Source organism: Mastigoproctus giganteus, chromosome 1 (assembly GCF_048544385.1).
Source record: "Mastigoproctus giganteus isolate SK-2022 chromosome 1, ASM4854438v1, whole genome shotgun sequence".
NCBI classification, from domain to species: domain Eukaryota; kingdom Metazoa; phylum Arthropoda; class Arachnida; order Uropygi; family Thelyphonidae; genus Mastigoproctus; species Mastigoproctus giganteus.
In genome coordinates this window covers 173956559-174078454 of record NC_143575.1, presented here as the reverse complement: position 1 = coordinate 174078454, position 121896 = coordinate 173956559, and the positions used below count along the sequence as shown (strand labels likewise).

At 37.6% G+C, this 121896-nt stretch overlaps 1 protein-coding gene across 1 annotated transcript; it reads right to left on the bottom strand.

Moving 5' to 3' along the window:
- Window positions 1–313: 313 nt before the first annotated feature.
- Window positions 314–50640, bottom strand: LOC150091273 (hexokinase-2-like). The gene is made up of 12 exons (XM_090375088.1): window positions 50518–50640; window positions 37647–37809; window positions 28275–28417; window positions 22965–23040; window positions 22293–22432; window positions 19633–19732; window positions 16804–16883; window positions 14791–14903; window positions 13016–13171; window positions 11605–11738; window positions 2361–2494; window positions 314–459 (listed from the first exon to the last, which is right to left on the bottom strand). The coding sequence occupies exons 1-12, from the start codon at window positions 50578–50580 to the stop codon at window positions 367–369; spliced, it is 1395 nt and encodes a 464-aa protein (XP_090231214.1). The 5' UTR covers window positions 50581–50640; the 3' UTR covers window positions 314–366.
- Between the last annotated feature and the right edge of the window lie 71256 nt (window positions 50641–121896).

Below are 121896 nucleotides of genomic sequence, written 5' to 3'. Positions count from 1 at the left end.
ATTCCATTTTATTCCTTCCAGATCGTTATAACTATAAAACAATAAAATTTAGTGCATTAAAAGATCTCCTGTGCGTGAATTATATAAAACCTCTTTATAACAACCCGAATCATGACAGAATCGGATACCATGCTAAAATCACGTTATAATTTTTTTGTTAGCTGAGAAAAATATTCTTTAAATAGTTTCAAACATACTCGGATTGACACTCCTTCAATAAGTGCAGAAAAAAATAAGCTTCATTTCATTAACAGCACATAACCAGTAATTTTGATTATTTTTAATTCAAGAATTATAGATTTTTACATCTGGATAGGCATAATTTTTGTGTGAAATAAGCTTTACAACAACCAAGAAATCAACATACTAAGCAAGATGTTGTGCTCGTAGATTCATGGCCACAGCAGTTACTACTCCTGCTCCTTTTCCACTTCCATCTTCTGCCAGCATGAGCTTGAACTATTAAACAAATTGCTTAAAAAAATTGCTTAAAAATTTGTGATTAACTTACATTTCTAAATTAAGGAATTTGATACAAGAAGCTCAACTGATGAATCAATACAAATATGCTGTAAATTGAAAATACAACTTAATTCAGGATCCTGTTTCATGCCACGAACGCTGTTTAGCGTAACACAACTATACTAAGGTGAAAAATAACAGGCAGGCAAAGTCACTCACTCGACTTTTCTCTATTTTCTTACTCACTGTAGTGGGTTGGCCAAGTGATCGCGAATCACTAGTTGTTTTTCTCCTTACTGTAGTTGATCACTATTGAGAAATGTTTATTTACAATGCTTATCACAGAAATTGCCGCATTTAAAAGTAGTGCACGCTTTGAGTTCAAAATAAGTGGGACAGATATCAATATACAGTAGTCAAGAAATTAAGTTTGTGTTTTGTATCAAAGGAAATTGCAGTGCATCTCATTATGAAGAAAGGCCTCTATAAAAAACGATTCAAACAGCGAAACGTCACGAATGTCATCTTGCTGAACATTGAACCATTCTTCTTGCACTTGTAATGTGAGATATGCAACAGTGATAGGGGCGGAGAGATAATTGTCATATGGCGGGATGTTCAATGTGGAAAACTTTGATAGTAGTATCCGGGACAGAGGATCAAATCTGAGATGCGTAGAGATGGATATGTATGACGCATCTTAAAATGTATTTCTTAATAAGATCGGGATCCTAATGCCCACAAGCTATGGAGGTCCAACAGGCTGCACATGTTTTCTTCCTTTACATGCTCGAAATATGGTGTGGAGTTCAGAATTTCGTCCCATTTCAGACCAAGATCAACATGTGTTGATATGTGGTTCTTAATTATCTTGTTGTGCCGTCTTGTGTTCATTTAATCGGAGCCCAATGCAATTGAGGTATTTTTCCAACTCGACGATTTTAGAATTTTCTTCATTGTTGCATTGCAAAGCTATCTGTTGATCGTTCGAGGTGACGAAAAATTTCAACTCGCGCATAAACGGCAAATTGTTTTTGATTCTGTGCCAGGAATAGTTTCAATCAATAACGAACAGAGGCGAATGTCTGTCATAACAGATGGATTCCACTACCGTGATTCCTGGTGTTGGTCCCGTCTGCCACTCTTTGATGCTGGCCAGATTACCTCCATCTCCGGCATGTCTCTGGACACACAAGGGACGAGGCATCGCTATATCCCAAACAGAAATGCGTCATTCGTCACTAAAGATGACACGATACCATTCTTGTCCCTAAGCAGCTGTCTTCCTGCATTACTGCAGATACCGGCGATGAATGTCGTGGGAAGACAAGGTAATGGACCGGAATTCAGCCCCAATTCTCACATTCCCCGATACAACGTTGGAAACGTCCGTTTCCAATCGTTGGCAAATTTGTCGCTCCTCTGGTTCTGATGCTACCAGAATCCAGGTGAAGTATTCAATACACATTAGATACGTCGTCTGGGTTCCTGCTGCCATTTTTGCCAACGGCATCCAACTTCGGGCATTACGATCCGCACTAACGGCTGTCAGTGTGGGTCGTGTTCAGATTCCTACGTCAGGATGGTAATAGACACGTTACTGACTGTTGTTCTACCCTAATTGGCTTGACACGCTAATATTAAGCATGTAGCTCTGCATGCAGATTATCAAGTAAATCGATCCATTATTTATAAGTGTTTCAACGATGAGCAGCATTTCTGAATGATTATATTTTAACCAAAAAAATCTAATTAAACAGAATTGTTGCTAATGGCACCGACAACGTCACTGAACTTCAAAAAAATAATAATAAATAAATAATAATTAAACTATTCTGTAGGAATTAACGTTGATCAGGAAATATTCGTCAGGAAGTTATGCTTAAACAAATTCTAACCTTTCTGCTCGGAGCCATTGCCGTGATAAAATCTGTCATTAGCTGATGGAGCTTGGGATGTTTCTTATAGAGGGAACCATCAATTGCCACTGTTACTTCCGGCTTCGCCATTCTGTCTAATAAACTGGCTACACCTAATAAAAAGAAAAAAAGGAAGAGAGAGAGAGAAAGCGAAGCCTTTTTAATTTTTTTTCTTTTTCGTTTTATTTAATTGTTTTTATTTTATTTTAACCTTAAGGAATATTAATGCTGAGAGTACTAAAGAGAGAACTTTTATACATTTGCGTTTATAATTATCAACGGCTACAGCAGCTGTAAATACAAAGTGGGGTGTGATGTCACGTGTTCATTTGTCGGAGCCCAATCCGATTTACTTTTTTTCTTTTTTTTTTTTTTTGTGAGAAATGGAAATATATATTTTGCTTTAAAAGATATTTTTATAGATAATGTGCTTTTCTTTTTTAGTAATACGTATTTCAATATGCATAGTCCCAGTGGCAGATTGTGACTCTGATGTATGGGGGTGCTGCTTCTTAAAGTTACATTAAATTGTCTTGGTTATAACACATAGATGATGATAATAATAATAAACAAGTTAAAAATACTACGAAACATTAACTGGACACTTACCATTAATTAACAGACTCGAGTAATCTCGAAATTTTATTTAAAAATAAAATCCATTCTTTGGTTTTTATATATTGAAAATAGATTAATAACTGTTTCATTCAAGGTACACTGTTCAAATCGGAGTGCACGCCACGCAGTTCCTTTAAACTTTAAATCGGTTAATTCCCTTCTCGGTGGAACGTTTTTTTTTTTTTTTTTTTTTTAGGGACGTTAGCATATAAGCGTTTATTGTCTTTATGTTCATCTGCATGTCGACACTCGACTCTCAGTAAAAATATTTTAATTAAATTTTATATTTGGGTCACACAGAAAGATTTGTCGGGCCATTTTCAAATTTAATTAAAATTGGGCAAATAGAAAACTAGCAGTTATTATTTCTTTTCTTTTATTTTTTTTCATGCAATTTTTATGTTTAAAAATAAGAAATTGATACATATAGTTTTAATGCGATACGTTAACTTTCGATTGTCCGCGAATGTGGCCAATCGAAGACTCGTATGCAAGACTCGTGAACGTGGTGTCGCTTGTAAAGAGATGAATACATACAGGGAGAAAAAATACTTAAAAAATGGAGTAATAAATAATATACAGTTGTAATTAAACTGAGTGACTAAGTTTACAGAAAGTAAAACTATGTACTTTTATTAAGTGTCCTGTAAAGTTATAATCTTGATAATTAATTGATTAGGAGATAACGCCGACGATCTGAAGTTCTACGTGAGCTCAGATCATAATCATCAGATTCATGATATCAACCAGCAAGCTTCTAGGCAGATACTGAGCCCTTCCAAATCAGCGCAACTGCCGATAACCAAGAAGAGAGTCAAAAATGATATGCAAACCTTTGTTAGTGGGGAGCCGGTGCAAAAAGTGACCTCCCATACTGACCTTGACCTCACCTGGGATGTTGCGCTGAGCTTTCAGCCTCACTTTGTCAGGATGAGGCAGAAGACGTACGCGGCTCTTTGGGCAATGCGTCAGGAGCGCTGCTTGTTCGGTACATACTGAGGTATATTACGCAGATTCCTCTCTATGCATCAGAAATTTGGTCATCTGCCTCATACCTTCACAAGTATCTCAGTTTAGAGTACTGGTGGCTTAGATGGATGAACAGGGTGGTAGGCCACCCCCTATCTCCAGATCGATCCTACAAGCAAATCTGGGCACTACTCCCTGGAGACATATCATCAAGACAAAAAATGTCCTCACGCTTGCACGGCTTATAACGGGGCGAACTGATGCTCCATCGGTATCCACATTAATCTCTGGTTTGAAGAGGGGAGCACCCCGACTCCTGTCTCCCTCTGCGTCTTATGCTGTCAAGCACTGATTCCCTGAGGAACATGGAAACGTGTTCCTCAGGAAACTGTCTTCGGATCTTCAATAAATTTAGGATCCACCCTGTTAGGTTCTGTGAAGACCAGCTGTACAGGAAGGACCCTGGGTATGCAACGGTAGGAAATCCTCAAGAACTGCTACCAAATAATATACTCACCTGCTCCTGGACATGACTGACTGTTTTTTTTTTTTTTTTTAACTTGCCTATTTGTATTTGACAAAGACTGTTTTGTCTTCATGCAATTGTATATTTAATCCTGTAAATGTCTCGGGTCGGGCACGCATGTACTCTTGTTTATTGTACATGTATTCCCCACACCTTAGTGTGTAAATATTAACACCCTTCTGGCACAGAGCCGTCTCGGGGTGACCCAAGGTTTCTTGGGAAATAAACTGATTTTAGTAATAACTATATTTACTTTTCACTTCAGTTAATCACAGAAAGATTTTAAAAAATTCAATTAATTTTAATCAAAAAACAGAATCAACCTGAAATGTAACGCACTGCATAAGTTTGATAACTTCTAATGAAAGTTTAGACATTACATTGTATCGGATGTTTTTAAACATTACTTAATTAGAAAAAGTTCAATCGATATCACATTTTCAGCGCAGTTTTCGTTGATCCATGGAAAGCTTTAAGATCACTCATAACAACAGGGGGTTACATCTTGTGAGTATGGGCTTGGCATTCCATCCTTCCCATCAACAAACCTCTTCGTCTAAGAAACTCGCTGCTTACGTAAGCAGCCGGTACCAGTATGTGGGTGAAAGGCATACAGAATGAGAGTGAAGAGGATAACTAGCGAATGACCTTCAACTGCCTCTAGAATTTCCCTCCACTATAGCGCTTTTAATATCCTGATTTATTAGTTAGTCGCTTGCACAAACTCATTAATTCTTTCATTTTGCATTTAAAAATTAACTCACTAAATTCTGGTTAATACAATAATCTCGATTGGTTGAAACTTTTCAAATGATATACAGTGTATATGTTTTATGTCTTTATTTTGTGATAAAATAAAGATAATGAAAGCCAGAGACTCGTGTCTTGATTTCGAGTGGTAAGTCACAGGTAATGCAAAAAAAAGCGAAGTAAGGCTTAAAAAAAAAAAAAAAAAGGAAATAAAACAGTTAAGCAAGGATCGTGAACGAGTGGTTTGAAGAGATTAACATCGAAACATTGCAGTGGCCAGCACAGAACACCGACCGGAAACCTTTTGAACATATTTGGGATGAACTGGAACGCAGAATCACTGCAAAGCCTTAGTGGAGCTCGTGAATGTTTTAAAGCAGGAGTGGAAAGGAGCACCATTAGTTTTCTATCGCAAATTAAGTAGAAACTTTTCACGATTAACTGAAGCAGTCATTTGAAGAGGGGAGCACCCCGACTCCTGTCTCCCTCTGCGTCTTATGCTGTCAAGCACTGATTCCCTGAGGAACATGGAAACGTGTTCCTCAGGAAACTGTCTTCGGATCTTCAATAAATCCGAAGTCAACTAACACAATTCCTTTGAATAAATGTTTTTTTTTTGTTTGTTTGTTTTTGTTTATTATTGTAAGTGTCTGACTTTCAGCAAAACATGTGTGTGTATATATATATATATATTGTATATACATAAATATATATGATGTGATAAGCTGGTTCTGGGAGTGGTCATAGTAGCATTCATTGATTCCTATAATTACAAAAACTGTAATGCGCTTATTAAGTTATTTTAGAATTTCGCAAACCTTCGTTTGATAAAAAAAAAAAAATATCAGTAACGTCAAATTATGAAAGTGCGAATAATCTCCGTAGAAGTGCTCATGAAATCAATACGTATCTAGCATTTGAATACTGCCATTATGTTCTACACGTGCTGCCTTGTGTTAAAATGCGATAAACTATCCATAATCATGCGTTTTGGTAAGCCCTATCAGATCTGTTCGATAACGAATGGTATTAAAAACAAGTAAAATTGGGTTATAGAAAATTCGAAGTCATGCAGTTCTGTACGCTGTCAGTTGATTTTCACAGGCTGCGAAATGAATAACTTTTAGTTAGCTACATGAACACCAGTAAAGAGTTGTTTAATGTTGTTTTAAAAAGCATAAAATAGGTCACCTTGCAGATACCGGTGTTCCACTTACGCAGTTTTGAAGGGGATGCCCAAGGACTCGCAGGATCTGATTTCAAATATGCAGTCATTAGCTGTGCACTTAATGGATTGCATACCAGGGAAACTTCAGAGAAATGGGGGGGGGGGAGGAAGAGACCGGGGAATAAAATTAGAAAATAATAACACATAATGAAAGTGGAGAAGAGAGCCATATGTGGAAATATAGAGAAACATGTGCCATTCACTTCGTAACACAGCGATTTCCAAAGTGGGAGGCGCGGACTAGTGCAAAAGGAGGCGCGAAAAGTTTAACAAAAATGAAATTTTCATAACATAACATATATAAATAAAAAAAATATATACACATATAAATAAACTTTCATAACATAAAATTAAATTTTATAACCTATTTTTTAAAGCATTTACGGCCACCTATCTCACTCTAACTAATTTCGTGCGTGCTATGTATGACATATATAGGTAGATTGCACAGTATAGCATTAGTTGCATGGTTGAAAATACGGTTTCAGCGGTGTGCGATTGTGTTTTTTATTGTTTTTGGCGTGATTACTTATTGATAATAATCGTTAGTAATTTATAAGTTGTATTTTTTAAGAATATAAATTTAATTCTAATATTTTTAGACGAATGGATAAATTTTTGACTTGTTACAAGAGAAAATCCACTAATAATGAAGATACTGATGCTGATACAAGTAAAAGTAGTGGGAATACAAGCAACAGGGAACAAGGAGGTAGAACTCCCAAGACAAGAAAATACGATTCATCCTATTTATCATTAGGAGTCACAAGTGTTATTATAGATGGCTTGGAAAAACCAATGTGTTTGTTTTGTACGAAAGTTTTGGCTGCAGATAGTATGAGACCAGGCACCTGGTCTCATACTAAAACGGCACCTTAAAACTATGCATTCTGAATACGCTGGTAAGCCCATAGAATTTTTTCAAAGAAAAGTAGATGAGTTTAATGAACAAAAGCAAGGTTCGGGCAGTGGAGAGGAGGTGGCCCCCGCGTGTGTGCTGACCGGAAGTTGGTAAATTGGCCAGCACACATAGGTTTGCGATAAACTGTCGTCTTCAAGCATGTGTCTTCGCGCCGGACAAGTGTATCTAGGTATGGTATAGAGTTGTTCGACTCCAGCTCAATCGTAAACTTTATGAAGGGCGATAGTGAGTTGAGGTGGGTTAGGAGTCGTTGACCTGAGTCTCTAGGGATGACAACGAACACATCGTCTACCTAGCGACACCAAAAGGCGATGTGATCTGGCGCGTGTGTAAACGCACGTCCCTCTAACTCCTCCATCACGATGTTTGCTGTGACAGAGCTGACAGGGGAACCCATGGCTGTGCCATGTATCTGCTGGTAGATTGAGTCGTTAAACATGATTGCACCCCCCTGTTAAGCACAGTCTGAGGGCAGCGGAAATGTCATCAGGCGTCAGCCTAGTTCTGTTGCTAAGGGTTTCATCGTTGTCCAAGAGTTGTTTTGCACAAGAGATGGCATGTTCCACTGGGATGGAGGTAACTAGTGATATTACATCGAACGAAGCCATGACTTGATCCTGTGAGATGGATATAGAGTGGATCCTTTCTATGAACTCAACACTGTTGGAGATGGTGTAGGTGGTCTCCAACAGTGTTGAGTTACCTCCGTGCCTCCGGGTGTCAGATCCCACGGTTTTACGGCCTACCGAAGGTGCACAAAGAAGACACACCACTAAGACCAATTGTATCCTGCTGTGGATCACCGACTTACGAGCTGTCCAAGTTTGTCTCGAGACTTCTTTCTCCTCTAGTTGGCAAGACCACCTACACCGTCTCCAACAGTGTTGAGTTCATAGAAAGGATCCACTCTATATCCATCTCACAGGATCAAGTCATGGCTTCGTTCGATGTAATATCACTATTTACCTCCATCCCAGTGGAACATGCCATCTCTTGTGCAAAACAACTCTTGGACAACGATGAAACCCTTAGCAACAGAACTAGGCTGACGCCTGATGACATTTCCGCTGCCCTCAGACTGTGCTTAACAGGGGGTGCAATCATGTTTAACGACTCAATCTACCAGCAGATACATGGCACAGCCATGGGTTCACCTGTCAGCTCTGTCACAGCAAACATCGTGATGGAGGAGTTAGAGGGACGTGCGTTTACACACGCGCCAGATCACATCGCCTTTTGGTGTCGCTAGGTAGACGATGTGTTCGTTGTCATCCCTAGAGACTCAGGTCAACGACTCCTAACCCACCTCAACTCACTATCGCCCTTCATAAAGTTTACGATTGAGCTGGAGTCGAACAACTCTATACCATACCTAGATACACTTGTCCGGCGCGAAGACACATGCTTGAAGACGACAGTTTATCGCAAACCTATGTGTGCTGGCCAATTTACCAACTTCCGGTCAGCACACACGCGGGGGCCACCTCCTCTCCACTGCCCGAACCTTGCTAACTCGCGCCTGGACACACTCCAGCTCCGCAGATGAGAGACGCAAAGAGATCACCAGAGTCAAAGTAGACCTTACGAAGTGTGGCTATCCCATCGACGTCCTTGACAGGTGTGGTCTACAGGCACGCGACAACGTGACGACCAACAGCGACGAGTCATCCACGAGGGCATTTATCCCATACTACCCCAACCTGTCACAACAGATCGGTAGAATCCTAAAATCATATGGGATAAAATGCATCCAACTCCCAGGCAAGAAACTGCGTTCTCTTATCTCCAACGTAAAAACACCCGTCCCCACTCTTCTACACAGCGGTTTGGTCTATCGCATCTCTTGCCGTGACTGCACCAGCTGCTACTTTGGAGAGACTGGACGTCGACTCGAGAAACGTCTCTCAGAACATAAAAGGGCGATCCGTTTGGCAGATGTAGAACACTCAGCTGTCGCCGAGCATGTCTGGACAACCCGCCACGACATCGACCCACACCGCGATGTCGTGGTTGTGGACAGGTCCCACCATTACCTAAAGCGCACCTGGTTGGAATTGTTAAATATAAAATGCTCGGATGCCTCTTTGAACAGGAAAGTGGTTGCCAAGTTAACCCCATCACAGAGGCAGTAATTCTATCCATAGACAAACTCTGGCCACGTCACCACCATATGTCACAGCCACAAACATCAACAAACAATTAACCACGCGCCTCACGCACCATCCTGGCAGTGCACATCTCTATTCCAACTACCATTCATGTATTCAATCTGAAGAAGGCTGCCTCCCAGCCGAAAGCTTATTAATTGTAATTATGTTTAGTTTGCTCTGAGAAACAAATTTTCGTAATGAATCCAGAGCACGTAGGCCTTTTTTACTATATTTTTAATATAATTGACACTTTTTTTGATGAGAACGACATAAAGTGGAATAACTGCATTGGACTCTGTACTGACGGAGCACAGTCAATATCAGGACACAAGGCAGGTCTTCAAGCATTAGTTAAAAAGAAAGCACCCGAAGTTATCTGGACGCACTGCATGCTTCACAGAGCAGCTCTTGTGTCAAAAAAATATGAGCCAGGAACTTAACAACATTTTTACAAAAGTTACGAAAGTTATAAACAGTCCTTTAAAAGCTAGGTTGTTTGCAAAGCTGTGTGAAGATATGGAAGCTAATTATACCTCACTTCTATACTATTGTGAAGTGCGCTGCTATCTCGTGCAAAAGTGATTCAAAGGGTGTTTGAACTCAAAGAAGAGATTGCAATTTTTCTTGATGAAAATCATAATGAAGAGGCAAATTTATTTAGGAATGATAACTTTATTGTTAAACTTGCCTATTTGATTGAAATTTTTGGAAAATCGAGTGTTTTGAATAAATCAATGCAAGGACCACAAATGCATTCACTGATTCAGAAAGACAAAGTGAAAGCATTCATAAAAAAATTGGAGCTGTGGAAATCAAATTTACAAACAAAATAAGTTCGACATGTTTCCACTTTTAAATGATTTCTGCGCCAGAGTTAATATTGAAGCAAACAAAAATCTATTTACTGAACACTTGGATGGTTTGCTAATGCACTTTTCACATTACAGTATTTCGAAGATTTTGATTTTACAAAGTTCGCGTGGATACAGAATCCATTTGTCGATGAACAAGATGATGAATTTGGATTGACAACTATTGAAAAGGAAAAGTTGATAGAATTATCATGCGATACTTCATTGAAACAAAAATTTCAGAGTGAAACCCTAGTTCAATTTTGGTTTATGCGAAACGGGATTTTCTGCATTGGCTGCAATGAAATCCAAATATCGAGCCCGTTTAGTAGTAGAAAAAGAGCTACGAGTAGCACTCTCCTCAATGATACCTAGATTCGATAAACTTTGTGCTAATAAACAAGCACATCCATCGCATCAAAAACAAAATAATTTAAAAATGAATATATATAGTAAAACCTTGTTATTATTCTGTCAATTAGGTTTTTTTTTTCGTTTGTTTTGAGCATTAGCAACTAAGGCCATATTGCTCCGGGATATGCAGTGGTCATTCCCTGACCTCTCTGCATCCTCTGTATTTGGTGGTGACGGGCTGGAACCCCAGTCTAATCAAGAAGCGTTGCTACGCACTACTGCTCCTTTCCACCTGGCTACAGAGGCGCCTTCATTTTTTGTATTAATATGGTAGTATTCTGTATCTTATATATTCCTCATATGTGACCGCTCCAGAATACAAAAGAGAAAATTTCTATTTATTTCAGTCAGAAAGTTATCACTCATATCATCTCCGAGATAAAGACATTCCCTAATTTTCCTATTTTAACCTTATCGATCTTAACCCCCACCCATGAAAATTCCTGGCGAAGCACCTGATACTTCTAGTATTTCTGCCAAGGCAAGTCTATGAGGAGTCTGTGTATTTGTCTTTAATTGCGTGAATATTATGGTTGGCTTGAGCTGAATGAAAACCATACACCCCTTGCCCGGGACCGACGACTAACTCGACCACGGTGTGGAGGAAAAACAAAAAAAGAAAGAAAAGAAAACGAAAGAAAGAAACTATAAAAGTTCCTCTCGTCGACTCGGGAATCGAACACAGTGTCGTTGTACACAATGGAAGTACAGCGATTGCAACCACTGTGGGCTGACGAATACACATGTAAAGTATATTCTTTATTTTTTAAAAAAATAATAACATTAATTACTCACATATTGACACAATGCGGGCTCCTCGAACACTGCATACAGAACAGACATATTTTACAATTGCGACATCATCAGAGCTGATATTTTTCTGTCCAAGATCGTGAAGAATCTCAAAAGCTTTTATCTCACCTTCCTCTCTAAAAAAAAAAATTATTATTATTTAACAAGAAAACAAAGTGAAGTCAACCGAAATATAAAATTTTATTTCAGATGGATCTTTATTTATTGAAAAATAATATAATCTACTGTCTTCTGTAATAAACTAGTGCGTAGTTTATTACAGAAGACAGTAGCGTACACGGTCTTCTGTAATAAACTAGTGCGTAGTTTATTACAGAAGACCGTGTACGCTTTTCTGATATTTTTATACGTCGATTGCTTCACTATATATATATGACAGTTATAACTAAAACATTGCCTTGCTTTTGAGGTCTGTATAGGAGGAAAAAATGGATAATCGCACGAGGCTGATATTTGTAATAGAAAATATACAAATCGGCAGCATGCAAAAAATTGGTTTCTGAAATTATTACCAGAGTGAGACTACAATGCTTTCTACTAAACAAAAAAGTTCATTCACGTCACAGTACGCATATCACGTGTTTTGTTCATTAAACTATTCAATGATTACCGTATTGCTCAGCTAAACAACATGCTCAATAGCAGAGCGTGAACTGTTAAATTTTTCTTGCAGCATTTCCTGTTTGGTTTGAACATTCAGCTTCTGATGCTTCAAATCAGCCAGAGATATATTCAAATAAGAAAATTACTACGAAATCAGAGATCAGTCTCACGATTTTTAAAAATAGTTTATATGTAAATGAAACTTAAAATGCATTTATAATAAGTGCAATCTTTTATTTCATTTGGAAATATTTAACACCACAATTTAAAAAAAAAATAGAAATTTCTTTTTTTCTGGGTCACTTTTTGATATCTACATCGCTTATAGATGAGACGAGAAAGGTTCTGTAATCTTGTGCTCTTTGCATTAGTGAAAAGAGTGATTACCAGCTACTTTCTCTTTCTTACCTTCGCTCTCTGCTCTACTGTACTGTTTTTTCGCACTACCAAAACTAAGTATTTGTTGGTAATAGTCCAAGTGAGGACTGTCAGAGAGTTATTTTCTTCCATTGTTTAAATTAGGTGAAATTCTTATGTGTTGGATTCTATCCAGTGACCCAACTTCCTATCATGATTTATTCATTAGGTACCCTGGTGGGAGTAATCTAAATTAAAGAATCGCTTGTTTTTAATTCTGTTATCATATATCCTATTCAATAAACCTAGTGAAAACTGAAATAAATATCATTTTCCATTTTATTCATAATTAAAAGAAATATTATTTTCGGCTATGTGTGATGTGATCGGGGTTAAAAAATTAACTCTGTGAGGTGTCTATTGTAGTTCTTACCCTTCAATATCCGATACATGACTGGCTGTGAAGGTGTTATTCCTCTTCATAACATCAGACAAATGTCCACCAAATACTAACGATTTTTCGCTAAGTCTGACAAGAATCTGTCGCACAAGTTCCCCCAGAAACTTTCCGGCATACAACTTTTCAAATCTGAAAGCATAAGAAAGAATTTCTTATTGGCAAAAGTAAATAAAATTTCCATGTGTTATTTAAAAATATGTACGAGTTGATTTGTTTCACGTGAAGTAGAAGAAGCGATTGTAACCATTTTGCTATTCGCCAGGGTAATTTATAAAATATCGCGGTTGTTCAAAAAGTAATGGCTACACAGGTGTTAAAGAGAGGGAAAAAAGTTAGATTTATTTACAAGTACATTGTTAGATTTATTTACGGCGATTACATTCTCCTCAAAGGAATCTTCGTCCTCCTGTACAATTCTATTCCAAATATCAGGGAGGCGTTCAGGAAACGATGGCTTTTCATCCAACAAAACAGGCAAAGCCATTACACAATATCAGTACCAGGACAATCTTCCGCATGCGGAAGATTGTCCTGGTACTGTGGGTGGACAGAACTAACTTCATCAGCTAGCTCGAGCACTGTCATAAGATCGAGCTGAGGTCCATCGCCAATCGAAGTTAAAGAAGTCATGCGCTCTTACTTATGATACTCAGCTCTCTGTCTCTTTATATATATGCGACTACGCCACGTAATTTGTGTCCAAGAGTGCAAGTACATATCCATCGCAAAGAGAGAAAATTTCAGACCAGTGTGGCAACACAGCCATGTACATTCACTCACAAATACAAATCATGTTGGCACTTCCACACAAAAAATGCAATATTTCCATTTAGAGACTGTTACAATTATAAGGGATGGAAAAGAAAAGTAAGTTGAGTACAGGTAGTGTTGTATTGTTTTCAGTATTGTCCTGAGTTGGATTGTTTTCGATAACGGTCGAGCGAACTAAGACCATAAGGTATTAGGGGCTATGTAAAAATGAGGGATGAAAAACCCAAACTTAGCAGCAGAAACTAGAAATGGGCTTTCTCGGTCAACAACGAACGAAATCCCCCATATCTCACCAAAGTGAAGGCAAGTAGCTTAACCACTATACCAAGGCGATGGTGTAGTGGCCCTTTGGAAATTTAAATAAGGAACTGTCACTTCCAATTTTTGCCAGATCCTCATTTACAGAAGGAACAGAGCTTCATTGGAATTAAATGAACAGGTCATACGCACCGAGGATTCAGGTTTGGTTGCCCTCAATTTTTAAATCACGCGAGTTGCATTTAGGGGTGAAGTGCAGGCGCAACTAGAGCCACAGTATATCATTATACTATGTGTAAATTGTGTATTAGCTTGTCTTGTCTGTTTAGCTTGTCTGTTTTTTGACGTAAAAAAAAATGCAGTTTTGCCCGGGATCGATGCGTTATGAAGACCAGTGGGATACAGACAAAAACCTTAAATAACAGCACTAAGAACTCAAAGAAAAGCAATTCATGCACAGCAGTGGATCCTCCTTCACGACAACTCTTCATAGTACCAATTGTACTGTGGCCGCAGTTTGGCCACAGTACAATCGGTACATACCCTGTTGCAAAGCATTATAAGGCTATGAAATAAATATTAATTCATTCCTAGATATAATAATATTCTAACATAAGCAAGTGTTAATTACTATTACGCCTTTTACGATTGATTATTTAGCTAAATTAGGTAATCAACCTCAGTTCAACTTAGGCATCATCGTCAGATGAGTCACTTACGTAAAAGAACCAACTAAGAGAGATTGGGCATCTACAGCCCTGTCACATTCTGTCTTAATGAAATCCAGAACCCCATTATCTCCAAACGCTCCCCATTCGATGTCAATCACCACCTGGAAGGGGGAAAAAAAGAGCAATATACAGTTAAGAAAGAAAAAATTCAGTCAAAATGTATTACATTATTTTCAATGTTTACAGGGTTAAATAATTCCCCTGTACTCCCAAAAGAAACTATGCGTATAGTTCGACAAATAAAGAATAATATTATTTTGTTATTATATTGCTACGTTTAGGCTAAGTCATGTTAATGGTCTTCGAAGAAATCCCCTTGCGACATGAAAAGTTCAGCGATTGTGCCATTGTAGGAAGTCATGGATTGAGTTTCGCAATATCATCTGCGATTGTCCCTAGACTGGAGTGATGTCATGAAATCTCCTCCATATCATTGCGAGGTATTGTTTCGAAAAAGTCATTGAGTGCTATATTTAAGGAGTACGATGGATGTGGTACAACACCTTCCTAGTTTTTGGCTAGAAATTCCTGTAGTCAAACGGAAGACGCAAAAGCTTTGGCGTGATGAAGAAACCAATTTCCATGCTCATTTTTCGGGATGTTTTCGCCGCATATCTGCCTCAGAAAGTCTCTGAGTCACAGTTTTGTCCATCTAGAATGAATTCCTGATGAGCACTTTCATTAATGTCGCAAAATACAATCAGCTGCTCTTCACATCGGAACGAAATTGTCCGGCTTTGTCGGGCGCTTTATTTATTTTTGACTCATTCATTGTTCAGACTTTGTTTAAAAGATCATGAACCTATGCTAGGTCACCAGTTATTATCTTAGAAAGGAACTGCGAGTCATTCCAAAATATTTCCTGAAAGTCCTTAAAACAACAACACAAATTCGATTGTACATTTGCTTATCAGACACGAATGAGGCATGGATTTGGTTTGCTTGAAGGCACATGGTTTGACGACAGTAACCTGTCGTCAAATCTTGTTTCAAAATGCTCTAGTATGATAAACAAGATTTTCAATTCATCAACCAAACCACAGATAAAATAATTCGTGCTACATTAAAGAACTTGTAATATTAGTGAAACCCACCGTTTTACTTCTCTTCTCTTCCCTTTTCTTATTTTAAATTAGAATTGCAGCTGAAATCATAATTGAAATTCCTTCCGAAGGGAAAAAAATAAAATAATAGGCTTCCTTGCACCATGGTGAAGGCAATAGTGCTTTACGAACATATGCTAACGTACCTGAAAAAAAAACTGTTAAAGCGGCGTGAAATTAATCAGCTTACAGAAAGTCGTTGATTCGCGAATCAGTTCATTCAGTTTGAGCTGTTTTAATTATAAGATTTATTCATATGAATACATACTTTTAGAATAAAGGGTTGGGTTATGTAATAACGAAGACCACACAAGCAGAACAAATGTGGTGCCTTTTAGGACTGGCATAAGCCAGTCTATAAAGTAAGCACTTTCATAAATTCAGGATACTACTCAAGGCGAGGAGAGAACGGTGGCTTTTTCCTTGTGTGTGCTGGAAACAGCAACTGTATCTTACGTGCAGCCACGTAATAAAATACAGTCGCTTGAAACTGCCATATTCTTCATAAGTGTCGTGATTTCTTGCACCACGGGAAGACAGACAGTGTAAGAAGTTGTGACACGTTATGAAGACAGAGTAGCTGGGCAGCTTATGCTTGGCACAGTGTTGCTCCAGGGCAAAGAGAAACCCCGCGTAGCCCTTGACATCCGTGTTCAACTGCAGTAGTACAGGCGAGAAATGCTGGAACACCTAGTCTACAGCCCTGACCAGATGCGCCTGATGGGAACTGAACTCTCAGAACTTTTCATTTCAAAAGTTTCTTTCATTTAAACGATCCTTGTATTGAAAACGACTGGCGGGTATTACTAGTAATAAAATGATAAGTATGGGCACTTCGCAAAGACTTCTTTTGTTTAAATATAAATACTTGTGAAATAATAATAAATCTTAAGATTACCTCCTCAATTCCTGGATGTTCGCCTTCCCATTTCTCTATTCGTTCCACCTTTTCTAGATAACATGCATTACATCCGGTTCCTATCAAACAGAATAACGTGTTGCATCTTAAATCCCGAATCTCTTTATAGTCCTTATTAGAAACTAAATAAATAACGATAATGGAATGGTGTTTTGCCATATTGTACACATAAATAATTTATTTTTTTTAATTAAACTTTATAGGTAAAAATCTTTTGAACTCCATTCACCCTAAAATAAAATGACGTTAAAATTTTTGTCCAGCAGAAGAAAATAACATTGATAAACATTCAAATCTATTTAAGCCATATTCATAAGACAGTACAGGTAGGGCGTAGCGTTAGTTTGGTACGGAGAAGTATGGAGGTTGCTACCAAGAGAATGGTTCTCACATTGTAGCAGCCCTTCACCACGAGTTACCTCAGTACTGCACTATATATTAAAGCGCAGACGAAGAGTAAAGGGTATACTGCATATATTTCAAGACCAATTTGGTATGTCGAGCGCCGAAAATGATTCGTGGGGAACCCTACTCATCATTCCGCTCGATATCACCTAATCACCCCCAGTTTTAAGTGGCCTTTAAATTTTTCGTTTATGACGGTTGGAATCTTCCAAGACCATTTACAATTGAAATACCTGCAAAAATATACTATTTATACTCTACTGTATATACAAGGGTGCTATTAAATAAAGAGACTGCGCAAGCAACCATTACAGCAGTTGTCTGCCAAGTCATGTTCCAACGCGCTCATTCGTTTTGCAGAGACAGATTTTCATTACTTTGGGTTTTTGCAGTTTGCTGGAAAAATGACAGACAAAAGAATCGAACAACGAATCAACCTCAAAATTTTAAAGAAAACTAAAGAAAACACCAACTGAAAGCTATGAGTTATTACATCAAGTTTAAGGGGAGGGTACTCAAGAGCTCGAGTGTTTGAATGGCATAAAAGATTTTTTGAAAGAAGAGAGAGAGAGCGTAGAAGACTTGACGACCAAGCTGTCCATCCGGTATTCAGAAAAACTTATGAAAATGTGGACCGATAAAGGATACTGATTAGAAATTGTCATCGTTTAAGCATTAGAATGATTGCATTAGAACTCAATATGGAGAAAGAAACAGTTTGAAAAATTTTAACTGAAAATTTAGGAATGATCATAGTTGGATGCTCCATCAAGACACTGCTCCAGCACACAACGCGCTCTCTGTTCACCAAGGCGCCTCCGTAGCCAGGTGGGAAGGAGCAGCAGTGCGTAGCACACGCTTCTTGATTAAACCGGGGTTCGAGCCCGTCACCACCAAATATGGAGGATGCGGAAAGGTCAGGGAATGACCACCGCATATCCCGGAGCAATATGGCCTTTGTTGCTAATGCTCCTAAAAACCAAATAACAAACAAACAAAACTCTGTTCACCATTTTCTGGCCAAAAAACAAAACCCTGTGTGTTAACATGCATCCTGCTCACCAGACTAGACTAAAAATAAACTCGCCGTAAACTAAAAAGTGTACTTAAGGGATCCATTTTCGGTCCATTGAAGACATTTAGGGGAAAAAAAAAAAAAAAAAAAACCGAAGTGTTAAAAGGACTTAGAAGATGGCTTCCAAAATTGTTTCCGTGCTTGGGAGAAAGGCGTGGAACGATGTGTGCGATACCAAGGCATTTTAAAGGGGATAACTTGCAAGGTACGAAATATTCATTATAGTGTATTTATTTTATTGCAAGAGTCTCGTTATTTAATAGCTACACCTCGTAGTTATACGTTGTTAATTATTTTCACCTGAGCGGTGTCACTGACAGGGCTAACTAACACTGCCACAGATCCTTGTGGTTCAGCTTTTTCTATTCTCAGTTCATGGACCAGAAAGAAGGCAGCACGCACTTGTCGCTTGTTAAATAAGCCAATGATTCATAGGCTTGTGATGACTCCTTTTTTAGTGAATCAAAATCCTCAACGAGAGGTCACCTTCATAATCATATCACGCTTAAGGCTGGGTTCTCACAGAACCTTAAGGATTAAGCCTTGCGGTCTCAGTGGATCCCGTCAGCGCTTAATCCCCAACTAACCAATAAAATTAAAGGTCCTTCACACCTCTTTAATTTTATTGGCTGGTTGGGGATTAAGTACTGACGGATCCGCTTGGCTGTCGCCTGTATGAACGCAGCCTAATTCCCACCCACTTCTCAACCTGCTAATTCGCACCATCTTCTGAGGGTGTGAATTAGCCGGTTGAGAACTACTGAAATAAGCTGTAGTGTGAATAGTGGCACTGCCCGGTTATTTTAATATCTCCGAAAGCGAGTACTGTAGTACTACTTTTAATTTTTTTTTTTTTTTTTGTGGCATAATGTAAACACAACCAGACAGAAGGTCAAGGCACTGTGACGCCAACATCCTGTGATGTCAGCGAACGCAATTCTTTGTGCAATAACAAATTTAAATGTAATATGTAATTCTTGGTAACCGTTAATGTTGCAAGCCATCGGAAACCTTTAAGTAGCTCTCCAACAAAGCATTTATCAAGTCCTTACATATAATTAGCTACTCTGTGCAAATAATTATCTCCTGGGCAAGAACAACTGCTTGTGAAATAAATTAAAGCTAATTATTCAATAACTAGCTATTTCCCTCATATTTGGAAAGTTTCCTGTACGTAATTAATTATTCCTTTCTGTATTACGTTAATTAGTTTCTGAAATTTCTGCATTAAAATTCATATTTTTATTTACAAATACATAAAAACACACGATATATATCGTCTAATTAATACACAAGTTAATAAAAAAATAATAACAATAATAACTTACCCAAAATCAAACCAATCGCACACTTGGGGTCCATGAAAGCTCCTTTCATCAATGTTCCTGTAGTATCGTTAACAACAGCAACCACATCTACCATTATATCCTGAAAAGATGTTCTTATTTAGTACATGATAAAGGCTAAATTATTCCCTAATACGCACTCTCGTAAAAAGTATCCGGGCACTCCTGTTTTCGTAGTCCACTGGACTCTCCCTGAAAAACATGTCACTGAGACCAGAGTATAAGCAAGACGTATGAGCCAACCTAAGTTCGTTGAGGAATAAATTCGTTCTCGTCGTAGCCTACACCATCTAACGTTATCCTCAATAATGTTATCATGAAATGGAAGAGTGAAGATGCCACTACCACCCTCCAAAGACGCACGGAAAAACCACTTGGAGTGGCCGAGAACATCCGAAAGGTAATATGACAATATCGTCAAACATCCCTGCAAAATATTAACCAGAAATCAACAGGGAGTTGCGATCTCTACGAATATACTACATACGAAGCTGCACAGCCTCCGTTCTCACAGACGCATAAGCCAAACATCAACAATCTCAATAATCGGTCTTGCCTTGCATGGTGCGACAAACACCATAACTGGTCCAACGAGTAGTGAAAATCGGCTTCGTGGCGTGACCAATCTCGCTACACCCTATTCGGATCAGTTGATGAGTGCGAGGATGCCTAGATAACTGCTGCCGGTGCGCATTCTGCCCACAATAAATTTCAAGGAGATAGGGATGTGGTGTGCGGCTCTTTCACTTGGTATCGCCTAGGACCTTTGGCGGTTGTGCAGAGAATCGTGAACGCTGATACTTTCCATAATATTCTGGATAATTCCATGCTCCCTAAGATGCAGGAGCTCTTCGGTACCTTGAAACAAACAGACCGATGTCCATTTCGCCAGGAGAATATCCCATTATATTCCACCGCTGCTGTTCGATTGTTTCACGGACGTGAATGTGCAAATTTTGAAATGGACGCCACAGTATCCCCATTTTAATCCTATGGCGCACCCTATGGGTTGGACTGGAACGTCAGTTAAGGCCGCCCATGACGTCCTACATCGGTATCTCTGTTAGTCACTATTCTGAAGGAGGAATGGACGACTACACCCGCCATAGTCTGTCGTTCGTTGGAGGAAAGTTTATTTTAGGAGGGCGGAATGTGCCATAATCACGAATGAAGGACTAACGCTATTGAGTGAGTGGAAGTGACGTCGATATGAAACTGGCGTGGATACTTTTTCGAGAGTAGTGTACTTTCACAACTGCTAAAATTTATCATCTGTGTTGTTTATACAAAGAAAGTAATTTACATTAACTGCTTTACACGAATTAGCAATTACACATGTAACTTTTTCTCTAACATGTACAATGCCCTAAATCAATTCATTAGAGAATCCAGTGTTCCTATATCTACAGGTCTTCCGTAGTTGTCAAACTAGTTGTGTTACTATGGCAAAACAAAAATAAAGGCAGTTTGTGAGTGAAACTAACATCCCATGAAAGAACACCGGTATCAGTTCCCAGGGTCAGTATGCCTTGCCTACTACGTTGCTAAACAAGTCTACACCAAAGTGGCAGAACAAGTGCGGTTGGTGAAGACCGTTCAGGCTATCCGAAAACTTCAACGGCTCCACTTAACCTTTCTATCCAATGCTACCACCTTTCTTTGACATACACTTTTCTCGTGCGAATATTCTTCTATGAGTCTGGGAAGATTTTGTCCCCGCCTGACCAAATTCTTGTCATAACACGTTGCTCACTAATGGTGGATGCAATTGGAAAGCGGAGCCAACATGATAGGCCTGACGTAGTCGAGTGGTCATGAGCGAGAGTGTATAGCACGCGTTCCTTGAGTAGACCGGGGTTCGAACCCATGACTACTAAATATGATAAATATTTGTATTGACGATTTATTGTAAACTCTACTAACTTGGTTGTCGTGCTGGAGTATAAACAGAAAATTTATTTTTAAGACAGACTGAGTGTAGGCGTGTCAAAAAAAAAACAAAAACGGAGTACATGTGTATATAGTATGACTTTGGGAGAGTGTTTCGACATGGAGGTAGCAGTTTACATACAAGTTGCCTTTAGTTTTTTTATTTACCCTTGTAAATTGTATGCAACCCGTTGGGTTTCCTGGTGCGATAGAATTGCAGCACCATAGTGGAGTTATTAAAGGTGTACCATGGAAAAGGCATGCAACATAAGCGACTTCACAAGCCGTAATCATAGGAGCGTACAAAAGGTGCTCACAGTGGGAAATCGTTACGAGTCTTCAAACTCTATCTACTAAGAAACATTTTCTGCAACGAAGAGAACGAATCAGCCGGAAAAGGCCCCCACGACTGGGCCGACAGACAGGAAATCCGTTGAGAATCGTAGGCTCTAGAATGACGCATCCGAGATAGACCTCCGCAACCGACGAATCTAAAGGTAATTTTCGAACAGGAATGTAATAACATCACATACGGGACACATGCAAGTCTAGTTGAGTCTATGCTACCCGAGATGGAAATGTCGTCGCCACAGTTGGGCCCATGTGCCGTTAGGCACGTTCTCTAATATTTTGGCAGGACAGTGTATTCAAGTCTTTAAGGGCTATGCACAAACTTTCCATAATTAGCCTAACCCTTCAGGTTGCATGCTTACTCCTCTCCTGTGGATGGCATCACTCAGCATTTTTACTGCATCTTTTCCTACGGCTCCAGGACAATTAAAACTTTTCGTCCACGTTACCAATATACCCACGTCCAGAGCTTTTTGAGTCATTGGGAATGAAAAACAAAAACCTGTAAAGAAAGAGAAACTAATGAGTTTGTGAACCATTAATATATAAATTTCTTATTAATAAATGAGAGAAAGGGGGGAGGGGGGGAATTGGTTTAAAAAGATTTTTAATTTTCAAATAAGCAAAAGTTTAAATTGACAAATAGAATTGGTTCATTTTCAATGTCTAAGATTATATTTTTCATTAAATTTACGTGTTAAAATACTTAAAGAAAGAATTATACTTCTCTTAGATTGATAAATTCATCGGAGCTGTTAACTGATCTTATTAAAAGTTAGAGCTCATAAAAAATTTCAACGTCTCTTGACAATATTTCCTCGCTAACAGAATCACAACTTCCGCTACTGATAAGTGAAACTCAACTGTTGCGAGACATACTGCCATCTCTTGAGAACAATAAGAAGTTCTCTTAATTATGAATCTAAAATTAAAATATGTTTTGTTGTACTGTATTTATATAAGATTAAATTACTTAGTTTTTTTTCGGAACACAGAATTATCGATTTTGATCATCGTTAATGACTACAACTTACCTAAAGGTAGATGCCTATCAAGCAAGTTATTAGCTTTCATGAAGTCCCAGATGCATTCGGCAAGGAAGTCAAATAGCTAAAGAAAAATAATAAGTCCATTTGAACAACCAGAATAACAAAACATAAATTATGTTTTTCAAATTTTAATGTGAAAATAGTAACGTCTAATTTAAATTACAATATGAAAGTTGTCTATCATCCTCTCCCTAGGCAAGTTACAAGTCTAACCTGACCAATGTATATTTATTTAACTGGTTAAGTTACGTTATGTTATGTTATGTTAGATTAGATTAGATTAGCTTGTAACTTACACTGACAGGATGATAATAGGAAGTACCCATTTTTTTCTGAACCCAAATATGAGTTTTTTTCTGGAAGATAATCTTCGAATTTTTTCTTTTTCCACGGCAACGATTTGAGAGAGAAATCTTTATTGCAACACAGACAATGATTACATAATAATGTAGTTGCAACTACCCGTCAAGGCACGGTGGCCAGGGATTAACAAAGTAATATGAAGGCAAGGCTGTCTGAATAAATCAAAAGGATAAAAGCATAAAATAATAATTAATAAGCTAATAATAATTAATAAATAATTAAGTATACTAGACATTAAGTGAGTATACACGCCCATTACAAAATATCATAAGAATATACATTGGATTTCATGGTTATATACAATGGATTGAGTTGAAAAATAGAGTACATTGATCGGGGTCAGGTTACAATAGCGGTAGCCTTTGTCACCCATCACGGAGTATTCTTTTCCTGTATTATCGATCCTGAATAAACTTGTTGAAGTCGACGTCTAGATCCTGGAAGCGTGCTAACATCTGCTGAGGAAAGGAACCAGTCTGACAGGTGAAGGTGTGTTCGAAGAGGGCATAGCAGTGGAGTTGCTCGCAGATGCACCATTGAGATCCTCCATGCACAGCTGTCCAGAAGGAAGGAGAGGAGATGAGATTACTCATGAGCTTGATCGTAATGACGAGTCTCCTTTCATTAATGAGCCACGTAAGCCTTGGGATGTTGAGTGTGTTGGCCATATCGGTGATTCGGAGTTGAGGAGGTAGGTTGAGTTTGTGGCAAGCCCACTTGAGGAGTCAGTACTCAGAGAAGAACAGTGGTTTGGTGATAGAAGGAGATGCAGATGCCCAAATCTCTGCATCATAGAGAAGCGGGGATAAGCTATTGTTGCGATGTATCTGACCATCATGGATTTGTCTGTTGCAGGTGCTGCTTCCATAAAAATCTCAGTCTGGCGGCTTTTGTGAGAAGCATGTCTACATGTTGGCCAAACAAAAGCTTTGGGTCGAATCTGATTCCTAGATCAATGCGATTTTGAACAAGTGGGATCGAAGCTTCACTGAGGGCTGGGTGGATTTTTGTTGGGTTTTGTTTGAGCGAAAAAACATGGTTTCTGACTTCTCAGGATTGATGCGTAGACCAAATTGCTTGAGGTACGTAGATATTGATGAGAGTGCGGAGGCTAGCTCTTCTGAGATTTGGTGAGGGTCTCGGTTTGCCTTAATTGGCGTGGGTATCTTTAAGTCATCAGCATAAACTACGGTATTCAGCTCCAGGACTACCAGTGGAGCAATGAAGACGGTGAAGAGGCGGCCAGATAGTCCCCCTTGCGGGACTCCAACCGAGATTTATCTTGCAGTATTGGGTGTTGTCTACAGACAGTTTCACTATACGATTTTGCAGCAGAGATGTGAGGCAGGCTAAGATGTCACCACCGATCTGATAGTGGTTCTCTAGTAGCTTTAGGAGAGATGGGATGTGTACGGAATTGAATGCAAACTATGTCTACATAGGTGGCTGCTAGTCTTTCTCTATTCTCGAAGGCTGTGAGGATTCTGTTAGTAGTTGCTAGAAGATTGGTCACAGTTGATCTGTACAGAAGTGCATAGTGAATCTGTGGGTTTGCATACAACTTTTTGATGTACACCTTACCCTGAATTTTTTCTGGAAAGATTTCCACGGTAAAAGAAAATAATATTAAACAACATTAATCTGCCCTATCTTGAACACACCTGTCACTCCGAATGATATATTATTTCTGCTGCTATTGCGCATGTACTTTCAAAACATGCAGAATCGCTAATGACAAGTACAAATTAACTGTTGCTAATGCTTCAACTGAGAAATAATAGCACCTATCCCAAAATTTACGTCCATGGCAGTGAAGGATTTAAATTTAGACAATCGAAATGTCCTTTATTTATTTTAAATTTTCGCTCTCAGAATCACTTTATAATTCCCTATTCAAAGCGCTTATTGGCTCAAAGTCATCTTTGCAACTCAAAAGAAAAATGTTATTAATACACTCTATGCATCTAAAATCTGGAGCCTATTAACACATACTTTTTGTCTATACTTTTTGGAACCTCAATGGACAGAATTACACAGAAATAAACCTCATATCAACAAACCTGCAAGCATTCGACTTCGTGAGATCACTTTAGCCTTGACAAAATCTTGCAAGCCTAAATATTATACAAGCTCATGCTGTACACACTGGGAAAAAAAATAAAGCTCTGTATAATGTCTGTCGATGACGGAAAGAATTTTTAGAAGACTTTTTTTCACAACATTGCTGAGTATGTCTCTCAAGCGAGAGTAGCATGGTTTTTTCTCCCGGAAACGATGGTTTTTAATCCAGCAAACAGGAAAATCGACCACAAAAAATACCACTCAATTTCCAGACATAATATATACGGCACAATATGGCCTAAGTAGCTGATGCGCCTAAAACTCTACAACACTCATTCACAGTCGACCCAAAATCAACGTAGCAGTTGGTGCTGCTGCAATCTTACCCGACTATATTCTGTTAGCTTCTCTATTTTGCTATATAAATAGAGCTTGAACATCTAGATTTCAAAAACTACACAGCTTATCTATTCTGAGCCTAAGTGCTCTCAAACTCAGTGCAGAATAAAACATGAACATTGACACATTCATAACTCACCTCCGTAACACACTCATAACACTTCACAAAAGCGAAGACGTTCCACAATATACTCACTATCATACTGCTGTTAAAGTAAAACTTATTTTACTGTAGTGGTCTAGTTATCGAGGAAAGACGAGAATTTTATCTCTTAGAAGCTACAGGAAACTGAAACATTATTTTAGGAAATGAAGCAAGTTCACTAGAACACGTCACCTCTCTAAAAAAAAAAGATATCCATACTTTCTCATTTCTAATCAAAGAGCCATCTTGAGATTTCAGTGATAAACAATACCTGATAGGAATAATATGGGCATTGTAGTCAGTGTCGAAGTTGTCTTAGATTTTACATATTTTACATATCAACTTCGATGCAAAGGTTATAGTTAAAAGAAGTAAATAATAATGAATAAACTTGTTTCCTCGATCTAAAAATGGATCGGGGTTCAGTTCACTACTTAGAACCATAATAAGCGCCTATTTAAAAAAAGGCGCTTATTATGCCATGGTATATTTGGTATTTAAAATAAAATAAATAATTACGGCAGGAAAACCCCATTAAAATTAAATATTTGACTAGAATATGTGATGAAGGTATATCAGACTTAGTGGATTCTCTAAGTTTGCAGACGATACAAAGTTGGCAGGGCGGTTAACGACAGTCATCAGGGTGAGCTACTGCAACAAGATCTAGGAAAATTGGGTCGATGGGCTGAGAAATGGCAGTTGAAATTTAACATTGAAAAATGAAAGGTACTGCATATGGGTAGCAGTAATCTCAGAGCAACTTATCAACTGTGCGGTACTACACTCAGGGTAGTGGAGAATGAAAGAGACCTTGGGGTAATTGTGCAGTCAGATATGAAGTTCTCTGAGCAGTGCAGACAGGCTGGTCGGATAGCTCATGAGGTTTTTTCAATGATATACAGAAACTTTGCTAGCCGGGATAAGGAATTGATTATCCCTTTGTATAAGGCCATGGTTAGGCCGCATCTTGAGTAAAGGTCTGGAGGCCTCACCTTAGGAAGGATGTAGAGCTGCTGGAACGGTGCAGAGAAGGGTAACCAGACTGGCGAAGGAAACAAAAGGGCGTTCTTATCTAGAGAGATTTTAGTTGTGCAAATAGCAGCGTCTGGAGACTAGGCACCTGCGGGGAGATCTGATTGAGGTGTTTAAGGCCTTCAATGGATTGAGTAAGCTATTTATAAGTAAATTGTTAATGGCATTCTTCCTTTTGCTGAGACTACACACGTGAGGAGGCATAAATTCAAATTGAGGAAAGCACAATTGCAGAATAGACAATAAAAGACAATTGCAGAATAGATGTGCGGAAATTTTCCTTTAGCCAGCAAGCGGTTAATTGCTGGAACAAACTTCCATCTGTCGTTGTCGAAGTTAAGTTGATAGCTTAAATATATTCAAGGAAGAACTGGACAATTTTTTGCAGGGTATGGATTGGTTGAAGTGGGTCGGTTTTTTTGGCTGATTAACACCATATAAGCTTGTTTTCTTGTATCATTTGCCATTACTACTATATGAGGTCAAAAATACTGAAATATCAGTCGTAAAATCGAATTTGATGTTTAATTTGAACACATTCTTTACAAGTCTCACAGTTGTTGTTGTTATTTGGTTTTTAGGAGCATTAGCAACCAAGGCCATATTGCTCCGGGATATGCGGTGGTCATTCCCTGACCTTTCCACATCCTCCGTATTTGGTGGCTCACGGGCTCGAACCCCGGTCTAATCAAGAAGCATGTGCTACGCACTGCTGCTCCTGCCCACCTGGCTACGGAGGCGCCTAAGTCTCACAGTAAATTCTCTCTAAAGAAATAATAGTTAATTTAGAATGGGGCGACACAGGTGCAGCGAAATCGAGAATGTAGTGTTCTGTACAGATACAAAGTGCGGACGTCTCTTCAGAAGGAGTCCAAGTATTGAATTTCCACGATTGATAATACTATTTATTATGATTCGAATAGCGTTAAAAGAACTCCTAGATGTGTAATTTTACTTTGTATATCGTAATGTTGAATGTTGTTTAAGGCACGTTCATAATTAGTAAAAATTAAGAGGTTGCCAAAAGACTACGTAATATTTGTTAATGTCAACACCACCACCCCATACTGACATCGAATAACAAAATTCGGTGATAATTACGGCTTAACAGTCAATTGTAAGCTTTGCATATCAAGGATAATGCCAAAGTTAAATACGTTGGTATAATCCGAGAAATACAGTAATAAGTTCCTCAATAGAATTTCTAGTGTAATATAAATAAAATTTGATTTGAGACTCGCATTTACTTCTCAATAAAGCAGGATATCTCAATGCATCCTTCTACAGCTTACCTTCTCACCTTCTCCTAACCGCAGAGGTTCTGGAACTGTATAGTATTTTACATGAGCATCGGCCGGCTCACCAGGTTTAAGTCGAAGAAGGATAACTCTGAAATTAGTACCTCCGAGATCAAGGGCTAAGAAGTCCCCTTCCTCTATAAGGTAAAATAATAATAATAACAAATATATATATATATGAAGAATGAATTAGTCTTAGTCAAACAAACCTATTCTAAAGGGGGCTCTCAAAAAGTACTGACAACACCTCAGTGCATACGCGCAAGGAGTGGCAGGCCAGCTGTACAGCAATAATTTCTCAAGTGTTCATAAAGGGAAAGTTGCTTCTCTGGACGTAGAAGTCTTTAAGGCGCGCTGCATGTTCTCCGAACTATGTTCACGAATTAAGATCATTGCATTCTTGGATAAAGATCAAAATAGCACGGGATCGAAATTCAGGGGAATGTTTCCGTGTTTTGCTGGAAGAAAGCGCCATCCACCGAAATTCTCCTTGCCCTAAAATATTCAGATCATAACATATCACATGCCCTGGTTTTTGACAATTCAAGGTCGTGCAGCTAGTGATGTGGAGGAGAGGTGGCAGTAATAAATCTCCTAAGTAATTTTCCTCACAACCCTTTATCCTGACACGATTCCTTGTGGCTTTGATTTGTTATGTAAGATGGAGCCAATCAGATGAAAGCATTCGGAGAACACAAGAAACACTGCGAGTAGGAAATCGTTCCTTCGCCACCTTTCAATAAAACCAGGAAGATGGCTTTAAGTTAGAACTTTAAAGCCATTCCATCAGGTTATTGTTGTTGGTTTTTAAGAGCATCAGCGACCTAGACCGTATCGTTAAGATTCATCAGGGATTGTAAAGTATCACATACAGGGGTGTGATGGATGCCCGCACGAGTCCCCTAAATTTTTGGAGATCATCCGAGCCCCTTATTAAAAAAAAAAAATAAAAAGTTTAATAAAATGTAATGGGCTATTCCAAACGGAGGATGATCTTTAGCTGAAATCCTTCTCCAGCGAGACCCCTTGTTAACAAAAGCACACCACTGTATATATGAAGCAAATCTGATTTATATTTTCTTGCTTTCTGAAAAAACAGAAGTACATCATCGATGGAAAGAGATACCACAAATCATAAATGATATAATTAGTTTTGTCAGTTTTTTAGTACCTCTTTCTTAACAGTAAGTGCTTAATCTGTTTTGATTTATACGGCTTTATTATGATTTTTTACGGTTTCTGCTTCAGTGATTTCACCATCCCATCCCCCTTCACTTTTTACTTTCCATGAAATTTTACGGTTTGCCTATTTTGCATAAGAGATGTCTCAGATAAGTTTTTCATGTTAACGCCTAGCCCCTTCATCCAAACAACTTCATTGGGGGGGGGGGGAAGAACAATAGGTTTCGTATGGTTGGCACCATGTTAATTACCATATAAAGTCATATAATAGTCACCATGTTATAGCTTGGTTTATTTGATATTCCTGTACTAATTAGCAGGTTTAGAACTTAAGGTTACGTCCAATGTAAAGATTACGGAACAACGGCACTTCGTGGATTCTCTGATCACTGATGGTTACAATGAACAGCGACTAGTGAATCTGGCCAGGATTCAGAATAGATGTTTGATGAACGCCATTCTGCTTCGTCATACGCATTAACTGCCTTCTGCAGGCATTATCCTTACGCACGGTTTGTTTCGAAAAATTTTTCCCTTTCGAACCGTGGACCTACACTAACAACAACCTTCCAGACAATGATACACACAGGCGTAGCGTTGGGGTTCCTGGGCGCCAAGCTTCAGGAGCGCAAACTGAAGGAATTATCTATCACATTCACATTATCACGCTCAGGGGCGCCAGAAAGGCATGTTGCCCCCGGGCGTCGACGACTCTAGCTACGCTACTGATGATACCTCCTCTTTCTTCCAACCTCACAGCTAGAACAACACACGCAGTGATAGTAAGCGTTCTCTAGGCATCTTTTCATCAGAATATAAGAGCGTATTGAGAGAATCGATGAGCCACGAGCCGATTTCCATTGATCCACAGCCCAGTTTCGGTGTGCCTTGCGACGTGCCAATCGGCAGTGTTTGTTTTGCTAGGAAAGGCTTGTAGGCTGCACTCGGTTAACCGCTAATCACTTTTATAAGCATTTACATATTTCACGTTCGCATACAATTTCTAGCAATCAAAGGCTGATGTCTTCACTTCTAGTAGGATAGTGTATTCTGTGTTGGTTAAGCTAACACAGAATACACTATTATAAGCCGTGCTAGTAAGCAGTAGTAGCAAATGATGCAAGAAAGCAATCTTATATAGTATCAGCCAAAAAAAAAAAAAAAAAGTGAAGCTGTTTAACGAAGACGTAAATCGTGCTCTGACAGTTTCTTGGTTTTGAAGTGAACGATTCAAAACAACCAAAGGTTTGCATCAAGATTTGTTTCAAGTTTGGTGAAATAGCTCAAAAAAGCAAAGGTGTTACAAATAGTTTTTAGAGAAAGTATGAGATGTGCAAACAAGAGGTTTTTCAATAATCGAAGAGTATTTGTTTGTCCAACCAGAAACCGAATTCCAGTGGTCCTTCTCATCCATTGTCAGTACTGGTATTAATAAAGGCAAATTGATGCAAATCAAACAGACATGCATTATTCAAAAAAAAAAAAAATAATAAATAAATAAATAAATAAAAATGACTCTCCGAATCTCGTTCCCACTGACTTGTTTTGAAATTGAAGCTGAAATTAAAGATTTAACAATAACTTGAAGAACAGAAAAACTGAAATAAGATACTTCACAGTGTTACAAAATACTAAACATGTTAATACACACAGCGGTACTTTAGAAAACGTGTTAATCAGAACTGCACCAAGTGAGGTTCATACGATGGATAATCGTTGGGTAGGATTTCTTAGAGAATGGTGAATCGGTGGTTAGGGAAAAGAGGTCAGTCTACCAACATGAAAACATTTTACAGAAAAATCCATAAGAATATCCTAAATAAGTCTTGAAATGGTAAGAAGGATCAGAGCTGCTATTCCAAATTTATAACAGTATTTCCGTAGCAGAAACTGCAGGGTTATGGAATTCAAATTGATCCTGAAACATTTCCGGAGTCCAAGAACATGCGCTTAAAATTTCTGCTTTTCTGTATCGAGTAAATGCCCGAACGGATTTCTTTTGTACGATTTTAATGAAATTTGGAATAACTCAACAACTCTTTCTAAAAGATTCAAATATAAACTTATATGAAAATCCTTTCACAGAGAGTAGAATTGTTACATGGAGACGAATGGACATGGTGGAGCTTTACGTATTTGCGAATCTGCCTTAATAAGTATTTCAGACGTGCTTCCAACGATGGTAAAATCGCTGGGCTAGGTGTATTAATTCCCAGGGGAAATTTTTTAATGTTTTATTTATTTTATTTTATTTTATTTTATTTTATTAAGAAAAAGATACACAACAGGTAACCATTAACAGTGTATCTGAGATCAGATCAATAAACATAATAACAATAATGTGAAATCCTACAGGACGATAAACATTGATATAGATTCAAACAATAAAAGCATATGTACAAAAGAGGATTGTATTAAGTTAAGTTACCGGTAAAACAAGTAATAATTAATCCGTTAGAGAATAGAAAAATAATATAACAAATAATAAGCTACAATAATTAGATGTGAGCTAGTCACTTTGCAGTTTAAGTGAAGAGGCAAACTTGTGGATGGAGTTCATCAGTGATTGGGAGTTGTCAAAGAAGTCAATGCGAGAGTCATTTGCTGATTTGCTGATTCTGTTCAGTGGACTGAACTTCATTAAGTCCGTGTTGGCAGAGTCAAGGCGAAACGGTGTAAGGTTCCTGACTTGTCTACAGGGAGCATTGAAGTTTATTTTACTCAGGATATCAGATGCTTCATAAATTCCAGTGATTACTTTGGCTAGGAGGGCGATGTCAGCAGTAACTCTTCTAGTGCACAGAGGCCTTAGATGAAAGTAATCACACAGCGATTCATAATACACTGAGTGATAGAATAGAGGATTGCGGTACGTAAGGTAACGGATAAAGTTTTTTTGGACTGCTTCAATTTTGTTAGTTAAAGTCTTTGTGTGAGGATTCCAGATGGGTGAACTGAATTCAAGGATTGGCAGAACAATAGTTTTATAAAGGATAACCGCATATCTGTAGTTTTTGAACTTGTATGTGTTCCGTTTGATGAATCCCAGTGTTTTGAATGCTTTGCTGGTGATTTTAAGGACATGGGCATCGAATTTAGCACTGCTGGAAAAGAGAATCCCTAAGTCGTTAACTTGGTCACACCTTTCGATGATCACAGAGTTAATACTATACTCCGTATTCATTAGTTGTGGAGATCTGCAAGATGAGAAAGAGATAACTTTGCACTTCGAGGGGTTAGCAGACAAGCCATTCAGAGATAGCCACAGAGAGAATTTATTGAGAGCACATTGAAGTTGTTGAGAATCGGTAGTCTCCTTCACTGCTGAGTAGATCTTAAGATCATCTGCATAGAGAGCAACTTGAACATTGGAGGTGTAGATGAAAGAAGGAAGATCATTTACGAAAACAATGAAGAGAAGAGGACCTAAGGGAGAGCCTTGTGGTACTCCGCTTAGTGGTATAAAACAGTCTGAGTTCACTTGATCGATGATAACGCTCAAGGAACGATGCGTAATATAGCTGCGTAGCCATGAGAGCAAAGGGTCACGGATGCCATACAGCTTAAGTTTTTCCAGAAGTTGTTCGTGCGGGACTTTATCAAATGCCTTAGATATGTCTGTGTAGACTGCATCAACTTGTAGGTGGTTATCAAGAGCTTCAGAGGTGTATTGCCAGAAAGGAAGTAAATTTGTGACTACTGACTTGCCACTGCAGAAACCATGTTGATTCTGATCGATAAAAGGCTTGAAGAATTCGAAGAGATGTTTGTGCACTGCTGTGTCGAAGAGTTTAGCCAGGCTGTTTTGCAAGGTTATGGGTCTGTAATCGCATACGTCATTTTTATCACCTTTTTTGAAAATAGGAACTATATTGACCTGCTTAAAGTGATTAGGATACTTCCCCAGCCTGAGAGACAGGTTGAAGATCCGCAGTATGAGGGGTTTCAATGTAGTGACAGTCCTTTTCCAAAATAGGCCTGGAATGTCATCTGGGCCTCTAGTATAGTCATTTTTCATGCTTTTTAATGCCGAGTTTAAATCTTCATCAGTGATAAAGAGATTAATGAGGATATCATCTTTAACAGGTGTGAAGTCAGGAAATGAGGCAGGTCTCAATGTATCATTTGTTTGAATTCTAGAAAAGTGTTTGGCAAACTCTTGAGCAATACTGAATTCGTCAGATAAGAGAATTCCATCTGCGTTTCGGAGTTGTAACTTTCTACTGGTTATGTTCTTATGCTTCATGAAATTCCAGAATGGTTTGATATCTCTGTGAGTAAGCAGACTATCCTGAACTGACTCTGTATACAAGTTGTAGGAGTTTAATAAAATGTTCGTTAAGTTAAAGGAACTATAGCTTTTAAACACAACTGTCATAATTTTTGATAGCTCATCGACAACCTGCAATAACTCTTTATTTTAATCATCAGAATGGCTTAACGAGAGTTGGATTAATGAATAGTTATTCAGATTTACCTGTCTTCAGGTCTGCCCTGGAGAGCAGAAGGATTAAGGCTAGTCAGTCTCGAGCAAATAAGTCGAATTACGTTGATCATGCTGCTTCTCAAGGCTTTGAAGAAGGTACCAGAAAATCTGGTGTACAGGTATAAACCTATAACAACGGCCTTGAATGAAAACAGATATTTCATGTGTTGATACTAATATGCAGGTTTACAACACCATTTCGAATGCCCTTGGACTTCAGGATGGCCACAGGAACGTCTGTCTAGATGATTACAAGTTTAGAAGGGACGCACACATTTACACACACACACACACACACACACACGCGCGCGTGCGCAATGGCCATACGTTCGTGGGTCATGTTTTCACGAACAGTATGTTCATTCGTGGGTCCATGGCCGATGACTGCCGATTAATTCTACAGAGAGATTCCAGACCCACACTTGTATGTAGGTAGGCAGGGAGACGAAACGGAATTTCCCTGAGAAATCATTGAAAGGGACAAATAAGGGGAGGGCAATATAGTATTGGTTTGGGCAGACACCTCTTTGTGTCAATGTACCGACCTATATGTATATAATTTCAAGCGTACATTTCACCTGTATACCTTTGCACAGAGATATACAGAAGATACGCTAGACCGCAAAGTGAGCTCTTATTCAAATAAAACGAGAGAGGGGAAGCACTTTTATCTTATAGGATGACAATACCCAACCACATCTCGTCAGACTGGTTGACTGCTATCTGTGATGAACACCCATTATATGTAAAGGGCGTGGCCAGTGCGATCTCCCATCGGATGTAGAATGTTCGAAATGTACTGTAGTCAGGGAAACGCACTATACTGTTATTGACTTATAACTGACATTCTGTCCACAACTTAATTATTGTTCTCCTTATTTGGTGCACGAGTATTCAGTGTCATTAGCGAAATTAATGGTCATTTAACATTTTTCATTTAATAGCACTTATTAGGGATCACCTTTCTGAGAAGTTGCAGTTGAATAAACTCCTTTATATGACTGTTTTTGGAAACCAGTACATATTACACAATTTTACCTATATCAAGGTCAAATAATTTCTTATTTGTCCTTGACAGAATTATTCGAGGCTGAACTTTTGGACGATACAATTGCGAGCTACTTCTGGAGAAAATTCAGTAAAAATTATGATGTTTGGTAGGATTTCGGTGCAGAGTCACCATAATTAATCGGTGGATAAGTTTTTAATTTTACCCAAAGAAATTACAAGTTAGATAATAATGGGGGAGTATAGTGTAAAGATATTGCTATCACACCAACGTAATTAAAGTACAAAGTAGAAAGTGATATTCAGTAACTGATAAGAGATATTGTTGTTGCGTATTATCATACAGCCCAGAACGATGTAAGATTATCCTTTATGTCATGATAGAATAGAGTTAATTATATCTGACTTTTTGGTTAGATTTCGATTAGTACTGTATACTAATTGAAAGGTAGGGTAAAAGTATAAGGTTGCACACACCGCGTGGTCGAACCTACGCGATACTATAAAATACAGTAATGTTCTTTATCTTGTAAACTCCTCTGATCTTAACTGCCTTACCGGAATTCTGGGGTTCAAAAAAGATTTGTATTCACTGAGTAATTGTGAAAAAAGGTTGGAAAAAACACAATGTATTCCAATTTTTTAAACATATTCACCAGACAAAAATGGCACAATTTTGCCACCTCTCAATACACTTTCGAAGGCCAGTTTTGTATAAATCCCCTGACTAACCACAACTCGGCAGCAGAAATCACCTCATCATCATCAGCAGCGAAGTCTATTACACGAAGAAAGGACTTCAGGGCAGGAAAGAGGAAGAAATCCGAAGGTGCAAGGTCGGGGAATAAGCAGTATGCGCCAATATTTCAGTTTTTCCTGGCACATAAGACGACATTTCATAAGCAAATTGTGCTCTTTCCTTCTTCTCGTAAAGGGTCAAAAGTCCGGGAACCTATATAGCAGACACTTTACTGATATGCAACTGTTAATGGATGATGTTCTCCACAAACCTTTCACTAATTTGGAGCTCTGCAGCTAGTTCTTTGATGCTAATATGGCGATCTTCCAGGTTAAGCAGGTGCAATCTGGCCATAGCAGCCCTTGAGTCAATAAACCTCGTTCCAACAATAACAACAACCAGGATTAAGTCCTCGAGTTTTTGCAACACTCTCTTCTGTTACAGCAGTTGCTGGGTGTCCTGGGATTACTTCATCATGCACTTAGATTCATCCACATTTCAATTGTTTATACCAATGGGAACAACACTGTAACCTGGGCAGTCTTTGCCATAAACAGTGACCATTTCTTATTGGATTATTTTGGGTGTTTTCCCACCGCAGAAAGCGGAACAGAATCAGTGATCAGTATCACAACTTTTTCATCTTTCTATCACAACTACTTCTGGGTGTATATAGATCTTTTTTGAATCCCCACTCCTTGTATAAATAGAAAGTTTAATTCTGATTTTTTTATGTACAATATGTCAAGTAACAAATTAGTGAACACAAATATCATTTATTTTTTTGATCTCTTATTACAGCATTGTCCCAAATCAGATTTAATTATGGACCAGAGGGTCACCTTTCGTCCGTAATGAAGAATATAGTCATAATGAAGAATGTAATCTTCGCAAAATAATTTCTACCATTTTAGGGAAGGATGTCAATATAAATATTTGTCCAACAGAACAATTTTTGATGGGAAAAGCAATGATGACATCCGTGGCCTTTCTCATACGCCTTTCCAATTCGTCTCATAATGGATCTGTCGGCTTAGATTGGGGCTTTGGGTCGGCCAGTCCAAATGTTTCATATTATTTTTCCCAAACCAAACCTTCACAAATTGAGCTGTGTGACAGAGTGCACTGCACTTCTGAAAAACGTAAGGTGCGGCTTCATAAAAGTGTATCTCTGTTAAAAGAAAGATGTGATTGAAGTTATCATGACATGCTTATTTTGAGAGATAACACCCGCCGATATAACGCCATACCACATAAATCAGGCCCAGTCTATCAGATTGTTACCTCCAGCATGTTCCACGATTGATACGGTACAATCCTTTTCAAATACAGTGCAATCTTTTTCAAAACATTTCTTGGGCTGGCAGCACTCTGACTTCAATTTGACTTCAATGATTGAATACAATAATTATAATCAATGAAAGGATCTAATTCTAAAGCATTAATCACATTCAGTAATTTAAATTATTTATTTGAGAAGATAAATAAAATAAGTGGGTCTGTCTGGTAGCTCTACACCGTCAAGAAACGCAAAAATTTAAAAAAACGAAAAAAGGGATTGGAATAAATGACCATTTATTTTTGGATAAAAATGTGCTCGAACACAAACTAAATGACCATATCATATTAAAAATTCCATATAGGCGCAAGGTCTGTTCTGTGCAACAGCGATTGAAAGACACCTATCAAGCCAATGACTGTTAAATACAGTACTGTTTCTTGTATTCTTTTAATTTATTTATTTATCTTCTACATCTCCATTTACACCTCTGCGTTATTTTTGCTGCCTTCTACAATATTTCCATAATTAATAATTGAATGAAATGTGTGCTTATTCGTTAATGCCCCAGTACTTTTGGGAACGTACTGAAGAGTGAAAACTATCAAACAGAATAAAAAATAATATATTAAAAATTTTCAATAAGTGGGAAAAAAAGTCTCATTACAGTACCTTTTCCATTCGGTAGCTGCGGAATGAAGGTATTTTCCATTTGAAGAGAAGACTTTGAGTTTCCATTCCGACTTAGCCCAAGCTCCATTTCAGATTCAAAAACATCACGGATTTTCTTAATAGTTTTCGGCTGAAGAATGAATGGTCGGAGGACTTCTTCCACCTGTTTACAAAATACTAATTTCGTTAATTTATTTTAAATAAATTATTTCAAAATTAACATAAATAAGATTTCGTGATGACTTTAATAAAGTTTCAATGTTTTTTAATACTGTATTTACTTTGGAGCGTGTATTAAGGGCCAAAGCGACCATATGTCGTCTGCATATTGTCTGGAAAATTGAGATTCGAACCCATGCCTTTTTCATCCGGTATAGAGAGGTAGTATTACAACCGATATGATCTCAAACCCGCAATGTAGCTAATGAACTTTAAGAAAACATCTGTTTCAAATTTAATCACTCTTAAAATTAAAACCAATTCCGGAATTTAAGGAAACTGCAACAAAACTTTAAACCTTTATTTGGATATTATTCCAATATTCAGAATAACCCTTTTCCAAACAGTGATCTCACCTCACCTCTCCAAAGATCTTGTTTAAAAAAAAAAAAAAATAGTAATGGAATCACCTGTCAAATATACTCCCGCATTGGTAAATATAACATTCAGTTTTTCTACATAAAAAAGATATTTAACGTCTACATTATTGATCTATTATTCTTTCTCTTAACGCAGGTCTGTCTGCCGTTTTTTCTTTGTCTGTCGAATAGGCTACGTACAAACTTATTACATACAAATCACTTCCCAAGTGTAGAAACCCAATCTATGAAGGACGTCTGCCACTGTCTCCAGAGATGGCACAGACGTCCTTCGTAGGAAACTGAGTATTAAGTTTCCGGTATCCTTTGCCTCACAGCGATTTAGAGCTGATGGAGTTCAACAAAACTCCGAAGAGTAGCCACTCTCTATTAAGTATCACATTTCAAGAAATAGCTTATACAAAATTCTCAAGTGGTATAACTTAATTTCATTAACTATTAAAATGATGAACCACGTCGTGTTTCCCTTCCTACTAATTGTATATTCTTTCCTCTTGTTCCAAGAGATTTTTAATTCCCCCAGCAACCATACATATCACAGCATTTCTGGTAGATTCACTATTTCAAAATCTTCTTCTGAAGCTTAACTTTTCAATTCCGAGCGGATCTAGTAAACAAACTTTCTCCCTGAAGAGAGCTGGGTCTTATTTGATATGGCGGATTTACATTCTCTCAACACTTCAAGGCCACTAAAGAACCAAAATTATGCTGTCGTGTGGACGGTAAAACAGTGAACTGGTGGAATTTGAAACTGTTGATTCAACAAATTAATCGATGCTTAAATTCCTTGGCACTCCATGCATCTACAGTATGGTCTTCTACACCTAAAACTTTAATCCAAACAATTTTTAGATTACGATATTACCCTAAAATTACTCAACGGTATCTCTGATAACCTTTTTGCTATTTTCAAAAGCTACTACAAAAAAAAAAAACACCACTTTGGCAATAACTGTGGAGCACTACCTCAAGTGCATAGACTCTTGACATGCCAAGAGCCCAAAGAAAAGACAAAAAAGAATCCAACGGACAAAGTTACCTGAAGCCAACACTGAGGAACTTCGACCGCTTCATCGGTCTAAGTTCCTCAGTGTGATATCCAACAAAATGAGCATTGCTCACTTATTTAGTGCCAAATTAGAGAAAACGGACTAGCAGCAATCTTTATCAGATGGAACTTTCACTTGAGCAAAATCCCAGTTGAAAGGAGACCAATTTTGCAAATAATTTAAAACATTACAACAAAAAATATTTTAACTGTGACGCCATATTATTTTGTATCATGTAATCTCCAGGCTCTTGTATCCGAATTGTAAGCCTTCCTTGGTCGGGACTGACCTGCATATTTATTAACCCTCCTGGCTTATGGCCGTATTGGAGTCAACCCTTTCGACAGAATAACGGAAATAAATAAAAACTTTAAAATGCAATATAAGATATCACACATTTCATCTCTGCTTTCAATGCAGTTCTTTACTATCCCTTTTAAAGAACTTTTATATTTTCTGGCTACCTTTTTTAAACTTTTTCACTAATCCTTTTCTTTCTAGGATGCACATTAGTGTCATATGAACGATAGATTCAGATCTCTAGTGGCATTCTCTGTGGGCGGATGGTTGGGGGTTCATTATCCGATATTTTCTTTTTTGGCGTTGCTTCAACCAAAGACATTAAGATGTTCCTTCTAATCGAATATATATGGTAAAAAAATGTTTACATATATGGGTTCTTTATCATCATTAAATTCTCTTTCTGAAAACTATATATATATTCTAAATTAACTCTTTTAAATAAAAACATTCACAAATTCTTAGAAACCTGATACCTTCTCAAGTAGAGAGAGAGAGAGGGACTCTCACATTAAGATTGGGGAGGGGCGTCTTATGACGTAATATTTACCTCCTTGTTACTTTTTATCCAATAAAAATTCACGAGGCAAATGCAGTGCGAAACAGTAATTACAACATGTTTCCCCTTTTCATAATTTAATATTAATTACTTCATGAAATTATTAAACTGTACAAACCTCTATCCCTTTCCTTGTAAACCACTCAAATAGAAATCTAAAGACCTCCCCGCCCCCCCGCCCCCCAAAAAAACAAGGCTTCTGTTAGTAGTATGACGTCATCATTCGGTGCAGATTTCATATCCCTTGAATGTTTTTTTTTTTTTTTTTTTTTTTAAGATTTGGGAAGAGGTAGGTAGGTAGTCCGAGGGTGCAAGCACTGGTGAATATGGGAAATGATGATCGGAAGCCTAGTTCAGCCAATGTGCGCACGCACACCGCTGCATTGTCCTGCAAAAACTACTCTACGGGTGAGCTTTCCCTTGCGTTTGCCTTTAATAACCCCTTTTCAGTTTTTCCAAAAGTGATGAATAATGCTCAGCAGGTAGTCACTAAACAAAAGCCCATACTTGTCCAAAGAGACAGAGGCCATGAACTTTCCAGTAAACTTCTGGATGCTTTTTTGGACGGAGAACCCACTCTGCCCCCACTCCTTCGACTGTCCACATTCCATGGTCACAAAATATCATTGGCACCTTGCACAAAATGGTGAAGAATGGTAGTTGAAGAGAGGAATCGCTGTGGATTTTAGTCAGTTTTCAGACATTTGGGAACCTTTTTTTCAGTATCGAATCGGGCCGCCTTTGTTTCGAACCATTCATTCACGATTCTGGCATGACGTGCTGTTGCATTATCATCTATAAAGTGGCTATTACCTACTGGATAAAAGTATAACATTGAAGGGTGCAGTAGATTTGATACAAAATTCAGGTAGTGACATTCGATCTTCCACCGAACCCAGTCCGTGCTAAGAAAGCATTACCATACCATGATTACCACCCTCCAGACGCTTGGATTGTCTTAACAAGCTTTCTTTCCGTCGCTTTGTGAGGTTCTCGCTACACTCTCTACCTGCCATTCTGGTTTCAGGTGACTGCAGTCGAGCAGCCTGTGCAGTCTTTCAACTGAACGAGGCAACACGTCATCACATCATCACCCCACATCAGTATTCTTTGCATTTATTCGCATTTTTTCTGTCTGTCACTGTCTTAATACAAAGATTTGTTTTTTTTTTTTTTTTGGCCGGTGTGTTCATTTCATAACACTTACCTTCAGTTCTGAAAGTGACGTTTTGAGCCAACATCCTTTCTTCAACGTGTAAAAAAGAAAATTGGTTGTTAGAATTTTCTTGAGGCAAATGGACAGTTTAACATAAAAAAAAATGCCCTTTCATAATCTGACACCAATTTGTCAAAAAAAAAAAAAAAAACAGGTCAAGAATTTAAAACGAATGGCGTCGTTTCTTGCTCTGCCCCCCTCCTTGCCGTTCGACATTTGAGCGATGCCCAACTACTCGCGCGCTTTGCAGCAGTTATGGACAGAAAACCCACTGTGCCTCCACTCCTTTGATTGTCCACATTCCATGGTCACAAAATGGTGAAGAATGGCAGTTGAAGAGGGGAATCGCTGTGGATTTTAGTCATCAGAAAGTCTGAACAACACAATAGCGGCAACTCATTCTACAACTCATCAGTACCTCGCTTTTATCGATTCATCGCAGGTGCGAAATCTGTCTGGCAGTTTCTTGGGACTACATACCAGACTAAATTCAGTTGTTCACATACCATTCTATAACGGTTGCAAAACAGTAACTAAAAGAAACTGGTCTTCAAGATTTTGTTGTACCTAAGAATTATACAGTTGTTTGCGTGTTGTGTTCAAAATAAAGCCTCAACTCGTTTCACTCTTGATTTGTTGTTTTCGACATACACCGATCGAAACTTGTCTTCAATTACTTTATGCAGTACGTATGTCATCATATTTTCACGAACATCGTCTGCATGTGCCGTGATCCCTTAATTGTGTTCAGCAGTGTATATAAAAACTTGAACCGCAAGCGGATACAGCCGTATTCAGGAAATAAACACATGTGCGTGTTTTTTGAAAATAACGTGAACTGCATTTTTTGTTTTTTTTCCAATAAAGTGAACAGGATTGTTCTTTTACTGTTATATATGTCGTGCAACTAACCTATATCGACCTAGAAGGCCACCTCGCTTGAGGCAGTAAGCGATGATTAATGTGTTATTTATCGAAGAATCGCTAGAAGGTACAGAACTAGCCTCTCAGGAATGACGTACGACTGGTCAGGGACTAACAAAATAAAATAGATTTCCATAGAAACAGAACGTTATATATTGATGATGTATTGGGTAGAGTGCACGAAAATTATTATTCGTCAAAAAAAAAATTATAAATAATAAATTAGCTGTTGCAAGGTGCTTCCTTTTATTGATCTCTCATATAAAAAGAACTTTTAGTATATTTTTCTAAGGTAGTTACGATTCGGCATCAGGTTCATAACAGGAAGAACTTTGCTCTTAAAAAATAACTGGAGGTAGGAGGATAAAATAAGCGCATCTACACCAGATCTCTTCAAGAGTTTGGCAAACTAAAATCTCACTAGAGTTGAAAACAATAACATTCCTGAATTACATATTGCTGAAATGGTGGTCCTAGATTGAATAATTTGGATCCTCATGAGGAATGCTCGATATGTCAAAAAAGAAATTCGCTGTGGGCAAATATTGAACCAAAATGACTCGATAATTCGGAATTATTTCACTGGTAATTTAAGAAGAAGATTAGAAACATATCCAGAACTCTCCATATTTTAATATTTATGCTAACTCGCTTTTTTCTTATTTCTGGTAATAATTGCACTAAAAAATTAATAAAATTTCTGTTTATAACAGTAGAAAATAGAATACTTCCCATATTAACAAATTTCTGTTGACAATTTCTTTTGTTGAAAATTATATAAACTTTATTATCTTTGTTAATATGGGAAGGTTTGTTTTTAAGCTATCAAGATTTTCAAGAATTTACTTAGATATACACTTTTAGAAAGAATATTGAAAGAAATGTTTGGTATTCGTGATATAAAGGATCGATAACTTACAGACTTCTCTGAAAGGAACCACGACATGGGCCCTAAGAAGTCTTCTATATCTGAAAAGTTATTAAAATTAGAAGAAAATTTCAGAATAAGCTCTTTCTGCAGCTTGTTCAGAATAACTTATTGATAGGAGCCGTGAATACAAATTCTGAAGCAAATTTTCTTCGCTTCTTTAAAGAAATTACTGAGACGTACTTCTTTGCTGAATTCTGAAATTTCTAATACAGCATAAATTTTCTACACATGAAGCAACTTACGTCATGTGCCCCATGTGAGAAAAATTAAACAGTTGAATAAAAGCACATATTAGCAATCTTTCTTATCGCTTTCCCTCCTAGGATGTTCACCAGGTAAGATAGTATTTAAGTTTTTGAATCCCCCCCCCTCTTTTGTCGTTTTTGCATATCAACAACTTAAGACACATTATCTCAGTGTATTGTATAATCTGATTCCCCATCAGATATGTTATCTGATAAAAAAATAAATAAATAAAATAAATAAAGTTAGTACGCAGAGCATTACATTTTAGGCGGATTAGATTTATTTTCTGAATTAATTAAATTTTCAGTGACATTAGAAATGAAAAGTAAACAACTAATTACCGTGTTACCAATTAATTACAATTTTATTGACTAATAACACACGCAAGTAGTTGTTTTCACTTCACTGCTCATATCTCACAACATAATATTCGCTCCACGTTTTGTAAATATAATGAACAGCGCGGGACAAGCCTCATATACTTCAGGCGCTAAATTAAACAATAGTAGTGTTGGATCAACGATTTCATAATACAAAAGTAACCGTTTTCACTTCATGGCACATACCTCGCAACATAATATTCGCTCAAGTTTCTAACACAGTACAAGTACTTTGTTTTTAACGGCGTATGAAATGTAACGTATATTTCAGGCTCTGTGATTTAATAAATTAAACATTTGTCACATAGTGCCAACACTTTCGTAATACAGTTACTTATTTCTTCTTAGATTCTTAGATTTTAATAACAACAGAACGTCTATGAGACAGAGTGGAGAGACTCTGTTAGAGATGAGTCATTAAATCTAACTGCCCTCGTTTGAATGGAGGCTGGAAGCCTGAAAGAGGTGATGGGGCATCTCTCGGATATGGGAACAATATAAAAGACTAATAAAAAAAAAACAAAAAAACTCGGATATGGGAACAACAAAAGTATTTTTTAGCTTGTTTTCTCGTTATTAAACTAATAGCGATAAAACAAGTGAAAAAATACTTTTATGCCAGAACAAGAATATTCGTTTCTGCGCATCCATATTGTCCATTCGTTGCTCCAATCAGTTCACAACACAAACGTAATATCCAGTACTTCAGGTACAATATATGGATAGCCTATGTGATATATTAAAAAAAAAAAAAAAAAAAGAACAATTGCCAGATTTCTATTATGCGATTTTTAATGGCTCGAGAAGTCTTTCAAAGAACCAAATATAAAATTTCATAAAATTCTATCCACTGAGAGTCGAGATATTACATGCCGGCAGATGGAGTGACAGATAGATAGATGGACGTGATGAAGACAACAGGCGCTTTACGCATATATGATAACGTCCCCAAAAACACATAGGCAACCTCAGCATACAGATGACTCTCTGTTTAACCCCAATCGTTTCTTCCCTTCTACGTCTCCCCTTCCTGTTTAAGCCTGAATGCACCACCGCGAAAACAGTTGCCATGAAGACAAATAAGGGATGTCTGTGTTTCAGTTTAATTTCAAAGTAAAGCTCCTTAAATTTATTTGAAAAAGCGATATTCGTTCTCGTAGTACCCATTTTCTATATACCAATAGCACGTAGTTTTCTTATTCATAGAACCCTCAACACAATGTTTCAAAAATTCACCACCACTTATAGTAAGGAGAAATGCAATAGGCGGCCATTCATTATTCTTCCATAATCACGCTATGCAGTGCGCGGGGAGAGAGAAGCCTAGTAAGTGACCTTTAGTCGCCTGTTGTTTTTATCCATACGATAACAAACGAGCCGAGAATCCCAGAGCGAACATGGTTGTTAATCTTCACATCAAACCAATACATCATCCCTGCCCTAGTCATTAGTACAATGGCGGTTCTCAAAGCCAGTAATGAATTTAAAGTACTTGATGTTGAAATGCAGATTCCGGAACCTTTCTACTGAGCAATTACCCATTTGCAAACATAAGGGGTAAGAAAGTGTCCTGATGTGTTAAACGTTTTGATTACTTTGGTAACAGTGCATCGGTTCGCACAGTTACTATGGGTGCTCTTTATCGTGTATTATGTCTATACAAATATGTTTCGCGATCAATTTGCTTTGGCTATAAAAACTCTGGAAGGAGAGTTGCAGAAAGTTTTTTTTTTATTATGAGAACCCCAAACATGAGAGGTATTAGAACCTATACTACACTAATTCTCAAGAAATACGTATGAAGGAAGGTTGATCCAGAAAACGGCAGTTGAATGAACAAACGAGGAAGATGAAAAGTTGGTTCTGTGGGTTTGAAGTTGAACAGTAAATGGATGTTGGCTGTGGCAGCACGTGTTTGAAGTGTTTTGAAAGAAAGAGCTGGAATTATAGAAGTCAATTCAGAAGAACAGTTCCCATAGAAGTATCTGTAGAAAAGGGATGCAGCAGAAACAGTACGTCTATGAGACAGCGAGAGAGAAACGCTGTTAGAGATGAGTCATTAATTAACCTAACTGCTCTCTTCTGAATGGAATCTAGAAACTCAAGAGGTTGTGGGGGCAATGTTCCATGGTAGGGCGGATTTGCGATTTATACAGAGTGAGCAGCTGTTTGGAAGAAAAGTAATGCCTAGAGCGAAAGAAAAAACCAAGTTTTTTAGATGCGGAGGAAGCAATATTTGTAATGTACTTGTGCCAAGAGAGAGATTAGAAGTCAGGGTAATCCCCAAAAGAGATATATCATTTTGCCTAGAAATCGGAGTGTCACCAAAGATAAGCATAGGAGCAGAAGAATCCTTTTTGCGAGACATAAAACAAGACTGAGTTTTAGAAGGATTGAAATCAACTAAGTTGTCTCTGCCCCACTGAAGAATTACCTGAAGAACCGCATTTAAGGAATTGGCAGCAGATTTTCGAGAAGTTGAAGCTGATTGAGCAGGGCAAGGTTTCTCAAACTGGCAAGTGGAATGCAATGTGCTATCATAGGCAAAACTATGGATAGGATTTCCAGTCAATGGAAGAAGGTCATTAATATACAAGAGGAAAAGAGTGGGGGAAAGAACTGAACCTTGGGCGACACCGGTATTAGTGGAGAAGTTAGAAGACAGAGAGCCATCTACCACCACCCTCAGTGAGCGATCAGAGAGAAAGCTCGATAAACAATTACAAAAAAGGAGTTAAGAAACCATAAGATGGAATCTTCTTTAGAAGACCTTTATGCCAAACACGATCAAAAGCCTTTGAGATGTCAAGAGCAATTGCTTGTGTTTCACCGAACTTTTCCATTGAATTTGTCCATAAATGGTAATATAAGCCAGAATATCACCAGTGGATCGACACTGACGGAATCCATACTGGCGATCGTTGATAAGACTGAAGGTTTCTAGGTAGTTTAAGAGTTGGCGGTTAATTGATTTCTCCATTACTTTAGAAAGAGTAGAAGTAAATGCAATGGGAGGGACTTGTCACCCTGTTTTAGGAACTGGCTGGATATCAGCAAATTTCCGAACAGAAGGAAAAACACCTTGGGAATAAGAAAGTGAAAAAAGGCGGCTAAGAACAGGAGTAAGTTCAGGAGCACAGGTTTTGAGAACAAGTGGAGAAATACCATCAGTACCTGGAGCTTTCTTAGCATCAAGATTCTTCAAAATCCTTCTGAGATCCTTTTGACGGAAGACCACAGGAGGCATTGACTTGGGCGTGTTGGGAATGGTGGGAGGTGTTTTACCAAGATCATTAGTACAAGAGTTGGAAGAAAAATGGGATGCTAGCAGGTCAGTTTTATCCTTGGCTGAAGTGACAACAGAACCATTTGGTTTTGACAGAGGTGGGAGCAGAGATGGGCAAAAGTTGCGGCCAATAGCTTTGGCAAGAGACCAGAATGCTCGGCTACCATTAGGGCCAGAAGCAAGTTTTCTACTCTTAGCCTGCTAAAAATCTAGTTTGGACTGATTAATAATTGCTTTACAATTGTTGCGAGCTTTGGTGTAGGCAGAAAATGAAACCGAATAATTAATTAATCAGCCTTTGCACATTTATTGGAATACCAGAGTTTAGATAAAGGACGATATTTTAAAGTAGTGTGGGATAAAGGATTCTATTCTTACAAGAATAATTTCACTGACACAGTCTGAGCAAACGTTGACATCAGAAGTTTTGAAACAGTAATCCGACCAAGGAAAAGAAGAAATGAAATCTCGCAGGTCATTTCATTTTGCATTCTTGTAATGCCAAATAATACGAGGTTGGGAATAGCCATGATAAAAAGGCTCCATTGGAGAAGAGACAATCACGAAGTTGTGATCTGAGGTGCCTAAAGGACCACTCACTTCGACCGTGTACTTAGAAGGGTTGTTTATGAAAAAATGTCAAGCGTGTTGGCTGTATGGCTAGGATTGTCCGGTATTTTGGTAGGTAAATGAACAATCTGTGCGAGTTCATTAGTAATTGCAAAAGCCTCAGCATCTCGACCAGCTGGGTTGGTGTGACTAGAAAACTGAAGCCAGCTGGAGTTGTGAACATTAAAATTACCAAGGAAAATTACCTCACTGTTAGGAAAGTTGGACTGGAGAAAGTCAAGTTGCAAAGAGAGGAAGTCAAAGAGATCCAAGTGATTAGTGGAGTTGGGAGAACGGTAGAGACAACAGATGAATTTGACACAATGAGACAGAGAGATTTTAAGCCAGAGAAGATCGAAAAGAGGAGATTCGAAATTACTAAGTCTCTGACAGTGAATATCAGAACGGACATATGCACAAGTACCACCTTTGAGGCGAAAGGAATCATACAGCGAATAATTTGGGGAACTGAGATGAGCAGTAGTTGAATCATCCGATAACTGAGATTCTGTCAGAAAAGGTACATGGGGTTTGGCAGACTGCAAGTGGAAATGGGCTTCGTTGAGATTAGAACTGAGACCAAGTATATTTGTGAAATGAATTAGGAAGTGTTTGGGAGGTTTAGATCTTTTCGCAGATAACTTACTCTATTAGTTTGACAATTCATTGTGTATTCAATAGTAAGACAAAGTGGGGGGGGGGGGGGACATGCTGTATGAAGTAATGAAATTTTTGGATATGGCGTACACATGGTAAGAATATACCCAGATCCTTGACATAACGTGGCCGCGACAATTCCCCCCCCCCCGAATACACACTACTCGGACTTCCTCCAGTCACTATCTGGCAGAGTAGAAGTAGCAAGATTATACACTAGATGATCCGGAAGCCTTCTAGAGAGTATACGTTCGGTCCTGTGTACTAACTAGCGGCCAGCCTGCGAACACCGTTTTAGAGCTGTACCGTCGAAATGTAAGAAAGATTGGATCTCGTCATGATGTCCATCATAATCTCAAAAGTCATTAGTCATACTGCATGATGGAAGAGATGGGGAAGGGTTGACCGGAACTTAGCTCTGGAGACTAAACATGGATTCCACCACTTGAGGCCTCCAATAAGCAAAATGGTGGTATTGCACCGGTTGATGAGTCATCTACCACCTAGTATTTCCTGGTAACACAGAGGGACAGCATTCTTCCATGTGATATGGGCGCCACACCTCGACCCCTTCTTACGTTGGTTCACACCTGGGTGGTCACCCACAGTGTGCTTGCGCATGGGGGGGTTATACTCAGGATTACTAACAGTCCCACCATCGTGAAGGTGCAAGCAGAGGATTTGGCTGACACACCGTCCGGATTTCGCCGAAATTGGGCCCACTTGACTTGAGTGTCAGTCGAATATCAGTTCCATCAGCGTTTTAGACTCCCAGGTAGCAAGTACAACTTGTCTGGCATATCTGAGAGAATTTCTGTGACAACCTCTAGGATAACTACGTAACAGGTTTTTTTTTTTTTTCTCCATAAAAATCTAATAATTCGTAACGAAGTAACGGGGATGGGATCAAGACTGTTGTTGAGAGGGAAGCGAATGGGCCCAAAAATATATATATATATATAAATCTTACGTAATATGAGACTGTTTCCTATTAAGAAATAACAGGATTGTCCCTTCATGAAACTTGTGAGCAACCCCGTTTCTCTATGTTATTCACTGATTCATTTTTATGTTCACTATTTTGATTACACTGATTTTGATCAACTGCCTCAGGCTTTATACACTTTAATGCAGCCTGATTTTGTGAGAAGAGAGATCAAGTAAACAATCAAGTTTTTTTCTACAGTACGCAAATATTTTAACACAAACAAATGTTTATAAGTAAACAAAATTGATAAAAAAAATATATATGAAAATGTTTTGAAACGGTTATTCTGATAATGGATTTTTATTGGTATACAACTGATAAAAACAAACGGTTAATCAACAAATATCTTCATATTTTTAAAATATACGAGAACAAAAAGTGTGAGTATCGAGACATATATATGAATTTTTTGCTGAAGAGCACTTTATACTCAAACAATATTTTTAGGATGACTTTCTTATCTAAAAAAAAGTACGAAATAATAATTAGAACATTTAATAATAAATAAGACTTTTGGTACATTTTTATTAAAATTTTAAGTGACACTTCTCAAATATTTCTTATGTGGAACCGCTTATTTTGATCAATGAAATATTTCTCGTGTAATGTAGATCTTTACAGCTGTTAAGCAGAATACTTGAATACAGTGGAATTCGTGGTAATTCTATATGAGTAATTTTTAACTAATTCCCCCAACTCCAGCCCTCAGAACAATTCATTGTATGCGTAGATATTCGGAAGACATAATAACGAAAATGGTTTAAATTCTAATTCAATCGAACTGGCTTTGTTCACATGCTTTGCACGTTCACCACAATGTGCGCGCGCATGTCTCCTCAATGGGTGTTGGAAGTTTACCTCCGGCTGCCACTACATATAGTAGTAGCCAAGAATTTTACCTGAAAGTGATGCCGTGTTCCCCTGCACTAGTTTCAAGGTTAACTGACTATTTACATTACTCAACGAAAGGCTTACACGGGTTTCAAGGATTAATTATAGAATTAATATGGATTTAAACTAATATCCATTTATTTCTGAGTTACGCAGTTAGGTATATGTAAGTCAAGGTTAGGTTAATTCATACGTAGGAATGAAATGAATGGAATTATAACAAATTTGACACTTACTGCTTCTTTCTTCTTTATGTCGTTAATATGTAATCTTGGAGAATGAAACTCTGAAAGGGGCATTTTTGCGAACAACTCTACAACGTATTCCTCTACAAAACGTAATAAAATATGTGATATTAAGACTCGTTTTGCAACACTTTCAATATCAGGAAGTTATTTAAGAGACACGTGTTATATTATCAGAAATTATACGCTAATGTGCCATCTCGTGGTAAGAGAACAAACTACACAAAAAGAGTTTCATTTTTGTGAATATGCAAAATTACTTCTAGAATTTAAATCGGCGGTGGGGAGATATTTAATTTAAGAACTTGTTTTCTTCACTGCTTGTAGTGGATAAAAAATAAATATTCGCAGATAGACAAGCAAATATTATACATAGGACGAAATGAATTATAAATCCGATGTAAACTTAATGGCGGTTTACCTAGCCAATGTATCTCTGTAGCAGGGGTAGCCAGCCATTTATGTTCACGTATTGAAGACACATGTATCAATTAACGTAGCATTTCTCAAACTTTTCGGTGAATAGGGGAAACCCTGGAGCCCGCCAAAAAAATAATAAAATACTTTGAAGCATTTCTCAAACTGTGATCCAAGGATCCCTGGATCAGTAATAATGTCGAAGTTTCTTCTAAATGTTTAAACACAGAAAAATAATCTACAGCATTAGAAACAAATTTTTAAGTATGGGGTGTGCGGAAAATGTTTCAAGCTAAAAGGGTTCTTATATCACTAAGTTTAAGATCTACTGGCTTAAAATACAAGAACTATAAAATCAGGCACAAAAAAATAAAATAAAATAAAAATTTAAAATTCTGAAACAATCGTTTGTCTTTAACAATTGATGCAATAAAGACTTGTGTGTTGAAGTGGGGTGGGGGCCTTATTCAGTAAACTTCGTAACCTTATACGAATTGCTCTTTCCAATTATGAAAGCACTTGAATGTGCTGGTGGACGAGTTTGATGTCAATTTAAAACTGGACGTAGATGAGAATGAAAAAAAAAAAAAAAAAAAGCATAACGGTGTAGGTATAGCTCAAAAGATGCATACAGAGTTGTTAAAATTAAAGCATCCCTATGTAGAGGGCTCTGGAGCGAGTTCTAAGGCTCGTACTGAAGAGAAATTTGGACAACAGGTACAATAAGGAATGCCGACCGGGCTAGCCGAGTGGGTAAAGTACCTGCCCGGCAACCCAAAGGTCGCGGGTTCGATTCTCGCCTCGGGCTTGGATCAAAGTACTGCAAAAACCTTGGGAGGTGCAATATGGCCACAGAAGCCGATGCGCCAACAACTACCAAATCAAAAAAAAAAAAAAAAAAAAACAATAAGGAATGCGCTCGCCATTTATTAGGGGGAAAAAAAAGTAGTTACAAAATTTGTCACTGTATGGCGCGTAACTATCTTAGTTACGATTATGCAAATAACTTACGTTATGTGCATAATCGTAAGTTATTGCCACAGCGCCAGTACTCAGCTCTACAATACTGTATAAAAGCAAAGCAGTGTTTTCAAAATCATACAGTAGATGTTTGCCTGCACTACAGCAGCAATGCCAATAACGTTGCGGGAAAAGGCGCTATTAGTAGAGCTGTATTATCAGAACAGCAACATTGCAGCTGCAGCTATCAGAGAACTCCGGCGTCAGAAGGCGTTGACCCATGACTGCTTGTGCTGTCCGCAAAATGATTGCGAAATTTGAAGCAACGAGACATCTTGGTGTTCAACCAGGTAGAGAACGAAAACGAGTGGACTCCTCTCGTGTTGAAGGTGTGGCTATGGCTGTCATGGATTTATCAAGTCAATCTCCATGTGGTAGCGCAAGTGTTTCTCGTGAAGTGGACATGCCGTATTCCACTGTAAGACTAGTAATGCGTCAGGTGTTGCGGTACTATCCGTACAAGATGCACATGCTACAGCAGCTAAAGCATGATTGATTGATTGATTGATTTAGTTTTTAATGGCGCATTGGGCTAAAGCATGACGATGCAGATATTCGTTTCACATACACACTTCAGTTTCTGGCGCGAATGACAGTGGATATCACGTGGCCATGGAACATCCTTTGCAGTGATGAAGCCCACTTCTGCTTAAATGGACAAGTGAATACGCACAACTCTGGCATTTGGGCAACAGAAACCCTCGAGTTATCCAAGAGGTCCTGTTGCATTTTCCAAAAGTGATAGTGTGGTGTGGATTTACGGCCACATTCATGATTGGGCCATATATTTTGAACAGATAACATCGACTGGACCACGCACCTGTTCCGTCACTGGACAGCAATATTATGAAATGTTGGCAAATTACCAGAGCTGCAACAACGTGGGTGCCTTCAGGATACCATATTCATGCAAGATGGTGCGCCACACTCACATCCACCGTCGTGTCCAAAGATTGCTAAGGCAACACTTTACAGACGAACGGGTCATCAGCCGTTGTTTCCAGACATCTTGGCCACCCCGATCACCGGACCTCACCCCAGGCGTGCGCCTCTTGCGCCTGTGCGGAAATCCGCCACTGGTTGTGAGGTTTTTTGAAGAACCAGGTGTATCGGAAAGGATGTCAAACTCTGGCAGATCTGAAGGACAGCATTAGACGTCATGTGCTGGCTATTCCATTTGGCATGTTACGTTCTGCTGTACTTAGAGAATGGAAACTGTTGTTGAACAAAATGGAGGACACATTGAACAATTGTAGCGCTGTTCGAGTGATTTGTATTGCCACAGCGCCATATAGTGACAAATTTTGTATTTTTTTTTTCGAATAAATGACGAGCGCATTTTTTTTATTGTACCTGTTGTCCAAATTTCTCTTCAGTACGAGCCTTAGAACTCGCTCCAAAGCCCTCTACATAGGGATACTTTAATTTTAACAACCCTGTACTTCATTAAATATGTGATTTAATCGTATCCTTAAACAATGACTTATTTGCGCACAAACGCATTTAATTCCTCATAAACGAGGCTTTTTTCCGTCATTATAACTAGCCATAGAGTTCGTCAACTGCATGTCTGCAAAAACGAAACAACGATCTTTCTTATAAAATGCGAAATTGATTGAATTTCTTAACCTTAATTAAAATCAAAATGTCATATGAATTGATAAAGTTGTGCATACCTTGTTGGCATTCATTTAAAAGTGGCATTACAGTATGTGAAACATTTACTCTAACTTCATTTATTACTATTTGTTTCCATTTAACAAAATGAATTGTTATTTATATCCGTAAATCACTAACTTATTATACTTGTTTACAGCTGTAAATAAGTTATTATTGCATAAAATTCATTGAAATATGCTTCTCCAGAACTGCTTCATCAATGAGTATACATAAGATCTCGAAATAAAACCTCTCAATCCCCGAAGGAGCAGGATTGAGAGGTTTTATTTCCAGGTTTTATTTACTGTGCATGCACCTAGGGCCCTTAACGTAGCAGAACCCATGCCGTATATCTAGCTTCATTCATCAACTTCGGTTCATCATTTCTCCCTGATGACGTTGTCTTCCAAGGCAATGTTGGACGAGGATTCTCCAGAACTCTTCTTTCTTGATAGTTACAATTTTTAACCATTCGTATATTCGCGCGAACGAGATACGACTGTCTGTGCTGCATATACCTTGTAAATCATTGTAAATAATTAAATAACACTGAATTGCGTCACCTTGAATGACGTACCTGCGAATGGCAGCCACTATGCTCTAGTATTCGAGTAGTTCTAATCCCTAAGTTCACACCCATCGTAATTTAAATGTTCACAACCAACGTCTCGTTTTCATTTGACTCACCCTCGTATCACATGCTCGCAATAACAACGTCGTCTATCATTCACTCATTGTCACTACCTTATTTTTTTTTTTGACATGTCGGATTCACCGAGCTACGTGCAATGAGTCATCGTGTGATCTCTAATAACTGGAAATTTTTTGTAAGGGGCAACACGTAAGTTCTTGTACTGCAAAAAGAGCTCCACCTGAAATCATTACAGCAAGTACTTCGATGAAGTTCACGAAAATGTTAGTTCTGGTCTCATAAATGTTATCCGTTAGTTTCAATGACCCATGCAAATGTTGAGTGTGCGGATTTCGTGGAGTTCACGGGTTGGCAAAGTTGAATTTTAACAAAAAGTTGCTAAATCATCTAGAATTAGCATTCGACGCCCAAATGTTAATTTTAAATGATGCAACATTTAATATTAGAATGGCTAAAAAATGCAACTTTTTCTGCATCTGCCGTAAAAAATAAATAAAATCGCTAATCACTCGTACATTTCCCATAGCCAAGTGACCATTTAACTCCGCTTTGAATTTTACCACACTCAGCCACTTGACAAGTTCTTTATTCCAGTGATTTCCTACACGTTCGAAGGTAAACTGCACGAGATTCGGCCTCCTCATTCTCCAGTATTTCCTATTTGTGCGACTTGGTGCCTTATTTCTCGACTCTCCCGCTAGCATATTCACATAAGCCTCGTTCGTTCACTTTATCCCACTCCCACAGCGCCTTTTACAGCTTAATTAGGTGTACTAGTTAGGTGACCTAAGATGTTTGTTGCCAAGCTTTGCTAAATAGAGACTTCTAAGCCGTTCTTCTTATTGGCATCAATTTGCGCTCCTCACCGCTCTAGTGAGATCTCTCTCTACTTGCAAAATTCCAATAAATCATAGACAGTACACCACATTCCTTCCCAGCAGCCTCTATACGAATAATGCAGCAAGTGGACTGCAATTACAAGGAAGTATTTTTCAGGTGTGGATTGAGTAGATGTTATCAGGTTTAGTGCGTCTACTGTCGAGCGCCCCTGACGGAAACCGAAGCTTAGTAATCTCTACGATTACTTCTCTGAACGCTTCCCATTTAGCATTTGATCTTAATTCAGCTCACTCCGCAATGCGCTACAAAAACCGCCTTTAAGAATCTCGCCCTATTAGAGGCGAGGTTTTAGAGTATAAGCAACGTTGACTGAATTAGAGTTAAACTAGCGTTGTCGCTAAACTTAAAGCTCGCAGCTATAAATGTTTTCTTCCCATTTGCATTTAACATCAGCTGGAAAAGAATCAACTGTCTAAGGACCATTGTAATCAACTTTGCAAAGCAAAATCTCTTCCCTCTTATTCTTGGCAGTGATTCTCTTTAAATAAATCTCACAATCACTGCCACCTGGTGGTTCCTTTATCCGATTCCTTTATCAAATAGTCACTGCTGATAATCAGATCAAGAGTACTGCTTTTTTTGTTGTTGTTCCTTGTTGTTGCACTGGTATAGAAATGTCATCCAGTGGCTATAGCAGTGTTTTCATGAATAAGCAGCCATAACCCAGAACTTCAAATCAATATGTGAAAAATTAAAATCCCTCATAGTACGTTGTGATTTACTGGACCACACTATATGATTATATAGTTGTCTGTTGTATTCCTCGCAGTTTGTCCTATAGCATACTCTTATTCCGATTTTTGTTTCCATTATTCGTCATACCAGATTGAATCAGCATAACACTGGCGTGATGTTGATTCAGTCCGGTGTGACATGCAGCGGTGTACACAGTCCATCTATGGGTGCTTATTTTCAGGAACTTCTCTTTTGCTATAGTCTATAACTTCCATGCTTTTTCTTCTCTTAAACCGCCAACCTCCCTTGTCATCCATTCTGGAGTCTCCTTTCGTGGAGTGAACGCATTTGTAGCTTTCAGCGTGTATATATCCTTTGAATACCGTACTTCAGATAATGAAGTCGTATCCATCAACACAGCTCTAAAGAACTTACTCAATCCACCACAGTTCCTCTCTTGAAACTGAAATCCTCATCTGTTCTTCTGACCACGTAATTTGCTTGCACACTACCTATTTTATGACATTGTGAAATATTACTATTCGTTCTCCACTGTCAAGATTTTGATGTAGTAAGAACCCATACTGAGAACTAGGTCGAGAATATTAGGATCCTTTGTGTTTCTCTAACACTAATGTACAACGATTCAGATGGGTCATTGAATTGTTGCATATTTCAAGTCTACAAGAAGTAGGATTCAAGTCGCCCGTGATGGTGAGGCAATCACACGTGTTTGGCAATTTTTTTTTTAGTTTTTAAATTTGTTATATCCTGGATAATTGTTTAGCAAGTAACGAACTCCAACTCTCATATTACCTTTATAAGTCATCTCTCACAGCACAAATACTCAAGTAAGCCAAATTAGTTTTCACTCCAAGAACAGGCTCGAAGGAGCCTTTGATAAAAAGCATAACAAGCCCCCCCTTTCCCCTTCTATATCTCTTGAATATGCTGTTTTCACCATAATGAAATTCTTCATCTTCCCTCTCTCTCTGACTGACAATGACATAATATAATAACATCATAACGCTCAAATTTTCGCACAAAGTTAACGTCCGTTCGTTAACTTTGTCGCACAAAAGTTAACGATTTTAATGGTGTGGTTCCCTGTCTCAAAGCGTCCCAGTGTCTGTTCCGATGAACACGTCTTGCGGATGTGTTTTTGTAACTGCTTATGTTAACTGTTAAACACATTGTCATCTTACAACTCTGCATTGTGAATATCAAGATTCATCTATTGCTTGCTCTCGAAAGTAGTAGATGGCATTTTTAGATTGTTCTGTATGATCCCTAATTTTTTTTTTTTTGCAAGCGTAATTGAAACAATGAATATGTAGGTTTTGTGAGAAGTAAAGCAGTTTGCGTGTAGATGCAGAATTGGCAAAAATGAAATTATCTAGATGTTGTCACACCATCCGAACTGCAACTTCTTTCAAATATTCAGCTTCAGAGTTTAGCTGCTAACCGGACATTTGACAGAGGAACAAGAAACTCGGGTGATATCACCAGGTAACCAAATTGATTGTGCTACTAAAACAGATGTTTTTAGAGAAACATTAGCATAGTCATGAAACTTTATTGTACGAGTCAAACGAGAGTTGCGAAATTTGAGCTTGGAATATTTTTTTTAACCACGACGGTATCGTTACTTTCATTTATAGCAGGAAGATGAATTGTAGTTCAAAGTCTTCGCCGTTTGCAAGATATGATCAACATAATCCAGTTTTTCCCCTCAAAGGGGAGGGAAGGCTGTATTTTGCTATGCGATAAAAGCACCTATGCATAGGACTGATCTGTTGAAACAAGTGCTTGAATAAATGCGGATTTGATTTGATTTGGATTTTTGTGGCGCAAAAACAGCAAGGTTATAGTGCGCCATGGAAAGAATAAAATTCAAAAAAGATTAGACTTGTTAGTTTTAAAAAAGGTTACTTCGTGTAAAGTTGCATGTATATATACAGACATATCAATACATAAAAGCAAATTGTATATTTCATATGAGTGTATATATATTGATCGATTTTAAAAATTTAAAAACTGCTGACACATTGTCGTTGTCATTTAAAATCTGACTGAGTGTATATGGCTCAGTCAGATGGGTAAAAGCGCTAAAACGAGCATTTATAAAATTGGTACAATCGCATAAAATGTGTTGGACGGATAAAACGGTGTCGCATTGCTCGCACATAGGAGAGTCATCAGCCCTCAGCAAAAAGGAGTGTGTAACATGACAGTGTCCTATGCGGAGCCAAGCAAGAACAACTTCCTCTTTGCGATCCCTGCGTGAGCTGGACCGCCAAGGATGGATCACAGGCTTAATTCGACATAGTTTGTTTGTAGTAATCAGTCGATGCCACGAATCTTGCCACTGAGATTGTAGGTTACTACAGATCACTTGCCTGTAGTCTGTATAGGGGACTAACAGGTCAAGATTATCCGTCAGGGCTGCCGATTTGGCTGCAATGTCAGCAAAATCATTTCCTCTAATCCCGATGTGACTGGGGATCCAGCAGAAGCGGATATCGAATCCACTTCCATAGAGATTGTATATTATCTGCTGAATTCGGGACAGGGCTGGATGGTTAGTGTGTGACATCGCTGATAAAGCCTGTAGTGCACTCACTGAATCGGCATATATAATACACCGTTGGTAACGGTGTTTTCTTATGTGATCTAGAGCTAACTCTATGGCATGCAGCTCTGCAGTATAAATACTGCAGTCAAGGGGTATCTGCTCTGATATGGTATTATTTGGAAAGACAGCAGCAGATCCCACATACGATTCTGACTTCGAGCCGTCTGTGTAGACTGGCAAGAAGTCAAAATGTTCTGCACGGTGTTGTGAATAGAGCTGCAGGTAGACAGAACGGAGTATTAGACTTCGTCGCAATCTTGAGCGAGAAGTCACATGCTGGTGTTTGTGCATGCCAGGGTGGAAGGGGCTCCTTCGGTGATCGAGCGACCTTGTCTACCGAGATGTTAAGCTCACTGAGTAGCTCTTGGACACGAATGCCGAATGGGCGATTACCGGTCCGTCGTGTGTTGTAGAGATTTTCCCATCGTGGCTCGAAAACGGATGTCCACGTGGGATGATCTGGCAGCGACTTCAGCTTGAAGGCATATTGTAGAGACAACTGCATTCGTCGAAGCGATAAGGATGGTTCATTTGCTTCGACATACAGACTTTGGACAGGTGATGTTCTGAATGCACCAGTAGCAATACGAATGGCTTGATGATGGATGGGGTCAAGCCAACGAACAGCGCTATTTCTGGCAGATGCATATACCTGAGACCCATAATCTAATTTTGAACGTACAAGTGCGCGGTACAGACGTAGGAGAGTGCATCGGTCTGCACCCCAAGAGGTAGAAGAGAGAGAGCGGAGGATGTTAAGCCCTCTCGTGCACTTTGTACGAAGCTGACGAATGTGTTGAACAAATGTCAGCTTTTTGTCAAAAATGAGTCCCAGGAATTTCGCCTCTGATACTACTGGAATGGTGCTTTGTCCAAGACGTAATTCAGGCTCAGTGTGGAGGTTACGTTTGCGACAGAAGTGTACGCAAACGGTCTTCTCCGGTGAGAACCTGAAACCATTGGCCGTTGCCCAGGAGTTAAGATGGCCAATAGCTTGTTGCAGTTGTCTCTCAATAACCCTCATATTGCATGATTGAGCAAATATACTGAAGTCATCGACGTAGAGTGCACTGTTTATAGTTGGAGGAAGTTGTTCAGAAATAGAATTTATTTTAATGGCAAAAAGCGTGACACTTAAGACAGATCCTTGTGGTACCCCCTCCTCTTGGCAAAAGGGCCGCGAGAGGGAGGATCCTACACGAACTTGGAAATAACGGCAGGATAAAAAATTTTTAATAAAAATTGGAAGGTGGCCTCTTAGACCGAGGTTGTAAAGGTCTTTTAAAATACCAAATCTCCAAGTTGTGTCGTACGCTTTTTCCATGTCAAAGAAGATGGACACCAAATGTTCTCTTTTTAGGAAAACATCTCGAATAGATGTTTCCAGTCTAATTAAGTGGTCCAGTGTGGACCTGTTTCTTCGGAAGCCGCACTGAAAAAGGGAGAGAAGGTTGTTCGATTCTAAATACCATAAGAGACGAGCATTGACCATTCTTTCCAATATTTTGCACAGACAGCTGGTCAGAGCAATGGGACGATAGTTTTCTGGACATATAGGATCCTTTCCTGGCTTAGCAAAAGCAAGAATAGTTGCCTTGCGCCAGGTATCCGGAAAATGCTCTTCAAGGAAGATTCTGTTGTACAGGAGGAGCACATGGTCCATGGATTCTGGTGAAAGATGTTGGATTCTGGTGAAAGATGTTTGATCATTTCATAATGGATGTTGTCTGGTCCAGCAGCTGTAGCCTTTGTACGGGCCAGTGCTATCTTCAGCTCATTGATATTAAATGGCCCATTGTATGGGTGGGAACCCTTCGATGTGAATTTAAGGGCCTGTTTTTCAATGTTGTGCTTTAAGACCAGAAACTCTGGGGAATAAGATGATGTTGAAGAGATGTTAGAAAATGTTTCCCCAAGAGCATTGGCTATTGCAGTAGAGTCTGCAATAGTACATCCATTATATTCAAGGACCGATGAGGGGTGTGCTGTGTATTTTCCCTTCATTTTCCAGATTTTTTCCCAGACCACCTTAGTGCTGGTCGTCTGGATAATGGATGATGTGAAACGGATCCACGATTCCCTATGACTCTGACGGCGGATGTAGCGTGCTTTGGCTCGGGCACGTTTAAAAGCTAATAGGTTGACTGTGGTAGGATATCTTCGAAATATCCCCCAAGCCTTGTTTTGAGCCTTTTTAGCTGCTGTGCATTCTGGATTCCACCATGGTTTTGGAAAGGGAGGAAACCGGGTGGATGTTTTTGGAATTGTAGTTGCAGCTGCGTGGACAATATTTTCTGTTATGTACGTAACTGCATCGTTGATAGGCTCCTGACTGACTGCAGAGTTGTCAAATTTTGCCAGGTGTTGAAAGGCACTCCAATCAGCTTGATCAAACTTCCACCGCGGTAACCTGACAGGAAGACAAGGTCTCCCAGTAATTAAGGTGGTTATCACGGGGAAGTGATCACTTCCATACAGGTTCCCTTCTACCTCCCAGGTAAGTGACGAGAGAAGAGAAGGCGAGCCGATAGAAAGATCAATGGCAGAAAACGTACGGGTAGGCATGTGGAAAAAGGTGTTTGTTCCCACATTAAGAAGGCAGAGGTCATTGTCAATGAGCATACGCTCTATGACTCGTCCCCTTCTATTAATGCTAGCACTACCCCACAGGGTGTTATGTCCATTAAAGTCCCCAAGAAGTAAGAAAGGGGGAGGCAACTGCATTACGAGATCATCAAGGTCTTTCTGGCAGATGTCAGTACCAAGTAGCAAATATATAGAGCAAACGGTTAATAAAAACCCCACTGTTATTCGAATTGCTACTGCCTCTATGCTGGTAGTAAGTTGCAATTGCTGAAAAGGGGTATGGTTGCCCACAAGGATTGCGACTCCTCCATGAGCGGGGCCATCCCCAGTTCTATCCTTGCGAATGACAGTAACGTTGTGCATCCTGGGGTCATCATTTGCCCTTAGGTAAGTCTCCTATATGCAAAAGCAGGATGGTTTGTGCTTTTGCAGGAGTGCCTTGATGTCTTCTGCATTTTGCCGGAATCCACGACAATTCCATTGTAGGAATTTAGCCATTATTTTGGCTTGGTGGTTCCTTCAGGCGGCTTCCGAGGTGCTGAGGGCTTAATTTTGTCAGTCTTAGATTTATCCTTCCTGGGGAAGTATGGACGCTGCCCCGTGTCCATATCCTCCTCAGTAAAGAGTTCCAAGACTGCTTCTTCTTGTACCTCCTTCTCCTCCACATCCATTTTTTCCTGAGAACTAGGATGTACGTCTGATTTTTTATTCTTTTGTTCAGAAACTGATTTTCTTACAGGTGGGGCACTAGGAGGTACAGATATTGGAGTGGCAGCTGATTGGTCCTTTTGTGCGGGTTTTATTGAACTTAACAGGTAGCGAGCAATGGGAGTGAATGACTCTTTTGGTGGTATGGTCATTTCGGTCTGAGTTCCGATGGAACATTTCCCTACTACCTTCTGAGCGTAGGTTGGTTTATTTATATTTATAGGTTTCACCGTTTTTCTTGCCTCTTGATAAGATATGTTCAGCTCTGCCTTAAGTCGCTGGATTTCTTTTTCTTGTTTCCACCTCTGGCATGCCCTTGAGTATGCCGGGTGTTCTTCTTGGCAGTTAATGCAGATTGGTTTTGCAGCTGAACATGATGTTGTTTCGTGGTCCTTTGCGCCACACCGAGCGCATACAAGGGTTCCACGACAAGCCATCTGTGAGTGTCCGTATTTCTGGCACTTGAAGCACCGTAACGGATTTGGGACATACGGACGCACTGGGCAGTTAATATAACCAGCTTTGATTTCATGAGGAAAAGTTGGTGAATTGAATGTTAATATGATATTTCTAGTAGGAACTAATTTTCCATCCCTACGCATGGATATACGTTTAACAGCTGTCACTCCCTGTGGTTTTAACTCTGAACAGATCTCTTCTTCAGTTACATCCATCAGATTCCATTCCGCGATGACACCACGGGATGAGTTCAGTGTCTTGTGGGGGGTTATAGTGACAGGCATTCCCCCGATAGATGTAGCACGGAGGAGCTGTTCTGAGTGTATATCACTTCTGGTTTCTACAAGTATGTCACCCGAATGAAGCCGTTTGACAGACTTAGGAGAGCCTGCCAACCCTTCCAAACCCTTCTGGATAAAGAAGGGTGACATTTTTCCTATGGGCTTCTCACTAGTTGAGTGAATTATCAGGAACCGAGGTGTAGGACCTGATATAACCTCCTTTTTCTGTCTTTTTGCAGAAGTGACGTTCTCTTGGTCTACGGTAAAATTTTCAGTTAGGGACCGGGTTGGGGCCCCAGAAGAAATTAATTTATCAGGATTCATGCAGTTTTTTAAGTGGTTCAGTGCCCGGGCTCCCCACCCACCACGGAGCCCAAAGGGACGCCCACTACCCGGCATGCAATAAATGCGCTCGGGAGTGGAACGCCAGGGCTACCCAGACACTATACCCGCACCGCCGCCAGCCTGAATCCTGTCCCTCGGACCATGAGGGTAGGGGCGTGGCATTGACACGGTTGACCCTCGCAGGCGAGCCTACTAGCCGATTGATCCTAGCCGGGCCTTCCAGGACCACCCGTCTTGTCGAAGCAGGGGCCAAAGTGGTGTATTGAAGCTGGGCCCCTCACCCACCAGGATCCCCTTTCCGAATTTCCACGGGTCGTGGGCGTTGGATCCCAGTGATGCTAGTCTGGAAGTTCAGCAGCGTCACTGGGAAGTCCCCTCACCACGTACAGGTGCCCACGTCGAGGGGAATAAATGCGGAAGAACCGTATTAAAGCACTCACCTTACAACATGAGATTGTTCCTTGCTTCGAGCAAAAGGTTTGGAGGGGGGAAGGAATTGGAGAGTCAGAAGTCTGGATGATCCCCCCCCCCATTTTGGACTGACCATAACTCTTCCGCTACCTCGAATCGGGTGTCTTAATCGGCACACCCATGTTTCGGAAAAATGAAAGCTGACATGAAGGCGCTAAAGTTGGTTGAACAAAATGGACTTCTTCGAATGTTTCTATCAGCTTCTCAATCGTAGAATGTGTTACTGACTTCTATGATGGAGATTCTGTTTAAAACATACGAACAACGCACATTGAAAAAAAAAGGAATCATCCTGTTCCTCCCACCCACTACTTATATAGCACAATATTTTTTTTCTTCATTTGAAACGAATGTACGAGGGAGACTAAAAATTTATATAGTAGAATTGTATTTCGATATAACAAAATAGTTAAGGTTACGCATAATTGTTTTCAAGGCGTTAAAGCGCAAAGTGTTACTTAGCATATGATATTGAGTGCATTATATTAGCTCAAACTACTTTAATTTCGAATGACTATTTTTTCATATAAATAGTAACAATTTCCAGTACCCCGTATTTATGAAACATCCCAAAACCTTGCTAGTCTGAGTTATTGGCTGGTTAATTACAACCAGTGCTTAGGAAATTAAGGCCACGAGGCATCTAAGTTGTGTATTCTATGGGCATTCGCATTCCACCGAATGCGGTCACTACATTTTGGCTACATACACCAATCTATGCAAAAATATTTACGCGTGAACAGATGCAACTGCTGTAGGAAGTGTAGGGTGCCTAAAGAATGGTCGACATCTGGCCAGCGGATTATAAAGTGCAATAGCCTCCAAATGCCTGAGCAATTAATTGTGCATTTAATGAGGAATCAGTACCCACACCATGCGAAAAACCTTACTTTTAAGGCACTACCGGCACGTAAGGCAAAACGTTCACAGCAGCTCAAAAATAATGTTGGCACCAGGAACACACATGGACGCAAGTCACGTGATCCTACGAGTCCCGACTTGCCCAACTGAAAGAAGCTACACGAGGCTCCGAAACCATTCTGTTGTATAACGACGTTAAGGGTTGGAGTGTGTGCAATAGTGCGGGACAACCTTGCATCCCGCATATTATGGAGAGTACCGTGAATATAAGAGCATTTTTGACCAGAACATCGTTGCCGGTCCGGTACACCTAGAAATGTCACATGTTTATCTCTATGAACAGAGTACTTTCAATATGAAAATGCAGCTGTCCACTAAGCCAAGTGTGGGAAAGTGATTTAAAGAAGACTAAGCATCGGCCCTAGCCAGTCCACCCTGGAGGTTTTCATCCTATTAAGTATCTGTCGGTGAATTGGAAAGAATGTTCAACGACGAAATCGTTTATTCATATTAATCCAAGACTTGGGAAGGCAGTTTTGAATTGATGCCACAGGTCCAACACGCTATTAGCTCGTGGTTCTAGTAGTAATCAAGTGGTATGTGCCAACTGATGCTAGTTCTGTTGTACATAACACAGCGGTAGCAAAGACCAGAAACAGGACGTGTAGATTCATTTCTTCAATTAATCGAACTTTGAGTTAGGTGAGAGGGAACAAAAATAAATACATTGGATACTCGTGACAGTTGCAAAATCGATTCTCTTGCCGATGTATTAACATCTAGCATGCTAAAGTATTTAAAAAATAACCCACTTGAATCATAACACCTGTTCCAATATTTGTTAACTGCCCTTTGCCCGGGTTAGCAACTTGCTATGGTTGTCAGGTAGAAGGCAACATATTCCAACCTTTCTTGATAACACAGCTCATCTAAACTTAGGAAATTTCTCTTGCCCAAGTCTAAGTTCTATAGAAGTATAGTTTATAGTCAGGGTACTAAATTTGGCTAACACACCTGCTTTGGAAAGTTTTACACTATACGATCATGAGCGGCTCAGAAATGTTCCGAAAAACGTTATATAATTTAATTCTTGTTAATTTTAATGCTGTGAATGAGTTTTACAAAGTATATTTCAGGCAACCAACCTTAAAGAATGCCAGATTTGACGTGATCACTGCAAGTGTCTTCTCAACCCGGGTCTCAAACTACCTGTTTCACATTTTATCCTGGTAAGGGTAAAGCAGTTGCCGGACGTAGTTATTTCATTTTTCAGCTTTCTGAATTTATTCATAGAAAATTGTTAGTACATGTACACCAATCGGTTATTTTTATTTTGACCATTGTGGCAGCGCGCCATTATTGTCCGTCAGTTTAGAAAACTGTTTGAACAGGAATTTGAGAATCTGTAACAGAACCTTTTGAGAGAATTTATCATATCCACCTCATCGCGCTATACTTTTTAACCTACCTTTTGAACTCTGATGTTTCATGCCTTGAATTGGTCTCCTTGACGCTAACCTAAACAGTCCCTTTAAGTTTCACATTCATTTGCACTGACTGCAAATGGATGTGAAATTACTCTGGTACCAGTTGCAGAACCATAGAAAATAGTTACTCATGATTTCTGAAAGTTGTACGAATGAATCATTTTTGTATTTAGCTGTAATCGCAAACCGAAATTTACATTAACCCTCTCATACTTGAGCATTTCATATTGGAAAACAAATCACGAGTTGCCTCCCCCTTGCCTTTCCAAAGAATATTCCTGTAATGTTCCAGTAACAAGTAATACTGGTAAGTTTTCAATAATTGCTGTCACTGAGAATGACCGTTTCAAGGATTATTACCCCTTTATCGGTGGTAACTAGGTGCCCCCAGTTGTGCTAAGTTATCATAGTTTGGGGTGATGCCAAAAAGTGCAGATGAATTAAATTAGCAAGTGCAAAACTAAAGAACTTAAAATTGTAGAAAACTATCATTGAATGAAACTGTAGTGTTCTCCATGCGTGTGCGGAAAATAAGGTCCACGAGACCTGTTCTCGTGGACCATTTTTCTCAAAACGGTTATAGGAAAAAATCAGACTTAAATTCTATATAAATAAAACAATCAATGCAACAAATCAAACTACCAACGGCAATACAATAACGAACCACAGTACCAAAATCTAGCACCTAAAATCCAAAGAAAAGGCTTGGCAGGGCTTATGTATAAACCACTGATAAGTTGCGAAACTGCGGTTATTAGAACTGCCTGCGAATTCTGCAAAAATTTAGAACGATAAGTCATTAGTGGATTACAAGGTAGGTTTTTTAAAGTATTCCCAATAAAAAAATTCATTGTTTGGTTCCTGTTTTTTTGCAAGCAAAAAATAAAATGAAAAATAGCTCTAGCCTATCCAAATTTCATTAATATTGGAGAAACAGAATACCCAAACTTATCTAAGAAATAAAAATTTATGAACCCTAGACTGGCAGAAACAACTGAGAGAAGAGGAACCTAAACCCATTAGGGGTTACCTTCGCTCCACATGCTTTCCAATATGTACACCAATCCCTAAATGCTAAGAAATTCTCCTATTAATAATAGTAAAATATGCAATTTTATTAAAATGGGGGCGTAAATTCAATTTGTTAGTTTTAAAACGGACGTTCGATGCTTTTTCAGCCAGACCATTTTCCCCCCATTCAACTGTTTTTTTTACCCCTACACACTTCGGGACGCAGGTAGCTTGCTCCCTGCCTCCCGGCTGCTAAGACTCCAGGGCCGGCAAACAACAACCATCACAACACACATATATACTTACACACACACACACTTGCCGGCTATAAATAACCTACAGATGCTACAGCGGTATATAGGGGTAACCCTGGAGGCCGCAATCAATACAAGAATACCTTGTCCCTACACACTGAATAACAACGATCTTAAGCCCCACCTCTTTTGCGCTTTGTAAGAGTAGGGATGCTAGGAATACAGCATCAGCAGGAAGGAAAAAACTACGAAAACACCAAGGCATTATTCATTGGTAGACAGTTGGCAACATGCAGAATATTAATTATCCATATGCGCTTGTGCACGTTTGAAATTTCGCTCGTTTTTTTTTTTTTTTTTTTAACCTTCAAGAGAATAAAAGGCATGCAGCGAAGGTGACTTTTGCTTATGGAGAAATGCCTGAACATCGGAAACACTTATTTACGCGATAACTCGCAAATTTATTAAAAATAAATAATATCCTATTGGCCGGGGTTTAGTTAAATTTTTGACTCCACAAATATTTCTGAAATATCCAAATAAAAATTGCACGATAATGTTAACTAGGGATAGAGTTGTTGCATGTGGACGGACTGACAGGAAAAGACAGGCGCTTTTAGTACAAATTTGTATAAGCAGACAAACTTAAGTGTTTGAGTCGATTTCAGCCTACTGCTTTATATTTAAAGCTCGACTTGTTTTCCTCCAGAAATCTGCCACAAACTTGTCCACATGTATCCAATCATAAGCAGTTACTCCCCCATATCGAAAGGGGTCTGCAATTGATGAAAATAATGAATTTACGTTTCGTGTACAAAACTCATGCGTTTGCGCGATAGAAAACTTAATTTAACAGCTTTAAGGATCGAAACTTATTGGATTCCCTAAAGATAAATTTGGATAAGAATTACTTCAAGATGATTACAAAACTTCTTATCCATATGCTGTTAAATACCCTTTAAAATTTTGCATTATAGGCACAGATTTAGAAAGTTGACAAATAACAGGACTTTCCCTTTAAAGGGCATTGAAGTTATAACACATGGAGTGCGTGTCTCAATTTACAGCATCATTTACATGCGGGCCACAGGTTTCAATTCTATAAAAATGTAATAACCAGGAAAGACCCTTAAAACCCCTATTTTTCCCCCAGTATTATTAGTGTAACACTCGAATGAATTTTGCTACTTTCATGCTAGAAATTGTTTATTGACTTGAAAATTTAGTTTCAACTAAAAACTAAATCTAATACATGGGGAAATGAAATTATGACAATCACGAAATTAACAAATATTGTTTAAAACCAATATTGATAAAAATACTGTAAAAACAAACAATTAACACAACAAGCATAGCATTTAACAAGTACTGACTAACATTGAATAAAAATATTGTATACATTCCAATCAATTATGTACAGATGTTGCCAATGGGAACAGTGCGGTGCTCCAACTTCAGCCATCGACTCTGGATGTCCCTTCGTGAAAAGCTGCATTTAATGGCCATGCAATCAGGAACAATTATAAAAGCTATTGAAATCTTCATTAACTGCATCATATGATGTAGTGCCAATAAACTGTGGAGGGTTGGGGTTTCCTTCGGTAGGGGACATATCTGTGAATGGCAAATATGAGACAAAATTGGCGCTCTCTGATGACTGAAATGAATAGCAACTGGCAATAGGTGAAGGATGAAAAATATTTAAGTAGTCGTTCACCGGTTTCTCGCTCCGAAGAGGACTGATATAAGCGCTTGGGACGTTAATGAAAGAACGATTGACAGCATGTGTTGTATCAGTTAAATAAAAGTTTGCAGTGACCGGGGGTTTTGGAATATCCATTGAAGGATGGAAGAATTCGGACAGAGTTGGTTTTTCGTAAGTGTTGCCTGGTACGGACGAATTACGTATTTCAGCTGAGCGCCTGTCGTCATCATCATGGCTATTGGGATATGAGGAAATGGATGAAGCCTGCTCACTTGGCGTGGATCTATTGAGACTGGTTTGAGCAATATCTGTAAAATAAAAATTAAATTTCAGACACTACAAAAAAATATTCTTACAGTTTTTAAAAATATTCGAACTGGAAAACTGATACAAAAGTGTATCAATAAACAACCCTTTTAGCAATTTACTCTTTCAATGCAAAGAGTCTAACTTTTACAATTTTCAGGTGCTGATACCAAATTAATTTGGTCCTATCACGTAAATTTTTTGATAAATTTACTTTGCTACAGATAGCAGAATTTATTTTTATATTCAGCAGGCAAATACGAAAAAAAAAAAAAGGTACTGTCATCTCACTAAATAAATACTTCAGTAGTTGAACGGTTTGGTTTTTTTGCACACGGATGAATCTAAAAAAACTTTACTCATTACACAAGGACCATTTAAAACAGCAATCGGCCATAATTGCCTGATACCATTTTCCCCTAATCAAAAATCTGTTTTCCCAAAAATTTGTTGGCCTTGGTGAAAACTTTTCACCCTGCTCTTCACTCGCTGCACCAAGGATTTGCCAGCTTTGCAGAAAATAAACCTTCACGTCGAAATCTAGTTTTTGAAACTAGTAAGCGTGTTGTGTTCAATGCCCAGTTCGTTCTTTAGAACGTTTCAAAATATTTAGTTATGTAAATAACTGTTCCCATAACTAAATATTTTGAAACGTTTTAGTTAAAGTAACTCCTACTGTTGTAATCTACAACCTCTGCTTGTAGAACTTGCAGAATATGCAAGTTCTGCTTGCATTTCTGATAAGTTTAAATCACAAACAGTCTCAACTCTTGCGTAAGAGTGGCGTGTTAATTTCTGGTTGGTAGCCTAAATCTGTTGAAGTGGATGATCCAGCAAAGTCTGCAACACAAGAATCTTCGCTATATTCGTCACTTTATCCTCCCCCGATTTTGGGGGAGGTGCTACAATGTGAAACATCCTGATAATTTGGTCGTGCAGAATAGCAATAGTCAATGCACTGGCACGGTTCTTGTCATCACAGGAATAGCAAAAGAAGTGTTTTTAATTTTCCCAATTACCCCAATCTTCAGGTTTCTGGTGCAGCACGTATGGAGCCTAAGTTGTGCCTGATCACTAATCTTGCAACTAAAGAACATACACGTTTAGTAATATTGTAGACTTCTTACCCTGAGATTTCGTTTTAAATAGTCCACACACGCAACAAATTGCCAGGGTGATTCATACACTTTTGCTTCAACATTAAAAAAGCCAGATAAGTTAATACTCTTCACCATTACTGTCACCTATGGAGCACATGCAAACATCTGCTGACAATACAACAGATCTAAAAAATACAGTGTCAGACCTCCCTAAATTTAATATACGTATTCGTGGGTAAACCAAAATACCTGTATGTGTAGAAATTGTGGCGTAATGTGAAATTACATTATTTTTCGAAATATATGCATTAAAACTGACTGCAAAAAGCTGATATATTAATGAAGTTAAAAATCATGTTGACCGTGTAATCTGTCAAGTCCTCCTTTAAATTTATTCAAATTTTCCACAGTACCAGATGTAAGTTTATTCCAACAATCACTCTTGGATGAAAGCAACTGGGGCACAGTGGTATTGCAGTCAATCCTTTCTTAAAATTCCAATTAAAAAATTGTCCCCTCGTGTCATTGCAGTAAGGGCAAAGATGTCATCAGTATTTAGTTTGATCAACTCCAAGACTTCTGGCATTTCGGCCAGCTCTCCTCATAAGTGCCTAATTTCCAGAATTCAGTGTTTTGTCAGCAAAGATAAGACAATTTAAAGTTCTGGTCGGCTACTTAAGAGTAGTCAGATGGCATGAGAAAAAAAAAAAAAAAAAATGTATTGGACTTTGTGCAGATGGTATATCGAAGTGGATTTATAGTTTCGATATGGAAAGTTCCAAGATGTTTGTGTGCATTATTTTCTGCATCGCAACTCTGGTTTCGAAAAGCCTTCTCTGACCCTGCAAAAGTTTTGCTCGTGTAAAGTTATATAAAAACATTTCTCAAACTCTGTTAAAGAATATTCAGCGCGCTACTAATTTCCATTATGAAAGTGTTTCTATATTGTAATAAGACTCTTGTTAATATCGTCACGTACAACATTCACTGAAACTACGTGAAATATGATATCACACTAAGCAGCCTTTAAAAATCCAGTCTTATAACAGCTGTATTGCTATCCGTGTGGTCATGTTCAAATACAGATTTGCTTATGCTGCATGTTCAAATCCATTCAATATTCTGAAGTATCCTTGGGCCTCTTTCTCGTACAGTAGAAAGAAACAGAAAACATTTAAAAACAACCAAAAGATTTCTAGATTTTATAGGAATAAAAGAAAAAGAATGCATGGGTTTTTGAGATTACAAACAGATTCGGAAGAAAGTTAAACTAGAGTGAATGCCACAGACAATGAACAGGGAAGGCAGATTGCTTTCTGCAAGCTCAGATTTCTTATGGGCTAAAAAGATTTTATACTCTAAGATCTTTTTTTAAATACTAAGAGCTCTAGAGCTGGAATAACTTACTAAACATTGTCAAAAGAAAATTTGAAAATCTAGGAGAGACTAACTCGACCTCAACTTGGAAAAATGCCAATACTTTTCCTCAATAAAGGAATACGATGACTTTTTGGCCCCAATTTATATTGCAAGTGACCAGAGCAAACAGCATAGTCATTTTTGCCACACGGTTGATTCAGCACTCCCAACACAAGAGTACTGTGGTACATGCGTTTCATTGATCGAGTCGGAATATTACCACTAAATACGGCAATATTCATGTTCTTTCTTATAACTCCTGTAATTTTCTGTTTATAGATAAAGAAAAATTCTGTTTATATAGTTTTTTATTTAGTATAGCCATTAACTTTTGTTCGATATTTTGTAGTGTATGAGAAAACTTCCCCCATCACTGTAGTATTTTTTCGAAAGGGAACCGATCTACATTTTATAAGGTAAATGTTCTGCGATCCATAAAACCGCTATGGTTCTAGTGAATAATTGGGTTTATGGAAAAGGAAGGAGTTATGAAGTTAAGCCAACGAAATGCATAGGAAAATTGAAACAAATGTACTGTAATATCCATTAGAAGATCCAAATAAACTGAACAAAAATATAAAATTAGAAGAGCGCCTGCTGGCAAAAGCACAGATGAATGAAATAAGCAATTTTTCAGTCATCACTAGGGCCGTGCAAAAATAGGGGTACACTGGATGCGCCGTACCAGGACCCCTCAAGTCTCTATATAAATAAACGAGGCCCCTTAACCCTTTTTGCATCCGGACCTCTAAGCACCTTTGCACGGCCCTGGTCATCAGTGTTGATCTAACCTCACCAGCTTCTTTGAACGGTTGAATGTACAATTTCATAAAATCTCAATCGCTGGGGCAAAAACAAAAAATACAGGATTAATCAGCTTAATAAATAAAACTAAAGAGAAGTTGATTATTTTATACTTAGAAAGTTTATATTTTTTTATGAAACTTACCAGATAATATTATGCTCTCTGGTATAGATAAATTTGGTGTAGAAGGCGCATCCATTTTTTCTTTTTCGTGATTAACTTCACCTCTGAGAAAAAAAAAGGGACAAGTTATATTAGTTTCGTTTAAATTATGGAATATATTTTTTTATTCATTTTAATAGATCTGTGCGTAGTTAGTAAAAATTCTGGTGCTATAAAGAATTCAGTTTATAGAACATTAAAAATATTTACATTAACAACCTCAATGAGCTTTTTCAGATGAAATCTAACTTAATGTTCGAATCTTATCGTTTCTTTTGTTCCTGGAATGAGAAGTCCGAGCTACCAGGAGTAAAGCCATGCACCCCTATTTGGGAACACTAAAATCCTATTTACAACTAACTTTTCCAGACAGCATGAATCATTTAGTTTACCGAAATTTAATTCCAACAAATCGATGAAAATTACTTTAAATATCTATCCATTCCTTTCCTTTGTTTTAAACGTTAAGTTTCCCTCCTTAATGCGAAAATTGGACTTCAGAATAATTAACATTGCGGTGCGTCGCAAACTCGCGAAAGTTCAGATTCTGCTGACTTTAATTTGGGAGCGCTGACCAGATGAGACCACTGACCTGACTATCTAGAAAATAGATAGTGTAGTTCAAATAGCTACTCATGAGCTTTCTGGCTGAAAGTGAGAAGCAAGTATTTGTGGCATAGATAAGCTTCGAATTCACATTCCAGTGTGAAGAACCAGTGCCGGACCAAGATATTTTCGCACCCCGGGAAGAAAGATTTCGCCGTCACCTTTACTAAGAGGATACATATTTTTTTATTTCATGATTGAATTTGGCGCCTCTTAAAGAATGCCACCCCGGGCAAGGGCCCTGCTAGCCCGTGCCTTAATCCGGCAGTGTGCAGAACTCAATATTCTTGATATCATAAGGCCAAAGTGAGCCATAAGAGTTACTCTAATATAGAGTATTAGAAAAAGTATCGAACTGTTCAAAGCGCGTGTATTTATGCAGCCTCACGCCTGACCGCTTTGCGATGAGACAAATGTTTGGAGCGAAAAAAGTGGCAGTGATCAACGCAGCAAAAGTTGCAATGTTGAACAATACTGGCCTAGTCTGTTAGGAAGGACTCTTGAAAGAGTGAACTTAAAATCTAACGCGGCGGTCACTAAAAACGAGGACTGCGTCGCAGTGGTTCAAATCGACATTAAAAATTGATTTCTCGCTAGGGACCATGACTGGCTCTATCTATTCAGTTTTATTTTTGATCATGGGTTTCCTTACTCCTATCGTTTCTCTTTGCGAAAACTACAGATCTGCTAATTTAAGTTTGATATCCATTTGTAGGTAATCTTTGTCTGATTAAATGAGAAGTCTAAATTTCTTATGGAGAAATAAAAATGCATATCAATACCTGCAATTCTTTGCTCTCATTTCACCACATTTAGCATAAGGATTGTACTTGCATTTCAATTCTGTAATCTGAAAAATATAAATAAACGAACTGTAGTGATAAATTATGCGTTTAATTGTTTGCGATTCATACATACAATATAAATTTAATATAACCAGGCCGCCGTAGCCTAGTGGTCAGGCGCGCGGGTGCATAAGTACACGTGCCTTGAGTGACCGGGGTTCAAGCCCGTGACTGTTGAATACGGTGCTGTTTCTTGTATTCTGTCTATCTTGTGAACTCCTCTGATCATTTGATCGTCCCGGAGTATAAACAGAAAATTATTATTATTATTATAATTGTGCAATGTCAATCAACACAACTTGACAAGTGATGTTTCAGAATTATATTAATAAAAAATATAACATAAGATATCCGTAGTACTTGGGAATTATCGAATACTCCCTCCGGGTTAAGTTATTATACTGTACTCAAGTAGTGTTTATATATATGAGGATCTCATTACGTTATGGGTAACTGTAAGATGAGATTTGGAGGATTGTTACACAATGGTGGATCTAATGACCGACGAGGTCAAAAATTATCGACCGGGGCCCCTCGAGTTAAGAGTTACAACGAAAACAAATACAATTTGGATATTATGATCTCACATTTTTCTAGAAGGACTAAACTTGGTAAACGATGTCTTATTGAATCCTTGTTTATGTTGTTTAAGTTTGTGTGTGTAGCAATTAAATTAATTTATTGCGATTTGGTTCGTCTCTGAACAGCATTTTAAGGTTCATTTTAGCAAACTTTTAATACAATACTTATTTCCTGCCGTTTTTAATACATTAAAATTCTTTTCAATATAAATTTCTAGTCTGATATGTTGATATTTCATCCATTATTATGCTCTATCATAACAAACTATGGACTCCGTATTTCGTAATGAATACTGTCCCTCTGTTTTGGTTTGCTGACTGGGTCTTATTTCTTACAACTGCCACTGGCCTCTCCTTGCATTGGTAGTTATCAGCTGTAGTGACCCTCTGAATGCCCGAATAACAGTAAATTCCACGTTCAATTATCAAATAACCGTACCCCTAGGGTTAAACTATTATACTGTACTCAAGTATTTACCAAGAACTTATTACGTGATGGGTAGCTGTAAGGCGATATTTGTGTAGCGATCTGGAATTAACATATTGATGACATTTAATAAAAATGTTCTGAGGAATATTCTAAATCCTGAAATTTAGAAGGACCAGAGCTGTTTCCCAAATTTATTGCAACCTTTAGTGGGAAGGGGTGGATTTGTAGAAAGCTTTGAATGAAATTAGGATTTGTCCTCAAACATTCACAGGAATAGACCATGTAACGAACATTAGTTCACATCTGCTCGAGCTTTTCCTTAAACTAAGGTCCGAACATACTTTCACTTATACCTCAGATTGGAGGGGACCATAGAATCGTAATATTCTTAAGAGCTTTCCAGGGAGCAAAGAAACAATCTGAAAATTGTTGATGAGACTTTTCCTTCTCAGATAGCGCTCGAAGATTCGAAACTAATACAGTAGAGCTTTTTTCAGAGGTGGATGGGAAATAAATTTGCCTGGATAATCCACAAAATGAAAGTAACTCGTAAATGTAAACAAAAATGCAAAAATTGTCATAAATAAGTACTGTCATAAATACCGTATTCATATATAGAAATGAGAAGATTGATATAAGATTTAATACGAATAGCTAATTTTTAGCCAAAGAAAAACAGTAAAGTTCGCTTTTCCTCTTGTTGAACTGTCTTCCTGCAAACTCTACTCACTAAATTTCGAAGCCATCTGGTTGAGCGAGAGCAGCGTATCCTTTGTTCTTCCGTGTAATCAAGTAGCTGTGGCGGAACTATCATACCGGATCCGTTACCATGCGAATCCCGAAGAGTAAGGGGGGAGGTCTATCTCAGTTTTCGTAACCTGTGGTTTCGCCTTTGTCGAGTAGACTCCCGATAGTTGACATATGAAAACCTTTGTTTTTTGATGAGCTGAAGATTATGTTAAAAAGAAAGAAAAATACTACACCGTTTTCAAATGTGTGCGCATGGAGAAAAACACAGAATTTTAAAATTATCCACACAGAAGCAAAAACTGAAGGATTATTGATATTAGTAGAGAGCTTCTGGCGTTGTAACCCAGGGTGGATCTTAGCCTTCTCAATGTTCCACCAGTAAGCCCTCCCAGAAGTCAAACGTCTCCAACTTCTTATTTTCATGGTCTTTAAGCCCTCTTCTACGTCATCCATCTCTTCCGTGGTCTTCCTCTTGCCCTCCTACCGACAGGTTTCCATTCCATTATCCTCTTAATTCAGCTGTCATTGATTGTCATAACATGTACCAATCAGGCAAGTCTTTGGCTCTTGACAAATCTGAAGATGTCCGCACCCTGAATAAGATTGTCAATTTCATGGTTCATTTTGATCCTCCAGGATCAAGTCTTGTACGGGCCCCAAAGGCTTTCCCAAAATTCTACACTCTACCACAACCGCTCATCTTTACTCGTTAACGTCCAAGCTTAACAACCGTATATTACAAGTGGTCTGAGACTTTTGTATATCCTTAATTTTAAATGTCTCTTCAATACTCTGGACTTCATTAGTTTTTCATGTGCATAGAAGCATCTGTTTCCACTCTGGATACGGGACTTAATTTCATTAGTAATAGAGTTGGACTGGTTTATCTGCGAACCTAGATAGGTGAAATTTTGAACATGAGCGGAGTGAGCTAGTAGATAGAAAGTAAAGGTGCGGGATGAAGTTTCTGAGAATACAAGTGTCATTGACAGAATCGCCTGTAGAGGATTAACTTGAATTTCCATAAATAGCCTGGTTAATCTGCAAACTGGCTAATCGAAAGTATACCATATAGGTTTCTGTGGGAAGGGATTGGTCCTAAAATCCTTCCAGAGAAGGACTTTCTTATCAATTGCCATTTCCTGGTCCAGTAATGAAAACATCCGAAACATTTGTCTATAAATTGAACATCCCGAAATTTTACGAAAAAAAAAAGAAAGTTAAACTTCTAGTCGTATTTCAACGAAATAATGAATAGCTCAATCTTTCTAAAAGATCCAATATAAAATTTATTGAAGTACTTTCACTGGAAGTTTTGTTACATGCGGAAGGCCAGAGGATGAAGGTATTTGTGAACGTGCCAAAAAAGCCACGGGGAAGAAACCTGATAAGAACAGAGCATTAAGAATGCTCTTTGAAGTGGTATATGCAGCTGTTTCCTAAGCATCATGTAGTTTTTGGTATTATATTAACTCCATGTGATACAAGAGCTGCAAACAGGAGATCAGCAAAATCATGAGTCTGTCGTGACCCTCCCCTGGCAAGGGTAGGGTGGTCTTAATATATTTTGAGATGGATTGTTGAAATAACTGTTAGATACGGACTGATGGAAATTTCTAGTATTCTACTAAAAATGCAGACTTTACAGGAAAGTAACTGCCAGCCTACAATATTCCATCCACCATGTGCAGCGGATTGTCTCTTTTCGTATATTTCCTCCACAGCAGTAGTTTCGCTCGTTTGGAGAAGCCTGGCTTCGATGGCTGGTAGTATTTCTGAAGGTCTCTTGAAGGTTATAGCTAGCAGATCTCAGGCGGAAGAATAGTATTTAACCCCATGAGTCGTTACGTGCTTTTTCGGCAAAATGTAAATTAGCTTGTGAACATACATAATACGCAATGGCAGAAGATGGTCTAAGTTAGTGGCGCACCTAAAACCTAACTTATTCTCTGATATTTCTGTTTGGAGGAGATGAAAGGCAAGCATCCGCTGACCAGCTCCAGATGTTCGTTGTCATTCATCAATACCAAAATTATGTTGAAATTTTTTTTAGGATTAACCGCACCGGTTTGGTCACAACATGTGGAATGGGGAAATTAGTTTCAACATAAGAAAAAGATGGATTTTAAAGGAGACTCCACATTTTTAACCGAGAAGTTCATTCCCAATCAGTTTAGATGATGGACGTTCCATTATATATACTGGATGTCTCTGCTCTTGCGATCCCATTATAGTTAACCATTTTGCAGGCTTCTTACCACAGTTCTTTCGATAACTGAAGTGATCTTCTGTATTTGGGGGACAGGCTAGCTAAGTTTTTTATATATTAGCCAGCTTCCAAATAGCAACAGTGAATTCTGCACGTGTACATGGGAAATTAACGGCATTCATTAACTTTTTTCATATCCGCTTTAAATTTACATAAATATTTACTTCAAGACACCAAAGAATTGTTCTTAAAAGAGCAACTGGTATCATTTACTTTGTCATTACTTGGGAATGAGGCTGACCTGACTAATGCAGCAAAGTGAGGAAGCTAAAAAAGAAAACAAAAAAACTAAGAAATAAGTGTGGCGCGTGACCCCCACTACCGTGTTGAGAACTAAGCAAACAGGAAGTAAATTTATTTTATTTTTTACATAAGCGTTAGAGTCGCTCTTCTCAGTCAAACACTGAATTTAAATCATTCGCTTAATTGGGGTCATGGATAACGATTACCATGTGTGAACTAATACCACAAACTCTCCTTGTGATATCTGTAAAAAAAAAATAAATAGAGTTAATTGAATGGATGTCACATCTGAGAACAAACTGAACCACATTTTACGGAAAGATCAAGAATAAGATCTTGTTTCGAAAGCAATCTCCGTTGGAAAGACTACTCTGATGTAATATGTTTACTCCTCGAGATAACCTCATCTATACCTGTAATCGCCCTTTTATATAGATAACATCGATACAAATGTTTATATTCACTTCCCACCTCCTTATGTTATATGGATCAAGGCCACAAAATGACATACGACTTAGACTAGACCTACCTTTATGTAACACCTAAGATAACAATATTTGACATGTCATGAAGCTAACCAGTGTTCGCTACTGAATAAGATTGTGTTCAGCCTTTGAAATTCGATGTTCTTGAGCTTAACATGCCGAACATAAGGAAACAGAACCAAAATGCTAAAGACAAATCAGTCTTCATTAACTTTATGTGCACAGCTCAAATTTAACGATTCGTTATCCGGAATATTCCAGAGATCTTTATTCGTTAGCACTGTGGATAATAATTCTTTTTCTGGGAAAGACAGTTAACTGGAACTGACCGACTTTCCCCACCACCACCGAAACATAACTTACTAAAATGAATGATTATAACTGAAGAGTTGCATAATAAAGAGTAAAAAATAATATTGGTAAAGCAAGCAGAGGCAGCAACCTAGCATAATCCTTTGCATGTTTAAAAGCATTATTATAATGCAGTATTTCCTGTATAAAATAGGAAATACTGTATTATAATAATGCTTAAGCCAGCAGTATGGCAAACCAATAAAGCGAAAAATAGATTGAAACTGAAAGGTAAATGCAAACATCGGTAGGGGGAAGGTAGCAAAACTTTGTAGAAGTTACGCTCCAAAGAATTTAGAATAAAATATCAAATTAGGCAAGATTTAGCAGCGCCAAGTCCAAATTAAGTGAAATATATCACTATTAACCTAGTCGGAAACCAACTACAATAAAAAATTAAACTAAATAAACTGACCATTATGCCCATCTCGTCGGAGGACCACAAAGCCAATAATGGTCAGATTCGCATTTCAAACACTGGTAGTAGCGACAATATGCTAACGCTGTGCCTGCCCTCTATAGCTTAATTTGTCTATTTAAATCTGGTTTAATGTTAATCTTGTCAGTAAATGGGGTTGTTTCCATGAGTGCTATTATCTATCCTATTTATATTTTTCACAGCATAAGGACCACTATTCAAATCGTTTGCACCGGCGTCTCGATCTATCGATCGGATAGGGGGACTGATCTTTTTGATCGACTCGTCCCTGCGACGATTTGTCCAGTGTTCGAAATGCTGTGATTCTGACCATTATTGGTCTTGTGGTCCTCCGACGAGATGGGGCATAATAGTCAGTCTATTTTTGTATTGTAGTTTGTTTCTGTCTGTTAGTGATATTTCACGCAATTTGGACCTGGTACTGCAGGGAGCGTCGCTAAATCTTGCCTAATTCGATTTTTTATTCTAAATTCTTTGGAGCGTAACTTCTACAATACTTTGTCTTGCTACCTTCCCCTCCCCATGTTTGCATTTACCTTTAGTTTATCTATTTTTCGCAGAAAGACTACCTACCAACAAATAGTCAACGCTCCTAGCTAGAATCCATAGTCTTTTAGTTACTCTAGGTTACACTGACATGTTCGGGTGCGAAGTTAATAAAGCTTGTGTTGCCAATGAAGACACCAAGCAATGAACAATTATGTTCATATATTTTCTCTTTATTTCTAAATAAATATTTTTGTAAAATTTATTTTCTGCATTGTAAATATACCCTCTGGCTTTCACGCCGTACAAGGGGCGATTGTAACTCAATTATATTGAATGAATAACTTAATACTAACAATTCCATACATCTCTTAATTTAGCGATAAATTTCTTTACAACTTCAACCAACTCAATACTAAACATTTCCTTATATTTCTCCACCATTACTCTAAGCACCTTTTCCAATACAACATAGGACTTCTTCACTGAGTTTTGTGCGGATTCCTTCCACGGAATAGTGAAACAAAGGCTTCGGCAAACATACATTAATTAAGCCTTATAGTAGCCGTGTGGTACCGACAAATGCCGGAGTTCTTTCCGCGGTTCGAATCTCCCGTTTTTACCCCCTGGTATTTTCTCCATCCCTTCTTCTCCCCGCTTATACAGCACTTTCAATTCATTTCTCTGATAAAAATTCACTTGTTTTCACATAAATAAAATTATTCAATTAGTAATACTTTTATAAGTCATGGACAAACATCCATAAAGTAGCTTAGGAGGAGATTAAGATGCCATTTGCAATTAACATTAATAAATACAGATTTTTATATACACACTACTCGGTTCAGGTTGCTAATTACAGCAGATTTCAGTACAATTCTGAAAATTCAATGAGGCCAGTACACCTGTCTCTCTATTGAGACCTTTTATTTTCACCACCTCAATCCAGTAGAGTTTACATAAAATTCTGTATTTATTAACGTTTGTTGCAAATAGCACACATCGCTGTCATCTTAATATCCTTGTAGGTTGCATTTTAGGCAATGTCTCGCCATTATATTTTTAAATAATACTTTGACCTTAACTGCATAAATTTACAGCAGTCATTTCGACTGATCAATTGTTGTTTTCGATGCAATGAATGAATTGAAACTTTTAACTTCGGTTCTAATTTTTATTTAATTATTTTTCTTTGTTTTATGTCTGGCATCTTATGAACACTGCATCATTTACCTGCTAACCACAGCCACTAATACATATCTTCAGAAATACAAAAAATCTGGAATGAATGAAAAATTTGGAAGACAGTTATCTGACTAAATTGACTGGTTTTTTGCTGGGTTAGTTATTTTCTGCAACAAAAGGAATTCTTTCATTTAGATCACTATTTGAATTAGTATTACAATTAAACCCACACTATATAATTGAAAATATATTTATGAATTTTCTCATTTCATATGAAAGGATATTTGAATTAAGTGTAGTCCAATGCAAATTGAATTAATAATATCTTCACATGAAATATCCTGTGATATATAAAAGGGCATGCTGATTTAGTTCATAAAATTAAAAGCAAGACTAAAGACTTATGCCCAGTACAAGAAACAAAAATAAATTAATAATAAAAATAATAACCCCACAGAGACCCAATAGAATCCAGACAGGTCTATCAGTTGTATCCAAACCGATATACAAGATCATGACCAGCTGCATAACCAAGAAGATATCACACCACTTGGAGAGCCAGAACATAATAGCCGAATGTAGTGTTAATTGTATGGTGCCAAAGACCCTAGCAGCACTAGGTCTCCCAGAGAACATACATACATATACATGGAATTCCAGAAAGTTGCAATCTTGAATACCTGTAGGATAGTCAGAGTTCCTGGATCTACAGTAACACGATACATAACAGCCACTCTGCACTTGGTAGTAATGACTGTCGCGGGGTGGATCCACCCAATCAGTAATAATGTAAGAATACTAATAATAAAGCACTGTCCCAGTCCATAATCCAATCATTGATTTCATGATCTGTAGAGATTACATCACATTATGAAGTATTACACTGAGTGGGATAAAAGGTTTAGAAATCACTTGGTAGATGACACTATGGGAACGTTGCATTATATAGCCTCAGCATCAAGAGCAATGTGACCCTACATAACAGCCTAACAGCTATAAGTACACAGAACAGATGCATACAAATACACCGAGTTAGATAAATGGTTCAGACTTCACTTGGTGTATGGCGACACTGTTGGAACATTGTATTATACAGTTCTTTAGCCACAACAGCAATGTGATCACCAGGGAAAACTTACATACACATGCTGACTTTCCATGACCAAAGCCATATTGATTTATGTAAGGCTTGAAAAAAAAAAATTGAAGTTGTTTATGCACTATTGTGTCAAATAGTTTAGAAAGGTTTTTTTGCTGGGGAGTGGTCTGAAATCTTATCCAGACCACTTGTCACCTTTTTAGGAATACAGAAGTATGTTAATCTCATTGAAATGATTTGGGTAAATGCCCAGTCTCAGAGATAAGTTGCAAATATGAAGCATGACAGGATTAAGAGTAGTGACACTTTTTCCAAAATATGGTTGGAAAGTCATCTGGGTCTTTTGTATTGTCATTTTTCAATGTTGAGTTTTGGTCATCCTTATCGATCAACAGATCTCAACCAGGAAATGAAACCAAAGGCTCCGTATCAATCGTCCCAATTCTTCACAAATGTTTGGCAAATACTTCAGTGGTGTGAAATTCAGACAATAGAATTCAAACTGAATTATGGAGGAGCTATGTTATTTATCAATAAGGTATGTTGTTCAGAATGGTCAGTTAATCCAGTATTGATCAATTAACATTGCTTTGATACAAGCGATCTCTAAAAAAGAGAAATCATGACAATTTTCCCGTCTTTCACAGCACATGGTTCAATAATTTTTGAAGGGAGTTTCATGCTTGACTGGACAGGCAAGCCAAATTCATATTTTTCACTTTGTTTTTCCATAATTTACGAGGCAGACTGAATAAGCACTTTTTTGCACATGTGCTTGGTACTCCTGGTTCCCAAACCACTAAGTCAATAAAACTTGTTTTAGCATAAAGGTTTTTTAGAACTTTTCCTTATGAAACACCAAATAGACTTCGGAAAAGCAAAATATTTTACACACTTATTGTATTCAACAATTCCTTTAATGGCCATTTTAATCCATACTCTCACATTAACATCTTAATACAATTTGTCCATATCATGATCTTTTGGGCCTAATAATAAAAATCTTTACATATTTCACAATTATTGCTCTTTAAAATATTTCTAGCTAGGTAACCTGAGACATACCAATACATTTTCATCATAAATATCCATATCCTCACAGTACCTGGGCGATTATAACTCTTTCACTTTATCAATGAAACTCTGGCTGACTTAACTTGATTTCAGAAACAGTAAAGATGCTATGACATATTTCATGAATTTTTTTATTGAATAATTTAATTATTTCAAAACTATTACTTTAATATCAATACACTATTCGTATAAATTAAAGTTATTAATTAGCTATTCAGTTTTTTTAGCATTTCAAACATTTCTAGGTTCTATCAATTGATAAATGTTCTTTCAGAAATCGGTACAATCGAACTCCAGATTAATCGCATACGAAACACATTTCTGTGCATGTCAGCAGATAATTATAGTTTAAAAAGCACAAATAATGATAATAGTAAAAAGAAAGCTATGTAAAACAAAGCTGCTACGTTCAACGAACACCAGAACTCAAAGTAAACTAGCTATTTAGTTTATTTTATTCTTGATTTTATGAATTCCGATAAATTGCCTTAAATGTTCTTTCGGAAATTAGTACAATCGCAGTCCACATTTATAATTGCACACGAAACACTTATTTCTGTGCATGACAGCAGATAATTATAATAGAAAAACAAATTATAACAAAAGTAAAAGAAAAAACAATTTCTAAGTTCACCGAACGCTAAAACTCGAGACAGAAGCAACCACGTGTTAGCAACTTGCTTAGCGTTGGGCATGCGCGTTATTACTCAATGAATTTTGATGGCCACAGATGGCCGCGTTAGTTTCATGTCCTGAAAGTGAGGGCGCTGGGAGGAATTGAGCAAGAATCCACTCCGTATCTTACTTCTGTGGTCCGCATGAACCAACAACAGCAATCCCCGTTTTGGCGCGAAAACCTTCATTTTGGTTATCTCCGCACTGATTTAACCTGACTAATCACGGTGTTATTCTTTTAAACTCGCTCTCTCCATACGCTAGTAACTCGCATTCTGTTTCCCATACAACGGAACTCTTTCATCTTTTACCTCTAGATCACCTGCTGACCATACCTTTTAACTGCTACATACCGACCCCCTTCCCCAAAATGCCGTGTCCTCAAGTAGCGGTGTAACAGAGGGATTAAACTATTGTTTAGAATCTTCTAGTTTTAAGCTCCTTTGGCACATGACAAAGCGGTTGTTTACATTATCCCTTAAGTCCCCTACCGCCAGGCCTACTTCCACTAATGGTAGTATTTCCGCAATGATGTTTTCTTTATTCCTTAAGTGCTTTACATCCACACTGTATTCTTACTAAGATATTTGTAAGACTGTCTTATAAACATTTCTTAGTAAGAATGCCGCCACTACCACTCAGCTGAAGTCTTTTCCTTGAAATGGGCTACAAATAAACATCTCCACGCACTGCAGTTAGCAAAGCAGCTCTGCTTACAAAGCTTATTTGATTAAATTAGAAGTGCCTTGTGAACTCGCTCATTAACTATTTAACGTGTTAAAGTTAGTATCCTCACTATGCTTCCGAGAAATCCAGCAGTCCATCACTACATCGGTCAATGTCATCCAATTGACTGATCTAGCTTTTCATGGATCAGAGAGACCCTGGGTGTGCCAAGCCCATACTCACCAGATGGGAGCCCCTGGGGTTAATTAAAACCATTCTGTTGTAAATGGGAACAGCATTGAACAAAATGGTTTGTTTTCCTATTTATTAACAGACAATTAATATATGCATGTGTACACAAAACACCTGCAATATGCAAAATTAACTTTCAATGAAATCAGTTTTTTCATTTATGTAAATGAAGGTATGTTTCTTTTGCATCTTATTATTTTCATATCTTTTATCACTGAAATGAACAAATATAAAAAATTAAACCTAAAGTGACGCAAATCTTTCTTTGGATTTGTTTACCTTGAGGTAAACACTGCAGGCAGGGAATTTAACCTTCCACCCGCACAAAAGGGATGTACTTGGCAAATACGAGACATACATAATCTGCCTTTTTAATCCAGACGAAATTGTATAAGATAATTTATGCAAATCGCTTATTCCGATGAAATTACAATTGCTCATCCCTATAAGTGACGATTGATTCCTCTTGTTTGGATGCATGGGTAAGTCATCACTGATGGTAATTATTACTGGAATCTTCGTTTGTTATGTATCGGCTGACAGGCATATTTGGTTATCACTGCGCTATGAATATGATAGACCATGAGGTTTTACGATATTCATATACAGGTCATCTTTAATATTTAAGATCGCATCTGTTTGTACGGACACATTTTCTGTTACCTGTGGATGACACGCATGTACACAACTGCCAACCATTGTCGACCACCCGACTGGACGATGTCAGTTCACAGCTAAGTGTAGGATCAATGAGGTTGAATTATGTCTGCTTCTGACTGTTAAGGGGGTTTCAGTCGATTAACTGCATGAGTTTTGTATGGCCACATTGGAAGCGAGTATCTATACCCTCTGGTGCGGTTATAGTGAGACTGAAAATTATATTAGCCGACAGATCATTCTTTGATGGAAACTTCGTTACCATTTGTTTCTCGGAATTTATTCGTGGTTATTATACACAGACATGGCTGGTAGGTATATAGTTTGGTGTCTACAGATCTATTGCTTTAAGGGCTACACGTTAGAAAGCAGTGGACTACACTTGAATGGGGACTGTAAGGTAGCAAAATATAAAACTAAAATATTTTACCCGATTGCTCATATCTTAAAGTAGTTGACTGTACTCGATCAAGTGATGCAGTCCGAAGTTATTTCATATAATTTTTGGGGGGAATCAACTAAAATACTTGGGTTTACGATCAATAATCAGACCTCACTTTCAAACGACAGAACCAAACCCGCGCAGGCGCAATGTGAATACATTCCACCGGATTAAGGAACAGAAAAGGAAAGTTCAAGGGATTAACCTTATGAAATTAAATTAGTCATCGTAAAAGTAGTGACTGGATGACCTAAAAATGTTACATTTGACAGATTGATGTTAACATCAGCCAACTGTAAGAACTAAAAAATCGATACATTTATGAAAAAATATTAAACCAGGCAAGTAAGTGATGTAATGATCAAGTAAAAAGGAGAACCAACCTACACTATTTAAATGTTTCTTCCGTATATAACCTTCCTTTTTGTTTAATTGAGAAACAAAATTCAATTTTTTCTTTACTGTTAACGGGCCAAGTTCTTTTTTGGAAAGAATTCAGACACGCAACTAAAAGTGCCGTGACCTTAATATTAAATTAAATAATAATTCATTATAATTAGGGAAAAAAAAATTCTAGAAACTTTAAATAATAAAAAAGTTTTATTTTGATACTTTCTTTTATTTGTTATGCTTTAGAATTGAAGCTTTTTTTAACGCTCACGTCTACATGTGTAGGCGCATGCGAAGAGGGCCAGGTTCAATTCCTCCGCTAAAAAATGTGAAGTCATTTTGACGTCGCTTCATCTGTTCAGTGCGTGTTAGTTTTTTTTTGTCTCGGCTAAAGAGTACGCAGGCGAACTACGTCAAAGTCAAAAATCCAAGTTGTAAACACATGCTGCAGAAGTGAAGCGACGTCAAAATTACGTCACATTTCTATTTACTGATTGCGGAATTTAACCCAACGTACAAACTCATGTGGGGGGTGGAAGTTTCGTGCACTTTGCACTGATTTCCGCGTTAGCGCTCGACGCTCCGGTCTGAGTCAGTTTTTTTAATTTAAAACATACGAATATAATTGAAAATATATAAAAGAATGCACATGAAACACATTCTGCCATCGTGTATTTTTAGTTTTGTATTTTTCTCATTTGGAAACGGGATTCCATTGCTTCATAAGTTTTTTTTTATTATTACTAATCATCCCACGTTTTAAATAAAATCTAGCTTCCGATCTCGGGCCTTAAGTTATTCTGGATACTTTTGTCCTTCGGGATATCCAGAATTATTTCAAACTTATAATTCTGCGCGACCACCAAGGTCAGAGGAATTTACAATAAATGATGAATACAACCATTAACAGTATTTAGCAGTCACGGGGGTTAACTTCTGTTCACTGAAAAGCAGTATGTTGCTGGACACGTTCCTGACCACCCATTAAGTCAGGCCTGTTTTGTGTACTGGCTTTAAGAATTTCGAAATAAGATAGAAACTGTCAGTCTGCTGCTATTTATCGTCACTGATGTATTTAGTCACAAGCCACCTAATGCAAGGGTACATTTGTGCACCTGTTTCGGTTGACCGTAGTTCAAGCTTGCATGACTAATAAATACGGTGATGCTGTTTCTCGCTCTCTCCCCTCGTTTGAGTAGGCTGTCCAAGCGCCTGACTGCTGTCAACAATTTCATTCATTGTCAAAAGAATGAATTGTAAACTCCGCTACCCAGTGGGGACGCAGGAGTATAAGCACAATATCTTTAGCCACTGAGACTGTACGACAAAGCTGTTATTTGGTTTTTAGGAGCATTAGCAACTAAGGCCATATTGCTAAGAATATGCGGTGGACATTCCCTGACCTTTCCGCATCATCCATATTTGGTGGTCACGGGCTCGAACCCCGGTCTAATCAAGAAGCGTGTGCTACGCACTGTCGCTCCTGCCCAACTGGCTACGGAGGCGGCCTTGTACAACAAAAAAATTTCATGATTATATCTCACACAATTACAATAAAATACAGTATTGCAACGTTTATTTTTACCATTATGGCAATTTCGATGACTACATGTATTTCGTTGGGGTTCAATGGACAATCGAAAATAACCGCCACAGATCTTACTATATTTTATATCAGAATACGAGGTAAAACTGGATTGTATTCCCAAGGACCTATCGTCAGTGACCTGCGCTAATCTGTAGCGGAGGACCCAAACGCTGGATCTGTCGATCCACGTAATCCCAGAATTGAGATTCCACATCCAGCGAACCACTCTCGAACAATTTTAACACCTCTACTAAATGCTCTTCCAGAATTCACAGTATATGCTGATACACTGTCTGCCTCAACGCATGCTCCAATGAACAGTAGTAACAGATGGATTCCACTTTTGACAACATCTAGACGAGTCCGTAAATGAGTTCTTTGGACCTGTCTACCAGCAAATTCAAAAGGCATACTCATTGAAAATTTCTGGATGCATCCAAGTCACTGTAACGCCGTATATCAGGATACCAAAATGAATCCAAGATTCGTTACGTTCCTTGGCGTTATTGTAGTCTCCAAATTATCCTTGAATATCAAACGCAATTAGTTCACTCCAAAGCAATAGGGACCATAAAAATGGGCATATGCAATATCTGCAGTAATGACAAAATGATGAAATACAGTACGTAAAATCCTAATTTAATTCTATGCTTCCTGAAGTTGCTGAGATCTGGAATGTTAACACCTAACAGTATTCTGTAAAAATACAACTTTTAGCAAGGAATACAAATAAAGGACTTTCCACAGTATTTACTTTGCCTGGTGCTCTTTAGAAATGGACTGGTACCAAGGTTTGTCTAGAAAATTAAGCTGAACTCTGTCCCAAGCCTATGTACCAGTCTTGAGACTACCGGAAAAAACAAAACCTCTGATTATATATTTTTATGCCGTTAGTTAAATCATACTTCATTAGTTAACAGTTCGTTAAATAAAGGTGGTACAACAGTGGAGTCGTGAGGGCTTTGCCAGGGATGGAAAATTCCATAAACTCATTCCGAAATAAATCTGCCAGGTGTAGACAAGGGAGTTTAAGTTTGTGTAAAGTATTGTACAGTCACAGAATAGAGTTTGAGGAAGAAAAGGCGGAATTCTGCAAAGTTTTCTGTATGGTGGCTCCATCTGTTATCACAAATTAAATGTTGTTTTCCTCTGCATGGAGAATGTGGAAAATTAAAAACAAATTGAAAGTATTGATGACAAATAGGCAGGGGTAAAAAATGTTTTTCCTTTGGAACTAAGGGCGCTTTTTTTTTCCCCTTTGAACTGAGTAGTACACAATCAGGAGCGTCTAGAGCGAAGGACCAGACTGGTCACCTGGCCTAGGCCCAGACACACGGGGGAAGAGTCCTCAGATAATTAACTATAAAAGCGTAAGGAGGAAAGAGTAAATAAGAAAGGAGAGGCTACAAACAGATGACTATCTCGGGCTCTTGCTGGTTCACGCTGTTCCTGTCTCTATGGGAAGATAAGTGACTGAGCTACATCATTTCCGTACATCAGTAGGTGCGTTTAACGCATCTACTGATGTACGGAAACGGGGGGAGGGGAGGAATAGTCCATGGCCTCCCTCTTTTCCAACTCCATAGTTTTTATTATTAATAGCCATATGGTGCAAGGAAACTTGAAGCTTATGCTGCACCAGGAAAAAAAAAAAAAAAAAGTTCCTGAGTTACCCTGAGAGAGAAACACAAAAGTAGGAAATCGCCAAGAAAGAAGAATGATGATATCCAGCTCAGGACCCTGGGTGTGCCAAGCCCATACTCACCAGATGGGAGCCCCCGGGGTTTACACAATAATACGATTTTATGTACTACTGAGATGAAAGTGACGCCGTAGTACTGTAACTTTCGCTGCCGCTTATTAAGTGAGCTTACTGGCCTGAATGATCCCTCCCTGGTGGGAATTACCAGGCACCAGTGTTTTATATGAAGGTCATCAGCAGCGAAAGTAGAAGATACAGAGGCCCGCGAGCGCAGGTGTATTAAAGCAACCTCAAAATAAATACTTTAAAATCAGTATTATTTCATAGAAGTCTTTTTCAGCAAATCTTCATTTTCCATATGAATGAAAGTCAGCCCAAGACGTTTAAGGCTAACTCCTTATAGGTAATTGGCCTCTGTCTTGGGCCAACCACTTATAGCCCACTACGTCCTATATACCAAAAATTGCGCTGATTTCAGCTAAACAAATATTTAAAACGGTTTCCTGACATCAGTGATTCAAAGAATCAATGATAGACAGATTTGAATAAACCTATATTCTTTGTTTTAATGAGGAATGCATAAGCAAACATTGAATTTTCTTTTTCACAGCACTAATTAAAAAACCAACAGTCTTACCTTTGGATTCCGATAGGCTGTGACTGCCATAAATTCGGCATCTTCCAAGGGAAAAGTGGAAACTGAATGTTGTCCATTATTATTCAATTTCACCACGTGAACACGGGGTTCATACATATGAAGAGAGTTTAACACCACCTGAAATTAAAGTTCTTATACTTAATGTGGAAAAATCTTCTGCAGTTCAAGGCGGGCGCATCGTTATAACGATGCGTTCGACTTCGTAATGTAAAATGACAAGTTTGTAAAAACTAACGAAAAAATATCAATTTTATTTAATGACATTGAAAATTGCATCTTAACTTACAAAAGCTGTAATTCTTTCAACTAATTTTGTCAATAATATCTATCCCTGTACGAATTCGTGCAAATGGCTTGTGGAGTATACCAAAGAAGTGACAATTTGTCTATATTTTCAGTTATTAATTATTTAAAAGAAATATATAAATTTAGTTTAAAAAAAGGTTTCATTTTGGCTTATGAGAAATGAATCACTGACTCGCATAGAAACAAGGCAAAATATGGGCCTGTACGCAAAGAAAAAAAGATCCTTCTCAACCCTACTGAAATGGTACCAGAATGCTGCCATCTGTTTCATCTAGTGTTCAATCTTACTTAGGGCTTGTTGAAAACCAAAGCCCACTTTGAAATAGATGCCACGGACCATAAAAAACAATTTTGTATGCAGATAACCATTGTTCAAATTCATGTACACATGCCTAATACGTGTAGTATAGGTTAGCTTGCTATAGGCAATCCATCATTAATTAATGAGATGGTTAACCCCACGTCCCGCAATAAACTCTGGTCCGCAGACAACCGGTTGAGAAACGCTGAATTAAGCAAATATCACTATTAATTAAATTAGTTTAAAACTAAAGTCTCATTTTAAAAAAAATCCTTAACTTTATAAAAAACACAAGACATTGCTTACGTAATTATTTCCCTCTTCTACTTTATTGGTCAATCTTAGTTCGCTGAAAGACACGCTGTTAACCATCCAGAAGGAACCATAATTGGGAGAATCAGGATGCATATAAAGAACTTGATGTGGTCGTGGTTCAGCCATGCATACAGGCCTCCACTGCGAGTTGGAGAACTTCCATCTTTCATTTCCCTTTTGATATATTTCCAAAATCAGAGAATACATTTGTTTGGGATCCAATCCATTCACTAATATCTTGATTGCGGGGAACGTGTGCCTGGATAAGAATTGTTCAAGTTAACTAAATTTAGTACACGAATTTCTTAAAGGCCTACAGTTAATAAATGCTACCAATTTAAAAGATGCACACAATTTCATTTTCTCTAACTGATATTTATAGAAAAAATATCCCACTGGGATGGATGCGTATTCGATGTGCGTACACATTGTACAACTTCTTGTGGCCACTGTATACAGGTCAGGAGAACGTAAACAGAATGCTTAACTGAGTGAATTTTTATACATTTTGTATAAAAAATGGGATTTTTTAAAAAACGGACAAGAGTCCATAGATGTTCTCTAACAATATTTAGAATTTATTGTACCGCTATCAATTCGCTCAGAAGTCAGTAAAGTATTCCATTTGTTTGAAATACTTATTTCAGGTCAGTGGTACATTATTGTATAGAAAATGATCTCTAGTGACCATTTTCTGACAAAATCGTGATTGGTCCTCATTTCCTCTAATACTTCTTTGTCCTTTAAGAATTTCTCACGCTTTGTCTTCCTAAAACAAGAGTTATTGTCTGAATCATAAACCTATTTTGTATTTATCGACCAATACCTTTAACTTAATCATTGATAATTATCAAAGTATTTCAGATTTCACCAAGCCTCTCCCCTAAATTGGTTAAATTAGGTAATGTTTTCAAAAAGTTAATTGTTGCTATCAACTTGGTAGCACAAATTGCATGAACTACGACATTCAACTCGATTCTTTACAGTGAAATTTGACATCTCTTACATGTTCATATTTCGTAAATAAGTTTATATTTAAATAGCATCTTTTGTTTTCTTTAGATTTTGTTGTAAAGCATGCTCTTTACCACCAAAGTTTATTTGATTCTAATCAAAACTTGAACGTTATGGACTCTCATGGCAAAAACAAACTTCTCATTATACTGAAAAATTCATTGTTGAAAACCTGTTTGCCTTGGACATTTAATTACTTTAATGGTTAAAACCAAACTTCCTTTTTTTTGAATATGTAAATTTCTTTTGTATAAATTTTCATATTTGTATAATTTTTGTTGCAAACCGTTGAGTGATGCTAACTATTTCAGTTAGACTCTAAAATGGTTCCCCTGTTATCAAATTTAATTCCTAACTTAACTTGAAATGGTGTCATGTTTTCTCTGGTATTTTTAGGTCATAGTGGTGCATCATTGTATAGAAAATGGTCTCTAGTGACCATTTTCTGACAAAATGGTCATTTCCTCACCTTGTCCTGTTTAGGCGTTTGTTGTTCACTCTCAACCCCCCCCCCCCCTTTTTTTCCCTGCTGGTTTCCATGGTCCGGACCACTCGGAATGCGGGATTTCGCTGGCACTCGTTGGTATAGCACTACCTCAAGCGAGTACGGGATACATTGCCTTTCCTGGACAAACTGATTGAAGAGGCTCGACTCTTCGTAGGAAGAGGCTTTTCTGGTGATCGCTGCTTTCTGGTTGCTAGCAGTCCAAACAGCACAACACTATGCCCACATGTTGGCCTAATTGTACGGAGTCTGTACCACCACAGACAAACACTGGAGTTTAACTGACGTTCCAGATGCCACCATTCAGATACACACTATATCTTGTCCACTTAGTACAAAGGGTACTAGGAAAGTTTTGCAATATGACGCAACAATGAATCACAGGAAGCTGCTTGTTGCTGCATATTGAGACATGTTCATACGTGCATAGTAGCCGCCGCGCCAAGTCGATGGGCTCAGTTATTCATTAGTAGTGAGAGTGTAAAGTGCTTGCGATGGCATCGTGGTCACGAAATGAGATAAGGACAGTTTTGCGGTATAATTTCGTGCGTGGTTTAACCATAGACCAGTGCTTAGAAGAAATGACTCTTGCACTAGGTGACGATTGTCCACATCATACAACGATATTCAGGTGGTATAGAGAATTCCAAAGGGGAAATTTCACTCTGGAGGATTCTGAGAGGCCGGGAAGGCCACGAACGTCAGTTACGGAGGAAAACGTTACTGCTGTGAGGAAAATGCTTGACGAAAACAGGCGAGTGACCTACCAACAGATAGAGGATACTTTGGGCCTAAATGCACCAGCAATTCGTTCGATTCTGCAAGATCATTTGCACATGAAGAAACTCTCTGGGTGCCGCATCAACTGACTGAAGAGCAGATGACACGACGTGTGACTTGGTGCCGGGAGATGTTAAAAAAGTTTGATAAGGGACAATCTCGGTATGTGAACAACATCGTGACAGGTGACGAGACTTGGCTGTACTATTACGATCTGCCGACCAAGGCTCAAAACAAAGTTTGGGTCTTTGATGACGACGACGACACACCCGTAATTGTCAGAAAATCCCGATCTGTAAAGAAGAAAATGATAGCTGTATTTTTCAAATCGAGTGGAATTGTGGAACGTGTCGTTTTGGACACGCAGAAGACAGTCACAGCTAAGTGGTATACTGAACAATGCCTGCCTAAAGTCATTGGATCTATGAAGAACCTGCGGCCAAAGTCAAGAATGGACACCTGGTACCTCCATCACAATAATGCTGCAGCTCACAGCGGCAAAGCCTGCACCGAATATTTGACCACGACAGGACTAAAACTTCTCGCGCACCCTCCCTACAGTCCGGACCTTGCTCCCTGCGACTTTGCACTGTTCCCGCATGTGCAAATGAAGCTAAAAGGGAGGCGGTTTTCCAGTGATGAGGACCTTCTACGGGCTTGGGACAACGAGTGTGCTTTACTCCCTAGTGAAACTTGGCAGAACTGGTTTAAAGATTGGTTTCGGAGGATGGAGAGGTGTATTGAATGCAGAGGAAATTACTTTGAAAAAATTAAATAAACAAAGCTGTATTGCAAAACTTTCCTAGTACCCTTTGTATGTATCTGAATGGTGGCATCTGGAACGTCAGTTAAACTGACGTTCCAGATGCCACCAAAGCAGGTTTATACGAAGCATATTTAAAACCGTTTACTCATATAGATATGTTAATAATTGCAATGCGATATTAATTGTATTTGCAACATGTTGCAAGAAAACAAAGCTTATACAACGTCAGCCAACATTTTCTGAAACCATCCTTTTCAATTTGTACCACTGTATGTCATTAATCTGGATGTCATTAATCTGAGAAAGTAACGTTGTCATCACCAGTTAGCTTGCTTAGACTCACTTTTAAAGAATTTCACTTTACCTGATTCATACGCATATGTTAAGCTCCATTGATTACAATTATAAAGTTGTTTTTTTTAGACTAAATAGTTGTTTTGTAAACTCTCCAACGTTAGGGAAAAATTGTCATTCTGTCCAATTCGGCAGTAGCCCAAGTAGTGTACTAATCCTGTATAAACAGACTTCGGATTCTAGTGTTATCCTTTCATAGGCGTGTTTAAATCGATACAATAATTACCAACTCTAGCTGGAAACCCCTTTATTCCAAAATATTGATGTTGAAATAAAACCTCAGTAAATAGATAGTTTTCCATTAAGAACTTGGAAGGTTATTGTAGAAACTGTGGCAACGCCCCAGACGTAGAACAATATTACATAGTAGGGCGATTTGCACAGAATGAACAGCTGTTTGGAAGAAAAGTAACGCAGAGAACGAAAGAGAAAACCGTTTTTAGATGCAGAAGGAAGCAATGTGATATGCTCGTGCCTAGAAGCGATTAGAAGTCAAGGTAATCCCTTAGAGATATGATCTTGCCAAGAAATCAGAGTGTCACCGATTATGAGCAGAGCAGCAGAAGAATCCATTTTGCGAGATATACGAGAGGACTGAGTTTTAAGAATTGAAATCAACTAAGTTATCTTCGCCCCACTGGAGAATTACCCGGAGATCACAATTTAAGGAATTGGTAGTGCACGAATTAGTTTGCACGCTTTAGCATAAAACGTTACTTTTATATAACTAAATTTGTAGCTGACGTAGCTAATTTAGCTCGTGCCAACAAAGAGGCGCGTGATGGAAGTGTTTTCGTTTAAACTTTATCACGGACATTCAACTGGGTTGATAAAATGAATGGAGACGCAATGCAATCTCAAAATGTGTAATATGCTGATGGTACCAGTTATATATTCCTAATTTCTGGACATTGGGGCAGTGCCCTCTACGCGTTACATAACTTTATTTTCATTAAACCAAATTATATCCTTATTTAAACACGTTGTTGGACGTCGTATTTTGTCAAATATTTCGTAAACTTATTTTCAGCTTTTCTCTCCCCTCCCCTCTGTAAAGGGGAGGGGAGAGAGGCGGAAAGAAAAGCTCACCAGTCGTGAGAAACTTTGTACTTGCGTACTAACCGTTAACGAACGATTATCTGCCAATATATTGTAATCGTTTTCTAAGGTTCGTAGAATGACAAATGTGGTTTGCGTATTCTCGTAGGAATTAGTTATGGTGTTCAAAACAAACAGTAACGATTCTCTGCATTTGGGAGCTGTTTTGTGTTTGGAAAAAAATAATCACATCTATTGATGGATTTACAAGATAGACTTAATTCGAAATGTCTTTGAACACATCCGACCACTTTTCTCGCACCTAAATAAAGTGTTTTCTTAGAAAAACTAGAGCCATACCTCCCCATTGTCCCATAGGATGTCTGAGGAAACTAAAGCCCACAAAGAAAAGAATCTGGAACCTCTCAACCATTTAACCCAAGGGTTTCAAACAAGTCGCCCTCAATGATTTTATTCTAATTATAAAATCTTCTTCGGCGATTCAAACCTAATACATTTAATAATTTTAAAAACTAACGACTCTGCTCAACTTTCTTGTAGATTTTATTTTAGGCCTTTGTTGCAATGCAAAGTTCGTTTTCAGTATGAAGGCTGACAAACACTTCTTACACAAGTTACGATGTTTTTTTCATAAGAAACTCTTGACGATTTGACTGCATACTATATTAAATACCCACCTGACTGAATTTTTATGTTAAGTGGATTATTATTAGCTAAATTTTGTAGCCAGTTCAACGGAATGTGAGCTTAACAGAAAAGATTTATCATCATGTTTAATTTTATTTTTTATTGTAGCCTTTTGTTTTTTAATTTGGTTCCATTTTCACGCGTTATTTTTTATACTTTGGCTTTTTAATAAGTTATTAAAAATTTTTAGTAAATAGTTATGATTTACTTCTAATGGTCCTCATACATATGAAATATCTGCAGTACAGAGCAAATCGATGATATGACATGATTTGAAACAAAAATATCGTAAGGAAGATTAAATCTCTGTAGAACAAAAAAAAAAGGAGAAAACAGTGCGGAAAAAACACCAGTAGGAGAGCCACAAAACGTTCATTAAATGGTTATAACATGGTCAGCAATTAAATTGTGCTAAGACCAGATAGCAGAAAAGTACCTTCGTTTTAAATAATTTAAGTAAATTAAATGTTTTAAGTGTCCAAGAATTACTGCTTGTAATCAGATCAAGATTGCTTTCTTTCATTACCTCTAACATACTGGTGTAGAAAAGTGGTCATACAATAATTCCAAAGCACTGAACCCTGGGGAACTCCACTAATAACATTAATTCAAGAAAAGCAGTGCTCACTGATCAAGAGCTTTCTGAAGAGTATATGATGTCAACATTATCTTTTGCATCCAGTTCCTGTTAGTGCGTCACACTATCTAATCAGATTGGTCAAACAAGGTAACCCCTTAGCAAATCCATGCTGTGACTGCAGTATAACTGCAGTTCTTCTTTAACCAGTGACTCCATTGTTTTCCTTAAAACAGAAATAAACCTAACAGGTCTGTAGTTTGTCATCCTTTGATAACCTTCATGAAATATGATACATTTGTACATCTACAGTCTCTAATGACCTCTCAATTATGGCCGAAGGTTTGCTTACCATTTTTGTTGCTTTCATTTATACTCTTCATTCGAATACATCCTACCCCTCCGCTTGCCTTTTTTACATTTCGTTTCACTTTCCTCTCAGTTATCACCGAGGTACAGATATTTTTCATCTACATTCGCACATAAGAAATTTTTAGGGGTGGGGATGACAGACATATCATTTAGCTCCTTAATAGAATTCGACATGCGTCGGTCATCCCATCGCTAAAACAATGTTTGTCAACAACCTGAGAAGAATCAACAGTTATACCATATTCATATCATTTTTACTTATGTAAACATAAGTAAAGTCTTTACCGCTTTTCTTTGCCAGCGGCTTTTCGTGATCTGCAGTAGCTTTGTTTAACTTGCTTTTTGGCTTGATTGCAGACTAATTTTTTATCTATAGTAGGCCTCAGTATCACTTGATAATTTCTTTTCCTGAAACAAGTCAGTTAAGCTGCATTTAGCTCTAAGCCTTTAACAGTATCTTAATTGGTATAAAAAGACCAGTAGCTTCTTCGATTACTTTCCTGTCGAAGCTCTTCACAGAAACGTTAGAAACATTCAAGTCTCGTTGAGATTTTCTTCCAACACCAGCAGATCCAGTCATAACAAAATCACTTTACAGCCAACCAAGAAGAGAATAATCTTTTTGGAATATTCCACTCTCAACATTACAAAAAAGGTCTACCAATCTTGAAATTGTGTACATTCCTGCCAAGCAGCTACGAGATGGACATTGGCCACAAGATAAATGCTTCCTCTTGTTAAAGATGTACGTTTTCTTCCTTTAATCATAATGTTCTCTTTACGCATACATTTTTGGCTAAAATCTTCTGTACAACTGAAGCAATTCAAATAATAATTCTGTGTGCCTTCTGTGAAAACCTAGCAGTGTTGGCCGTTTCTGGAGTGACGTATATACTTCGAATCATAATAAAGCGGAGTGATATCTCTGTTGAGACTAATTGGAATGAAGTCTCAGATTCATTTAGGCCTAAAATAGTCTCATAAAATTGAATCTTTTTCAAATGTTATTAAAAAACTCAAATTTTTAAACACCGAATTTAAATAAAAGATAGAAATAAAATATTTAGTTCAATTCCCCGAAACGGGTCAGTGAGAGCGGCACCAACCGCTCAACAGACGGGGAATGATTAGAAGCCAATCATTCCCCAACTATCCAACACTAGTATCAAAGCAGTACGACATTTTATCCATTTCGCAGTTTCTACGCATGAAATTGCAGGTGTGAGTTTCTATAGCTGGGGGAAGGCGCTAGGAAGCCATATGCAAATAACTGAAGTACTGTAATCACTCAGTTGATCCCTTGGGGGAGTCAGAACTAAGCTTACAAAACAAATAGTTTTAGCGCTTTAGGGAAAAATTAACTTTTGATTCCGGCATAACTGAATAAAATTCAATATAATCAGCTACTCAAGCAAATAACTTTGACCACCGGTGGATGGTGATTCCTTTAATTTTTCTATATATTCAGAGCAATTCCAAAATTTAAATTACTCAGTTGTGATGTCGAAACCTCTTATAAAATTTATCGGTTACACAAGTAGTATTTTAATAATGAAATTAATTTAACTGAAATTAATGTTTCTAAAAAGGTAAAGTTCTGCGCCTGGTGAACAGAAATCAGGTGTTAAAAGTTAAGGGCAAAGGAGATGAAAGTGGACCAGGACGCAAGACTTCAATTCAGTCAGGTATGAAATTTTCCATGCAGTGGAAACCAGCGATTGGAATGCACATGGTGTCTTGTCTATGATATATAGGACCTTCGCAAGTAGGGAAGAGATGTCATTACCCCTTTGTGTAAGACCGCGTTTAGAATAGTATGTTCAGGTCTGGAGGCCACGCTTGAAAGACGTAGAATTTCAAAAAAGGATTCAAAGAAAGGCAACCAGACTGGGAGAGGAGAGAAGAATCAGCGGGCATAATACAAAATTGGAGTTGAATCTAAGTTTATTTTCGAGAAACGGGTTATTACTCAGTGGAATGAGTTGACTGACACAATGGGCAAGGTTGATAGTTTGTCAAGGTTCAAAACGAGAAGTGGATTAGCCACTCTTTGGAGACAGGTAGCCACGAAATGATAGTATTTAGGATTAGGCGCCACCTGTGGTTTCCCACATCTGCGCAGCTATGAAATGTTTTTTTTTTTTTGCAGATGCAGAAAGAATCCGCTTTGTTACATAATTTAACCATTTTAATACTAAATAATGGGCAAAATTTTACCCGCTGACACGAACTGCAAGTAATCGAAGAAAATCTTAACTCAACATCTATCATACTCGCCATGATATTTCATTTACCATTATTTCCATCTGTTAAGTGTTGATTGCTCAAACTTAAAAGATGCGATGCGTTTTTGCAAAAGTAGCCGATTTTTAAAATTAGACACCTTAAGGTCTGCACTTTGGACAGCAGTTGGGAATCAACTTAAAATTGCATTTAGAATGCACAAAATAGAGAAATATAAGAAAAGCAATACCAAAAGATTTAAAAAGTTAAATATTTTTATTGTAAACATATTTACAATACCCTATTTCTTGCCTGAAAGTAGACTGCTTCTCTGTAATCTTGGATTACATCAGGATAACTTATTACTTTCACCTAAAGATGCAACCTCACTGTTTTATGTAGTGTACTTAGATACGGGCGACTGTAGTTTCTTCGCGTGTATCGAGAAGTTTTCCGCGCGAGGATACCTCGGGTCTATCAGATTAGTGTAAATTTTTTTTTATTTAATTATCCCATTGTAGTGATATGTCGTATAATCCCAAGATTAAGAATTTGAGAAATCTTACGCCTAAACCGCAATTCTTTCCTCTATTTTCAGTCTTACTACAATTGGAAGAAACAATTCCAGTCTTACTCCAATGTTACTTATAGTCATTCCCATAGAATAATTCATTAATCAAAACCAAATTGGTAAAGTAGTATTATACATTACTATACTTTAATTTTATAGTAAAGTGAATTGTGCCAGAACTGCTTGTAAAAATAAGTCAGCATGTTTAATATTTTCATATCCCCCATCCTAACCAGAATTAGGAGTGCTTAGTGCGCTTATCACAAATCCGCCATTAATTATTCTTCAGATGTTTATTAGTTAATATACGTCGTTGGAATGATATCAAGATCATACGCTTTTAATATTAATAACCTTAAATATTAGTATCTACTGATAACATCAATTTATCTAGAAAGGCAGAATTTTATGTTATGTAGGAAAAAAAGAAAACATAATTGAATATAGTTCTGGAATCTGCGAGTAAGAATCTAACAAAGAGCATTGGTTTCTTATAGATCGATGCGTTTCTTTCTGACTACACTATCATTCCTTTTTCCTTCCCTACCCATGGTTTCAGATATTACCTCGGCTAGTCGAAACACGAATAATTATGAACATTTTGCACGTTTTCGCATTCATGTCTTCGTCATTTTCCGAAAAATTTCAGTGGTTCTGTCATGTCCACTGCATTGCATCAATTGAAAGTCCACCAAATTCGTATAGATGGCCTCCTTAACCTAGTGGTCAGGTGCGGAGTGCAGTTGCACACGCTCTTTTGAGTAGACCGGAGTTGAAGCCCCTGACTGCTAAATACGGTCGATCTGCCAAACCGCACTGGAGTAGCGTAGCAGATTATGGGCAATTTCCCTCAAGATGAATCGAGGAAGCTTCCATCCTGCAGTGGATTGATAATAACTGCAGCTTACATTACCTTTATTTAAATGTCACATTTTGAGTCTAAGCTTTGTCCTGCGTCTTTCAGTCCAAAGGCTTACTCCAGATAAAAAATGTTATTAGATGTGCATTTCTCGCCCGTCAGTGTCTTAACGAATTAAGGTCTTAATTATTTAAGGACCAGGTAAACGCTTGTAGGGAAATTGTTGCCATGTTCTACATTTATAACTCATTTCGTTCATAATGTCAGTGAGCCACACTTTCGTTTGGTAGAAATGTCGAAGGGTATCAGCATTCATCGATTAAAACAGAAAGATCACAAAATACATACTCTTCATTATTTTACACCCGGCAGGCAAAGTTGTATATACATATTGAGATCTTCATGCTGTAGAAGAAAAATACTTTGATTTACGGGAATTCCTATATAGTAAAGTGACAAAGAATTACTATTAAACGAATTTAGTGGTCACATGATCTGAACAACAGGGGCTCACATCTGGTGAGTATGGGCTTGGCACACCCAGGATCCTGAGCTGGATATAACTTTTCTCTTTCTTGGTGATACCCTTCTACTCAGGCTTCCTTGCACCATATAGTTAATAATAAACTGTATTCAAACCTGCCAGCATCCGGCTCTTTGATCAAGGGGTTTTCAAAAACCTGAAAGTTTTACTCAAATTGTTTCTGACAGAAATACAGTAGTCAATTTTAGTCAATCTTAATCAGTCAAAATTAGAATATCACAAATGTATCAGCGCTCGCTAATTAACCCCAAAAACACACGGTGGTGAGAAGTCAAGGTTCTATGCTACCACGGACACGCAAAAAGCATAGCCCTTTTTAACCTTCTATTAAGTATTCGCAATTAATAGTATTGAGTATAAATTGAAATTTATTATTTGCACACATTATCACTGAAGTCATACGAACGAGGTGGGGTGAGGGGGGGGGGTAATGGTATTTACTTTATTACAAAAAAAGTAATTTTTTTATGCTAATGTTGGCCTCTTCCCATTACTTTGTGCAGTCCATTCAGGAGAGAGAGACCTCTTTGCATGTTCCTGTGCTTCCATTCAACATTAAGAACCATGTCATAATTTAAGACCGTTGAAAGAAACGGATACCTAAAATATAAAAAAAGGTAATATCGTCCTTCTTTACTACAAGACCAAGGGTCGTTATCTCAGATAGTAATACACTGGTTATCGAAAGTAATTGACATTGACGTTTGCAATCCCTTCCCCACCCTTTAAAAAAAATATATATTTAAAGTAGAATTTTCTGGCGAAGAATACCATTTCAACAAACTTAATATTTGAAACAACGTAATACATTTAAAAAGGCAAGTTTAGAGAAGTTAAATTCTGGTTATTATCTTTCAAAGCGCTGTAACACAATGACGCATGCCGATTTATTTTTATTTTTTCAAATGCGCAAAAAAAAATCCTTCGAATACATCTCTGTATAAAGATATTCTCAAGGATTACGGACATGTAAAAAGAAAGAACAAAAAAACGATTGAAAACTCCACATTTCACAATATTTCGACACAATATGACTTACCTCCCTTTCCGTCCAATCACCATTTCATTTCTTAATCCACGAAACTTCCTCCACAGGTGCAAATCTCGTAGAACAACAGTTATTTTATTAAGCGTACGGATACTATTGCTGGTATCCGTATGCTTGTCTAAATCGGACACGAGCCTTTTCAGATCATTTTCTATACATTTTTCCATTATTTTTAAAAATCACAAACCTGTGAATGACCACACTTGACGCTCGAATAGTATTGCAAGTTCGTGGAGCTCGTTATACTACTGACAGGTGTTGGTAAAAGCCTTTACTCCAATCCACGAATGATCTGATTATTTCAAACACGCCGACACAACTGGTTCCCGTAAGGAGATTAAATATTTGTTCTACCGATAACCTTTTAAATCTGGCCACTTTCGGATATAGCGAATCTCAACTAACGGTGAATGGTTAATTAACGACTACAAAGGAAACAACGAAATGAAAACGCCTTTGATGGTCCCTTATATATGAGCGAAGCGTCTCGATTTATCCAGCTAGGTATGATAAATGGGGAGGGGGGAGGGAGAGAAAAAGGTTGAGGCACATTTCATTAATTCAAATCAATAATTCTTCTGTTTTCAATGTATTTCATAAGAATAACATGGTTAATAAATATAAGGTTAATTCTAAAAAATAACCAAAACATATGAATGAATGTTCTTGCTGTTGACTCGTCACCAGCAGTGTTTCTAATCTCTGTTTTCTTCAACTTATAGAAAAGGCATCCCTTCTTATTGGAAGAGATTGTTATGAAGTCCCCCCACCCTTTTTTTTCCTTTTTTTTTTTTTTTCTTCTCTCCACACCTGTGTCCAAGTTAGTTATCGAGATTTTCATCCGAGTAACTAGTATTTTTCATACAGCAAACAGACGGAAGGAACATAGAATACTCGGAATTTACAGTGACAGTTAACTGACACCTCGAGGCTTCAGTTGCCCTTGCGCAAATAAAAAGAATATAGTCAGCTATTAAAAAAGATCAAGTCTCAACTAACCGCCATCCCATACGCTAAAGCTTTTGCTCAATATCAAAATGGCATACAGTGAACCTTAAACAAATAGACAAAGATTTTTTAAGCATTCAGGAGGTGTAATGTAAGATATTTTTATTTTATTATTTATTCAGTTGATTGCAAGTTACAATCGCCCCTTGTATGGCGCGCAAGCCAAGAGGGGTATATTTACAATGCAGGGGATAAATTTACAAAAAAATTTAAGTTTAGTAATAAAGGAAATATGTGTATAAATATAAAAATTTTATTCTTCATTGCTGGATGTCTTCGTAGAGGAGCATTCGCAACACCAAAATTTATTAACTTCGTACCCGAATGTCGCGATGACGGCATAACTCAGAGTAACTAAAAGACGATGGGTTCCAGCTAGCAGTGTTGCAATGCAGTTGTTTTTTGGTAGATAGTCTTTATGTAGGCCTTATTGGAGCGTATTTTTTCACGGTTAGCCTGAAACCGGTTTATGATTTCTATGGTATTTAGTGGAAACATCCTTTTTAAACTTTTCAAAGAGTTTAGATTAGAGCGAAGTGGCCATTTTGCAGGCTGTACGATTGCTTCTAACTTCGTGGATGCGAGATGATGTTTGTAAGTACTGGCGCATCATATCTTCCTGTCAGTAGTTTGGCCAGGATATGAATATTTGCCCAAATGACGATAAACATCCACGGTGTCCACTCCATATTTGCGTACAAGATGCCTCTGGAGATAGCGAAGGGGAATTGAAAAATCTTGTTTAGCCACCTGAGTATCCAATATTCTATGTTTAGGAAGGTTTTAACGTACGTTTCAGGAGCCGAGGACCAGATGACCGAGATGTATAAGGCAACTGGGGCAACGCACCTAACAATGTATTCCTTCACCAGTTGAGCATTTTGAATCTCAGCCATTTCATGTCTTGAGCGCCAGATGGCGGCTAGTGTTTTCTTCCTGGTGGTAGTGAAATGCTCAGTGAAGGATAACTTGTTGTTCCAGGTAATTTCCAGATCCTTCTGATGATCGACTTTTTGGATGAGTTGGCCACTTAAGAGAATGGTGATGTTATGTATTTTATGCTTTCTGGAGAAGGACATCTGGGCAGTTTTAAGAGGGTTAATTTCGAGCCCATTCGAGGCGAGGAAGTTGGCCAGAATAGTTAACTGTTGTGTGGCTTGTAAAGCGACGCTATACTCAATATCATTACTGCTGGATGGGAAGAATATTTTCAGGTCGTCCGCATAGGTTAGGATGTTATTGCAGGTTGAGGAAAGGACCGAGGGCTGCGGCGAATAGTGTCGCAGAGAGCACCCCTCCTTGGAAAACTCCTCTATTTACTTTGTAATTGACGCTAAAATCTTCATGTTTTACTATTATAATCCTCTCTGTAAGTAAATCTCACAGTTGTGTGAGTAAGTTTCCTGTGATGCAACAGTGAAATTCCAGGAAATGGAGGAGGGGTTGGATCGCTATCCTGTCATAAGCGGTTTGATGTCCAGGAATAGGATATCCATCTGGCTTTTACTGTTCAGGGCAGTTTCGATCCTGCAACTTGTCTCTAGGAGGTTAGCAATAGTAAACTTGTTTTCAATGACTGAGTGAAGATAGGATGGACGATGGCCAAAACATTGATTATTTATTTGTTTGAAAATGGATTTCTCAAAAATTTTTAATAGGTTCCATCCTATGGAAATAGCTCTGTAGTTTTGCCAGTTTTTAGGTCTATTAGTTTTAGATATTGGTTTTATGTGGTACGTTTTCCAGGCATTAGGACAGAGTGACTGTTTTAATGATTCTATTTAAAGTATGTGATAGTAAGTCCACCAGTTAAGGGCTACATATCTTAATAATGAAAAGAGGAATCTTACTAAGTATAGTAAACTTATGTATTAAAAAATTGCGGTAACTAATTAATTATTTAAATATATTGATTAATTAATATTATAAAAATAATTTAAAAATGTACCCAGTATTTTATTACATTTTTTAGTAAACGCATTCAATTTAAAAAAAAAAATCATGAATCAGATAGTCATGTGGTTGAAAACGCGTGGTCAGCTCAAACCCGGATAGTACTGGAACTTTGCACTTAACACTAGCCTTGTAATGTTGATTTTCTCTTTTTTTTTTTACATCTTTGGATAGAATGGTGTGTCACGTTCATAAATGCTCCGTGGGTTGCACCATTGGTAGGATCGCAGTCCTCACACCATGTGGAAAAGGCCCGAGTTCGAGTCCCATTGATGACAGGAGGAATTTTTATGACATTTTTTCACAAATTAGTTGAGTTAGTCGGTCTTAGACAATGGTAGCATGGTTTTTTTGCCGGAAAACCCCGTGTTTTTCGTCCAGCAAACAGAAAATCGACCTCGTGCACGCAACTTACAGACAATATACACCAAGCAACATGAACTTAGTCGCTGATGCTCCTAAAATCCTACGGTAACAACGTGTTTAGGTGTGAAGCTGGCCTCCATGAGTATGAGGTTACAAAGTTTATAGGAGCGGTCGCCCTTTGAGTTATATACAAAATGCTTTACTATTACATTCGAAAATCATTTAAACATTTATTTACACATTTGTCTAACTTTCAAAAAGTTTAAATTTTCAGTTTAATTCTTATCAAAGGCGCAACTGTGGCTGTTTTATCTGGTAGACAATCACTAGAGCTGCAGCGATGGTACGAGTCGCCGAAGATTTGCAAATTGAGTAACAAGAATGGGTTGAACAAGCTCAATTCTGATAGGATTCTTCCTCTTGCTCAGACTGCGAACCTGAGGGGACATAAGTTCAAATTGAGGAAAGACAGTTGTAGAATGGAAGTGCGGAAATTTGCCTTTAGCCTGAGGGTTGTTGATTGCTGGACAGAACTTCCATCTGTCGTTGTGGAAGTTGATAGCTTAAATTAATTCAAAGAGGAACTGGACAAACGTTTAGAGGGAATGGATGTGTGAAATTTTTTTTTTTTTTTTTGGGCTGATGCTACATAAGCTTGCTTTCTTGCATCACATGCCTCGATTACTACTACTACCTGTAGGTCTAATCCTTGCAAACCTTTTCTAGATCAATGTTAAGTTAATTCAAAAATTCTGTGGTATTTGCTGAGAGAAATTGACTTAGCCTACCTAGGTTTTTTAAATATTGCTGCGAAGAGGTGGTCTTGTGTATAGTTTCGTGGGAAGCGGGAGACATGGTGATAGCTCAAAAGATTGTTTATGTTGGGATCATCCACAATTCCTGTGAGTAGTTGAGCTATTTTTTTTTAAACTATTATTATATTTAGGCTACCTGAATAATGAAATTCATCTGCCGTGCTGTGTGTCTTATGTCTGTTAATTGCGTGTGTTCTATGGTCTATTTGTCCGTTTGTTGTCCTTGCTGTCCACCCCTGAGACCGACTAACTCAGCCACGGGGTGAAAAAGCCCATTAAAGTTCCTCGCATCATCGACGGGATTCGAACCCGGGCTTCTTCCACCCGGTGACGATACCACTGTGCTACCTGCGTAGACAGTAATTGAGTTAATGTGTGAATGTTCCTTGTGGTTATTGCCTATCTCTAGGGTGAGATTTGAGATTGGAAAGTATATAGACATGCTTCTCACAAAAGCCGCTAAACTGAGATGGTTATGCGAGCAGCACCTGTAACATGCAACTGATAAATCCAGCATGGTCAGTTACATCGCAACAATAGTTTATCTCCCGCATCTCTATGCTGCAGAGATTTGGGCATCTGCATCTCCTTCTACCACCAAACCAGTGTTCTCCTCCGATACTGGCTCCTCAAGTGGGCTTGCCACAAGCTCAACCTACCTCCGCAGCTCCGACCCACCGCTATGGCCAATACACTGGAAATCCCAAGGCTTACGTGGCTCATTGATGAAAAGAGACTCGTCATTACGGCCAAGCTCATGACTGGTCTCATCTTCATTTCTCCTTTTTTCTTGGACAACTGTGCATGAGGATCCCAGTAGTGCAGCTGCGAGCAACACCACCGCTATGCCCTCTTCGAACACGCCTTCGCCTGTCGGATCGATCCTGTTTCCGCAGATGTCAGCACGCGTCCAGGATCTAGATGTCGACTTCAACAAGTTAGTCAGGATCGACAACAGGAAAAGAATACACCGTGTTAGGTGGCCAAGGCCACCACTATTATAACCGGACCCCTATCAATGTACTCTATTATTCAATTCAATCCGATGTATACAATCATGAAATCCAATATATATTCTTATGTTATGTATTTTGTAAAATGTCTAGTATACTTAATTATTATTATTTTATGCTTTTATTCTTTTGGTTTATTCAGGAACCTTGCCTTCATATTACTTTAACCCCCTGGCCATAGTGCTGTGAGGTACTTGCAACTACATTATTATGTAATCATCATCTGTAGCAATAAAGATTTCTCTCTAGAATACCTATAGAGATGGTAAATGGCTGGATACAGATCCGTTTGGGCCATCTCAAGGGCCAGGATTGCCGCACAGGTTTTGACTTTGATGAAATCAAAATTCTGAACGAAGGTTAGACCCTCGTCCCATTTTAGGCCAAGGCTACATGGAATTTAACCTTCTGTAATTCGCATTCGCTTACCTGTATCGTGATGTTATTCCTGCATTCATTTTATTTATTTATTTATTATTATTATTATTTATTATTTTTTTTGTAATTTTCATTTGTGCAGAATTATTTGAGGTTTAAATGTAATCGTATACAGTCTAGTTAATACTCCAGTTTATCCATTCTGATATTAGCTTACTCATGACCCTCGTGATAGCATAGTTGGTAGAATCGCCGTCCTCCCCACACCGGGTGGAAAATATCTGAGTTCGAATCCTGTGGATGACGTGAGATATTTCTCTATGCCTTTTTCACAACGTGGCTGAGTTAGTCTGTCCCAGGCGAGGGTAGCATAGTTTTTCGTTTAGAAAACTGAAAAACAACCATAAAACATACGCAATTTACAGACAGTACATACGGAGCATTCTGGTCTTAGTTGCCGATGTTCCTAAAACCATACAACAACAACAACCACAGCTAACTGATAAGAAAAACTCATGAGAAAGCATTACTTGGCCATTAATTTCGTAGGAAAACGAGAACACTACTCGCATTTCTGTCGAGAGACTAATAGAGACTGGGAATGGAGTATCTGAATGCCTAGACCGATAACCCACTCTCATAAGGAACCGGATACAACATGTTTACCAAACTTACATTTTTATGAAGTATAAAATAATGTATCATAAAAACCTTTTCATTTTTAAAATAATATTTAAAATATTACTACAAATTTCATTTGCGTAACATCAAGTTAAATAAAACAGTAACAAAAACAAGATTTAGTTTATTTTCCTAAACTGTTTGATGAGAGCAGTGCTGCCAACTCTTAATAATATTTCCCGCTAGCCGCATACTCAAAATCCGCTATTTTTAGCACTTGACCCGCCAAATTTTTTAAATTTTCATTTGTTTGTACTTTGTAGTGAATAAAAACAAACAAACAAATAGTATATATAAATAGTTATTTATTTTTCTGTTTTTAATATAAAATCAATATCTAAAAATCTAAATTAATTTCGAAATTCAATACCTCCTCATCATATGCTTCATATGTACCTATTTTGCGAAGCACTTCTTCAGGTAAAACATAATTTTTACAACACTTTTCAACTCTTTTGAGCCCGTATCGTACTGATAAGATTGCATTAACCGTGCCAACACTCATTCTGTTGCGTGTTTTGTTTTTTACTAGATTTAAGTTGCTGAATATTCTTTCCACATCTGCATTGGATAATGGCAAAATTAAAATACCCAATGCAAATTCGCTAATTTCTTTAAATGGATTTTTACCGCTTGCATCTGGATATTTCGAAACTTCTGACCAAAACTTCATTGTATTGTTGATGTTTTCCCATTTAATTAACGAGAGTAATGTTTATATACTGTTGCTCATTTTTTTCAATTTCTACTTCAGACAATTTTAAATTTTGTAATAAATTTATCAGTGGTTCTTTTTGTTGCTTTAACATATTGTTAACTGAGATTAATGACATTTTTTCTAATTCTTTTATGTTGTCCGGAAGGCGTTGTTTTAATTGCTGATACAAATCAATCAAGAAATTACGGCAACTCTCTCTTATTGCCATTTCATCCGTTGTTGTTGTTGTGATAAGTTTATTCATTATTAATTCATTTATTTTTCTTTCAAATTGGTAACCTAAATATGGCTTAGGGTCTAAATAATTATTAATGTCCTCTTCTATCTTTTCAATATGTGTATTTGGTAAAAACATTTGATTGGCAATCATCGACAATAGCATGTTTAAATCATGTAGTAATAATGTAGGATCGGCAGTATTTGATTCAAAAGATTTGTTTACTCTTTGTACTTCAGATAAGATAGGTTTTAAAATAAAAGATATGCTAAATTACTTTCATCTTTGAACATTGAATAAAGAAGTTCTGCAGTATAACATTTGTCAGTCAAACGAGTTATTTCAAAATGGGCTTTTAAAAACGCACGATTTTGCATTGCACGAGGGTTTCTAGGAATACAACTATCGTGCTATACGTGGACTGACTATACTAAGATATTATTACACTGTGGTTATTAGAAATAATTATTACTTATTACTCTTATTACTTATTGCTCTGTGGTTATTAGAAACGTTGAAAGAGATGTCGGTAATTCGGATCGCATTTCTTGGAAGCCAAACAAATACGACGAAGAAAAATTATCCAATGCCATTCCTTCGCTGTTTCAAAAAAAGGCGTCATTAGAATTTTTTCCACATTTTTAGATTTGATTCAACAATTTAAAGCCATGACCCAATGATCAGGTCGTTTGACCGCGAGCGTAACTACGTAAAATTGTTGGGGTTCTCCTCAGGGAAATCCAGAATAATATAAAACCGATTCTTCGCTTTATATATAAAAAAAAACTATGAAATATGATATCCCTACTATTTCAATTATGAATTATTTTTATTGTTAATTAATTGAACAATTAATTTAATATTTCTTAATATAAATGTTACATTGCCAAAATACATAAAATGCTAAACATTTATACTCTTCCCGCTAAAAAATCCGCTATCCGCTATTTCATATTTTTATCCGCTAAACCTTGAGCAATTCCGCTAAATCTAGCGGGAAAACCGCTAAAATGGCAACACTGGATGAGAGTTCACGACTGCTCAAAAGAAACACGGGATGATGACCAACCGCGTCACTGGTGGAAACCAGGCTTTTCAACAAAAGCGTCAGGCCAGTAGAGTGACAACGTGCATCCAATTGACAATTTCTACGCAAGAAATTGCAGGTGCGAATGTTTTTAGAGCTACAGAGAAGGAGCGAGGAAGCCAAATAACTGAAGCAATCATTCACTTTGTCCCGGAGGGATTGAAAAGTTCAAATACTTAAGCATCCAAAACAAACACAAATTCGAGCGCTTTAGAGAAAATCTCTGCAATAGGTGCCGACTGTATAAAAATGAATGCAACTGGTCAACTCATACAGATAACTGTGACCACAGGCGGTAGTAATTTATTTATTATTATTTGCTATTTACAGTCCAATAGCGACTCAAACCTACGTAACTACTAAATACAGTGCTGTTTCTGGTATTCTCTCTATCTTATGAACTCCTCTGACTCGCCCGGAGTACAAAAGAAGATTTATTTATTATAATTGCATTATAGACAAAAACATACAATATCCTATTTCTTACATAAAAGTAGATAGTCCCGAAAATATGACTCTGCTCTTCCCCTGTAATTGCGAATCACATCACATTTAATAATTTGAGTAGAACTGTCATACAGGTCGGTTTAAAGAAGATATTTTATCACCTGAAGTATTTAATTAGTTTATTGGAACGAGAGGACAATTATTACAATAAATCCAACCAGCCTCAACAACCTAATAAATTGGCAAAGTTTTCGGATTTCGGTGGATTGAAACCTTCTTCGTCCCTGATTTCTGGTTTTGTAATATATACAGAGATCCAAAGATACAAATTTTATGGATCGAGAGGACAGTTACTTTTTGGAACTTACTTAGTAGCAATTTCTACATAATGTTCTTCTCGAGTTTAATTTTGTCATGCAAGTTTTTGAAATACGCTTGAGCGTAAGAGCCTAAAGTAGCTGACTGGTCATTGACCGTTATTTTAGTTCAAATTAGTACTAAACAACAGTTAATAATTCTTTGTCGCATTATTATGTGCTCCTCTAATCAATGTGATCGTGCTATAAGCAGAATATATACATTTTCCCCCTTTTTTTCTTCTATACTATGATGAAACTTAGTATGTATATACAATGTGCACTGTTAGGTAAAATCATAACAAATATGTATACAGTACTATATTAATACCTTTCTGCTTTTGATTCGTTGAATGCTGGTGTCTTTCGGCACGTATTACAAATGAAAACATGGTTCAGTGTCATTTTGAACAAAAAAGGTCACATATTTTGTAACAATTTCTCTTAAAGCAATTACCTTTGGAATTTCTTGTAGAATTTAAGATAAGCGCATACAATAAAGATTATTAAAACTGGTTAGCAGACAATTAATATTTATGGTAAGCGCATTGCGTTGAAGATCACTAAATCTGGCTGGGGGGGGGATAAATTCATTATAACTGCTCACGTATGCATTTTTAAACAGTAATTCTCACATAGGCCAGTTTATTACAATTAAATCAAGTACCATAATCTGTAATACTATTTTCCAATTTACTTTTGATTCGTATTATTTATAAATTATACTGTATGAATGAATGACTGTGGACAATCGCCCAAATCGAGTATAATACAAGAAAGTTTGCTGAGTGAAAGAGCTTCTTTTAGTTAAAGACATCGGTTGTTGTAGTAGGGTTTTAGGGGCATTAGAATTAAAGCCATGTTGCTCCGTGTACATTGTCTGTAAATTGCGTGTGTTCTGAGTTCGATTTTCTGTTTTGTTGGGCGCAAAAACCCCAGTTCTAGGGAAAAAAAACCATGCTACCCTCGCCTAGGGTTACCAGATCTAGAATTCAAAAACTAGGACATTTTTAGTTTTAAAAACGAGGACGAAACGAAGACATTTTAAAAATTATATTTATTACTAAAAAATTGCAATACATATTTATCGTTACTGCCAATCATTTTCAGTAAGTTTGGAACACAAAGTAAGTAATTATAAAATCTTTTACAATCCATATTCAAATTATAAGTAACTAACAAAATAATATTCACAATATTTGTTTCCATTTTATTTCTAATGTTGCTCCTCCAGCCCTGATGAGAGTACAAGAGATTAAATGGAAATTTATTATTTATGGTACGTGCATTATCATTGAAGTGATACGAGAGCCATGGTATAATAGCATTTACCTTAACACAAAAATATGCTATTCTTACGATAATATTTGCAGTTTAGTCCAGAAGAAGAAGAGAGATCTCTTTAAGGGTATTATGTTTTTATTCATCATTATGAACCATAATCGATTCTTTTTAAGAGGAAGAAAGAAAAATACCATCTTTATTTAGGGTTACCAGATATAGAATTCAAAACTAGGACATTTTAAAAATTGTATTTATTACTAAAAAATTATAATACATATTTATCGTTACTGTCAATCATTTTCTGGATCCGGACACCCCCTAGGACAAAATCCCCCTCAATTAAAGTGAAAAGTAGGACAAAGCCCCCCCTGGGACAAATAATAATACTAAATTTTTAAACCATAATTTTATTATTATTTGTAGTTCTTTTAAGAATGAACACTAAAATAAAACTTCTCTGAGATGTAAAATATTACATTGATTATATCATAAGCCTGCAATAAGGAAGGCATTATAAGTATTGTATTGTAGTATACTTGCATTATAAATTAGCTCACTGTTTTACAGGAGAACAAAATTATTTATATAATCATAAGAATGAACATAATAAAAGGAACATCACACAGTACGGTATCTATGAAAAATCAAACAAATAAAGCACAATATTTAAAAATCCCAATTGTCTGGATTACAAAGTAAGTAATTATAAAATCTTTTACAATCCATTTTCAAATTATAAGTAACCGATACTAGTTCACAGTATTTGTTTCCATATTATTTCTAATGTTGCTCCATTGATTGCTAATTAATGAAAATACATGCTCTACGTTCCTATTGTGGGTAAAAATAGAAAATACTGATCAATTTATAAAAAAAAACTTAACATAAAATAAGTATTGCAGTGTACAAAGAAAAGGCGAAATATTGGTATGCTGCAAACAGAATTCAAAAAAATCAAAAACTTCCTCCATAAATAATAAACAAAATTGGGGACCTGCCAGGGGGACCAACCCCCATTGCAACTTTTTGGGCATGACCACCGCCAGATAACGTAATACTGTACATCGAAAAGAGAACGGGTTTTAGAGAAGCTCAATGCATTCTAATTTACTTTTCATTCTTTTAATTGTTTAACAAAAAAAAAAAAAGGTTTCAATTGTATCTACGTTCTAAGATAATCATCAAGAATTATCAATTTTTGTAAATAAAAAAATAAGATAATTATTTAAACGACATTGATATGAAAAAAAAAAAAAAAAAGATACGTTGCAAACAATAACGAAGTCACTTCACAGTTTCGATACTATACGGCTTACCTCCCTTTGCGTCCGATCACCATTTCATTTGTGAATTTACGAAACTCTTTCCATAGGTGAAAATTTTCTAGAGCAACAGCAATTTGCTCATCCATACAATTGCTAGAATCCACGTCCAGACCCTTGCTTATAGTGGACACGAGCGTTTTCAAATCAAGTTCTTTAAAGTTTTCCATTATTTCTAAAAATCAAAAATCTTCAATGTCCACACTTATTGATTGCTTCTACTCGAATAGTATCTCTGAAGTTCATGAAGTGCGTTATAATACCGAAAGGTATAAAAGCATTTGCTCCCATCTGAATGGTTAAAGAGTGGTCTGCATATTTCAAAAACGCCGCCACAATTGGTTCCCTGAAGTAATGGGATTAAACTTGTCGTATGTTAAGCTTCTAAATTGTGCTTTCCGATATAATGAATCTCGGCCAACGGTGAATGGTTAATTAAGGGCTACAAAGGGGGCAAAGAAATGGAAACGCCTTTGATGGTATTTTGAGCGAAGTTCTCAAACTAATTCTCTTCTGCGTAATAAAATCGGGATGAAAGACAAATTTCATCCTCTGACATATAATAAATTTAATCTAATTCAAATTAATAATTCTTTCCTTTTCAATGTATTTCATAGATCGTAGTTACTAACCAAGCTTAATAAATTAATTATATGGATGGATAATTTTTAAAAAAACAAAACAGAAAAAATAAATACACAAACATTTCTGCTGTCACATTTGTTGTAATCGCTGTTTTTCTAAATTGCTTTTGAAAATGACTTTGTTCCTCTCAACGAAACGAATTTTTATAAGTCCTTCTGTCTCCCCCCCTCTTTTTTTTTTTTATTATCGACATCATGGCCGAGTTGGTTTAAGCCAAAGTTATCCAGGTTTTAATCCCGGGACTTCGGATTTTATATATATGCAATTTATAGCCACAATACACCGACGCCTCATGGTTTTAGTTATTTCAACGCAAACACTAAATGAGATAATATATTTAGCAAGAATATTATATAATAGCCTGAAATTATTACCATGCGGTAAAACGCTTGACCAATCAATATAAAGGTGACATATAGTAAATTTATAAAAATAGATGTAGATTTTTGTAGATAGATGTAGTTTAATAATAATGTAAAATTATATAAATAAAATTGTTAAATTATTATGAAATAATTTAAGAATGCACTCAGTATTTTTCGATAGAATTTTTTAGTAAATGCATTTGCATTATGTTTAAAAAAAATATCATGTAACGTACGTCAACCGCTAGTTTAGTTGAACAAATGAACAAAATAAGTTTTTTAATTTTTTGTTCTATGAGCAATATCTTTTTTTTTTTTTTTTCCTCTTATATTCACGAAAACGGCTGACTGATAAAAAAAACAAACAAACTGATAAATGCTTGTAAATTCAAATTAACTAGTTAGCATTTTAATACATAATTCTGAGATCTTTTGAAAACATTAAAAAATTTAATCATCAAAAGTCGTCGTAGTCACGTGCGGTTAGAACTACGGCCAGTTAACGCGTGTACTACATTGCTACATGCATTTTAAACTAAACCCTGTTTGTAGTATTGTAACTGCATATTTTGATTATTTGGTTTTTAATTCAAATTGAGATCTGTATTTTATTTATTCATGCATTTATTTTATTTATTTATTATTATAATTATTATTAATACTTTAATTATTATTTTATTATATTATTTATTATATATATATTTTTAACATAAATGAGGAAGCGATTTTTCCGTAATTGTTTAAATCTAGTTTCTCAATATTAACCTCGGATAAGTTCTGCACCTTAAGGATTTAGTGCAAAGCAAACGTTTGCGCAAAGGGATATTACTATGTTGTATTTGAATTCTCTTTGGCTTGTTATTTGTTTGTTTGTTATTTGGTTTTTAGGAGCATTAGCAACTACGGTCATATTGCTCCGGGGATATGCGGTGGTCATTCCCTGACCTTTCCACATTCTGCGTATTTGGTGGTCACGGGCTCGAACCCCGGTCTAATCAAGAAGCGTGTGCTACGCACTGCTGCTCCTGCCCACCTGGCTAAGGGGGCGCCTCTCTTTGACCATGTGCCGTCCAAGGTGGGTTAGTCTTCCTTGTTAGTGTAATTACTTAGATGAGTGACTAATAAGCTGATATTTATTTATTTATACGCGAGAGAAATTCTGAAACGCTCTCATAAGTCAATGAAGCAATTCAGACCATGTTTCTTAATCTCCATCAGCTTGGTAAAGCACATACAGTAAGTTCAGTAAGCTCCGATTATAGTGATCAAGTTTGCAAATTGAATTTTGATTATAATAAGCGAAAGATCGAGTTTACTACTCGTTTATAACAGATTGTACAAACAAAAAGCCCAATAAACCGAAAACTGCATATTGTTTTTATTGTTCGAATTATATATATATATATATATATATATATATATATATATATATTATTTATTTATCGAAGAACAAGCTGCGCAAATAATTTATTATGCTTCTCCTAACTCTGAATAACCACGCGTAAATAACTCGTATGTTGTTAAATATGTGTGTAATACCTACAAAACTGCATAAATACGGTAACAGGAAAAAATATTCCATTTTATTGTTATTATTATAATACTTAAGATTATTTAAGTATATTTTTTCTCGGATTCAATAAATACAAGCATTTACCTCGCTTAACAGCAAGGTTAGGTTCCTGGAAAATTAATCGTGAATGGCGATTTTGCTTATAGCCCCATGTTATGAAGATAAATGCGTTCTTTGAAATAAATAAAATAAATAGTAAATTTTAAATATAATAGTTGTTGGAGAGTAATACTGTATAGAGAAAGAAGTACACAACCGTAATAGTTATACACAAATGCTAACCACAAATACAAACCGAAAATAGTCTTTCAATCAAAGCTTACTATTCCATGAAATTGATTTTGCAAGTTGTACTGACAGAAGACAGAGAGTTGTCTTTGTTAGATTATCACAACGTGGTTTAGAGCAGCATTGTAGTCTGTGCTGTGATGAAAGTAACAAAGCTCTGGATCAGTGCTGTCCATCCTTTTTTTTAAATACACACACACTTTACTTTTTACATATATTTTGGCATGTTCGTATATACACTCAGTGATCATTGAATTGTGACCATCCCATCTGTAATGGACCATGCGGCATAGCTCGCAGTATGAAAATCGAAACAGAGCAGTGGTAATTTGCATTTGTGCAAGTGCATACTGCCAGTTTGCTTATTGGATATCCTAACTTGAAGTGGTGAAAACCACGTTTAGAATCTAAAGAAAAGTTTCCTGCATTCTCTCGCCACCATTTCCTTCAACCCATGCATGGTACGAAGTACCATAAGTTTCGTATTTCGGTAGAGTCTTCATTAAAAAAAGAGTTCTCTGTAAATATAAAATTTTGTATTCCTAAACTAAAAGTTATTATTATTTAAGTAAAGCATTTGAACGTTTGAGTCGTTTTTGTTACCACAACCTTAATTAGTATGAACCCTGAAGCGACTAATAACTTGCTTCCAGTGTTCGAAAATACAATAAATTGATGAAAGATTAAGTGTATAGTATTTAAAATTATTGTGGGCAGAATGAAAAAGTGTTTTGAAAGCCGTTAGTCACAAAAAGTGTACAGAATGAAAACTAGAAATTTGATTCCTTATCATTAATATATAATTTAAATTTTCATTGAAAAAAATAATAATAATCTGTGGATAATTCAATCAGTATTTCTTCTGTGGGAAGGGGAGTTTTTCCAGAGTGTTTTTTTTTTTTCTTTTTCTTCTTCTTCTTCTTCTTCGTTGGGGCATTTTTTCAGGAATTCTTTTTGACTCTACCCACGGCGGTAAAATGTACAGAATATAAACGTAGTTTTCAAGTTGGACCCGAGGTCCAAAGCATGCTGATACTGATGGACTCAAAACATTGTTAAACCAGATTCGTTTGTATGTGGTGTAGTAAGCATTAACTGAATTCAATCACTGTTGTGAATGAATTATTTTTTTGTATATCGTGCCGGCCTTTTGTTTTTTTGACTATAACAAGAGACATTAAAATAAAAAGCATTTTTCAGAAACTATTTTTTTTTTCATAAGTGAGATGATATAATTGTCTTCTGGATAAGTATTAAGTAATTCAGAGAGGAGCGTACGCAGCTATTCAGAATTATTCCTCGCCCAACTAAGTATAATACAAGTACTGTATATCAAAGCCGATTACAAAGACAATCTTGCATTGTTAAATCCATTGCATCCCTTGCTTTTGAGTTAAATTGCTCAGTTGCTACACCCCAGGGTTCCAACCGTCCATACGTTGGATGGTGGTCAAATTGAGCCAAAGCAACAGGAATACTTAATCCGGATGGCCAGTTGGGCTACGAAAGCAAAATGAAAGGATTAAACTGATGCTACCTGGGGATATTAAAAACGTTCCCTTTGTGTGTTTACATTTTAAGTCAGCAGAATTAACAACCTATTTTATGAAAATGTATGTATTTAGAGAAAAATAAAAATATTAAACAATAAAGAAACAGATGAGTAACGTATTAGTTAATCACAAAGGAGAATACAAGATATAAATAAATATAAACGATAAAACAACTTACATCTATCAGTATATTTATGGCAGCAGTTCCCAACTTTTTTCCTTTCGTGGCACATTAAATCTCATCCAATCTTCATGCAGTACACCGTTACCCCTCCCCCTCTCTCCTCCTCATATGTATTTAATACTGATTGTAATCCTTATATTTATTGAACTTTTTTTAAAATATGACTTTCTCTTTGTCTGAATAAATGATTACAAAATTATTTCTTATATTTATTAATCATTAAAAATTTAAAAGTGTAATATTACAAGAATATCATGCAAATATTAAGCAACGTTAATGGGAGACTCTTTGCTTATGGGCACGTCACAGGTGTTCAAATCTAATTTATTCATTTCCGTGTCTGCCCGACACTCTTCCATATCTTCAACCTATGTTCTTCTGTTGGTCCTTGGGAAAATTTCAGGTTCAATTGCGATTTCACAGTCCTCGTTTCCCCCTCCACCTCCCTCCTACAAAAATCGGTATAAATGAAAGTATGTTTTGTTTTCACATTAATCGATATGTAAATATTGATTGCTATCAAATTTTCAACATATATTCTGTTGGCTCCTGGGATGGTTCTAAACTTCTGACTCCAATTCCGATTCCATAGCATTGCCACCTCAATTTTCCCTACAGAAACATTATTGTAAATTTGGAAGAGGAGCTCTGATCCATTTCAAAATTCATTGCTTGCTATGAATAGTTTAGGAATGTTTGTAACAAATTTTCATATAGCCAGGTTGATTTATTTTGTTATAAATCATGAATTAATACTATTTTCTAACGCACCTGAAGTGCAACTCACTTCGTGTTAACTAAGTTGTTAAAATTCATAATCACTTTATTCAAAAATCCTGCTTTTTTTCGGGTTTCATATCTAACTTAAAAGCGTATTTTTCACACTCTTGATTTTAATATAGGTTTCTGATTTAAAATAATATCAAAACATCAACCAGTAGTGTGTATATTAGGAAGGACAGACCAGTTGGTGAACAGAAAACGAAATTACCAATTCTGCCCATAGAAGCTGATGGTCTCAACAGCGTACAGAAAGAATGCTTCCTCGCTGATTACGCTTTACCGCATAACTTTCAAAGATTGTGGCAGCTGCTACATAGGGGAGAGCTCGAGACGCCTTCAAGACCGCCTTGCAGAGCACAACAGGTCAATCCGCCTTGGTGAGACTGACCAGTCCGCAATCGCGGAACACTTCTGGTCGACTCATCATTACCTTAACCCCAAACACGATTATGAAGTGATTGACCAAGCCGGCCACTTTCGCCACCGCCTCTGGCTAGAGTCACTTAACATCTAGTGCAATTCAAGAACTATGAATCGCTGCAAGGGCACAAGGCTACACCCTACTTTAGAGGCAACTATCTTGAAACTGGATAAACGCTGGCAGGAAATCCACACACGTCCGTGCAATAATAATGAGCAGCAACCTAGTAGTTGAATGTTTAATCTCATGCGCGCATCACTGCACGCACAACTCTCTATTCGTTAAAAATTTTGTCTCTAACGTCTTTACCCTGTTAGAATTGCCGATGAAGGGGTCTATTTAACCCCGAAAGCTACATGTCATTTATCGTTTATTAAACTTTCTGAATCAAACAGTACAGTATTTATTTACGATAAAATATAAATAATCACATAGGAATAACCGAAATACCCTTATTAAACGTTTTTGTTCTTTCTTATGACCATTGAAGTCACTTGTATATTTTCTTTTCCTCCTGGATTAGTCCTCATAACAAAAAGGCAGCTCACCACTGATGTACATTGTTCCTCTAAAGTATTCGGGACTTCTGTTTTTTATAGTCCATTGGACCTTTACGATAAACAAATGCTCAGATTGGTGTAAGTCGTATGAGCCACACAAGTTAGTTGTTCTAGCATTTGTATGTAGAGCTGAGCTGATTGATTTTGAGAAGGGGAGATGTCATTGTCGAATGTCACATTACTGGTGTCTTAATTCGTGAACTTGTTGATAACCTGCACTATTCAAACTTCAACATACACTGTTTACTTATTCAAAGTCAACTGTTGTCTTTAAATGGAAGTGGTACTGTCCACGCAGAGGAAGACCACGAAGGCTCACTTCACGTGATTAGGAACGAGAGTACGACAATCTCGTCAGACATCCCTCCAGAACATCAACAGGAGTTGAGGTCTGTGCGAACATAACTCTCACAGCTCCATAGCCTCGGTTTTCCTGGAAGAGCAAGCATAAGCCAAAAATCAGAATTAGTATCTCATACTGCGTAATTGCTTAATTATGCCAATAATGAATTTCGGAGGAAGTGGGAGTCATGCAGCTGTTTCTCGTGGCACGCCTACCTTAACGTTCTTGACAATTCTATGCCTCCTATGTTGTGGCAGTTCGTTGGTATAAACCCATGTTTGTTTTAAAAGGATAGACCTCATACCACATAGCAAATGAATGTACAAAACTTGGAATGGCCAACGCAGAGTCCAGTTTCAACTCTGAAATACCTAGAGGTTGAACTCGAATATCGCGTGTGGGCCAGACCAGCACATCCGCACTGGTAGCTCAACTGGTCATTGTTCTGTAGGAGGAATGGAAGGCTATACTTGCTTGCAGTCTACAAGCAGAAAGCTTATCCAAGGTGGTGGAGCGTGTTATAGAAGTTAAATGGGAATCAACACGCCAATGAAGTGAGTGATATTGATGCCAAAATGAAACCGACTTGTGATTGCATACTTTACGGAGGGCGGTGCATTTGTTTTGAGTTCAAAGGACAATCGGATTTTGCGGACAGGCCTTATTATTATATGGTATGTTGAATCGAGGTTTACTGTAATTTTAGAATTCGATCAATCTAAAATCACTCGGAAGATCAACAACCAGTTTCAACACAAAACAGTCCCACAACTTGTGTATCTGAAAACTGCGAATTAGGTTGTATCTGATTTTTGAATCTTTACCTAAATATGCTCATGCCAGATTTTTGATTTTTCTGTTTAGCTTCACACAGCTGAAAAGTAAAACCTACTATTTCTACGTATCTACAATTAAAAACTGTATATTTAGGATTTAAA

Bases quoted from the DNA above. Each gene is read 5' to 3' on its own strand.
- LOC150091273 (XM_090375088.1), bottom strand. From the start codon at position 50,580: ATGCCCCTTTCAGAGTTTCATTCTCCAAGATTACATATTAACGACATA. The intron at 23,041-28,274 runs GTAAGCTGTAGA...ATTTTTCTTTAG, and splicing joins GGTTAGGAGAAGGTGAGAAG to CTATTTGACTTCCTTGCCGA. The intron at 22,433-22,964 runs GTAAGTTGTAGT...CTTTCTTTACAG, and splicing joins TGATAGGCATCTACCTTTAG to GTTTTTGTTTTTCATTCCCA.